This window comes from Gossypium hirsutum, chromosome A03, assembly GCF_007990345.1.
Source record: "Gossypium hirsutum isolate 1008001.06 chromosome A03, Gossypium_hirsutum_v2.1, whole genome shotgun sequence".
Taxonomy (NCBI): domain Eukaryota; kingdom Viridiplantae; phylum Streptophyta; class Magnoliopsida; order Malvales; family Malvaceae; genus Gossypium; species Gossypium hirsutum.
Window position 1 is genome coordinate 112746292 of NC_053426.1, and position 133053 is coordinate 112879344.

The 133053-nt window shown below is 34.0% G+C and overlaps 20 protein-coding genes and 4 pseudogenes across 20 annotated transcripts; 13 read left to right on the plus strand and 11 right to left on the minus strand.

Annotated features, from left to right (window-relative positions):
• Window positions 1-7509: 7509 nt before the first annotated feature.
• Window positions 7510-15461, plus strand: LOC107927954 (hippocampus abundant transcript 1 protein). Its single transcript, XM_016859089.2, has 14 exons — window positions 7510-7772; window positions 12082-12193; window positions 12985-13097; window positions 13222-13344; window positions 13418-13626; window positions 13714-13789; window positions 13881-13967; window positions 14039-14119; window positions 14224-14256; window positions 14360-14413; window positions 14506-14547; window positions 14625-14703; window positions 14971-15041; window positions 15143-15461. The coding sequence occupies exons 1-14, from the start codon at window positions 7605-7607 to the stop codon at window positions 15227-15229; spliced, it is 1335 nt and encodes a 444-aa protein (XP_016714578.1). The 5' UTR covers window positions 7510-7604; the 3' UTR covers window positions 15230-15461.
• LOC107927953 (DDB1- and CUL4-associated factor 8-like) lies at window positions 15244-19803 on the minus strand (annotated as a pseudogene).
• Window positions 19804-20912: 1109 nt separating this feature from the next.
• Window positions 20913-23525, plus strand: LOC107927809 (pentatricopeptide repeat-containing protein At2g17033). The gene is made up of 2 exons (XM_016858932.2): window positions 20913-21428; window positions 21925-23525. Exons 1-2 carry the CDS (start codon window positions 21129-21131, stop codon window positions 22999-23001), a joined length of 1377 nt encoding a protein of 458 aa, XP_016714421.2. The 5' UTR covers window positions 20913-21128; the 3' UTR covers window positions 23002-23525.
• Window positions 23526-24802: 1277 nt separating this feature from the next.
• LOC107927866 (F-box protein SKIP23) lies at window positions 24803-27173 on the plus strand. The gene has a single exon (XM_016858990.2). The coding sequence runs from the start codon at window positions 24803-24805 to the stop codon at window positions 25982-25984; it is 1182 nt and encodes a 393-aa protein (XP_016714479.2). The 3' UTR covers window positions 25985-27173.
• LOC107927950 (rop guanine nucleotide exchange factor 1) lies at window positions 26698-31051 on the minus strand. Its single transcript, XM_016859087.2, has 5 exons — window positions 29848-31051; window positions 29243-29359; window positions 28598-29136; window positions 27558-27911; window positions 26698-27249 (listed from the first exon to the last, which is right to left on the minus strand). The coding sequence occupies exons 1-5, from the start codon at window positions 30119-30121 to the stop codon at window positions 26818-26820; spliced, it is 1716 nt and encodes a 571-aa protein (XP_016714576.2). The 5' UTR covers window positions 30122-31051; the 3' UTR covers window positions 26698-26817.
• Window positions 31052-40986: 9935 nt separating this feature from the next.
• On the plus strand, window positions 40987-42541 carry LOC107927957 (coiled-coil domain-containing protein 124-like; annotated as a pseudogene).
• Window positions 42542-43853: 1312 nt separating this feature from the next.
• On the plus strand, window positions 43854-45193 carry LOC107927956 (signal recognition particle 43 kDa protein, chloroplastic). The gene has a single exon (XM_016859094.2). It carries the CDS (start codon window positions 43863-43865, stop codon window positions 45108-45110), a length of 1248 nt encoding a protein of 415 aa, XP_016714583.1. The 5' UTR covers window positions 43854-43862; the 3' UTR covers window positions 45111-45193.
• Window positions 45194-46951: 1758 nt separating this feature from the next.
• Window positions 46952-49535, plus strand: LOC107927846 (uncharacterized). The gene is made up of 3 exons (XM_016858971.2): window positions 46952-47657; window positions 47796-47981; window positions 49168-49535. Exons 1-3 carry the CDS (start codon window positions 47202-47204, stop codon window positions 49453-49455), a joined length of 930 nt encoding a protein of 309 aa, XP_016714460.2. The 5' UTR covers window positions 46952-47201; the 3' UTR covers window positions 49456-49535.
• Window positions 49536-50496: 961 nt separating this feature from the next.
• LOC107927909 (lysine histidine transporter-like 8) lies at window positions 50497-52559 on the minus strand (annotated as a pseudogene).
• Window positions 52560-54688: 2129 nt separating this feature from the next.
• On the plus strand, window positions 54689-55601 carry LOC107927875 (auxin-responsive protein SAUR67). The gene is made up of 2 exons (XM_041103162.1): window positions 54689-54832; window positions 55251-55601. Exons 1-2 carry the CDS (start codon window positions 54689-54691, stop codon window positions 55524-55526), a joined length of 420 nt encoding a protein of 139 aa, XP_040959096.1. The 3' UTR covers window positions 55527-55601.
• Window positions 55602-56628: 1027 nt separating this feature from the next.
• Window positions 56629-57626, plus strand: LOC107927850 (auxin-responsive protein SAUR62). Its single transcript, XM_016858976.2, has one exon. It carries the CDS (start codon window positions 57088-57090, stop codon window positions 57529-57531), a length of 444 nt encoding a protein of 147 aa, XP_016714465.1. The 5' UTR covers window positions 56629-57087; the 3' UTR covers window positions 57532-57626.
• Window positions 57627-58638: 1012 nt separating this feature from the next.
• On the plus strand, window positions 58639-59322 carry LOC107927902 (auxin-responsive protein SAUR67). Its single transcript, XM_016859026.2, has one exon. The coding sequence runs from the start codon at window positions 58824-58826 to the stop codon at window positions 59235-59237; it is 414 nt and encodes a 137-aa protein (XP_016714515.1). The 5' UTR covers window positions 58639-58823; the 3' UTR covers window positions 59238-59322.
• A 349-nt stretch (window positions 59323-59671) lies between these two features.
• Window positions 59672-60341, plus strand: LOC107927903 (auxin-responsive protein SAUR64). The gene has a single exon (XM_016859027.2). It carries the CDS (start codon window positions 59906-59908, stop codon window positions 60308-60310), a length of 405 nt encoding a protein of 134 aa, XP_016714516.2. The 5' UTR covers window positions 59672-59905; the 3' UTR covers window positions 60311-60341.
• Window positions 60342-63406: 3065 nt separating this feature from the next.
• LOC121222427 (auxin-responsive protein SAUR66) lies at window positions 63407-64166 on the plus strand. The gene has a single exon (XM_041103187.1). It carries the CDS (start codon window positions 63599-63601, stop codon window positions 64040-64042), a length of 444 nt encoding a protein of 147 aa, XP_040959121.1. The 5' UTR covers window positions 63407-63598; the 3' UTR covers window positions 64043-64166.
• Window positions 64167-71123: 6957 nt separating this feature from the next.
• LOC107927861 (auxin-responsive protein SAUR67) lies at window positions 71124-72092 on the plus strand. The gene has a single exon (XM_041103190.1). It carries the CDS (start codon window positions 71411-71413, stop codon window positions 71852-71854), a length of 444 nt encoding a protein of 147 aa, XP_040959124.1. The 5' UTR covers window positions 71124-71410; the 3' UTR covers window positions 71855-72092.
• Window positions 72093-73121: 1029 nt separating this feature from the next.
• Window positions 73122-73792, plus strand: LOC107908148 (auxin-responsive protein SAUR67). Its single transcript, XM_016835404.2, has one exon. The coding sequence runs from the start codon at window positions 73286-73288 to the stop codon at window positions 73706-73708; it is 423 nt and encodes a 140-aa protein (XP_016690893.2). The 5' UTR covers window positions 73122-73285; the 3' UTR covers window positions 73709-73792.
• An 873-nt stretch (window positions 73793-74665) lies between these two features.
• On the minus strand, window positions 74666-75352 carry LOC121222433 (auxin-responsive protein SAUR62). The gene has a single exon (XM_041103199.1). It carries the CDS (start codon window positions 75196-75198, stop codon window positions 74755-74757), a length of 444 nt encoding a protein of 147 aa, XP_040959133.1. The 5' UTR covers window positions 75199-75352; the 3' UTR covers window positions 74666-74754.
• Window positions 75353-81816: 6464 nt separating this feature from the next.
• On the minus strand, window positions 81817-82617 carry LOC121222436 (auxin-responsive protein SAUR62). The gene has a single exon (XM_041103203.1). The coding sequence runs from the start codon at window positions 82347-82349 to the stop codon at window positions 81906-81908; it is 444 nt and encodes a 147-aa protein (XP_040959137.1). The 5' UTR covers window positions 82350-82617; the 3' UTR covers window positions 81817-81905.
• A 1111-nt stretch (window positions 82618-83728) lies between these two features.
• LOC107927922 (auxin-responsive protein SAUR62) lies at window positions 83729-84204 on the minus strand. The gene has a single exon (XM_016859045.2). It carries the CDS (start codon window positions 84202-84204, stop codon window positions 83761-83763), a length of 444 nt encoding a protein of 147 aa, XP_016714534.1. The 3' UTR covers window positions 83729-83760.
• Window positions 84205-91635: 7431 nt separating this feature from the next.
• Window positions 91636-92073, minus strand: LOC107927874 (auxin-responsive protein SAUR66-like). The gene has a single exon (XM_016858996.2). The coding sequence runs from the start codon at window positions 92071-92073 to the stop codon at window positions 91636-91638; it is 438 nt and encodes a 145-aa protein (XP_016714485.2).
• A 1146-nt stretch (window positions 92074-93219) lies between these two features.
• On the minus strand, window positions 93220-94101 carry LOC107927873 (auxin-responsive protein SAUR64-like). The gene has a single exon (XM_016858995.2). It carries the CDS (start codon window positions 93672-93674, stop codon window positions 93270-93272), a length of 405 nt encoding a protein of 134 aa, XP_016714484.2. The 5' UTR covers window positions 93675-94101; the 3' UTR covers window positions 93220-93269.
• Window positions 94102-96264: 2163 nt separating this feature from the next.
• Window positions 96265-97129, minus strand: LOC121222442 (auxin-responsive protein SAUR67). Its single transcript, XM_041103213.1, has one exon. It carries the CDS (start codon window positions 96723-96725, stop codon window positions 96315-96317), a length of 411 nt encoding a protein of 136 aa, XP_040959147.1. The 5' UTR covers window positions 96726-97129; the 3' UTR covers window positions 96265-96314.
• A 1168-nt stretch (window positions 97130-98297) lies between these two features.
• On the minus strand, window positions 98298-98883 carry LOC107927915 (auxin-responsive protein SAUR67-like). The gene has a single exon (XM_016859038.2). The coding sequence runs from the start codon at window positions 98807-98809 to the stop codon at window positions 98396-98398; it is 414 nt and encodes a 137-aa protein (XP_016714527.2). The 5' UTR covers window positions 98810-98883; the 3' UTR covers window positions 98298-98395.
• An 18432-nt stretch (window positions 98884-117315) lies between these two features.
• LOC107927870 (pectinesterase-like) lies at window positions 117316-119110 on the minus strand (annotated as a pseudogene).
• Between the last annotated feature and the right edge of the window lie 13943 nt (window positions 119111-133053).

The window sequence follows — 133053 nt, forward strand, 5'->3', positions numbered from 1 at the left end:
AAAGCGGCCGCCTTTGCATATGCTAAAAAGCTTACTTCTTAAGGGCCATGGACGGAAGCGTCAGCCTGTAGTGCGGAGAAACGATGAATACTTGGCGAGAAGGCTAAGTACGGATTCTAGGCCTCAAGAACCTTTTTTGAGGAAATATTGACAACTTTTGGCTAGAAGGGTTTTAGTGGCTCATGATAATTGTGGGAAAGAAAATAAATAAAAATATGGAAAAAGAAATTTTATTGAAAAGAAATATGAAAGAACAAAAGACTTTTGGGGGAGAGTGTTTACAGAAAAAAATCCTCCCAAATAGAGTCACTTCACCCCCTATATATAGTGCTAGGGAGATAGTCTAATTGAACTTAAATTCTAAAAAGATAAATACATTTAATTAAAGATAAACAAAGATAATTAAAATAAAATCCTAAATTTGAATAATCTTAATAATTATCTTAATATTAATTATCCTAATAGAATAAAAGAAAATAGAGTCTTCCAAAATAAAATCTCTTCTATTTGCTTTTAAGTCCTTGTGCCTTCCATGTTCGCACTTTTGGCACCATATTTGTCCCACGTTGCATATTGGCCCATTTAATCTCCAAATTGACGCTTTTTCCCTTGAATTTACTTTTCACCTCCAATTTAGTCCCTAAAAGATAAAAAGACATAAATAGTTCAAATTAGTAGGCTCAAGCTCAAAATAAACACATGAGTAATATATAAAAACACGTCATTTTAGAGTATTATCAATATATCTATACTATTATTTAAACTCCTCACTGAGTTAGTGTCACAAGTCAACCGAACACCAACTCGGTTAAGAAATTACAAGAATGCCTTTTTATAATTAAAATAAGTGATATTATTTGATTGAGTTGTCATAAGTTAACTCGACATCGACTCAAGATTGATGACAACACCATGATAAACAACTTAATCTATTTTTTAAATTTTAATAATGTACATATTTCATATATTATTATTAATTAGTTTCAAACCATAAGTTTCATTAGTTATTGTATGTTATCACACATTTGTATATACATTAAAAAGGGAATTTTAAAGGATTCGATTCATATGTTTGCAAATTTGGATACCAAAAGATAATTAAAATTTTTAAAATCTTTTTTTTTTTGCGAATTTAAATATCCGATGGATAGTAATGTTCGGATAATTTGCAGATAATAAATGGATTTGGATTTTTAGGCATATTTAGATATTCATATAATTAAAAAAAAAGAAAAAAAGAAGAAGCAAATATTCAACCGCTATCATTCCTAATTGAAACCCTCCTAATTTTGGGCAGGTTTTTGGCCTTAAGTAGGTAGCTCGACTTTTGAACAAGTCTAGCTTTAATTAAGTTCTTAAAGATTAGTATTACATCAAGTAAGTCTTTCCATCAACCTAGTCTTTGGCTTGATGTTAAATGTCAATTTAGATCTACGTGAAGCATAACTAAAACATGGATCAAATTATAAATATCTGTATACTTGTTACATGGACACATTGGATTTGATGTGTTAAAAAAATAACTCTCCTAAATTTTAAGGATATTGTTCATCTTTTTAACACATCTTATGCAAGCTATCCATATGGTTGGTAGAGGTGATTCTAAGGGGGTTGGCATGGGCCCTGGCCCCCCTAAAATGAAAAATTGTCATTTAGGCCCTCTAATTTTTTTAAAAATTTTAAATTAGTAAATATAAAATTATAAAAAATTAATTTAATCTTTTAAAAATTATAAAGATATAGACTATAAAAAATTAAAATTTCATTGGTCCCCTAAAAAGTTGTTCTAACTTCGCCCTTGATTGTCGGTACAAATTTGTTTACAATTTTATTGATGTGTTCAAATATATCCATATATCATATTCGACTGGACATTTTAATACTTAAATTAACAGATAAACTGATGAAAATACTTGATCGATAAATTGAATATTGATACTTTGATGATTCAATTAAAATATTTAAAAATTTAAAAATCAATTTATAAACTACGAAGTAGCTTACGGGCATTTGGTGCAATTAACCCTTTGTTCATTGACAGCTTGATAATAAACGTAGCGAAATGCAGCCGACTGTTTACATGCAAAAATAAATAAAAATAAAACCTTGTTTGTTGAGCTGGAAAATGCTCAACTCGTTTACGTTAAGGGAAGGGGTGCTTAGGCCTTTATAATATAATGAATCACCAATGTTATGAAATAAATATTATTTTGGAATTCTAGAATTCGAATTTCATTATTTTATTTTTGTGCCTTTTTTGGTATTAAAAAAAAAAGAGAGTAAAGGTGGGGATGGCATTTTTTAGGACAAAAGATAAGGTGGGTGACCATATTATTTTTCGAAGGAATGTTTAAGATAGGAATTAATATAGGTCGTTGAAAATGGTCAAATGGGGTTGAGCTGTATAATAGCTGTGTGTGTGTGGTCAGTTATTCTTATCTCAGCTAACACGATATATATTGAAAATTATAATGTACATGAATTCTTGTTTTTGTCTTAGAAATGGAATGTGATGGAATCTCGTCTCTTGGGATGGTGAGAATCTTCATTGTGAGTTCGAGTCATGTTAGTCGTGTTGCCGTTAAGGTTTTAAATTCTTTTTTTATAATTAAAGAAAATGGAATAAGATGATCACCACTTATAAAATCAATTATCATTTTTTTTATTTGAAATTTAGGTTATTCTTTTTATTGTTTAATTACTACTTTTGAAAATGAATGTTGTTAATAGAGTTGTTGATGGATCGGGTTATCCGTCTAAATTCGAAGAGTCCGTTCGAAAATTTGAAGGATTTAGGTAAAAATATTGAGCTTGAATAATGGATTTGGACAAAAAAAATTATACCGATTTAAAATATGAGTCGAGCTCGAGCTTAAATATTCAAGCCCGAGCTCGATTCGACCATTTTTTTTCAATTTGTAAGGTTTTATATTATGTTTTTCTTTTACATATTATGTAATTTATAACAATAATAATACTATAATGTAAACATTAAAAAAGTTAAGATAACTATATATAAAATATTAATTAATATAATATATAAAATTATTAAATATCAAATTAAAAATAATATATTTTTTATTTTTTTAAAATAATATGGGCGGGCCTAAAATGGTTTGATTTAGCTATTTAAAAATATAGACGGGCTTGGACAAAACTTTAAGCCCATATTTTGGATTAAATTAGACTTGGGCAAGTATAAAGTGTGTTAATTCATGCATAGACTTAGCCCAAATCTAACCTAGCCCATGAACACCTTTACTTGCTAATACAAAAATGAAGTTATGGTGTTGGTTCACTCGAAGGGTTCAGAGCGATTGGGAAGAATGCCATGAGCTTTTAGCTAAATGCTCTTGGGCTTTTAAACAGTTGTCTCTGATCATTCTCAATGTGTCACATATTCCCACGTATTAATTTTTGACTCTCTAAGGATTTAGCTTACGTATTGATATCTTTTCATTATAGGTATGATCATTTTGAAAGGTTTGGCCTTTATGCAAGCAATCCTTAAAAGGTTGGGACTTAATTTGAGCATTTAGCATGAAAAATATGTTAAGTTGTCTAAATTTAAAAATTTCATAGAAAACCATTTAAAATATTAAATTAAAAACAATATGTATTTTTTTTAAATATGGGTGGCCTTAAACGAGTTTGAGTTAATCATTTACAAATACGAACAATTTTATGCAAAATTTTAGGATAATGTTTCAAGCCTGAACTTGGTGATTATTCTCACATTGGGCCTTGAAATTCTTTTTCTCCAAGTTAGGCCTAAACTTGACAATTCTTCCTCATTGGGGCTTGAATTCTTTTTTTCCAAGTTAGGCCTTGATATTTTCTTAAAACCCAAAAATTTATACACCAATATGGGAATAATTGTCAAGTTTAGAGATTAACCTAAACAAAAAACAAAGTTTAAGCTCCAATGTGAGAACAATTGTCTAGTTCAAGCCCTAATGTGAAAATAATTATCAAGTTTAAGGCCTAACTTGAATAAAAAAAAGTTCATATCTCAATGTGAGAAAATTTACTAAATTTAGGCCTCAAATAATAATTTAACCCTAAATAATATAGATTATTAAATAAAGGAAAAGCATTGTGAGCGCAACTTCTACAACATTATTCGATTCCACTATTTATTTAATGACATGCTTGGTCGCGTGGCGTGGGCGTACGATATGAACAAAAGGTTACGAAGCCCAAAGCAAATTAATAATAAAATTAAAAAGAAAAAGGGGGCATTTTCTAATTTTCTATTCAATCCAACTTCACTTTATTGCCTAACAAAATGTAACCCACAAAACACGTGCACTCCAAACATTCTTCTTACTTATTTTTCACTCACTTTCTCGGGAAAAATGTTAAAAGTAACTCAAACAGAAGTGGAGATGCCATGTAAAAAGGTGGTCATGCTTTGAGTAAGAACTAAGAAAAGCATAATTGGAGTTGCTGTTAGTTTATGTAGGTTAATGTATTAAGAGTCAGATTACATTTTGTCATTGTTATTTAAAAAATAGGTAAATTAGACTTTATATATTAGATTAAAGAATAAATTGGTCATTCTATAAAAAACTGCATCTAGTTCCACTGATAAAAATTGGTCATTGTACGTCAATATAAATTACACGTCTCCTTCTAGTTATTTCGTTAGCTATGTCAATTTTTAACTGTACAAGTGAATGAATTTTTTTAATAAAAATGATCAATTTGCCCTTTAATTTAACGTGAAGAGACTAATTTGTCTATTTTTTTAGTAGAAGAGCAAAATGTAATTTGAATGTTAGTATAGGGTCCTCTATGATACTTTTACCTATAAAAATGATGAATCGTATATAATTGAAATCATCCTAGATAAAATTACATACGATAAAAGTTTACTTTTGAAAATATGAGGCCTATTGGTCGAGTTAATTTTTTTCAGGAATTGTTTAGGTTTGAATCAGAAGAATGTTGTTCGTATGTAGTGTGTGAGTTGTACAAAAAAATAATTTCAAAAGTAAATCAATTTATGCTATTAGTTTCTGTACGGTACGGAAGTTGTTGATTTAGTCAATGTATCTTAATTTGATTTTTTAGTCCTTATAATTAATATTTTTGAAAGCAGATTAAACAAAATATTGTTGCTAAAAAAGCAACAAATAAAAAGACAATCAAGAAAAAAAAATGAAATTTCTATTAAACCCAAATTCAGATAAATAAAAATATATTAATTATTTGTTCAACAATTGGTCTCACCTTATGTAAATTTCAAATTTTAATCAACATGTACTTCACTCACCAAATATTTTTAGGGTCAGAATTAAGTTATATATTTTTATGATAGTAAAAATATAATTTTATCATTTTAATAATCTATATTTTTATAATTTTTAAATAATTAAATCAAATTTTTATTATTTTAATAGATTAATATTTAATTTTATTATTACTAATTTAAAATTTTGTAAATTATAAATAACTTAAATTAGAAATTTCTCATTTTAGGTGGCGATGACGCACTGGTTCCTTAGTGGCTCCGCCACTGCCTTCACTCTAAATTAGTTGAAATATCTTCCGTTAATTAATTTTATTGACTTATGGGAAGCACACCGATGATTTTGTTGACGTGGTGAAGGTTGAGTAAATTATTTGAAAATAATCTCTTTTTAGTTGGGATAACAAATTTTATGGGCCATTAATTCGAATAACAATTAAATTTTTTATAAACAATAATTAAACAAATTATGAATAAATGTTTTTACTATTTTTAGATATAAAACAATTAAACATAAATATTAATAAGGTATAATAATAAATTTAGCCTTCAATGTTTATAATTTTTATTAATTTGATCATTTTTATGTTAAATTTAACCATTAATCTTTAAAAAAATAACCAAAATTGCTATTTATTAACTGAAGTGCTGATTAGAATATTAATTTTTAACCTATAAAAGATTAAATTAAATTATTAAAATTATTAAAAGAATGAGAAAATATTAAAATTATTATTTTGAAGGTCAAAGTACAATTTTACCTTTACTAATTTAATTTTTTTTTAAATTAAAAGGCCTAAATAGTAATTTTCTATTTTATGGGGCCGAGGCTACTATTAACCCCTCTAGATTCACCTCTGAATAGAATGATAATGTGCTTCGATGCACTTGAAACCAAGTCCTCCTGCATTAGTAACAATATCCATGTTAATCGAGTCAAGACTTAATCTACAATAAGTTTTAATGTTGTATTTTGTTTTTGTACTAATTATTATAATCTTATTAAACCTATAAATTAATGTTTTTTATTGGGATATTTACCATATGAATGCATATAATTATTAGTCAAATACAAATATAGTTGGGAGGGAGACCCTTTTTGCATCTTCCGTTAATTGTCAATTTTAAAGAATAAAAAAAAAATCGAAAGAGAAACAAAATATCCAACGTGACGTCATGAATGTCTCTCCCTCTATGCCTTTATTATTTTAAGGTTTAATTTTTCCTTCAGTCCCTATACTTTTAGGATTTTTGAAAATTAGTCAAATTTTTTTTTAATTTTAGGAATTTATTCCATCTATTTTTCTGATTTAAAAATTAATTTCTAATTGATAACATATTAATTGACTCGTGTTAAATTTAAATTTATGTTATCTATTGAATTTTAATTTTTAAATCAGAAATATGAATATTAAAACATCACATATTCATATTTAAGAGAAATTCATTGACAGTGTTATTAATTGTACTTTAATCTTCAAATCTAACAAGTAGAGAGTAGGGTTGGAGCCAAAAATTTCATGTTGGGGTTCAAGATAAAAAAAAAATTAAGAGGGTCCATTGGTAAAAAATGTTGTTAAAATGGATTAAATTAAAGTATTTATTTTTGGAGGGCCAAATGAAAAATATTGTTTAGCTAAAGCTGGAAAAAGGATTGAATTGAACTATTTATACTTAATAGGAATTAAAAGTGAAACTATACCATTTAGCTACTGGGAGCCAAGGCCCACCTCTCTCGGCGTGGTCCCTGGTAGGAGGCTAAATTAGTGGAAGAAAAGGATAAACTAATATTTAGTCCCTCAACTTGCTTACCTTAGTGGCAAATTGTTTTTTGGTTCGCATTAATCTTGGAATTTAGTATCTTTTCTCGATTTAGTTCTTGAATTTGGATTTTGCTAAGTATGATAACGTGACACTCTAAGATTATGTCAAGTCATCTCTTGAGTTTTTTTTTAATTTTTAATAGTTTTTGGTATTTTTATAGATTTTAGATATATACATTTTTAATTTCTAGGTGATGACGTGATACAATATCATAGTATTACATCATTATACCATGATAGAATCCAAGTTCAGTGACCAAATTGAAAGAAAATTTCCAAGTTCCGAGACTAATATGGACCAAAAAAAAGTTTAAAGACCAAGTTGAAGGACTAAATGTTATTTTATCCCTAAAAAGCCTAATTATAAAAGTTTAAAGAATACGAGGATTGATACCATAATTAAACCTTAAGTTTAAATATAACAGTACCAGAGTAGTGTTGCTCAGCACTATATAGGAGACTTCACTTTTTTTCATTAAATCCAAGGAAAGAAAAAGAAACAACGAGAGGAAAAGAGAGAGAGCGAAATGGAGAAGAAGGTGAAAGCTTTAAGTCATCTATACGTGACGGTGTTCTTGTCGGGTTTTGCGAGCTTTATAGTGGTTCCGGCCATAACCGACGTCACCATGTTCGCACTTTGCCCCGGCACCGATGAATGCTCCCTCGCCATTTACCTCTCTGGTTTCCAGCAAGCTGTACGTTTTCTTCTTCGTCTTCGTATTATTTAACCTAATTTTTTTAACTTTCCCTTCAATTTCACACCTCAAATTTCTGCGAAATTGCAGTTTTTTTTTTAAATATATATGTTTTCTGCGTTCATAAGTTTAATCTTCTTCCTCTCGGTAAAATTACAACGAAGATCCCTATATTAGGAGTGAAATTGTATTTTGCCTTCCTTACTTAAAAATAGGTAACTTATTCTTTGAAAATGGGTAAATTAGTCTTTTGTACATTAGATTAATGAGGAAGTTGGTTCTTTCTGTTAAAAATTAGTCCTTACACTAGTTTTTAACAGCAAAAATAGATGTAATTGTTAACCAATGCCCAATTTACTTTCTAATCTAATGTACATAAATTAATTTATACATTTTTTAAGTAAGAGTCTCCTTATTATTTTTACCTCTTCCTCTCTTTTCTTAAAAGCATAAAAAACTTCATTAAGGTTTAATCGTAAATTTTATCTCTCAACTTTTTAAAAATTAAGAAATTAATCCTTTTATATCTAATTTGGTATTATCGTTAAATTAATGATTAATTTTTTTTTCCAATTTTTGTGAAGACTAAATTTTAATAGAAAAAATTAATGAATTTTTTACAAAAATGGATCAATTTACTTTTTAATTTAAAGTAGGTAAATTATTTTATCTATTTTTTTAGTAGAATAGACAAAATACAATTTGAGTTTTAGTATAAGGACTTCCATGGTATTTTTACCTCTTCCTCCAATAAAAGCATAAAAAAGAGATTTAGGTTTAATCATGAATTTCATCTCTCAACTTTTGGAAAAGTAAGAAACTAATCCTTCTATTTTAATTTATCTAATTTTGGTATTATCGTTAAATTGCACATAAAGAAATCAGTAATTTAATAATTTATACGAAGCAAATTGGTTAAAAAATAACAGTTCTACACTAGTTTCTTAGTGTTGCAAAAGTATAACAACCAAATTTTAACAAATTAAAATAAAATGGTTAATTTTTAAATTTTTTGTAAAATTAAGGGATGAAACTTCAAAATTAGCCAGTTTTATACATAATCTACAGTTATGCTCGAACATGTGAGGTCGTTGTACACGCCAAGTTCCCACCATAAATCCACGTGTCGCATTCCACTGGTACTAGTTTAAATTTAGCGCCCGGGTTCCTGGATATTTCCATAATCCAGACAAATGATTTTTCAATTTTTTTTCTTTTTCTTTTGTAGATATATTTTATTTAACTTCATTTATTTTTTAATTATTATGTGATACATTGAAAATGAAATTTTATTAACTTCATAAATTGAATTAAAATTTTTTAGGTGCTTCATTTATTTATTATCTTTTAAAATATAAATTAAGGATATACGAGAAATTGATAATTTTTTAATTTTGTTTGTGAAATATTAGTTTTTATAGATAAACACAATTTAGTGAATTAAATAATAAATATATTTTTTAAAATTTTATTTATAATTATTATTCTAAAATATTGCTTTTCTTTTACTCAAATGGGTTTATGAATTCTAATATTTTAAAAATGTTATTTTACTAATTTTCACTTATGTAATATTTAAATTTTATGGATTATAAATTATAATTCATATTTTAAAAGAACGAAAATAAATAAATTTTATATAATATTTCCTTTCAAAGTTTTTTTTAAAATTTTATTTTATAAAAAAACTCAGTTTCGTAAAGTAAATTCCAATCTCTTTAATTTAGTTTGTGTGTTTAGCTAAATTCCAACCTCTTTAAATTTGTTTTATCAAATATTTGACGGGATATTAGTTTTCACGGAATTAATGCTGAAGTTGTCCCTTGTAAACAAACAGATTCCCAATTTTGCAAGGTTCCATTTGGGAAAATTGAAATGTGAGTGCGACTTTTATATATGCAAACAGAGGCATGCATGCATCATTATCACCATCCAACAAAAATCTCTTTTGCTCACTCCACTAGTCCCTCCCTCACTATCATACACGCATGTACTTAAACATATACATTTATTTTTCGCACTTTTATTTCTATAAATTTAGTTACTTAATAGATTTTAAAATTTAAGTTTAATTGATAATACAATTAAATTTATTTTATTAAATTCGTTAGTATGAGGTTTTGAAAAAATAAAAATTTCACATAGTAGCATTGTAATAAAAGAAATGACATTGGAAAAAATCTGAATTCAATAGAAGAAGTTTAACGCAAGTAGGGGTGAAGTTAGGAAATTGTTTTAGGGGGCAAAATTGATTTTTTCTTGGAGGGGTTAAAGTGAAATTTACCACTATACTACTTTGTGATTTTCTAAAACTTAAAGGACTAGATAAATATATTTTTTTTTGAGGGACAAGGCCAAAGCTAAAAAATTAAGGGAAAAAATGAATTATAAATTTAGGAGGGATTAAACTGCATTTCTATCATTATACTAACTTGTAATTTAACAAATTTTGAAGAATTAAATGAGAAATTTACCATTTTGGGACCTACACCTTTATTACAATTAGACTTAAAGTACAGGGACTTAGAATGTTTGTTGCGTGACATTTGAGAAACATGGGAACCATCCCGAAAGCTTAATTATTAGATACAAACAACTTGTGACAACTTTGCCAATAGGGACCATTTTCATGTTTTGTCATTTATTGTTTAGTTCAATTTAACAAATTTTGGAGTTTCTTTCAAGCTGAACCAATGAGTCTTTGATTTTGATAAGATACCCTGCTCCACATTTGTGTGTTTGTCGGTAGATACAGTTTATTACAGCATTCTAGTATAAATGTATATGTCAAATTGTGACTTTGGTCCTTTTACTATGTTCAAACTTGGAATTTAGTCATTGTTTTTCTAAGTTTCTACATAATTTAGTCTCTTTGTTTTTAAGTTAAAATATGATCCGAGTCTTCATATTATTTATATATTTGGAATTTGGTGAAGGTACTTGAGAGATCTCTGTATTACAGGGACTAGATCAAATTAGTCTCTCTATAATTAAATGGATCAATTTAATCCCTTTACTATTAAAAAGAATCAAATAAGTTCAAATTGGAATTGAGTTAACATATACTGTAAATGAAATCTTCTGTTTGTAATTGAACTACAATTGAAAAGAATAATTTTCAAGACATGTTTTTTATATATTAAATGTTAACTTGTTAGAATTTGGACTTATTTGATTTTTTTTAATTGTATAAGGACTAAGTTGAGCTATTTAATGATAGAGGGATTGATTTGATCCGGTTCTTATGATACAGGGACCTCCCAAAAACTTTAACATTTAGAATTTCGTCTATCTACTTTTCGAATTTAAAATTTAGTCTTTGTTTTTAAGTTTTTGACATAATTTGATCTCTTTTATTTTTATTTTATCATTAGTTTATACAATGTGTCAATACCTTAAGCTATTCTAGCTATATTGATGTGATTTTTCTTCTTCTTAAAAACACATAATGTTGACAATAATTTTTTAAAATTGGCAATGGTAATTTTAAGAAAATGAAAGTTAATGGTGTTAATAATGACATTGGAAAAACAAAGTGCTCAAATTATGTAAATTAAAGTATATAATGATCAAATCTTAAATTTGACTAAAGTAGAGGGATCAAAACAACAATAAAACCAAATGGGTCTGAAAAAGATATGTTTTAGAAATGTAAATAATTTTCTTTAAAAATAGATATCATACACGTATATATCTAGAAAAAATAAAAGTGGTTTAATCAAAAGAATCTATTACCTTGTTTGATCTATTAGAAAAACAAAAAATATTAATAGAATTTTTTAAATATTTTCATCCAATCTCATCCAATAAAAATATACGAAACAGATATATTATTAATTTCTAATAGTTTTATAAAAAAATTTATCAATAATTTTTTAAAATTAATAAATTTTAAAAAAAAATATAAAAACTTTTGTCGCCCACTATCTTTATAAAAACTTTTATTTTTTATTTTCTAAAATTTTATTTATTTATTTTTCAAAATATAGTAATTGATAAATCTAGTATATCACACGTCACATAGAGAGCATGAAATAATTGAGCTCACAACACAAGGTCCTTGTGAGTACATCCACGTTCATATTTGCTCTATAATGGCATCATTAAAAAATAATAATAAATTAAAAACCACTATTCTATTTTAATAAAATATAAAAAGAATTACGGTTTGTCGAGTTAACTTGAGTAAATTGATATTTAATTTTGAGTTTAATCAGAATCAAATAGTTGGAATTGAAAAAATTTGTCTCGACTTATTTCGCTTAATTGTCATTTTATATGTGATTCTAATGTGATGTGACGCATGCAGGTGATAGGAGTTGGGACCGCTCTAATGATGCCACTTATTGGAAATTTGTCGGATCAATACGGAAGAAAATCACTTCTTACATTACCTATGACTTTGTCAATTATCCCTTATGGTATGTATGCCAAACATGAACACACATTTCATTGCTTTCATTGTCTCAATAGTAACCAATTGCTATTTCATCACCACTTCGTGTGTGTATATATATATATATTTTCATATTCATAAACGAATAGGTATTGAATATGAATATTTAGAGTAAAATGGACACTCTTGATAACGTAATGTCTCGTAAAGTATGCTTAAGTGGGTTGTACATGTTAGTGCCATTTCTTTTACTATAACCTTATGCCATAAACATTTTTAAGATATTACACTAGCACAAGTGATTTAACAAGTGACATGAGAATTGTCATGTGTAGTCTTATTTAATGATTCCAACTCTTTAATTTTATTAATCTCGAAAGTAATTTCATCTATTCTACTGCTCATGATATAAGGTCAAATTCAACCCACATCTTAAATTTAATCTACGATCCAGCGTGAGAATGGACTATCTCAAATAAGAATTTATCTATAAAAGCCTACAGATAAGAACCACATGCAAAAACTCTACTTTGACAACCTCTGGAAAACCACCCTTCACCAAGATTAACGACTCTCCACACCTCTGTGGCTAGAACTAAAACTTCTGATAGCACCCTTACCTTGCTCTATATGTAAGCTTTCCGCACTTCTCTCCCACGAACTACATCCATCACAACTTCTTTTCACACCCTTTACGATGTAAACTGTCACTACAAGACACCCACATCCTTAAAAATCTAGCAAATCAAAGAGTTCTATTATTTTTAAGACAAAAAGATTGATACGTTATGTAATATGTCTTATTTTTTCATGCAGCTGTATTGGCATGCAGTACAACAACCAATTATTTTTATGCCTATTACACCCTCAGGACACTCACTGCCATGATCTCCGAAGGCAGCATTAACTGCCTTGCTCTTGCTTATCTGGTATTAACCTCTAAATCATCATTAATTGCTTTGTAATTTTGGTACCAATGCACATATTCACAAGCTGTTTAATGATGAAAAGCCAAATATATAATATCTTTAACACGATTACGACGTATTGCAGGCAGATAACATATCCGATACCCAAAGAGCATCTGCATTCGGTATTCTTGCAGGTATAAGCTCAGGTGCATTTGTATTTGCAACACTCGCAGCTCGTTTCCTCTCCGCCGGTTCTACATTTCAGGTTGTTTTTTCCCTTCTCTACAACCTCTAAACTTCACCTTTCCTCATTGTTGAATCTGAAATTTTCTTTTCAGGTTGCTACATTTGTATCAATGCTTGCAGTAGTTTACATGAGAATATTCCTCGAGGAAAGTATACCAGATCGAAACGACGGTATGACACAACCGATCTTGAAAGAAACCGAAGGTGTGATTCAAAAAGATGGCGATGTTGATACAAGAAAGATGCCTGTATTCAAGACCATTCCATCCTTGAAAGACATTATTCGCTTGATAAAGAGCAGGTATCTGTCTTCGAATGAACTCTTGAGATATTGTTTAAATTATATCAATGTCAGCAGAAAATGACCGATCAATGTTTGTAATTTCAGTCCATCATTTTCTCAAGCAGCAATTGTTGCTTTCTTCCAGAGTCTTGCAGAAGGTGGAATGATATGTTCGATAATGGTATATGCCCTTCGTTTTCGGTAATTTGTACCTAAGCTAACATTTCTTGTAAATAAAGACTCATATAGCTCGAAAATTCATGATCCTGCAGTACTATTTAAAGGCTCGTTTCCACTTTAACAAGAATCAGTTTGCTGATTTGATGTTAATTGCCGGAATTATATCGACCGTTTCACAGGTACGAACGTTGTCAATACATTTCGCATAACTATTTTCGATTCTTTTATGTTTTGAATCGTATTTTTGCAGTTGTTTATCATGCCCTTATTGGTATCTCCTATAGGAGATGGAAGATTGCTTTCAATAGGACTCTTAGTTAGCTGTCTAAATGTAAGAGTTGTTGTTTTTTTTTTTTCAATATTTTATAACATTGTTGTCATTTCTTGGAAGACAAGCAACTAATGAATTTTTACCTGGTTTTTTTTTTCTTGCAGTCCATTCTTAACAGCTTGGCCTGGTCAGCTTGGGTAATTTCAAAACCCGGAGTTTAACTTAATCGGATCATACAGTGATTCCCATTCATCCGTATTTATACCTCATTTACTTCGAATGATTCGATATTTGCTGCAGGTTCCTTATGCCGCTACTGCATTATCTATTGTAATGGTCTTTACAACACCATCTGTAAGTTTCTTTTTGCCATTTCATGGTGAAGCTTTTGTTCTATTACTTGAAAGCAATGGCTATTGATTGAATCTTAATCATGAATCATACAGTTACGTAGCATCGTTTCGAAACAAGTCGGCACCACGGAACAGGTAATTGGATCGGATCTGTCCTGTTTCTGAATCCTTTTTCTTCATGCATGAACTTTTAACTGGTTTTTGTAAATCAGGGGAAAGCTCAAGGATGCATATCAGGTGTGACTTCCTTGGCCAACATCATTGCTCCATTAATATTTAGTCCTCTTACAGGTTTGTAAAGAATGGTATTTTCCGAAAATTTTATAGTATTTTCCGAAAAATTTATAGTTTTTTTGGGTTAATATAACTTTTAGTCCCTGAACTAAACAATTAGATCCACTTTGGTATCAACTTAAGGAACCAGAATAGACCTAATTACCAAGTTTAGTATCAAAGTAGACCTAATTGCCAAATTCAAGGACTAAAAGTTTTATTAACCCTTCTTTTAACTGTTGAACCTCAATTAACCATTGAACATTTCCTTTATGTTCATCCCAGCATTGTTCCTATCTGAAGAGGCACCATTTCATTTCCCTGGGTTTAGTATCTTGTGCATTGCCATCACATCGGTATGAACTTTTTTTACTTGGTAAAAAAGTAAATAAAGTATTTTTTACCACTGTAAATTTGGTCTTATGTAACTAAAACAACTTTTTTTTTCATTCAACAGATGATTGCCTTCATTCAGAGTTTGACAATAGGGAAGACTCCTTCGAATTCAAGGGATGAAAACTGCAGCAATAGTATGGAGGTTTAGACAGGAGAAAGCTATAGAAAAATGTATTATTCCTTTACATAAATATGTAAATACACGAGGAAAAAACTCGAATACGAAAACCCTAATGTTGAACGTAAAAGCTGTTTGTTATGTATAAGTATAGTTACGAAACAGGTTGCTACCGCATTATGATTCAACTAAATAAATCCTCCGGACCGGAGACATTGCCTCCATCGTCCGAAGAAGCATCACTGTTGATGTTGAAAGTCAACATTAGATCCATAAGTTCTTGCCTTTCGGATTGCCATGAAAGTAACTGCAACATCAGGTCTTGGAGTGAAGTTATTCGGTTCACCCGGCCACTAGATTTCGATTTCAACTGGAGACTGAAAATGCAAAATTACAATCATCATTAATCATTAGCATCATTATAACTGGAAAGATTACTTTGTGCATCGTCATTGCTATCATCGCCATCATTGTCATCATCACCGTCATTATCATCATTGGACCAGGTCAGGTTCAAGTTGAGTTTTCGATTTCGGGGCAGAATTGACAACTCTGCCACTGGCGCCTCATTGTCCTCATTGTCGTCATCACCATCATCATCAATAGCTTTACAAAGATGATCATCGTCGTCGTCATCATCATCTTCTTCTTCACCATTCGACCAATCTAAGGAGAACAAACGACAGGAAGCTCGTTTTCGAACCTTTTGCAAAGAAGTAATAGCTGAGAGATCATCAGACCAGGTCAGGGTCGAGTTGACGTTTCGATTTCGGGGCAGAATTGACAACTCTGCAACTGGCGCATCATTGTCCACATTGTCGTCATCACCATCATCATCAATAGCTTTAAAAAGATCATTGTCATCGTCGTCGTCATCATCATCATCTTCTTCACCGTTTGACCAATCTAAGGAGAACAAACGACGAGAAGCTCGTTTTCGAACCTTTTGCAAAGAAGTAATAGCAGAGAGATCAGCTCCTTTGCTTCTCATACATCTTTATTGCCGACAAATCCGTGAGAAAATTAAGCTATCTTATTTATTACTAAAGTAGTAATGCCAGTTATATTATTCTTCTTTCAATAAGAGATAAGGATGAGGCATACCTGTCCGATGTTTGTCGGAAGAACAGCTTTTTCGATGGCCTTCGGAGTCCATATTTTGATATCACGCTCGATTCCACAGCTAGCAAGAACTGTGGTATGAGGATGAGATTCGATACAGTTGACCACATGCTTATCTGCTTCCATAACACGAACTAGCTCTCCGCCTTTCTTCTTCCAAATAAATATTCGGCCACAGTCTGATCCACTAACCACATACTCGGATTTTGGTCCAAAGAAGTTCACACCTTTCACCGTCTGACAGTTTCTATGTCCCTTATAAACTTGCGGATCAGCATCCATAGCAGCAAGTTCTATTTCACTTGCTTCACTACATGCAGACGATGATGATGGGACTGGATTTTGCTCCAATCCCATATCTCGCATAAAGAGATAGATGAACTCGTTATTGTAGGAAACTAGAAGCTCGCTCTGATCTGAAAAGGCCAAGCCTGTTATTCCAACTTGATACTCACCGATCAAATGCCTGAGGACAAAAACGATCAAAAGGTAGACCAAAATCAGTTGAGCCATCCGACTTATATTTACGTAGATCATAAAGGCGAGTATACTCATCGGATCCTCCAACTGCAAAGAGATTTGGGTTCCTTGGATTAATCGTGATAGCATTGAGGTTGATAACTCGCGTGTAAACCCTGCTATCATCAATTGGACAGCATATGAAAAGTTCGGTAGCTGTTGCAGTTCGGAGATCGATCTGAAATGCAAGTGATAGCGTAATAGAGCCATATAAGTTGACTATATTAAAATCCAGACAAAAAAATCAGGCTATTAGAACAAATGTCATCATAGAACAAAAAGGAAAGAGAACAACAACAAGAGAGTGCAGCATTGAAATTATGTTCTTCCATTGAAGAAACCGCTTTATCTGCCGAACAGCCATGGATAAGAAAATAGGTAAAGAAAACATAGGAAATGATTTTGCAGTTAAAAATAACTCACATGCTGCACTAATCCGTCTTCGCCGCAAGTATAAAATATATGAGGGCTTCCTGGTTCGATGGCCAATTTATAAGCTTGTCCCTGATGTTGAGCCAGCACCCTAGTTTCGACTCCACGTTCCAAAATTTGAGCATGTCGAACCTGCAATTAAGTAACAGCTTCATAAATTCACTGTATCAAGGCCTTTGATTAAGCACACGATGCATGTTATCTGCATTGCACCCAAATTTGCGCATAACGGGACAAGATTCAAGTAGCAAATTGATCCTAAATAAGAAATTCACCTCCCCATCTGCAGCACAGGTAACCAAGCTGCGATCATCCGTGTAAGGCATGAATTTTGCTTGCAAAACATCGTTGAGATGACCTGACAGGAAAGAAAGCTTGGTATGCCCGGTTTCCCAATCCCATAAAATAACCTGCGTGTCATCGGAGCCTGAGACTAAAACATTGCCATCAGCATTAAAGCTCACAGTGTTGACACAACCTTGGTGCTTGTCAAGTTTCTTGTAAATGTCAAGCCGGAGCACAAGATCCTGGAGCATAAACCAACTAACAAATCGATACCTAACTTTGCTATGCATTTGCTTGCCGGTCTATTGGACTTGGACTAGTACTATGAACATATTATCAATCCAAAACAATGTAACAAGCAGTAAAAGTACCATTGAAGTCCCTATAGTAGAAATCAAAATGCATTTGCCCCTTCTACTAAAAATATGGGCAAATTAGTCCCTATTTGTTAAATCAAAGAGCAAACTTGTCCTTCTATTAAAAATTCTATATTTTCTGATTATTAAGTTAATCACACCCGTTTTAAAAATAGATGAAATTTTTAGCATAACAGACCAGCTCATTGATAACGGTGATAAACAACAAATGCAACAATTGACAGTAACAATGCGCATTGAAATGGCCAGTGCAATTACTAAAAGAAAATTTGCTCACTTCCAAGAAAATTTTGAAAGAAAAAGGATAAAAATTTTCTGATACAATCCATGAAAAAGAAGACCATTTTATTACTAATCATCATGATTCGGCAGTCATCATTTACTTTTACAACCCCAAAGCAATAACAGTTTATAAATCAATAAGATCAACTAAAATTTCCCCTAAATTACATTCACACATTATCAGTTACATAAACAAAAATCTCCCCAAATCATTCATTCGTTGAAAACAAAATTGAAAAGACGCCACAAAATAAATAAAGAACAAGAAATATGAAAAAGGGGCATATTAGACCTCAGAAGCAGCAAGGCGTTTGACGAAATTCCTAGCCGAGATTTCCCCTACTTCACGTTGCCAAACATCAACCACCGCCTTGTCTAAGCTGATCCTTGCTCTTTTATTGCTCATTATCGATTAAAAGCAAAAGGAAAAAAAGCAATTTTTTGAGGAAATATTTTTTCTTATTAAAGAAAAGATAATAAAAGTACTAAATTTTATCTACTTTTTTTTTTCTTTTCTCCAAAAGCCAATTTGTTGATTTTGCTCCCTAGGAAAGTGGCTTAAGATCCAATTGCTTTCTTGGGAAAAGATGCCTTGTATCTTTCTTATAAGATCAGGGTATGAGTTATTCACGACATTTTTGTGAATAGCTTTAACTGCCTTCAAGCTGTCAGATTAAATTACAATCTTGACCTCGCCTCTTTGTTGGATGAATTTTAGGCCGTCAAGAATACCCAAAGTTCCGCATTGAGGATCGAGCAATTACCTAGTTATTTGTTGTAGTCTAGGATCCACTCTCCATTTCTATCTAGCAGCACTCCTATTGCAGCTACAGCCCTTGAGTCCACTCGAACGGCGTCATCTATGTTAAGATAAGTCTACTCTCCTGCTAAATGGTTCTCCACGAGTCGATTCGATTTCAACTTGCGCAACTTGTCTACTTGCCAAAGAGAAGTACTTGGCCCAAAACACCGAGGTTTTAATTATCTCTTCCGGACTTCACGGTTTTCCTTTTTCGGTTACAATTCTTCCATAGGCACAAAGCCAATAGTCCTAAGAGGCACGCCCAACTAGTTTTCCCACCATGGGAATTTGGGTTGATCTATAGATTAAGAGAACTATTCGTGCAAAGTGTTAGAAAAAAAAGTTAAACTGTTGAGTTCTCGCGATTACATGTTTCGACACTTCTTTAGTAAAAGTGTAGTCTCGGATGACGTATAAGATATCCTCAGATGCATGCCCACAACTTGGGCAGGAAGGGTCCTCTGCTAGTCCACGCCTAGCTCGTTCTGCATTGGTAAGGAGTCTCTGATTAAGGACAGTCCAGAAGAAAAAACGAACTCTTTATGGTCTTGGCAATTTCCACGCTTTCTTATGGTCTTGGCAATTTTCACGCTTTCTTCCATAGGTCATTTTTGGGACTCCAAGGCTCCTCCTTCAAGTGGATGAGGAGGTGGGATGCTCTTGATTTGGCAAATGATCTCTCTTGGTAACCAAGTCTGCAAGAGTTCAAAGTTCCAATTGCCCTCATTTGTAGTTAATTCTCCAAGCTAACTGTGAACTCTAATATTGGCCTGGGTAGAAAAAAAAGCTTAAATAGGTTTTTCTTTTTTAAAGAGACAAAAAGGGATAATTAAATGCTTTGGAATTTGTTGGTAAAATTTCTTCCTCAATCCCCCTCAAATGTGAAATTTATTAATTGGCCTCTTTTAAAACTTTTAGAATAATTTAATATCCGTCCATTTTGGAAGTGAATAATAAGGAAAATTAATCATTGTATAATTATATATAATTTTGATTGATATAATAATAAGTTTAGCCCTCGATAATAATATATTTTATCAATTTAATCTTAATTCTAAAAATTCAACAAATTTAACTTTAAAACTTACGATAAGATATTGTGGGATCCTTTTTAAACCAATGGTTGTGGTTAAAAGATAGCAATGAAGAGATTATAAGTTTACAACCTTTTGATCAAGCCACGTCATAAAATTGTGTTATGACTTGGAATTTGTTAAATCGGTTACCAAATAAGTTGCTTTCTTTGGACATCAATTTCTCTCTCACATTTCTCCTTTTTTACCGAATAGGTATTTATTTTCCTCCTTGTTTTTATTTCAACTATTGATTTAAAAGTATCTCACCAAATTTCATTATAATTTGATCTTTACATAAAAGCTACCGACATTTACATAGGCTAAATTTGTTAAAATTAGATTAAATTGATGGAATTTATAAATTTTAAGAGTTAAATTTATTATTTACAATAAAAACATGGACTATTGACACAAATAATTTTAGTTTCCAAATTTTTATTGAGAATATTCCATATACATCAAAATGGTCTCAAGATTATCCTTGATATTGCACTCAAATCAATCTCAATAAGATAATGATTCAAGATGAAAAAGAAGATAAGTCTAAAGATGAGGATATGTGTAAAGATAATTACAGTGAAAGCTCATGGACAGTGCGCAATCTCCTCATTCTAATGTCAACAGCTAAAGCACTTTGAAGAATCTTTACTTTTCCTTTTTACTTTATGTGTAATGAATATATACTATCAAGAATCTTAACTTTTATCTTTATGATTGTGTAATATGGTGAATTATTAAAATTTGCACCGTAACTATTTTTGTTGTTTTCCGTCGTCTCCTCTATCTATACAAGGAGATATTTTCTATCTTGCAAAATTATCGAATTTTCTATCTCATAAAATATCATTTTATATATGGCTTTCTAAAATTCTCTCACTTTCTCTTTGAATTTCCTTCTACACTAGAATGAATGCTCAATATTAATTATGACGTGTACTGGTTTTAGTTTGACACGTGGTGTTTTTTCAATGGTAAAATTTTGGTACTAAAAAGGAAAGCTTTTTACAAGGTGAACGGATTTAGGAGAGGATCAGATGGTAGTAGGAATCTTAACGTTAACTATTCCCTCGTCATGGAACCACCACCGCCGCCACTGCCTCCGCCCAACTCCACCCCTAATCAAATGTGAAAGCGGAGGAGTGCCACTAACAAAGCAAGCTCACCGCTTCTTCTCTTCTTTAACATCCACGGCTGCCGTCGACGACCTCGCCACGGCTAACCGGTTGATAAAGAAATTCGTAGCGTCATCTCCAAAGTCAATAGCTTTGAACGCCCTCTCTCATCTTCTCTCTCCCCGTAATTCTCACCCTCACCTCTCCGCCATTGCCTTCCCTGTAAGTCCGCCGTAAGTTCCACCACTGCAAATTTCATTTTTTTTCTTAATTCTAACATGGGATCGTTTTTTTTTTGTGATAAAAAGACCTTTTTGATCTTTCAATTTCGAAATTTAGCAGATTGATACATTTCAGAAAAAATTAAAGCAATTGAGAAGTGAAACAATTAATCACCAAGATATTAATGTTTTGCTTTGTACATTGTTTTTATTGGTATACATATATGTTGACGCTAAATTTGTTGAATTTGTTGAATTTATTAGAATTAAGGTTAAAATGATAAAATATGTAAGTATCAAAGGTTAAATTTGATATTATATTAATTAAAATTATGTGCTACTGATGGAAAACATTAAGTGCTTAATTGTCTTTAGTTCTTCACTTTTGAAATAGAAAGATCAAATTGTTTCAATTTTTTTAGAGGGATTAATTTTGCTTAATTTCGAATTTGAGAGATACTAGAAAGGTTCTTTTATCTTTCTTTTCTCTTTAACAGTTGTATACTAAAATAAGTGAAGCATCATGGTACAATTGGAACCCAAAGCTAGTTGCAGATTTAGTTCCATTGCTTGATATACAAGGTAAGCACGATGAATCCCAAGCTTTAATTTCTCAAGTTGTTTCAAAAATCAAGTTTAAAGAGCGAGATCTTGTTCAATTCTATTGCAATTTGATCGAGTCTTGTTCCAAACATGAATCAAAACAAGGGTTTAATGATGCTTATGGTTACTTGTCTGAGCTTGTTAACAATTCTTCATCAATGTATGTGAAAAAACAAGGTTTTAAATCAATGGTTAGTAGCTTATGTGAAATGGGTCAACCTAATGAAGCTGAGAATGTAGTTGAAGATATGATAAAAAATGGGGTTAAGCCTTCATTGTTTGAACTTAGGTTTGTTTTGTATGGATATGGAAAAATGGGGTTTTTTGAAGATATGGAAAGAATGGTTAAAAAAATGGAGATTGAAGGATTTGGCGTGGATACAATTAGCTCAAATATGATTCTTTCATCATATGGGGCTTATAATGCACTACCAAAGATGGTTCCTTGGTTGCAAAAAATGAAGGCATTGGAGATTCCTTTCTCAATAAGGACTTACAATTGTGTGTTGAACTCATGTCCTATGATCATGTCATTTGTTCGAGGCTCGGGTGGTTTCCCTGTTTCAGTTTCGGAATTGGTTAATGTTTTGGATGAAGCTGAAGCATTGTTGGTAAAGGAATTGGTTGAATCATCTTCAGTGTTGGATGAGGCGATGGAGTGGGATGATTTAGAGTTGAAATTGGACTTGCACGGTATGCATTCAGGTTCGGCTTACTTGATAATGTTACAATGGATTGAGGAGATGAAATCGCGGTTCAGAGTCGAAGAATGTGTGGTTCCAGCACAAATTACGGTTGTTTGTGGAACTGGGAAACATAGTAGTGTTAGAGGAGAATCACCCGTGAAAACATTGAGTAAAGCAATGATGGTTCAAATGAAGAGTCCAATGAGAATTGATAGGAAGAACATTGGTTGTTTTATAGCCAAAGGACAAGTTGTTAGGAATTGGTTAATCCAAAGCTTGGATTAATAACATCTGCTATTTGTTTTTAGTTTTTTGGTTGGTTTTGATTTTGTTTTGATCTTTGCTGATGCTGGTTTAGGGTTTAGCACGTTCATGAAAATAAAATGGCATGTGTTAAGATCGGGTAGAAGCACATGGAGTGCCTTGTTTTAGATTGCATTTTGTTTTTTTTTTATTATTTATTTAAAAAATAAGTAAATTAGTCCCTGTGCGTTAGATCAAAGAACAAACTCGTCTTTTTTGTTAAAAATTTTATTTATTTCTACTGTTAAAAACTAACGTAGCTGATGAAATAATCAGATAGTTACATGTGACGTGCCATGTGTATTTCATGTAAATAGATAGAATTTTTAACGAAATGATCAGTTTGTTCTTTAATTTAACGTGTAGAAAATTAATTTGCTTATTTTTTAAGTAAATGGTACAAATATAATTCGATTCCTGATCTTTCATGATACTTTTACCGTGTTTCAAATGACACATATGTAAATTCATGAATGAATAACATACATCTAGTAACTTTGAGGCTATACATCCAACATTATAGGTAAATTCTATGCATGAAAACACATACATACAGGTTTCTTTAATGCCAGACATAAAAAATCAACTATCAGAATGGTTAACAAGAATGAGCTGTGTTCGGGTGGTACTTGTTATGAGTTTGGTCTTTATTTGTTTTCTTTGTAACATCTTTAAAGGTTTTTATATGAAATAAAATTTAGGTGAAAATATACCATAAGTCCTTATATTCTTCAAAATTTTGGAATTTAGTTCCTATATTTTTATTTTTAAAAATTTCGTCTCTCTACTTTTTATATTTTAAAATTCAAATCTAAATGTTAACACTATTAAATTCTTATGTTAAATTTATGTTAATCACAACATTTTTTTACATCATTGTCAAGTGAGTTTTTTTATTATGATTTCAAAATATTACAACAATAAATTTAACAATGTTAACAATTAAGCTTGAATTTTGATATCTAAAAAGTAGATCGACTAAATTTGTAGAAATAGAAGTATAAGGACTAAATTTCAATTTTTTGAAAAAGTAAAAAGACTTCATATCTTAATCTAAATTTTACTTTTACTGAGCTCCAAAAAAAAATCTACTATCACTTATCTTTATTAAAAAAAATTAATTTATTTTTTTATACAACACCTAGAATTATTTACACTGACAATAATATTAGTATCAGTCGAGCTAAGATTTAATTAGTATTTCAATATATATATATATATTAGCATATCACATTATTTAATATAATCTTAGAATACACGTATACTAATGCATTTAAGGCATGAGCCCGATCCAATCTATTTTCTATTTTGTAATATTTTCTATTTTGTAATATATAGTATGTAATTTATTACACATAAAAATTAAATTTACGATAATATATACTATTATAGTGTAAATAATAAAAGCCAAGATACCTATATATAATATTATAATAAATAAAAAAATAAAAATATTAAATAATAAAAATATTTTGTTAAATTTAGATTTATTATAACATACTTTTTAGTTATATGTGAGTATTTTTTAATTTTAAAATGGTACGTCATTAAATTTTAAAAAAATAGCAATGTTAATAATTAAACTTAAATCTTAAAATTTACAAAATAGAGGGACTAATTTCTAAATTTGTAACGAGTAAGGACGTGCGATATATTTTAAACTTTAATTTATTATAGTCTAACAAGAAGTTTAAAAAGCTAAAGACAATTTTTTTTGATAACAAAAAAGCTAAAGACAATTGTTGTTACTACAAAAGGCACGTCCAACTGTTTGTCCATTTTAATGGCATATTGGTCTGAACTCCCGCCAGAGCTTCTAACTCTAATAGCCCAACGTCTCGAAACCCAGTTCGACGTTCTACGATTCCGATCAATCTGCCGTTCATGGCGTTCTTCTTTTCTACCAAAGCTTTACCCTTTACCCAAACGCCTCCCTTCATCAAAAAAAACCAAAGCTGGATGCCGATTCTCCCTCAATCAAATCACCATAGCCACCTTGTTCCTCGTTAGATTGCCGCCGGCCACTGAGAATCGAAGTAACCAAACCGACCCTTCTTGTTGGCTGATCAAAGTCAGTGATGGGAAACCGTTGAATCCGCTTACAGATTCTGGGTTGAACGCAAATTTACCAAAGGTATTGGATTTGATAAATTTTCAAGTCATTGAATTGGGTCATGGATATGTAGGTCGATATAGTGTTCATATCAATTATCGCTTCCGGGGACTATATCGAAATTACATAGAGAAAGTAGAGATTTTGCGATTAAGTCCCGACAGCGATGATTTCATGGTGGTCGGGTTGTTTAGCCACGGTGTGGAGTACTTGGCTTTGTTGAAATCAGGAGAAAATGAATGGACTGTACTTGAAAATATGCATGGTATTCAAGATATTGTCACATTCAATAATAAATTCTACGCCATTGAACAAAGTGGAAGAACTATCATCGTTGACCAATTTTTCAGCGTTGGTTTCATACAGCATGCTGTTGGCTCTCCCAGTAACAGGAAATTCTTGGTTGAATCTAGTGGGAATTTATTGATTGTGGAAATGATTTTCCTGGAAAATTCAGAATCCAATGCTGGTTTTAGAATTTTCAAGTTAGATGAAGAAAATCCGAAGTGGGATGAGATTAAAAGCTTGGGGGATCAAATTTTAATTCTGGGTTTGCATCAAGTGGTTTCAGTATCAGCTTATGAATTTCACTGGGGTGATCAAGGGAACCTTATATTCTATTCCATAGATGGTAGTGTTGAAGATAGAGTTATGTATGTGTTTGATTTAGAAAAGGGTATTTCAATTCCTTTAGAGAATTGTCCTGTTTATTGTAACTTGTTTTGGCCATTGCCTGTGTGGTTAAATTCTCCAGAATCAGTGGTTTCTTCTTCAATGGAAGCTACACCAGGAACTGAAATTGCAAATTTAGGAATATGTGAAGATGTTGGTAGTAGTTTTTCAAGTTCATAGTGCTGGTTCTGATTTTTGTTGTTTTAAACTTGTGTAGTTCCAAATTCAAAGGCCACTTTTAGAACCGACTTTTTTTTTTATAAATTGGGTTGATGACGTTTCATTGCAGTGGTTTATTTGTGATAGTTCTTTCTCCTCAGTACAGTAACTTATTTGTGTGGCATAATCATTGGCTAGTTAGGAGTTAGGACAGTTGATGGTCCCTACAGGTGATTCAAACCAGTTGGAAATTTTGGGAACTGGTATATTGGTCTGGATAAAAGAATTGAATCTACTTTTCAGCGAATAGTTCGACAACAATAAAAAAACAAAAGCTGAGATTAAAAAACTCATGGATGAAGCGGTTTATAATTTTTTAGTAATTTTTATAAATTATTTACTAATTATTGAACTAATGATCAAACTAGTTAAATCAAAATTAATGATATGACCAATTCAACGACTATTTTAATTTTTAAACAGGGTCTTGATTAAACAAATTAGTGATTTAGTAATCCTGTCAATTTAATTAGAACCAAATCTTGAGATGCAGACCAATTTCGGAATTGGGTTAAATGACTTAGTTTGATCGTGTTTTTTATGATCAAATTAAATTAGATCAAATTGAAATTTAAGTTAATTGAATCAAACTTTTAGGTTCGGGATAGAGAGACATGTCAAACCGATCGATACTAGCTTCGACTCCACTCGAAAAATAGGACTAATCTTCCTAATGCAAAGAAATATACAAATACTAGATATACCAATATTTCTTAACCAGTCAGACACCCAACTAAACTGAGTTACTTCCATTTATAGAACTTTATCTTACATGGGATCATGAATCTTTGATTTCAGTCTCTCTCCGGAGCATTTTCTGAAACCCTTCTCGCGCTCAGGCTATCTGTATACGACCACACCTTCTCAAATTCACTCGCGAACGGTTTTTCAAATTTCCGGTCAGGTTCTTCCTTAATATCATTTCTCTTCAAAGAGGAAGCTGCTCGTCGTGGACTTCCGGTGAGTGGGGTTGGAGAACAAAAGGTGGGTGTTGCGAAAGGAGAGGCATAAGGAGTCTGTTGAATTGAGAAGGGACTAGGAGACAATCGCCTTTGGATTGGACGACCACTGAAACCGCTCCTGCTGAAAAGAGAAACTGTTTCTGCCGCAGCACGTTGCTTTATAGCATCATCAACATAAAGAACATCATCTATCCTTGCCATAATGTTGAAAGCCAAACTCTCCATCACCCTCGAGTAGCTTTCAAGAATTGACTGCCCAACATCCTGCAATTATACGGTAAGATCGATTCAAACAACAATGGGAACCACAGTTCAAGAAAGATTGCCATATTTGTAAATTCACTCAATATAGGTCCTATTACCCCCATTAAAAAGCTGTGGTCCCAAAGATCATGGATGGTACAAATTTGTAAAAAGATACAAGGAAGCAACATAAGTTGGCTCTATCCTTCCTAAGGAACTACCAAATCACATTTATTAGGCCACATGGTTAGATAGATACATGCTACCAAATCCATACTGGTGTTTCTTGTTTTGTTTATATTGCCATAAAGAGAATTGGTGCAAAATACCTTATTGTATTGAATTTTGTTCATATCCAATGCTGTTTGTGGAAGGCCGGGGAATCGAACCCTCAAGCTATGTAAAAGGGTCTCGGCTCTTTGTGATAAAAAATTGTTCTTCTCACTGTCGGACACAAGGCCCTTGACCTTTCCTCCCCATGACAAGCGCTTCCCTTTGGTGTGATTTGTGTGTTTCCTCTGATCTTTCTGCTTCCAAACATGTACTGCTGCCTCAATCCTGTTAGCTATTTCCAGAGTTTGATGTTCTGTTGACAGATCAAGGCAATCAAGGAGACATTCCGGCGAGAACTGATCAGCTGTAATGTAGCGGTAAATGATATCACCCAAACAATCTTTTCCATTCTGATGACAAGGAAAATGTGTCAACCATTAAAGCAGATATAAGAAAAGTATGCTAGATTATATCACCCAAACAATCTTTTCCATTCTGATGACAAGGAAAATGTGTCAACCATTAAAGCAGATATAAGAAAAGTAATTGGTACGCAATAACAGTCACTAGTCCATTTTCAACTATCATTCAATGCTACATCAAAATGCACCTCTTTTCTAGACTTCTGCATGAAATTGTCAATCATACTTTAAGCACCTTGCTTAATAAACAGGTTTCTTGATAGAGATGCTCATTAAGAAATTTACTAATACCCGAAATGACATAGAAAATATGTTAACCCTTCAAGTAAATGTAAGAAAAGCTATGCTAAATAAACAATAGGTTCGCAACCATCAACAAGCTTATTTTCAACTATTATTCAATGCTACATAAAACGCACCCGTTTTCTAGACTTTTCAATGGGAGAAACCTAATCATGCAAGGACTTTTCAATCATAATTTAAGCAACTTGCTTAATTAACAGGTTTCTTGAGAGTGATGCTCATTAAAAAATATTAACACCCAAATTGACAATAAACTTTGAGTACCTAATACGAACAATCACGAATTCATAAGCAAGGAAAAAATACATGATAGTTGATACGGCTTTCAGCAAGACAGCACAAATGTCACTACTTGAGAAACAGTGACAGACCTTTGGTAATGTCTCCAAGTAAGCAGTAGGAATCTCCATCTCAGCGAGCACGCTGTTATTGATCGCCATGGCAGCCTTTAGTACTTGGTTTGTGCTATCCCTACATTGTTGCAGCTTCTTCCTTGCATCTTCAGACAAACCATTCGATGGAACTTTCGGACACGGCAACCACCACTTCTCTTCCTGCCTAATTGAGGGTCTCCCTCCTGAAACAGACGATGAATAAGCACCACAGTCACCACCATCACCCACAACTATACCCCGATCAACATACCAAAACTCCGTCTCACTAAAACCATCAAGCATGGTAATCAAAATTGCATCAAGCTTCTTAAGGGCCGGAAGGTTCATATATAAATCTAACCGTGGCCTTGTCACCATGACTTCATAAGTGCCTCCTCCAGGGAATTCTTGTATGGATGGTACAAGCTCAACAATCGAATCACTCACACACAAGAGCCATTCCATTTCCCTCTTCCACATTTCTTTCTTCTGTGGTGCTAATGGTTCTAATCTCCACAATTCACCAAAGACGGTAGCTGCCGTTACAACAAAGAGTACCCATTTAGCTTAAAAGACAACTACATAACATACACACACATATATATGCATAGTACAAGAAATTATAAGCAAAATCAAACAAACCAGAGAGATTTGTGATTGCATTCGAAATGGCAAGTGCGGTACACACTCCTTTTCCACCTCCAGACATGTCTTCTCCTAAAAGAAGCTTTGCAAATCTCTCTTTCATCATCTCAATTCCTACATAATATAAAATAATAATAAAAAACAATACAAAACCAGCTAAAAAATCACCATATGATGTATAAAACACCGTAAATAGTAATAAAACCAAGCATATAAGCTCACTGAACACTAAAATGGAACACTTAAAGAGCAAGAACCTGCAGTTTTTTTTTTGCAAAATGCTATAGCAGAGAACAAAAGATTGAAACAAGAAACCAATCTTCCTCAGTTAAATGCTTAATTAACCAAAAATTCCTTTAAAAAAAGTAAAATTAATACTTAATTAGATGAAAATAGGAAACAAATCCTTGATTTTGCTTCCATACTTGGATTTTTTTGTTCTTTTTTCACCTTCATTATATTTTTGCAACAAAAATGGAAACAAGCAAAAACACGTTGCTCAGAGATATATATTAGACCGTAAATCTCGTCTCTATCAAATTTCTACCGAAAATTGCGGAAGATTTTATTCTAAATATAATGAAAAAAAAACCGCGAAATACCGGACAAATCGGCGTCGCGTTTCTCAGTCTTCTCATCATCCCAAATCACGACATCCTTCCCTCCGATCACCGGCAACTGAAAACCGAACCCTCCTCCGGCCGCCATTAACCTCGGTGATGACGTCATCGAACTCGAACAACCTTCTCCATCGAAACGCCGACACGAGAAACTACTGCAACTCTCTGACTCGCTGACGTCAGCACTCAAACTGTAGCTCCCGCAGCGCTCGCTCTGCTGATCGGAGCCATCGTCGTCGGAATACACACTCGCCATGTGATCTCTTTATAGATCAAGCAAGAAAAAAAAAACAAAAACCCAACGGCCACCTCAGCCGCACATTAGGTAAACAACTAGAACTAAAAAAAAAAAAAAACACAACTGGGTCTCCCTCTCTCTCTCTCTCTCCTGTTTGTAGCAGTGAAGTGAAATGTGGGGAATTTGGAATTTAGAATTTAGAAAGAAAAAATCAACGAAGACGAAGAAGAAGACGAAAAATAAAGTGAAAAAGAGATGCGAAGTGCTTCACATTCTCTCATATAACAAGGTATCATTCATTCATTTTATTTTTTTTGGTTCACCTTTTTTTTCTCTCTTTCTCTCTCTATAAGTACTGAAACTTTATCTTTGGGTTTTCTCTATCTCTTAACAATGTTTTTACAGTGAGTGTGTGTGTGTGCAAAAAGCTAAAGTGACGGAGTTTGACAGAGCTTTTATCTTTCCGTCAAAGCTCAGCCATGGCTGTACCCACCCCCCGACAGGTGACCTTTTTCTTTGGAGTTTTGCCCCCACTCCACCCGGTTTCCTCCTCTCTTTTTTTCTTTTTCGCTCGTTCCTCAAATGCCATGGTGGAATTTATTGATGATGGGCTATTTTTCTAGTATTATTTGAATCAGATCAGAACTGGTTGAAGTATTAGTAGATATGCACAAATCAATTAGTAAACTGTTCATCAAACTAAAATTGATTAAACTAATTGTTTTTTTTTTAGGTATTTACTTAATTGACTTTAAAGAACCAATTGAACAAAGAAACTAATAATGTGATCAATTCGATCACTTATCAAACTCTGAAAATTTTAATTTATGTTTTCCAAAATAGCAGTTCTTCTACCTAGTTAGCTCCAATTTTTTGAAATCATTGCATGATTAGTTCTATCAATAAATGTTTCAATTTTCTTGGATAAAATTATATTATGTGATATGCAGATCTATGATATTTTTATGTATTTTTATGTATGTTTGTCATGGATATTGTTATACCCCTCACAACACAATGAGCCACTAAAATTAGTCTTTTTTACCCCTAGTCGGATCCTTTTGACTTCTTGCTCACGTGACAAAGCCACTCGCTCAACAAGCCACCTTATTAACCACTCACTTTTTTGAATGACAAGTAGGCCACACTAAAAATTAATAATCTTGTAATGCTTAAGACCACTACATTTGCATCCCACTTACATTGTCAGCACGTATGCCATAATAGTCAGCTACATTGCATTACATGAAAAGAGAACTTTACCTATAAATGTCTTCCTAACGATGAAGAATGGATCGATCTTTCAATTGGATCATTACTTTAAGCAATCAGCCTATTCTCCTATATATATTTGTCTTTCTAGATTAATCGGCCCCTCAACACTACTTTATTCTCTTATTTATCTTTGCCCTATCTCCTTCCCTTATTGTTCATTGTATCAATATATATTTTATTTTTCAAAATATTAATCAAATACAAGTATTGGTTTTTTAACCTCATAAAATTAGAAAGAAAAAAATCCACTTCTAATGTATTAAATAAAAGGTGAATATTTAGTATTTAGTATACTTCTAGTGTATTATTTTTAGTCCACAAGCAACATTAAAAAAACTGACACATCTTTTTTTTAAATGTATATATTTTATTATACTGTTATAAGATATTTATCAACTCTTAACCTTACTTATAGAGTCTAAAAACTCTACTACTAGTCTATAAATAATTTCCCTTAAATATTTTTTATTATAATTAAATGTCATAAATCGTATTAAAAACTTTATTTAATTTGCTTTTAAATTTTATAATTTCGTTATCAACATATTTGATAATAACATTTAAAGATAATATTCTATAATAATTATCAACAACAATTTATTTCTTTGTTCTTATCTATATTAATTTTTGAACTTTTAATTGTGTTAGTGATACATAAGTTAATCAATTTTCAAAAAATATTTAAAAAGCATTTGTTTTACATAATTATATTGTTGTGAAATTAATTTTTATTTTTAAGATATTTTAATATAAATTATATAATATTATACAGAAGGACATTTGAAATTAAGATATCAAAATTTTAAATATTTAATTTTTTATATAATTTTAATGATATATTTGTTGCATAATTTTTTTTTCTCTTTTTTGTGAAAACCATTACAATTAGTTTTCTATTTATTTTTAACCTTGAAAAGTGAAAACTATAATAAAAAATTTATATAAAAATTAAATTATTTACAATATATTGATGAATTAGATGACCTCACCTGCCCACCTTGGCATTCCAGTTTGTAGATGACATGGCGCGAATTTTATTTTCGTGTGAAAAAGACCAAACGGCGGTTAGTTATTTTACCGGAAGGGTGTGAGGGTTTTTAAGCGGACGTTTATACTTTCAATAATATGAGCTCGCATCTCTATGGCGTTCGATTGATTAAGAAAATAATTGACAGAAATGCAATTAATGTGGGTTTGGGAGTTTAAGGGGGTGATGATTAAATGCAATCTGAACCGTTAAAAATAGTGGGACCCCTTTTTTTTTAACGATCAGGATGTGAGGAACGGAAGGAATCTTTAGCAGCTAAAAGCCTGGCTTGTGCGGACGTGAAGTAATTGATGTCGGATATGGTTGCTACGTGTTCAAATATTGACACGTCATATAATAGATTAATTGCATCCTAACACCCATGCTTGTGTAAGCTGGACCAATTAGATTGGAAAGTTGTGGTGAAAAAAAGGCATTCGATCAGTTAATTTAAAAATTAATATAAATTGATTGAATCGAAAATTTTTAATTTTAATATTTTTTTATAAATTTTAATAATTTATTTAATTTAATCCTATGCAAGATTAATTAACTTTAACTTTGTTAATTTAACCGATTCAATTATGAAAACTTTAAAACATTCTTAAATTAATGTTTAATTTTTTTATAAGAATAGTTTAAAATTTAAATTAATTCATGCATTTTAAAATATATTAATAGAATCTTTTAAAGTATTTAGATGTATCAATCAAATCATATATCAACATAGTTATCAAATTACGTATTTAATGCAATTTGATCAATAAATTTTGAGTGTAATGATGAGTTACACTGTAATTCTAAAGGAATAATTTATATTCGAATCTTGAAAATAACGTTGTTTGAAGGGATAACTACAAATCCTGAAATGATTAGTCTTCATGAATTGTAATATGTACATAAAAGATACATTGGTTGAAAAAAAAAAGCATTTTGAATTTAATATGGAGCATGCTTAAAACATGTATGTATTGACCACATTGATAGCTTAGATACGACATCGTAAAATATCATGCAATATTATTACAATTCAAGAGTCATACAATAGATATACACGTATTTGCAATATAACATGTATATTTTAATATATATCCCACGTTAGTTTCAATATGATATTTAACGTTCAATCTCATGACTATACTAATGAAAGGACTTGATTGGTATATTGATATCGTAAAAGCTAAATCAATACGTTTTTAAGGTTAATGATTACTTTAAAATCAATGCGATAATTTGATACACTATTGTTTACAAATTGATCCATGTGGTTAAAATATGCCATATGTGATATTGTTGAATATTGGCAATATCCCACATTAGGAAAAGATAGAAAGGGAGGGGGTTTGGTTTGTTATATATAGAACCCCTCCCCCTTTGGTTGTATCATCCCAAAATCTTCTCCTTTGTAATATTTCTAGAAGAAATATTGATTTGGTAGTGTCCGAGGACGTAAGCTAAATTGGCCGAACCTCGTTAAATCTCTGGTATTTTATTTCTTATTTGTTTGCTTATATTTAATAGCTTTATGTTGGTTATATTTATTTAGTTATTATTGCTATAAATATCTAAGTGAGTTCTGTCTAGTTGTTGGGTTTTAAGCGGGACCATTTGTGACCCCTCCAATTTAACTGGGAATTTTCTTAGTATAATTGTTGGCATAATAATTATCTAAATATTTCTGATAATATTGTTATTAATATTATCGTCGCTTCCGCAACAATTGGTATCAGAGCCAAGGTTTTGTAGTATGCTCTGTGTTTGCAGCTTAGTCTGATCTTACACATCAGAAACATTTCCTAAAGCTTGTGGGTATTCTGCATTTGGTGGCTATTAAGTAGAAGCTATGGCAAAAATGACAGAAGAAAAACCATCCATATCAACAACTTCCACTTCGTACATTTTGCCGAGGATTGGAACTGCAAATACGAGATTTGTAGTGGAAATTTTTGATGGAACAGGTCATTTTGGCATGTGGCAAAGTGAGCTTCTAGATGCCCTCTTTCAACAGGGTCTAGATATTGCCATTGAGGAAGAAAAACCAGAAGGGGTTGATGATAAAGAATGGAAGACCATCAACCGATTGGCATGTGGTACAATTCGATCATGTCTTTCCAGAGAGCAGAAGTATACATTCAGTAAAGAGACTTCTGCAAGTAAATTGTGGAAAGCATTGGAGGAGAAATTCTTGAAGAAGAACAGTCAAAATAAGTTGCATATGAAGAAAAGACTGTTTCGTTTCAATTATGTTCCTGGTACCACGATGAACGAGCACATTACCAATTTTAATCAGCTGGTGGCTGATTTGTTGAATTTGGATGTGACTTTTGAAGACGAAGACTTGGCATTAATGTTGTTGGGATCGCTTCCTGAGGAGTTTGAGTACCTTGAAACTACTCTACTTCATGGAAAATCGGAAGTAACTTTCAATGAAGTAACTGCTGCATTGTATAGCTATGAACTACGCCGAAAGGATAAGTTGAAAGGTTCAGGTGAAGCAGCAGTGGAAGCATTGGTAACAAGAGGTCGTCAGCAAAGTCAGTCTAAGGGGAAGAGAAGAAAGTCCAAAGGTCGAGCTGTTGCCAAAGATGAATGTTCTTTTTGCAAAGAAAAAGGACATTGGAAGAAAGATTGTCCAAAATTGAAGAAAAAAGGGAAGACTCCGCAAGATGCAAATGTTGCAGAATGCAATAGTGAAGCAGAGTCAGACTTTTCTCTTAGTATGACATCTTCAACATTATATGCAGATGAGTGGATCATGGATTCTGGTTGTTCCTATCATATGTGTCCCATTCGGGAATGGTTCTTTGAATTTCAAAAACTAGATGAAGGGGTTGTTTACATGGGTAATGATAACACATGTAAAATAGCCGGGATAGGTTCAATTAAACTGAGGAGTCATGATGGATCTACTAGAATTTTGCGGGATGTACGATATGTCCCAAAGTTGAAGAAGAATCTCATCTCTTTGGGGTCGTTAGAATCTAAAGGCCTAGTTGTGACAATACGAGATGGAGTTCTTAAAGCAACTTCAGGAGCATTGGTGATGTTGAAAGGCATAAGAAAGAACAATCTGTATTACTACCAAGGTAGTACAGTGGTCGGGACAACAGCAGCAGCAATTTCGAGTACCAAAAAGGACGCTGAGGCAACACAGCTGTGGCATATGCGTTTGGGCCATGCTGGTGAAAAATCCTTGCAAACTCTAGCCAAGCAAGGATTATTGAAAGGTACAAAGACTTGCAAACTTGAATTTTGCGAGCATTGTGTTCTGGGAAAACAACGAAGGGTGAAATTTGGCACTGGGATTCACAATACTAAAGGTATTCTGGATTATGTGCATTCTGATGTATGGGGACCGTCCAAGACTCCATCACCTGGAGGAAGACGTTATTTTGTCACCTTTATTGATGATTTTTCCAGACGAGTTTGGGTGTTTCCTATGAAGAACAAAGATGAGGTGCTTGAAGTTTTCCTTAAGTGGAAAACTAAAGTTGAAAATCAGACAGGAAGGAAGATTAAGGTTCTCCGATCAGACAACGGTGGAGAATATAAAAGCAATCCTTTCCTGAAGATATGCCAAGATTGTGGCATAGTAAGGCACTTCACCGTAGGTGGAACACCGCAACAGAATGGGGTGGCAGAGCGTATGAATCGAACGCTTGTGGAGAAAGTTCGATGTATGTTATCTAATGCTGGATTAGATAGAAAGTTTTGGACTGAGGCTGTGACGTACGCTCAACATCTCATCAATCATTTGCCATCATCTGCTATAAATGGCAAGACTCCTTTGGAGAAATGGTATGGAAAACCTGCTACTGATTATGACACCTTGCGCATTTTTGGTTCTATTGCATATTATCATGTGAAAGAATCAAAGTTAGATCCAAGAGCAAAGAAGGCTCTATTCATGGGCTTCAATGCTGGTGTTAAGGGATATCGTTTGTGGTGTCTAGAGGCAAAGAAGACGATAATCAGTAGGGATGTTACCTTTCATGAATCTGCCATGTTGAATAAGGTAAATCCAGAAGGAGTGAGTAGTACTTCGCAGCAGGTGGAGTGTACTCCGCAGCAGGTGGAGTTTGAGCAGAGTGTGGTAATTCCAGCAGAAGGTACCACTAGTGATTCTTCATTGGCAGATGCAGAGTCAGATGAGGAAGAGGTTTCTACCCAAGAACCTCAACAGCAATCAGAGCCAATTGCAGTCAGAAGGCAGAGACGAGAAATTCAGAAACCAGCTCGTTTCACTGACATGGTAGCTTATGCACTTCCAGTTGTTGATAATATTCCATCCACTTACACCAAAGCCATTCAGAGTTTAGAGAATAATAGATGGTTAGGTGCAATGGAAGAGGAAATGCAATCTCTAGAGAAAAACAAGACGTGGAAGCTGGCACAACTACCAAAAGGGAAGAAGGCGATTGGTTGCAAATTTGAAGACACTATTGAAGTTAGTGTTATGAGAAGATGTTCGAAGATGTGGAATATCGCCAAGGTGGAGATTTGTTGAATATTGGCAATATCCCACATTAGGAAAAGATAGAAAGGGAGGGGGTTTGGTTTGTTATATATAGAACCCCTCCCCCTTTGGTTGTATCATCCCAAAATCTTCTCCTTTGTAATATTTCTAGAAGAAATATTGATTTGGTAGTGTCCGAGGACGTAAGCTAAATTGGCCGAACCTCGTTAAATCTCTGGTATTTTATTTCTTATTTGTTTGCTTATATTTAATAGCTTTATGTTGGTTATATTTATTTAGTTATTATTGCTATAAATATCTAAGTGAGTTCTGTCTAGTTGTTGGGTTTTAAGCGGGACCATTTGTGACCCCTCCAATTTAACTGGGAATTTTCTTAGTATAATTGTTGGCATAATAATTATCTAAATATTTCTGATAATATTGTTATTAATATTATCGTCGCTTCCGCAACAGATATATGATCTGCCTTGGCTAATTCTCAATATGATATAATTTTAGTTTAACCTCTTTAAAAGTTTATAATACCAATATTACATGGACTCAAATAAAATAATTTAAAATTTTGAGACCAATTTAAAATCCAAATCATAGTTTGAGGACTATTGATGCAATTTATACACATCAGCATCCGCTACCAACCAAAAATCAGCTGATCTTACTCGTGTGTCTGATTTCGTAGCAGCATATTGTTACTTTTGGCGTTTATTTTAAAACGGTTGAGATGAGAAGCATCATCAATGTAGGACCCGCGTGATTAAGAACATAGGGTGAAATTATATTGTCCCTTAGTGATTGGGGACCACGTTGATAGCTATAATTAAAAATAAATAATAATAATAACACGCACATATTTATAACGGTAGAGTTTGATGCACGTGATCAGCATTTGTGAGATAAGGGCATAGAAAAAACATCATAGGTCGGCTGGTCGGATATACTATAATGGAATTTGAGCTTTTTGACTACTTAGCTCTAAATATGAAATAAAGCAAACCAATATAGGAAAAAAAAATTATTATTCACTCAAAAATTAAATTGATTTTGAAAAAAAACCAATAATTGTAAGAGTTAATAATAATTATAATTAATTTAGGGAAAGTTTGGAATTTTAGTTAGGGAGGATCAAAATGGTAAATTTTTAATTTAAGTTTTTTTTTTATAATTTATAAAAATTTAAATTAGTAATGGTAAAATTGTAATTTAGCCTCCCAAAATGATAAAATTTTGATTTAAACTTTTTAAAATTATAAAAATATAAACTATTAAAATGAAGAAATTACATTTTTATTATCGTAAAAATATACAATTTAATTATGGCCTCCTAAAAAAAATTAACTTTGCCACTATCAACAAATATAAACACATCTAAAAATATTAATTCATGTACTTTTTTTTTCTCTCAAGGTATCTACTGAAATGAGTCTAATAAGTAATCCTTCATATTCTACAAGTCTATTAAGAAGAAAAATGTTATCCACAAATTTTAAAATTACTCCATATCTAGGGAATGGTCGAAACCTCGACCATTGATTAAGGTATAAGAAACCCTTAACATATCAATTTACGTATTTTAAATATCTTTATATTAAATTCAAGTTAATATTTAATGTTGAAGCTGAATAACAGAGTGATTAAATTAATATAACTCAACCAAACGATTTGAATGGTGCTAAATAAAAATATAGACCATGCTTTAGCAATGTACAGTGACTTTAATCGTTTAAATAATATATGTGTATACCCACCAAACTACAATCATAAGTATAATATATATAAATATATGTTCAAGAGTAATTATAACGTGACATTAAGTGATAAAAGTATTATAGTAGTGATTATATTAAAGATTAAAGTTTAATTTATATTTTGTTGTATTTATTAAAAAAAAGATAAATTAATCATTATACGTCATAACAAATAATAAATTTTGTTTTTTATTAAAAATTAATTTAATTATACTGTTAAAATCTAATTTGAGTAACATATAGATCTAACGTATACTATTTTTTAATAGTATAAACGAAAGAAAATTTTAATAAAATGATCAGTTTACTATTTGATCTAATATATAGAGATTAAATTGCTCATTTTTTGAGTTTGATTATTAGTACAAAGGCATCAGTGGTATTTTTATTCAATTAAGCTGATATAAAATACAAATAAGCAAAAAAAACAGAATATAATTTAAAAAAGAAAGTAATAGAGTGGAGTTAAAACTACAATGGTGCACAATAACGGCATATAACGAGATCAAAGACTCACATATAAAACTGTACATGACAAAACTCAAACATAAATGTTGAAAGATAAAAAAAATTAATCTTTATCAATAATATTAGGTTCTCATCGGTGAATAAATGATGATCGTTTTTGATAGGTTAGATGATGGTTGACTTTACCATGTCGAGGCTTTTAATTAAGGGGTAATTAATAAAATGTTAGTTGGGATTATTGGAATGGGGAGTAGGTGGTGCCACTGATTACAATATATTTTATTATGTTAATAAATCCCGATGATACGCGTGGGGATGATGCCCACACATGTTTGCAATTGGTCTTGGTGATGACATTTAAAAAAAAGAAGAAGTAATTTTAGATACTATTTAATACAATGCATTTAGTACGACATTGTAGATTAAGAATAATTATTTTTTAAATAAAATTATATTATTTTAGGGATAAATATTAAAATTTTTTATATAAATTTTAATTTAATATGTAATAATATACGTGAATTTTAATTTTGTATGATTTTATACATGAAATTTTAATTTAATTTAATTTTTACAAATAATTGATAATATTATCGAATTAACATTATTTTATTATTATATTAAACTTATATAAAAATAAATATATGTATTTATTTACTTAAATGTGCACAGTTAAATTAAAATTAAAAATTTATGTATATATAAACTTCAATTTAACTTATATATAATTATATATTAACTCAAAATTCACGGATAAATTTAATATTTATGTGGAAATTAAAACATTTAAGATTAATAGCTTTACAAGCATGAAGTCATGCAGGCCCAAGCACGTTAGCGAGCTGAGTCCAACTCGGACAAGACTCGGCTAAAATATTAATGCAAGAACGTTGTATAAGCCCAAACATGTTTTTTCCTATAATTTTATTTAACAATATTGAGAAAATTGAGTAATAACTAAATGGTCTAATTTTAAATTTCGTCCCTCAACATTGTAAAACTAAAAATTTAGATCATTTATTTAAATTTGTTACAATTTAATGTTTATATTTTCTGAAAACTAAAAAATTAATCCAAACATTGGTAAATACATAAACTTAAATTTCGATTCTTCTATTGACTTTCTGAATGTAAGTTGCCAAATTATTCATTTTTCTTGACTTATTGTATATATATAATTATTGAATTAATGATTTCTATAGGTAAAAGTATATCATAAGTCCCTATATTTTTCATAAATTTAAAATTTAGTCTTTGTATTTTTATGAATTTAGTCTCTCTATTTTTTAGATTTTAAAATTCAAGTTCAATTATTAACATTGTTAATTTATTTTGTTAAATTCAAGTTCATAATAGCACTATTTTTTAAGTTACATAGTTACCAATTGAGTATTCTTTTTATTTCGAAATGTGTCACCAACAAATTTAACAAAAAAATTAATGGTGTTAATAATTGGATCTGAATTTTAAAATATAAAAAGTAAAAGAACTAAATTTTTAGAAATAAAAGTATAGGAAGTAAATTTTGAATTTGTGAAGAGTAGGACTTAATTTTGAATTTGTGAAGAGTAGAAGGACTTATATCAGATTTTAACCATTTTAATATAGAGTTGATTTGACATATTATTTAAATGGACTAATTTTTAAACTTTCAATAAAACATAGGATTAAATGGAAAAGATTAATTTTTTAAAATTTTATTAAATAGGAGGATGAAATTTAAGCGCCAACTTTAACCGCTATTTTGACAAGTAAAGCGCTAAATCATATCGAATATTCTCTCTTTTTTCTAACTGACCTTAGGTAGAATTATATTATTATTAATTAATTAAATTTTCAATAACATTTTTTTTTAAAAAAGAAGAAGAATATCTCAGAAATCGACGACAAGATGCCGAAGAAGATGAGCGTATATAGCAAAGCCGAGGCGGCTCGTGCGCGGAAGTGCGCCACTGAAGCCGATCGGAAGGAGCTGGAAGCGCGGGAGAAAGAGGAGCAATACTTTTCACCCAAACAAAAGAGGAGCAGTACTGGCGCGAAGCCGAGGGTACGAAATCCAAAGCCGCGGCTCGCCGTGCTGAGGTGTGTCGCCAGGCCTATATGGAGGAGGAAGAGATCGATAAAGCAATGAAGAAACTATACAAGACGGCGAACTGCGTTGCGGTTCCGGTGACCAAGGTCACGGAAGCGGAGCTGAGGAAGAGGAGGGAGTAGAAGCAAGCAGAGATGGCGACGAAAGCGGAGGAGGTCAAGAAGAGGTAGAGTAAACGGCGGCGGAAGAAGAGGATGAAAGGATGATGTTGATGTCGAACACGAATAGGGATGATTTGGTGATTGAAGCGAGAAGAGCATAGGCAGCAATTGCGCATATGTCCGTGACCGATAACCTTCCCGCCGATAGCCACCCTGAGAGGCGGGTTAAGGCCTCTTTCAAGGTACATTAAACACCTCGTCTTATTGGTTTTTCAGTGATTACCATTGTTTATTGTCTTAATATTTAGCTTAGCGCGTATCGTTAGTTGTATTAGTTGGTATTATCAATGTACATAAGCATTTGAAGGAGCTGAGCTTCCCAAGCTTAAAGAAGAAAAGCCTGGTCTTACTCACACTCAATACAAGGATATGATATGGAAGCTATGGAAGAAATCTCCTGGCAATCCTCTAAATCAGCAAAGTTTATAGCCAAGTTTGAACCATTTCTTTGTGTATTTCCCTTTGCTGACTTCGTATGATCTGATGGGTTGATTTGGTTAAGGTTTCTCCTCTACCAATGAACTATTGCTTCTTGTTTTTGATGCATAACTCAATTTTTGTTGTGTGTGTTCAGGTTGCTGCTGAGTGATCACAATATGTTACTATGGGCAGAGATGCATTTGTGGTATATATGAACTTGTGTGGATTTCTGCCCTACTATATGTGCAGAGTCTTCTCAGTGCTTAAAACTGAATGAAAATAGTTTTATTACTGTTCAAGATCCTACCTCTTTTGTTTAGCTTTTAGCTACGGTTCGTTGCCATCCATTCTTTTGATTTCGCTAAGGGTGGAAAAGATTGATGTACACGTAGAGAGATAGCTCATAGTACTTGGTGTGGAAGAACTACGGATTAAGTCGCAAAGATAAGATAGATCTTTTGGAAGGTTTACATTTCTCTACTTGTGGATTGAGGAAGATTGTTACATGATATGCATGTGTGACTAAAACAATAACTTTAGGCTTGCTTTTGAACTCTTTACTGCACGCTATTTAAAGTTTTGAAGTCAATATAATGCAGTTAGACAGATTGTTATTGTTTATTAACGTGAAAGTCTACTAGCCCTGGGATGAAGATAATGGCTTTTGCAGAGAATGTTGTTTCAATGACTGTAAAGGGTCTGAGGAAGCTTGCTTACTGCAATTTCGATGCAGTAAGTTGATGAAATGTATTCATCTTGAAGTGTAGGGATTATATCCTCTTTCATCTATTTAATCTTCTGTGTCTTTTGGTTAAATGCTGAACATCATAAAAGCATGTTGGAATGGGCTTATTTGAAGATGCTTTACTTTGAAATACCATTTGGTTCTGTCAGTTAGAGAATATGGTGCTCATGGAACACCATTGTTTCAGTAGGCTAAGTCCAATTGTGGTTGAATGACCCTCGTTATTTCTTAGTGTGCATTGACTGCTTTCTTTTAATGACGATTCCATGTTGATGGGTAATTTCTTACTTGTGACTGATGGAAAAGTGGGCACGGCTTCCTTTTTTAACTTCTAGGGATGAACTGAACAACAAGGCTCCTTCCATCAGCAAATTGATGTTCTCATGATGTGACATTCAGCAATTCAGTGGATTTTCATATGATGCAATAACTATTGTTTTATGGTACTAGAAATCCGCTCTTCTTTATGATATAATTGACTGATGCTCAGGTCAGGTGGTAAGATATAGTAATTGTTTTAAACATGCATTGTCCTCAAAATTTCAGCGAATCTTGTGACTTCTAGTCAAGCATAATTGCTGGAAGGAATATTGTTCATTGTTGATATTGTGATTTCTTGTACAGGAGGGGAAACCCCAAAGGGATTCTAAGCAGATCAAACCCTAAATCTGACCTTATAGTTTAAGCCCACAGGTAAGTTTGTTTTGAGTTGGATTAATTTATATAAAACTAAATTCAGATTTTAAAATTTTGTGTCATTTTCATTTGGATCAATTTTCGATTCACGTTGTTGAGGGTTCTAAGTGTTTCCAATTTAAGTTGTTTTGAACTCAAGTCATTCGCTTTTGAGTTTTGAATTCGATCATTTAAATTTGAGGTTCAAGATTTTAGGATTGTATCATTACAAGTTCAAATCAGGTTCTAGTTATTGTAAGTTTGGATTTATCTTGATAGGTAGTCTTGAGTTTAGTCAGTTGATTTTTTAAAATTATAATTATACTTATTCCTTTTACCATCTGAGATAAATATTAATTAAGTCGAGGTGGTATTTAAGTAAAATCCTCATTAATTTTGAGTTAATTTTATTGATTTATTAGTATAAAATCAAATTTGATTGGATTTAAATTTATATTTATCATGTCGGGTTTCATATTTGGGTCAAAATGGATGAGGCAGTTTGTGAAATTGCCCCTTCATTTGAAACTAGTCTAGTTCTATATTCCTCAGCCAAAAGAAAATAAAAAGAGTAATAAAACAATTTTGGTGGACAAGATCAAAGACACCAATATTATTGTCCTAACCCACAAGGCCTAAAAACCACAAAAAAAAAAAAAACAAAAACAAAAAGGATGGCGTTTCTTATCCCAAAATCTCCCATCCTCAAGATTACACTCACTGTGGACCATGCTTGTGCCACTTCACATTTCCTTCAACTCTCCAAACTCACTTCCCTTTCACCACACGGTCTCTCAAACATGGAAACTCTCCTCTTAAACCAAACACTATGCCGTCTCGACCTTTCCCCTAAACCAAAACGCCCACTGTGTATTGCTCCTCAGATCTTCCACTTCAAACCCAACAAAAGCTTTGCCCTCTTTGCTGTCCAAAATCAAGAAAGGGACTTCCAAGAAACAGGGAACACACTCCAAGCGGACGTCAGCGATGAATCCTTCGGAGAAGTCAGTAAAATCATCGGCAGCAGAGCAGTCCCCGGCGGGAAAGCCATGGAGTATTTAATAGAATGGAAAGATAGTCACGCTCCTTCATGGGTTCCACAAGATTTTATAGCTAAAGATGTGGTGGCGGAATACGAAACCCCATGGTGGACAGCGGCCAAAAAAGCCGACGACAAGGCGTTGGCTGAACTTTTAGCAGTGGAGGATGATTGGCGCGACGTGGATGCTGTAGACCCAGATGGTAGAACAGCTCTTCTGTTTGTATCCGGTCTTGGGTCAGAACCGTGTGTTAAGGTCTTAGCTGACGCCGGAGCTGATATTAACCACCGTGATAACGCCGGTGGGTTAACAGCTCTTCATATGGCAGCCGGGTATATAAAACCCGGTGTAGCTAAACTGTTGTTGGATTTCGGGGCGGATCCCGAAATCGAAGACGACAGAGGTTTAACACCTTTAGCTTTAGCTAAAGAGATTCTAAAAGTAACACCCAAAGGAAATCCAATGCAGTTCGCTAGAAGATTGGGGCTTGAAAGTGTGGTAAAAACATTAGAGGAATCGATATTTGAATACGCTGAGGTTGAAGAAATAATGGAGAAGAGAGGGAAAGGTGAGAACTTGGAGTACTTGGTGAAATGGAAAGATGGTGGTGATAATGAATGGGTTAAAGCTAAGTTTGTGGCGGAGGATTTGGTGGCGGATTTCGAGGCGGGGTTGGAGTACGCGGTGGCGGAAGGGGTGGTGGGGAAGAGGATGGGGGATGATGGGAAGAATGAGTATTTGGTTAAATGGATTGATATGGAACAACCTACATGGGAGCCTGAGGAGAATGTGGATCCTGAATTGATAAAGGAATTTGATGATGCAAGTCAAGGGAATGGTGGGGTTGTGAAGAACAATGGGGAATCAAGTGATGTTTCATGAAAATTTCTCATCATATAGTGTTTATATAGCATTTTTGTGTTTGTAATTTTTGTTTTTGTCAATGAGGAGGTTTATTATGTGTTGATTGGAAGTGTAAAAGTTCAAAACTTTGATCACTTGAGCTTAAAATGATTAACTGCATTGGTTCTCACCAAAAAATAGTGACAACATTTGAAATATCATAGTTTGGTCCAGCATCACGAATGATAAAATTGAAGTTTAAATCTTCAACTTTGGGCTGTGAGTAAGTGTTATTTTGTACATCCTCTTTTGTTCATGTAGTTTACATCTTGTGTTATTATTGTATCGATTGTTTATATTTGACGAGTTTAAGAGAAGAAAGTAATATTTATATAATAGCTACGTGTTAGATTTAAAATTCTCTTTATATTTAAAATTTAATTTGATTATGTATGAATTTTCAATTTTATTATGTAAAACTACGATGTGCTTATACTGTATATGAGTTTTGTTCAAATTATTTTTGATTTTATCCCCTTTTTTCTGGTTCTTTATATGTTGTGTTTTGTATTGATTTGATTTTTCATTATAATTGTTTGAATGTGTATTTGTATGTGTAAACATACTCATTGAGAGGGTTTGACTCTTTTGAAGAAGTTTTTGAAGTGTCATCTATTGGCCAGCTAGTCGTGCCCTTAATAATGTTAGGTATTGTCTCATTCGAAAGAAATATTCAAAGTGTCATCTATTGGATAGTTAGTTGGACCTTTAACAATGTTAGGTATTGTCCTCCGATAGAGAATTTGTTCCACATATTTTGTTGAGAGCTAGCTAGGGGTGAATTCAGAAATTTTTAAAGGAACCAGAATTGAATTTAATTTAATTTTTTGTGCGGTTAAAATGTAACTTTATCTTGTATTCACTTATGATTTTATTACTTAAATAGAAATTTTTTAATTTTAAAGGAGGTCAAAATATAATTTTACTACATAGTAACTTTTAATTTTATCATTTATTAGGGACTAAAAAATACTTTTTCTATTCGAGGGGCCAATTGTCCCTCTAAATTCCATTTAAGGCTTGATTCATGATACTATGAACATCTCGATTCGTGAAAATATAACTTATAATACTTATAAAATAGATGTTAATATTGTACAAAATAATAATTATATAAATTCCTTAAGCTACGCGCGAAAGAAGAGACTTAAAATACCAAGTTAAAACTTATAAGACACTTGTAATTATGGTACAACTTGTGTTAGGTGGTCCATATTTTAACTCAAGATGGCTTTTGGAGAAACAAAATGACTTGCTAAATAGAAGAGGTTTTGGATTGTGCGAGGTTGGCGGTTCTGAAAAATCGGTGATGGGTTGACTCGTCGAATTTATTGCTCGTGGGGCTTCAAATGACGGAAGGTTAATAATTCTTCAAGCTCTTAGTTACTATTCTTTTTGATTGGGTTTATTCGACACTATGATGGTGAAGATATTTTTGTTTTCGTCTCTAGAGTTTTTTAAAGGTGACTCATTGTTAATGTTTTTTAAATTAGATACGTAGTTGAGTAATTTATTGGTTTAATAGTTTAATTGATTCAATTAAAAAATTAAAAAATTAATTTAATATTCAATTCAATTAATTTTTTTACTCAATTTAATTAATCTACTCTAATTCTTAAATTCTACTGTTCAAAATTTCTATTTAAATGATTATCTAATTAATTTTCAATTCAATCAATCCAATCAATCTCTATTCCGGTTAAAAAAGATTGTTAATGTGTTTGCGGTTTTCTTTGGTTTTGTACCATTTATTTGTTTGATTGTTTGGTTGTGTTTCCATGACTTAAGAATGACAGTTATTTGATTAAAAAAAATAATATTTTCATTTTTTCTCATTATTTCCATTTTTAAAGAAAAATATTATAGAAAACAGAGACAGAAATGGAACTATCCCTGTATGTCTCGTGCTTGAGAAACAATTTAGAAACTCAAAAAACACAAACAAGGCAACAATTCCTTCACTCTTCTCTTTCCCTTTTTGCTCAGCAAAAAAGATAAAGTCCCAAACTTGATTTCAAAACCCATAAACTTCAATCTTACTGTTGATCTCAGAGCATTAAACCCACAAAAATGCATGCAAAAACTGATTCAGAAGCGACGAGTATCGACACTTCATGGCCACCAAGGTCACCACCACGAAGGCCGGTTTACTATGTTCAGAGTCCTTCAAACCACGACGTTGAGAAAATGTCGTATGGGTCGAGCCCAACTGGTTCACCAACTCACCAGTATTACCATTGCTCCCCTATTCACCATTCCAGGGAGTCTTCCACGTCGAGATTCTCGGCTTCTCTTAAGAACCCGAGGAGTCTTTCGGGTTGGAAGCATGTCAAGGTTGGTCAAGGCGGCGATGATGTGGAAGAAGACGACGACAATGGTGGTGAAATGAACGGTCGTGATGAATGCAAAGCTAATAACTTCAGGCTTTATATTTGTCTTGTTTTATTGTTTTCCTTGCTGTTTACGGTTTTCTCTTTGATCTTGTGGGGTGCTAGTAAGAGTTACAAGCCTAAAGTCTTCATTAAGGTCAGTGTTTTTTTCCTCTCTGCAAATTTGGTTCTTTTGCGACTCAGTTGCGAGTCAACTCAGTGACTCATTTCACGAGTCCCCAAACCCCCTTTTTAAATATAGTATTGTTAATTGTGTAAATTATGATGTGTGCAGCACATTGTGTTCGAGAGCATCTATTACCAGGCAGGAAATGATCAATCAGGGGTGCCTACTGATATGATTTCACTGAATTCAACGGTTCTGATCTCATATAGAAATCCAGCTACTTTCTATGCCGTCCATGTTGCCTCTACTCCATGGGAGCTTCACCATTTCCAGCTCAAAATTGCCTCTGGACAGGTTCCTGTATAACCTTTTTTTTTTGACTTCTGTTTTCTAGTCTTTGTTTCTTGGTTTCAATTAGTAGTAAAAAATATGGGTTAAAAATGGAGCATTTGGAGTTAGCTGTTAGCACTTAGCAGCCTAGGGAAGTGGGAAAGCTTTAGTATGGGAAAAGACTGCACCTAACATAGTTCAATGGGGGTCCCCCACAAATGAAACCTGAAAGTGAAACCTTATGAAAATATAGCCGTTTGCTTTGCAAGCTTTATCAATGTGCCTTTTGGTACAAGACATTAGGATGTTGTTTGCTGTTTAGCTGTCCTTTTTTCCGGGCTTGGGGACAAAAGAATGTTACAAAGTTTTAAAAACTGAGGGTCTTGCCACTTGTGAGGCTTGATTAAAAGATTTTTGGTTTGGCTAATGGCTACTGTATTGATGTTTATATATACTCAGGGTGTATTTGGCTTTAGCATAGTTTTTGGCTGTCCAAAAGCATTTTTTGACCGCAAAAGCGATGTTAATAAAAACTTTTTTTCCATTAAACTGGTCGGCAATGTTGTCAAGGGTGCAAGGCGTATTATAGGTGCTAGAACCTTTATATTGCCTCTGGTGCAAGGTGCAAAAAAGCACTAGCCTGAGGTAAAGCGCAATAGGTATGTATGAGTTTTTGCAAGTCTGTGTGTATATGTAATATATAAATCTTAAGAGATTACTAAACTCTAAAGTTTGGTCTAGTTTATCTACAAAACATTCAATGTTTTTATTGGTCGATATGCATGATTTCTTATGGTCAATGTCTGTTATTGAATGCTCAATGTTGAAAGTATGGAGGCTGATATGATCCCTTTCTTACTAGTCCGGGTGTATAAAATGAAAACGAAAAATATTAAAGGGAAATTCAATCAAGTGGGCTTTGTTTTTGCCTATCGCCTTACAAAAAAGCATGCCTATGTGCAGGCCTTGACAACACTTCTGGTTGGTAGATACTTTTCAATAACGCTTTTCAATTGTATTTTTTGAAAGCACTTTTCAATAGCAACAAAAATGCCAAACTAGCGCTCGATTTTCTTTCTTTTAACCCAATTGGATTGTCATCGAAGATGAAAAGTTGGTTTTTTCATTGCAAAAGAAGAAGATGCATGGTGTTGAACATAATGGTTTGTGTTTAACTGATATAAGCTCTGCTATTTAATATATGAAATAGATGAAGAAGTTTACACAATCAAGGAAAAGTGGGAGGAAAGTGGTGACAATTGTGAAAGGGTATCAAGTTCCATTATATGGTGGGATACCTGTTCTTGCAAACACAAGAGAGCACAAAGAAAGCATAGCAGTGCCACTGAACCTGACATTTGTAATGAGGTCAAGGGGTTACATTTTGGGCAGATTGGTGAAGACCAAGTTTTATGGGAAAATCAGATGCTTTGTTACTCTCAAGGGAAATAAGCTTGGGAAGCCTCTTAATTTGACAGATTCATGTATTTATCAGTGAATTCTCTCCTCTTTTCTTTATAGTTTTAGGGTATCTGATATGACTGATCTTGATTTAGTAACATAGTTTACTTTTTGGAACCTTCATTTCCCAATGGTTGAAATCTGAGTTAGTGTTCATTGATGGTTTGAGATTTGGTGGTGGAGTATGTTTGGTAAGCTCCATTTTTTCTGCAAGTTGATATTTTCAGGTTTTTCATGGTTGCCGGACATGTTGGATTGGAAATTAGTCGGGGTAATGGTACGGAGAGGTATTAGATCGGTTGAACTGCCAATTGAGAACTGGTAAAATGTTTTTGGGCTAAAATTCTTGGCCCAAATTGAAAAAACCCAACCCTAAACCATTAACCAATCGGCCCAAATGCAACCCAAATCCCAAAAAAGGGAATGGAAAATGAAAAACCTAAATTAATAAATGTTTAACCTTAAACCTGCAAGCAGATTGTGAACCCGTAAAATGTTTTTGGGTCAAAATTCTTGGCCCAAACAGGCACAGTTTCTCAACTCTAAGCCACTAACTAATTGGGCCAGATGCAGCCTAAATTTAAAAAAAATAAATAAAAAAAATTTAATGAGTAAATTTTCTTTTTAATAATTTTATTATAGTTTCTGATCATATCTGACTATTTTTGATATAATGCTTAAAATTAGTCATAGCCTCTCCCCAAATCTTAAATAGGAGGATAATGAGCTTCAACATGTTTGAACCTGCATTCTCCTATACTGACAACAATACTCATGCCAATCGAGCTAAGACTTAATCAACATGAGTAAAAGCAACCTTAAATTCACTAGACAGTCCAATTTTTTTTTTTAAAAAAACTAGACTTTTTTAAATCCACTAAAATATTATTGTTATTTAAATGTATTTATGTTTATTTAAATATTTTTTGCTGAAAATTTAAGACTTTTTTTTTCGATTTTTCTCAGTTTTTCCTTTTTTTTAATAGTGAACGACTGAATTAACAATAATATTAATTAAACTTATCAAATTAAAAACTAATGATTTGATCGGTTCAATCATTGACTACTTCTGATTTTTTCTATTTATTATGGATAAAACATTCAATTGCTTTATTAGTTAATAATTACCGAGGATCGAAGAAGCTAACTTCAACACCTGTATCAATAATAACATAAATCCCAGCTGCCACTAAAACCCCGCTTAGAGCCATCCCTAAGAGACCCAACACCCAATTTAGGCACCAAATTGGTGTAAAAGCCTTTGGTTTTTTAACCTTAAGCCACATGAAACATGGATAAGCTAAGGTGACTGGTAATGCTATGCCACCAACTAGACCAGCCAAGCTTGCTAAGAATGGGATTGCCACCGCCACGAAGAAGCATCCGTACCCGAACATTGCTCGAAGAATTGCTCGGAACCACCATGGCAATGCCTTCTTCTTCTTCTTAACATAAACGGATTCCATGTCGTCGAAAGTTGGCATGCCGTAGATTTGGAATGAGCTTAGCGCATTGATTATGACGAATAAACTTGTTAGTCCTAGGATGAATTGGGAGGTGTCTTTGCCATGAAATACAAACAAGGCTCTTAGCATGCCCCCGTTTTCCGGGATCTGTTCAATGATAAATAAACGTTTTAAAAATGATTGCATGAACAAACCCGAAATTAAATTTGAAGATATATAGTACCCTTTGACCATAAGCCCAATAGCCTCCGATTGCAAGAGGGAATAAGCACATTGCAACGAGTGTGTACGCAATCTTGACTCCCTTCCACATCAGGACTGATGAGGGATGTTTCTCGTCGGACGGCATTGTTGCCTGCAAAAGAAACAACATCTGCTTAAAAAATTTGGCCATTTTTAATTGCTAATTTAATCATATTTTTCATATGTGAAGTTACTTGGATCTCAAGTATGAGATTGTGGCCTCTGAAAGCAAAAGAAACGATCCCAAGTGTGTTGAAAACATCGAAAATGCGAGTGACTTCGGTGCTTCCTCGTACTGGATTGTACGATACACCTTCTGTTCTTCCCTCAATGACTGAGACAACCCAAATCAGGGTACAGTAGCCGAAAGCTGTGATGGCTCCGATTAGTGACACCCCGGCTATCGAGTTCAAGTTAGGCAGCTGAGATAGAAGGACCGCAGCTGAAGTGAATATCAAGAACCATTCCACGATGGTTGGTGGCTGAGCGGTGCACGTTCCGCCACATATGACATCGAAGAACATCTTACAAGTTTGGCCCCCGATGATGATCAAGGCCACGCATGTTCCTCCCGATATGTACGTGATGGGAAATAGAGCCAACCATTTTGCTAACTTCTCACCTACGACATTCATGGATCACAACTCGCATTAACTCGAATCCAAATACGTAATTCATGTCATTTAACTCGATCTTGTTTCATATGGTTTCATTACCGAACGTTGCACTGCAAAGCTGCATGTATCGACTGTAACGCATCCCAGTTTCGGTAGATTCGTGGAGTTGCACTAGTAAGTATAGGGTGTAGCCATAAGAAGGCTAAAGTCAAGGTTATGATTCCCCAAGTCCTGTAAAAGAATTGTGACTACTTACCACCCAAGAAATGCGAAAAATCGAAACAGAAGTGTCATTGATTAGTGAAAAGTGATTACTTACCACCCAAGAATCGTAAAAGCAACAGAGAGCACGAGGGCTTGAATACCGATCCCAGAACAAAGAGTATGAAATGCAGCGTAATATGCATTCCCATTTCTTGACTCGGTGATCGGAAGCCAAGCATCGTGAGGATCGAGCCTAGTAAGCTGTAGAGCCCTCCTAATTGGACTCCCCAAAGGGGTAACAAACCTTGGAGTACTTATTCTAGGTGTTTTATTTGCAGGCTGTATATGATCATCCAAGGCAAGAAGTGGTGATCGAGAAAGAGAAGGAGAGTGAAACTGTGAAGGGGGGGCCGATATAGGCGGTGTCGTTGCCACAGAAACCGCCTTGTTGGAACCTATTTCATAAACATCACCCATTTTTGTATACTATGTATGCACTTAAAAAACATTTTGCCTATATATATAGAGAGAGAGAGAGAGAGACCTTTGGGTGCAATGCATGGATTGTGCCTCGTGGTTTGGACTGAAAGCTTTGAATAAAACATAATTTAATATTTGGTAATGGGGACAAGTTGATGTTAGAAATAGGGTATAAAAATGACTTGAAATTGTATTTAAAGCAAGCATTAAAAAAAGACAGTGGCAGCTAACCAGAACAACTTGTTCTTGTAATTGATTGATCTTTTTATACTTCGTGTTTCTTTTTTGGGATTTGACTTGGAATTTTGTGGTTAATGAAAGAATAACTAGCTTTGTTCTGTTGCTTGGCTACTCTCACCAACCAATATTACATACATACATACATGCATGGCAATTCCATATGAAAATGGTGTAATAAACGCAGCATATTGGGTATAATGAGTATACCCAAGAATCAAATACAAAGAGTCAAACTCTTGCAAATAAAGAAGTCAACAGAGCAAGGTAAAAAAGAACCTAATATCTTAGAGCAACTTACATTCCCATAGTCAACAAATTTGCATCTATCATCATGAGTTTCACACTAAGTGGAGTTTCATGTTTATGCATTAGTTTGACTTTGAACATTATTATATTGTTCATATTTATACATAATTTCTTTGAAAATGCTAATTGCATATCTATTTTAATCAGATGTGAAAGAATTACTAGAAAGTCATGGGGATTTGGTTGGTGATAATCCAAGTCATAGAGAAAAAAAAGGGTTTGAACCTAATTCCTCAATATCATAAATAACAAAACAAATTATATTATAAAGGTCTAATTATGGTTTTAGTCCATTTATTATGTTGAAATTTTAGATTTAATCCCTCTACTTTAATTTGGTAGAATTTGTTCTCTTTATTTTTATAATATTATTATTAGGTCCAGTTAATTGATAATACGGCTAGTTGCTATCATTAATGTGATGACACCGATTTGTAAAATTATTATTGGTTAAACATGATATTAGATTTCCATGTAACCTTGACTATATGATATAATAACAATAACAACAATTCACATCATCACTTTAACAACAATTTACAATGTAATAACATCATAAAAGTAGAAATACCAAACTATGCCAAATTAAAGTAAAAAGATTAAATTCCAAATTTCAGTAGAATAGAGGGACTAAAACCACCATTACATCCAAAGTCCAAGAGAAACTAACAGTACTGATTAACAATTTGGGTACTCTCTCGTATTGTCACATGGCTTTGGCTACCTAAAATCTGTATTGAGAACTACATGGAAGAGATTGTTTCTCCACATGAAGACATGAAATAAATCTCATCTAAACAAGATCCTAAATATCTGTTGAAATCTGTGGTGAACTGATCATGAGTCAATAATACTGGACCTTATTGTTGCTCAGCTACTTGGATGATATATTACAATGTATTTATGCACTTTTATATATGCTCCACCTTGTTGGGTTAACCATCCATAAAAGCAAACATGCTCACCTTGCAGATTACGCCTCATATCTGCCTATCACATGTCTTTGTTTCCAATGGATACCAGCATTGTACTAATTCATTAAAGGGACTGTCTCTCACCTTGTAATTATATATACATCCCATTTCCATTGCCTCATATTCAGCATAACAACAGCATTCAGAAATTCAGTGTTTCAATACCTAGAATAACAACAGCATAACAACACCACATATCTGCCTATCACATGCCTTTGTTACCAGTGGATATCTGCATTGTACTATTCAACATCTTCATCAGTACAGAAAGTATGACATTCTGCTGTTAGTAATCACTTGGAGCCATTAACAGATTATGATAATAGATATCTGAAAGCATAACAGACTGGAAATAAAGACATCTCAAACTCCTGTTTAAGACTTGTATATAACCCATCAATCCAGGGTTCAGTAAATTAGAACCACATTTTTTTCTTATTAGGTTATATATTCAGAACATGTGGGGTATTACAATGCCTGGTCTTGCACTCCACTTTGCATACATTCCCAACTGGAAAGCTCTTAAATAATCAATCACGATTTATAACCACATGGTTTTGCTTCCTTTGAGTTTCTTCATTGGAAGGACTTCCCTTGGGACGTTTGTGTTTGTATATATACTCATCTAATCCCCATTTTCATCATTGCAGCACAAAAAAAGCTATTCCTAAGATCCTTTAGATTCTCTTCCTTCTCTTGTCCTACCAAACATTCTCCCTTGTTTTAGGAAAGCAAACAAGATGATCAGTGCAAGGAAGCTTATTAAACTGGCAAGGAAATGGAAAAAAATGGCAGCAATTAAGAGAAAAAGAATCACATTCTCGACCACAGCATCAATGGTGGAGAAGGGTCACTTTGTGGTATATAGCGCTGATAAGAAGCGTGTTGGGGATTTTTGAAGCAGAGGAAGAAATACAGGACAGAACAAGGTAGTATTTTTACTTGCTCACAAATGTGCAGCAAGGGAGCTATGGCTTCAGCTCATTTAGCTCAATTTTTCAATAAGAAAAACAATACATATATAGTCAACTACATCACCTAAACATCCACCTAACACCAATAAGTAGCCTAGTAACTTGATAAACATTGCTTGTACACATCAATAAGCTGAATTATCAGCTCAATCATCACCTAAAACCATCAAAACATCAACAACTAAGTTCATTTTCAACCAAACTAAACTACATTGCAACTAAATAGAAAATATGTTGCTGCAACATGCACAATTGCTGCAGCATGCATACAAGCTGTATGCACTCAACAAAAACATAACAGCAGCATGGTTGGCCATTTTCAACAAAGCGCTTTATGCTTCCATTGGAATATCTGAAGAACGAAATGGTGATGGAGTTGTTCACCTTGGCAGAAGAAGAGTTTGGAATTCCAAGCAATGGACACCTGATTTTGCCCTTTGATTCAACCTTCATGGAATATACTATTGGATTGATCAAAAGGAAAGCAAGTAAAGAAGTGGAGAAAGCATTGATTATGTCTATAGTTAATGACCGTTGCTCATCATCATCATTGAATCTCTATCAGCAAGAAACAAGGCAACAGTTACCAATAAGGAGTTTCTAAAGCCAAATTTTGTTTTCAGTTTTGTAAACGATAACAGTTAACACCATTGTACATTAACATATATAATGAGAAAACCCACGATTTTTATTCCATATTTAGTTGTCTGCTTCCATGAAAGTTGCTCTTTTACCTGCACTACGACATGAACAACACAATCCTACGTATTCCCACGTGACTGCTGCACCGAATCCATTGTTTGGGCCTTATCTGAGAAAACATAAGTCCCAAATTCACCTTGGTGGATATGGATGAAGCAATTAATGAACTTTTAAAACTGGGTTTCAATTGGATAAGAGCCTGGGATTCTTCCAGATTCTAGGCCGACAGGCAAAATGCCACCACCCCAAAGTCTTGTTTCGTTACCACTCATTTATATTTCAATGGAAGTAGTCACATGCTGTTGCATAGAGATTAACGACGCAATAAAAAATGCTTACAACTTGGTTTTTTGCTTCTCTTGTGCTTTATAAATACCCCCATCAATTACTTTCCATCCCAAAGCAGTGTTACGTCACCGAGGAGTACGAACCGAAGCATGGGCGCTGCCGATTGGCATATCCCAGCAAGAAAGCAACAAGGGCAAGAAAATTACAAGGCTGCAACTTTGTAATGAGCAAATATTAGTTGGTTGATTATTGTTTATGTTCTGCCATTGGAAGTAAAATTTTGAATTATTTTATTGCTGTCCTGCACACTTGGTTACATAGTTTTGACCAAGACTTTGGCCTCACCTAGGATATAGTTTATCAAAGTGATATGCCTCTTTCTTATCACTTGTTTTATACCCATGAGAAATCTTTGTAGTAATTATTTAACTCTAAACAAGTACTGCTGAACTCAAACTGTCATTTTTAGAATTAAAAAAGGAAGAGCATATAACCTTCCAAATTTCCCTTTAGTAAGTATTGATATTCGTCTTAGCTTTCATCTGAAGAATCATAGTTAGCTAAATAGGAAACAACCACATTGTGACGCAGAAGGATTGTTCCCTCTTGACATTCAAACTCCATGTGCTAATAGCAAAGTGAAACTAACAATACAGATCAACAATTTGGGCACTCTCTCGTACTGTCACATGGTTTTTCCTCCGTAAAATCTGTGTTGAGAACTACAAGAATGAGATTGTTTCTCCACATGGAGACATGAAATAAATCTCACTTAAACAAGACCCTAAATATCTGTGGTGATCTGATCATGAGTCAATAATGCTGGACCTTATTGTTGCTAAGCTATTTGGATGATATATTACAATGTATTTATGCACTTATATATGCCACACCTTGTTGGGTTAATCATCCCATAAAAGCAAACATGCTCACCTTGCAGATTACGCCTCATATCTGCCTATCACATGTCTTTGTTTCCAATGGATACCAGCATTGTACTAATTCATTAAAGGGACTGTCTCTCACCTTGTGATTATATATACATCCCATTTCCATTGCCTCATATTCAGCATAACAACAGCATTCAGAAATTCAGTGTTTCAAATCAATACCTAAATCTTCCCTCTTTTTCCTATCATCCCAGAGTCTCTCCTATTAACCTTAGAGTAAACAAGATGGTCAGTGCTAAGAAGCTTATCCAGTTAGCAAGAAAATGGCAAAGAATGGCTGCAATCAAGAGAAAAAGGATCACATTACCTACAGCCACCTTGGATACTGACACAAACAGTAGCAGCACATCCACAGTGGCTGAGAAGGGCCACTTTGTTGTATACAGTGTGGATCGGAGGCGCTTTGTGCTTCCTTTGGAATATATCAAGAATGAAATAGTCATGGAACTATTCAACTTGGCAGAAGAAGAGTTTGGTGTACCAGGCAATGGACTTCTAATCTTGCCTTGTGATGCAACCTTTATGGAATATATAATAGCTTTGATAAAAAAGAAACCAAGTAAAGATGTGGAGAAAGCATTGATCCTGTCGGTAGCCAGTAGTCGTTGCTCGTCATCAAATCTTTATCAGCATGAAACGAGCCAACAGTTGCCAATATGGAGCTTCTGAAGCAAAATTTCTTTTTCTTTTCGCATCTTATAATTGATCCACACCTTTGTAGATTAAAGTATACAATGGAAAACATCAGAATTTTTGTTTCTCTACAACATTACATCAACAATTTCATTCCAAACTAAACAGTTATACCCAAATATATTTCAGAATTGAAATATAATAAAAAGATAACACACTAACGAGTTCTTCATTAGCCCTTTCTATATTTCCTGTTGATGGTTAGTCTTATTATCAAACAAACCAGCGCTACACAAACATTTGTAATTATACCATTGTGTTACAGAAGGAGTGCAAACCAAAAATGTACAGGAACTCAAATGATCTGCCATGTATGATAGTATTACTTGTTTTCTAAACAGGTGATAACTGAACTCCCATTTTACTCACCATAGAACCTGCTTCTAATACTTTCTAGGTGACATATGAATGTAAAAGTAGATTATGATATGAGATATTTGAAAGCATAACAGCCTGGAAATAAAGACATTTTACACTAAGTAGAGTCATTTGAGGGCAACTCCAGTTTCATACTTGCATAACCCATCAAGCCAGGGTTCACTAAACCAGAACCACAAAGGTAATATTATCCAGGACATGTAGGGTACTGCAATGCTTGGTCTTGCAGATGCCACAATTTATAACCACATGCATGGATTTGCTTCCCTTGAGTCCCTACATTGAGTTCCTTAATTCAAAGCACTTCCTTTGGGTCATTTTTGTGTCTAACCGAAGTAGATCCGCACAATTCAAAACCTTCAGTACTGCAAAGTAAACCTGAAGATCAGGACCACTGCTGTTTGCAATCTCTTCAAGCCATCAACAGACAAAACAATGTGAAGTAGATTTCTATATGATATATTAAAAACATAACAGCCTGGAGATAAAGACATTTCAATCTAAGTATAGTCCTTTGGGGGGGGGGGAGGGGGGCAACTCCTGTTCTAGAAATCATAAAAACCGATCAATCCAAATCTCCTTGTCATGTAATATGTCCAGAACATATGGGTCATTGGAGCACTTCCATTACCTTCCAGACATGCCCAACTGGCGACTTTCCAAGTGTTGGATCATAATTTCCAACTACATGGTTTTGCCCCCTACATCTAATTGATTCATTAAAAGCATTGCTTTTGGAAATTTTGTGCATCTATATATATGTATTCACCCACTTTCAAATTTCATCATTGCAGCACAAGAAAAGCTTTTCAGTTCTCTAACATCTTTTACATTCTCTTCCTTCTCTTGTCCTACTAAATATTCTCCCTTTTTTTAAGAAAGCAAACAAAATGATCAGTGCAAGGAAGCTTATTAAACTGGCAAGGAAATGGCAAAAATTGGCAGCAATTAGGAGAAAAAGGATCACATTCTCGAGGACATCGTCAATGGTGGAGAAGGGTCACTTTGTTGTGTATAGCGCAGATGAGAAGCGCTTTTTGCTTCCTTTGGAATATCTGAAGAATGAAATGGTGATGGAGTTGTTCAACTTGGCAGAAGAAGAGTTTGGAATTCCAAGCAATGGGCACCTCATATTGCCCTTTGATTCAACCTTCATGGAATATGCAATTGGATTGATCAAAAGGAAAGCAAGTAAAGAAGTGGAGAAAGCATTGATCATGTCTATAGTTAATGGCCGTTGCTCATCATCATCGAACCTCTATCAGCAAGAAACAAGCCAACAGTTACCAATATGGAGTTTCTGAAGCCATTTTTTTTCAGTTTTGTAAACTCTAATACCGATTTTGTACATTAAGATATACAATGAGAAAGCTCCCAATTTTTGTTTCATTTTTAGTTGTCTACTTCCATGGCAATTGTTCTTTTTAACTTCACTACGACATGAACAACACTATCCAAATAACCTCAAAGCGACTAATGAGTATTTGGATTGTTTGGGCCTTTACTGCGAACACAGAAGACCCAATCCACCCTGGTGGGTATAGATATGGGTCTGGGATTCATCCAGATTCTAAGCCATGCCTGCAAAAATATCCTTTCCAACTTTCCCATGGGAACCTAGCATGAATTTTAGCCCTTTTGGTCAAAAGCCTATGCTTCTTAATACTTTAAACTATTTTGGGTGGCTACCTGCAGTTCCTTCGAATCCAAAACTTTGACAATTATTTATGGTTTTCTTTATTAATAAACCGTAAGTGCCTGGTTATACATTCATTTCAAGGGAAGTAATCACATGCTGTTGCATAGAGATTCACGACACAAGAAAAAAAAAAGGCTTACAACTTAACGAGTTCTTTGTTTCTGTTGTGCTTTATAAATACCCCATCAGTTCCTTCACTTCAGCACCAAAAAGATACCCTTACTCTCTTCTGATTCATACAATTTGCATCCATTAGCCACTAAACAAACAAGTATGGTTAGCACAAAGATTTTTATCAGAATGGCAAGAAAGTGGAAGAAATTGTCTGTCATTGGGAGAAGGAGAATTACTTCATCACTTGTTGATAATGGGCATTTTGTTATTTACACAATTGATCAAAAGCGATTTGTGATACCCTTGGCTTATCTAAGAAACACCATTTTCATGGAGCTCTTGAAGATGTCTGAAGAGGAGTTTGGATTGCCAAGCGATGGGCCGATAAGATTTCCTTGTGATTCAGTTGCCATGAATTACATTGTCTCATTACTACGAAGGAGTTTAGCTAAGGATTTGGAGAAAGCTGTGCTGAACTCTGTTGCAAGCTATCGTTGTTCATCAAATACTAGTTACTTCAATCGAGCACATACAGACCAACAATCACTTGTTTCTGGATTCTGAGTAAATTATTCTTTGTTATTGTAAATGCTTTATTATTTATGCTATAAGATCTTGTAAATGATGAAAACCACAGTTTATGAAATGTGATAGTCATTTTTTAAGGTTTATCATCAATAGTTACCACACTATATTTCCCCATATTGTCGGGAAAATTTGATGCTCTCCAAGGTTCAAAGCTATAGTACATGATAAGCCAGTGGTTTAACTTCACCTATGCTTAATGATGAATAGGTAGAACATAACCAACTCTCGTAGAGACAGAAAAAGCTAAGAGACAAAGCCATTTACTTCATTGAATGTACTTGAGAGGTCCCTCTATTATAGGGACTTGATCAAATTAGTCTTCCTATTATTAAATGAATCAATTTAGTCTCTGTACTATTAAAAATAATCAAATAAGGCCAAATTGCAATATAGTTAACATTTAGTGTATAAAAAATGTCATTTACTCTTTCACAATGATAGTATTTTTAAAGTTTTTATGATTCTGTAAATAAAACTTGATTCATTTAATAATAAAGAGATCCATTTAATAATAAAGAGACTAATTTGATTCAATCCCTATAATATAGCCACCTCCTAAATACTTTAACCCATTAACTTGCCAATGTTCTATGACTCTATCCTCTTTAGATTTGTATCTCCCTATTCTGATCATGGTTGCTAGAATGGGTCTCCATCAAGGCTGCAGCAGCTATGTTGCTTGGACTCTTTATTTATCTTAAAGAAAAATTAACCTACACCTATGTCCGACTCATATTCATGTTTTCATATGAGGGTATAATTCCACAATATAACCAACTTTGATAGGAACAGGATAAAGTAATGCATTTTATCAACCATGCTGATAATTCCAAAATGTAACAGACTCTGATAGGGAACCTTCGAATGCTTTTACCCCCTTGTTCCACATGTCCTTTTGTTGTTCAATATCTTCATCTAACTAATTACAAGCTAGCATTGAATATGCCACCACAACAAAGCACATGGTTTTATCCGCAGGCTTTGGACTGCATCAAGGTACAGCATCAAGGCATGAATCCCGTACTCTTTACAATACTTTATAGGGTATTATAAAGTTCGTTATCTTCAAAATTTCACTCTTGGAATACCCTAATTGGTCATAACTAGCATCGAAAATCTCATGCAGAGTTGCAAACGTAAATTCCAATAGGAAGTGATTACAAGCTTCAGCATTGAAATGCACACAGCACAAGGAAAGCATCGCAAGGAATTATAGTTCTTCAGGAGTGACTTCTTCTTATGAAAAATCGAATACGAATCGACCTTCTTTTCATTTTCTTGCTTTAATATTTCTATCCACAACACATACACTAAGCAAGCGCGATTACCACAAGGAAGCTTATTGGAGTGGCTGGAAAATGGCAGAAGATAGCAGGCGTTGGAAGGAAAAGAATTACCTCAGCAAGGACTAATAGAAAGGTGGCTGCTGATGCTGTAAATCATTATGAAAAATAACCAGTGGTTGTTAAAGGATGCTTTGTTATCTTCACAACGGATAAGAGGCGCTTCGTGATTTCCTTGGCGTTTCTTAGCAACTGCATTTTCGGTGAACTCTTCAAGATGCCTGAAGAGGAGTTCGTACTGCCAAGTGATAGACCTATAACATTGCCGTGTGATTCAGTTTTCATGAACTACATTGTCTCCATTGTGAAACGAGGATTATCCAAAGGTTTGGAGAGAGCAGTGGTCAATTCCATTTCTACATATCGTTTCTCGTCAGATACTTATTTCAATCAAGGACATGAAGATACACAGTCAATTGTTTTTTGGATTGAGTGATCTGGCTATGAATCTTGTAAAGAACTATGATATACAAAAACATCTTTTCCCGGGTGTAAATTAGTCAGTATCATATTGTATTGCCAAAAGATGTTTCATTGTAAAATCATTCTAATTTTGCAAGTTGCAATTGTCATTGTTGAGAACTAATTTTCACCATATCTTTACTCATTTTCTGTATATAATGTTATGAAATCTCCTATTTCTGTTGCACATCATTACTCATTTTCCATATATAATCTTTATTTAACCAACAAGAGAGAATATGTCTAAGTAATCATGAAGCAGCGATACTGAGGAGTACTAACTAAAGATGGATACTGCAAATTCGCACATCTCAGCAAAGCAACAAGGACGAGAAGAGGACAATTCCCTGACCTTGTAATAAGCAAAATTAGTTGGTGGATCCTGGTTTATGGCCATCGGAAGTAAAATTTACAATATCTTGTCCTTGTTCTGCACTCTTGGTTACAAAGTTTTGACCAAGATTTTGGACTCACTAAAGACATAGTTTATCAAACAATGTGGTCTGCCCTTGTCTTATCACTTGTTTTTATACCAACAAGAACATCATTTTAGATACATATTTAACTCTGAACAAGTACTACCGAACTCAAACTCTGTCATTTTCAGAACAAAAAAAAAAAAAAAAGGTTCATAACCTTCCAAATTTCCATATAGAAATTACTAATTTTCCTCTTAGTCTATATCTGAATAATCATAGTTAGTTAAATAGGAGTCTGTCCTCCAAAAATCTGTCTTTGTCTATAATGAATCACATGTTGGGTCCAGTAGTCATTGTTCTACTACCAAATATGTACAGAACAAGGATGACCCAGTCTGCCTACTTTTTCCAACTATCTTATTTTTATTTGGTTATCAATTTTTCTTAACTTCTATGGTGTATAAACATTGTTGGATGTTAGATTAGAACATGATAAGTTCAACAGATGCTGCTGTCTAACAAAGTAAACATCCCCATCTCACAAAAAGTACCTCTCCACCTCACAACTTTCAATTGCATGGCTTTGTTTCTCTTGTCCCCGTAAAGAAGTGACAGGATGGTCATGATATAAATATAATCTGAACAGGATCATAAATGTGCCTGCTGAAATTTGTGATTATGATCAACTGACCATGAGCCAATACTACTGGACCTTATTGTATATATAAAGATTTGTGTATGTACTTCTTTAAGTGCTCCACCTTGTCGATCTAATCATCCAATAAAAGCAAACATGCCCACCTAGCAGATTACACCTCATGCCTGCCTACCACATGTCTTTGTTTCCAATAGATACCAGAATTGTACTAATTGATTAAAGGGACTGTCTCTCACCTTGTGATTATATATACATCCCATTTCCATTGCCTCATACCCAGCATAACAACTGCATTCAGAAATTCAGAGTTTCAATACCTAAATCTTCCCTATTTTTCTTCTCATCTTAGAATCTCTCCTATTAGCCTTAAGAGTAAAGCAAGATGGTCAGTGCTAAGAAGCTTGTCCAGTTAGCAAGAAAATGGCAAAAAATGGTTGCAATCCGGAGAAAAAGGATCACACTACCAAGAGCAACCTTGGATAATGACACAAACAGTTGCAGCACATCGACAACGGTTGTGAAAGGTCATTTTGTTGTATACAGTGCAGATCAGAAGCGCTTTGTGCTTCCATTGGAATATCTAAAGAATGAAATAGTCATGGAAATATTCGACTTGGCTGAAGAAGAGTTTGGTGTACCAGGCAATGGACTTCTAATCTTGCCTTGTGATGCACCCTTTCTGGAATATGTAATAGATTTGATCAAAAGGAAACCAAGTAAAGATATAGAGAAAGCATTGATCCTGTCGGTAGCCAGTAGTCGTTGCTCGTCATCAAATCATTATCAGCATGAAACGAGCCAGCAGTTGCCAATACGGAGCTTCTGAAGCAAAATTTCTTTTTCTTTTCACATCTTGTAATTGATCTACACTTTTGTAGATTAAAATATACAATGCAAAACATCAGAATTTTTGTTTATCTTCAATATTACATCAACAACTTCATTCCAAACTAAACATTTTTACCGCAAATATATAATCAAAATTGGTATCTGTAAATATAATAAAAAGATTACACTCTAACAAGCTCTTCATTAGCCCTTCCTATATATCCCGCTGATGGTTAGTTTTATTTTCAAACCAGCATGCCACGGATCCTTGAAATTATATGGTTGTATTACCAAAGAAGAGTGCCCCAAATAATATATAGGAACTCAAATTATCTGCCATATTACAATAGTTTTATGTTACTCACCATAGAAGCTGCTTTATAATACATTTTTATACATTTTGATGAGCTTAGAAAATAGAAAGTGAAAAAGGCAGGGAAACAAATTATGGGTTGTTACTTTGTTTATGAGTAATCTTGTCCAAGAAGTGGTGAAAATAAGATAACATCTCAGTCAGAAAGTGGATACTCTTTTCTTTTCAGCCTAAATACTTGCAATATTTATCAGCCGGTTAAAGCAGCTGGAGTTTTACAGGCAGGAAAGGATTAAGATGTAAAGTTATGCTAATTGAGCAGGGTGTACCATACACATATGCTTTGGAGCCTATGATCTGGGCATTGAAGTAAAATGATACCATACACAAACCCACAATTCAAAATCTTTATCAATACAGAAAGTATGAAAAATAAGCTGTTAGAAAATGTTGGAGCCATTAGCAGACAAATGAATGTGAAAGTAGATTATGATATGAGATATCCAAAAGCATAACAGCCTGGAAATAAAGACTGTTCTATATTTATTAACTAAAGAATTGAACTTAAATAGAGAAAAGAGTCCTAATACTAATTGGGAAAATAGTTACCTTATTCTAATAAACTACTAAAACATAAAAGAAAATAATTCCCTTATTCTAGTAAACTACTAAAAGATAAAATAAAAATATTTCTAGAATATGAATAAAACTTATCTATCTAAATAAGATTTATCTACCTAAAAAAATATATACATATTTCAACACCCTCCCTCAAGTTGGTGCATATATATCAATCATGCCCAACTTGCTTACTAGAAAATTAAAGCTTGTCTTAGAGAGTCCTTTGGTGAGTATGTCAGCAATCTGTTGTTTTGAAGGAACAAACGTTATGCACACTTGGCCTTCTTCAATCTTTTCCTTGATAAAGTGTCTATCAATCTCAACATGTTTAGTTCTGTCATGTTGGACTAGGTTGTGAGCAATACTAATGGCAGCTTTGCTATCACAATACAACTTCATTGGTGAAGTTATTGGTTTACTCAGCTCTTCCATAATTCTTTTTAACCACATCATATCACAAATTCCTTGAGCCATTGATATAAACTCAGCCTCTACACTACTTCTTGCTATAACACTTTGTTTTTTGCTTCGCCAAGTCACATGGTTTCCTCAAACAAATGTATAGTATCCTGATGTAGATCTTTTATCTATTATTGAGCCTGCCCAATCTGCATCTGTATAAGCTTCAATTCCTCTTTGTTTGGATTTCTTGAAGAATAAGCCATTTCCCGGTGAACTCTTTAAGTATCTTAGAATTCGAAACATTGCTTTTTCATGTTCCTCCATTGGGGAGTGCATAAATTGACTCACTAAGCTCACTGTAAAAGCTATGTCTGGCCTTGTATGTGATAAGTAAATTAACTTACCAACTAATCTTTGGTACTGCCTTTTATCAACTAATCGACCTTCTTTATTTCCGAATTTTACATTTGGATCAATTGATGTGTCAGCTGGGCGGCAACCACTCATTCCAGCTTCTTTTAAAAGATCAATCACATATTTTTTCTGAGAGAACACAAGACCCTTCTTTGATCGAGCAACTTCCATTCCAAGAAAGTATTTCAAAGGACCCAAGTCTTTGATCTCAAACTCCAATGCTAGATGCTCCTTGAGATGCCTTATTTCATCCACATCATCTCCAGTAAGGATGTTATCATCGACATAAACAATAATAACTGCTATTCTACTTTTTTGTGAATGTCGATAGAACATTGTGTGATCAGCTTACCCTTGTGAGTAACCTTGTTTTTTAACAACTTGAGTGAATCGTTCAAACCAAGCTCGAGGAGACTGCTTTAGATCATACAAAGATTTCTTGAGTTTACATACTCGAGTTCCAAATTTTTCTTCAAAACCTGGAGGAGGATCCATGTAAACTTCTTCTTCAAGTTTTCCATTTAGGAAAGCATTCTTCACATCTAACTGCTGTAAAGACCAATCAAGATTAACAGCATTTGATAAAAGAACTCTGACGGAATTTAATTTTGCCACTGGAGCAAACGTTTCAAGATAATCTATCCCGTATGTTTGAGTGTAACCTTTAGCCACCAACCGGGCTTTGTATCTATCTAAAGATCCATTTGATTTGAATTTGGTTGTGAACACCCATTTACAGCCCACTGTTTTTTTCCCTACAGGTAATTTCATTGTTTCCCATGTACCTGTTTTTTCAAGAGCGCGCATCTCCTCTAAAATAGCTTCCTTCCACTCAAGAACCTGTAAAGGATCTTTCACATTTTTGGGTATTTGTACAGTACCGAGACACGAAACAAAGGTTGAGAATGTCGAAGATAAGGCTTTATAGGATACAAAGTTAGACATGAGATATTTGACACTATTTCTAACACCTTTTCTTTTGGCAATTGGAATATCTAAATCAGAAAATTCATTGGCTGGATTATGAGCTTTACTTGGACTTTTGACAGGATCTTGCGGGTCGTATTCTTGGTGATGACTCTGGTGGATTCCACTTTTTTGATTTTTATTTCTTCTGGAGTAAACAATTAACTCATTTGTTTGTTCTTTATTCTCGTGATCAGACTCTACACCTTCATCCTCATTTTCATTAACATTAACATCATTAATTTCTGTGTTAATTAAAAATTCGCCTTCCCCATTATTAGAATCCCTATGTTGTATATTCCTAGTCTTTTCTTGATCAATTATAGAATCTTCCTTAATATAATTCCCTCCCTGAAGATTAGAATCAAAATAAGATTGTGTTTCAACAAATGTGACATCCATGGTAATAATAATCTTCCTATCAATTGGATCATAACATTTGTAACCCTTTTTATTAGAAGCATAACCAACAAAGACACATTTTTTTGCTCTAGGATCTAGTTTACCTTGATTGTGAAGATGAACAAAAACACTACACCCAAAAACTCGGAGGGATAAATCTGTAATCAATTTAGAGTTGGGAAAGTTATCTTTAAAGAGACGAAAAAGATTTCTATAATTTAGAGTTTTACTGGGCATTCTATTAATAAGATATGTAGCTGTTAACAAGGCTTCGCCCCAAAGATAACGTGGTACCTGACTAGTGAACATCAATGCTCTAGTTACTTCCAAAAGATGTCGATTTTTTCTTTCTGCAATCCCATTTTGTTGTGGTGTATTTGTACAAGAACTTTGGTGGACTATTCCATGTTTGGTTAAGAAAACACCGAATTGGTCGTTAAAAAATTCTCCACCATTATCAGTCCGAAATACTTCTATTTTCACACCAAATTGTGTTTTCACCATAGCATAAAAAGACTGAAACACATTTTTAATTTCAGACTTATCTTTTAATAAAAACACCCAACAAAGTCGAGTATGATCATCAATAAAAGTGACAAACCAACATTTTCCTGAAAAAGTCGAGACTCTAAAAGGTCCCCAAACATCACTATGAATTAACGAAAAAGGTTTGGAGGCTTTATATTTTTGAGGTGGAAAGAATGACCGATGATGTTTAGCCAATTCACAAAATTCACAATGATATGAAGAAGGATTTTTATTTTTAAATAGATTAGGTAACAAATATGTTAGATAGTAAAAATTAGGATGTCCAAGCCTATAATGTCAAATCATAACCTTATCAAAATAAAAAAACAGGATTTAAACATAAAGTAGTTATTGGTTGACTTAGATGGTCGTGTTCAAGAAAGTAAATTCCACCAAATTCTTTAGCATTACCTGTAACAGCTAAATTTTTCAGTGGTGTCGGAAACAGTGATTCGAGATCACTAAATCCGACGAGTATGTTTAGAAATTTTAACAAATAATAATTATAGGCCAAGTGCGAACTTAAAAGAATTGTTTTTAATTAGTGAATCTTGCGATTTTAAAAGAATTAATCAGGTAAATTTGGTTGAAAACGAGGTATCGAGACCTCAGATTTATAAACCGAGCCATAAATATTTTTATTTATGGAGTGTTATTAAATTAGTATTAAAGTTTCGTTAGAAAATTTTAACGTTTGGTTAGTCAATTAATTAAAAAGGACTAAATTGAAAATAGTGTGAAATTTATTAAATTGTGATTAAATAGTTTAAGTGATTAAAAAGGAGGGATTTAAAAGGCAATTGGACCCAAATTGTATGGGCTGGACGGTTGGGCAAGAAAATCAGCAAAAAAGACAAGGAGAAACAAGGGCAAAATGGGAAATTTTGCAAATTAAACATATAAAACAAGACAAATTTGAAAAATCTAGAGATATCATCATTTTTCTTCAGCAAAAACGCCATGGGAGGTCTGAAAGCTGCTGGTTTTTCATACTTTGACATATGTGAGTTCAATTCTTACCCTTTTCTTTGAGATTTTTATGTTTTTGTGACTTTTACAATTAGGTCCAAGTGTTTAATTCATTAGTTTTTGATTTTATGAACAAAATTAAAAGCTATCATTGATACGTGTTAGCTGTTTATGATGAAATAAAATGAATTTGAAGCTTTGATTTTGTTGTTTGATGATTTTATCAAGTAATTTCAATAGAAATTGATTTTAGGACCTAATTGTGAAAAAGTTGTGAATTAAGGTTTAGTGTTAAAATTCTGATTTTTAAAGATTGTGTAATAGTTTAGAATGATGGAATAAAATGTTAATTGAGAAAAATTAGCTTAATAGATGGGCTAATTGAGCAAGGACTGAATTGTATGACCTTTGAAATTTAGAGGAAAAATGGTAATAAACATCTTGAACTAAAACAATATTGGACAGCAGAAGTAGACTAACTTTGAAAAATCACCATAAATTGTAGATATCGAATTAGAAGATGAATAAATATGAAATTAAAGCTTATAGAGTCTAGTTTTTCATAGAAGAAACAGTGTAAGCAATGGATTTGTAAATTATGAGATATAATGAATTTTGTGAGACAATGTTAGAATGAATTCGGGTTCCCCTGTTTTGACTTTGGAAAATCACCAAAAATTGGAGAAAATTAATTAGAGTCTAAAATTTATATGCTTAGAATTCTTAATGAGTCTATTTTCAATAGAAATCAATGGGAACATTATCCGAGTTTTGTACTGTGATATAATTAATTTTTAGTGAAGAGAGGTCAGAACTGTTGGATAGTGAAACAGGGGAAACTTAAATGAATAAACTGTACTAATTGGCTAAACCAAAAATTCTTAAAATTTTATGGTGGAATGATATGTGAGTCTAGTTTTAGGGAAAATTTACGGATCTTAATTTTTAGCTCTGTAGCTCGAATTATAAATAATTGAGTGACTATGACTCGTGTGAACAGATTGATGTGAGCATTAATAAGTAAATTGTGAAATCGTACTTACAAGAATGTTATATACATTAAGGATGTGGAATGGAGAGGAGGAGGAGGAAAAAATATATATGAATATTCAGTTAGCATGGCTAATTTGCATGTTTTAAGCTCATGGACTAAATTGAATAAAAGTAAAACTTTAGGGGGCAATTTTGTAAAAATGTCAAAAATGACTAAATTGAAGGGAATAAATTGTTTTATTATCTAAATTAATAAATTAAATGAAATTATCAATTTAAGATTGGGTGAAATTTGAGAAAATAGTAAATTACCAATATGCCCCTAAATCTTAGTATTTCTGCAATTTAGTCAGGTAGGTTCGGATACCCTGAATGAGCAAGTAAATATGACAATTTAAGTATTGTATCGTATTTTATATGATATTTTGAATTGAATATATGAAAAGGATGTTACATGAAACATGAAAATGAATACTAAATAATATAAATTAATTGAAATTATTCTGAAAATTTCGGTAATGCCTCGTATCCTATCCCGGTCTCAGGTACGGGTATGGGGTATTACATTTAACAATCATCCTCCCCAAGACCATGTCCTGAAACTTACACATAGGGGAGTTAAATATAACATGACATTTGAGGACTGGGATAATTTACTGACCGATATGAGATTACAAGCTAGATTTGGCACATGTAAAACATCATGTAAAACCAAGGAAGATGAAATTTTAACAGTGTCTTTCCCGGCTATTGCCGAGAAGGACCCATCTGCTACTTTGATCTTTTTGTTTCCTGCGCAAGGTGTGTAAGTTGAAAAAAGAAAATGACTACTAGTCATGTGATCACTAGCTCCAGAATTAACGATCCATGTGTTTGTTTTACAAGGCTTGACACTGAAAAAAACAGAAAAATCAGTACCTGATTGGGCAAAAGAGGAAGAAGGATTATTGGATGAGTTAGGAATAGAAGAATTCATCCGAAATTGTGGTGATTGAAAAAACTTGTGTAGATGCTCTAATTGTTCCTTAGTGAATGGAGACCCTTCCAGAGAACTTTGGCCCTCATAATTTCCATTAGTTGTTTGGAAAGCTCTGTTATCCCCTGATTGTGAACCACGACCATTGCCACTCTTTTTTCTTCCATTTGTTGGTTTCCCATGAAGCTTCCAACACGTTTCTCGAGTGTGCCAATATTTTTTGCAGTGATCGCACCAAAGTTTTTTCTTATCTCCAGTGAAGACTGTTTTAACCATGATGTTACTAGAGATTTTAACCTAGCTCAGATGCCATGAAAGTTTTCAAGAGAGCTTTTAATAAAACTGTTCTATATTTATTAACTAAAGAATTGAACTTAAATAGAAAAAAGAGTCCTAATCCTAATTGGGAAAATAGTTCCCTTATTCTAATAAACTACTAAAACATAAAAGAAAATAGTTCCCTTATTCTAGTAAACTACTAAAAGATAAAATAAAAATATTTCTAGAATATGAATAAAACTTATCTACCTAAATAAGATTTATCTACCTAAAAAGATATATACATATTTCAACGGGTTTTGCTTCCCTTGAGTCCCTACATTGAGTTGCTTCATTCAAAGGACTTCCTTTGGGATGCCTGTTTGTGTGTATATATATTCATCCAATCCCCATTTTCATCAGCTCAGCACCAACAAAAGCTTTTCAGTTTCCTAAGATCTTTACATTCACTTCCTCCTCTTGTCCTACTTAATATTCTCTCTCATTTTACAAAAGCAAACAAGATGATTAGTGCAAAGAAACTCATAAAGTTGGCAAGGAAATGGCAAAAAATTGCAGCCATTAAGAGAAAAAGAATCACCTTCTTAAGAACTAGTGGTGATGTTTTTGACACGACCAGTTGCAGCACATCATCAGAGGTCAAGAAAGGTCACTTTGTGGTATATAGTGCAGATGAGAAGCGGTTTGTGCTTCCATTGGAATATCTGAAGAACAAAATAGTAATGGAGCTGTTCAACTTGGCAGAAGAGTTTGGTCTATCAGGCAATGGGGTTCTCATCTTGCCTTGTGATGCAACCTTTATGGAATATGTAATTGCTTTGGTCAAAAGGAATCCAAGTAAAGCTGTGGAGCAAGCACTGATCCTTTCTATAGCCAGTGATCATTGCATATCTTCATATCTTTATCAAGAAGAAACAAGCCAACAGTTACTAATATGCAGCTTCTGAAGCAAAACCATTGTTTTCTTATCTTGTAATTCACCCACACCATTGTAGATTACAGTATATAATGCAGAGATTCAGAATTTTTGTTCAAAATGGTTAGTTTCTTGAATCTAATATTAGTTACAATTTCATACAAATAAAGACTTTGAACAAGCAGTTTTTGCCTATCATTCAAAACCTCTTATCATGTCAAACAATACTATAATCAAACACTTTCAAACCCCCAAAAGAAAACTATATAAAAGATTCAAATTGAAAACCTTCTCTTTTATCCTTGATCAGGCCTTTCATTTTTCCTGGTGAATTGGTCTTATTCTCAAGCAAGACCCAAATCCTTGAAAAAAATCAAACAAATGAAAGCCTAAGTGATTCAGCTCCCAAATTGGCTTGGACTCATCTCATCTAGTCATCTTTGGAATTGGACAGATAGTTTCGAATTTCATTTTTCCTTCCTGAGATCATATAGTTAATTTGGAACAAAAGGATTAAAAATAATTTGAGTTGTTTTAAGACTGAATATAACTGTACATAATATTAAAGAAGAAACACCAGATAATATATAGCACCTGAACACATATTTATCTGCCATGTTAATCACAATAGAAGCTGCATTCTAAAACTTAGTTTATAAACCAACTTGTCCAAACAGTGGTGAAAGTCAGAGATGATTAAAAGCTTAGTTGCATAAAGATATTATCTCTCTCAGAAGGTAGATATATTTTTTATGTCTATCCAATCATAATAGTTATCAACTAATGATAGCTAAAACAAATTGAAGCCTATTGTCTGGGAAGTGGATTGAATCCAAATGCTACAATATTTATCCCCACAATTCAAAGCCTTCGGTACAGAAAAGTATACCTGACGACCAGCATCACTGCTATTATCAATCTCTTGAAGTCATCATCAGACAGATCCATGTGAAGTAGATATCGATATGAGATATCTAAAAGCATAACAGCCTGGAGATAAAGACGTCTCAATCTAAGTAGACTCTTTTGGGGGTCAATCATGCTTAAGAAATTATAAAAACCCATCAATCCAGAGTTAAGTAAATTAGAACCACACTTTTTTTTTTCCTTTTTACGTAATCTATCTATAACATGTGGGCCATTGGACCACTTCCATTACCTTCCAGACATGCCTAACTCGCCACTTTCCTAACCACATGGTTTTGTTCCCTACATGTAGTTGATTCATTCAAAGCACTGCTTTTGAACTTTGGTATATGTATCTATGTATGTATGTACGTGTATATATTCGTTTCCCAGATATCTTTTTTTTTTCATTGTTCTATATATATATATATTCATCCATCTTCAGTTTTCATCAGTGCAGCACAAGAAACGCTTTTCAGTTCCCTAAGATCTTTTAGATTCACTTCCTCCTCCCGTCCTACTCAATATTCTCCCTTGTTTTACAGAAGCAAACAAGATGATCAGTGCAAAGAAGCTTATCAAGTTGGCAAGGAAATGGCAAAAAAATGCAGCCATTAAGAGAAAAAGAATCACATTCTCGAGCACAGCATTAATGGTGGAGAAGGGTCACTTTGTGGTGTATAGCGCTGATGAGAAGCGCTTTATGCTTCCTTTGGAATATCTGAAGAACGAAATAGTGATGGAGTTGTTCAACTTGGCAGAAGAAGAATTTGGAATTTCAAGCATTTATGGACACCTCACGTTGCCCTTTGATTCAACCTTCATGGAATATGCAATTGGATTGATCAAAAGGAAAGCAAGTAAAGAAGTGGAGAAAGCATTGATTATGTCTATAGTTAATGCCCGTTGCGCATCATCATCATCGTTGAATCTCTCTCAGCAAGAAACACGCCAACAGTTACCAATATGGAGTTTCTAAAGCATTTTCTTTTTCCAATTTTGTAAACGATAACATCATTCTACATTAAGATATATAATGAGAAAGCTCCCATTTTTTGTTTCATGTTTAGTTGTCTGCTTCCATGGCTACTACTCTTTTTAACTTTCACTACCCTATAACCTTAAAACGACTGCATGAATCTCTTGCTTGGTCCTTTCTGAGAAGCAGAAGACCCAAATCCACCTTGGTGGGTATGGACGAAGCAACAAATGGATATTCTAAAACTGGTTCATTTCGATAAGGGCCTCGGGTTCATCCCAGATTATTTCTATCTGCTCCACAGTGTATTAGATTACTTTAAACACGTCGATTCTGATCCAAACCCAAAAGCTCAATTGATTAATCTGAATTTGAATCTAACTCAATTCTACTTAATCATAAAATATGAATAAATTACACTATTAGTCACCGAATTATTAATAGGTTTTTATTTTGGTCACTCAACTAAAAGCAGGTATAATTTGTCACTGAATTACCAAAAGTTTTGATTGCACCAATCAAAAGTTTTCTTTTAAGTATTTTCCCTTGTGATTCAGCCTTTATGGAATATGCAATTTTTTTGATCAAAGGGCATGGGACTAGAGATATGAAGAAAGCATTGCTTATGTCCATTGTAATACTGTAGTCTTAGATTTAAAACATTCAAATCAATTATTTATTATCTTCACTTTGGCTTTCATTTGTTTGATTTTTTCAAGGATTTGGATCTTGTTTGAGAACAAGACCAATTTACTAGGAAAAAGGAAAGGCAGGCCAAATCAAGGACTAAAAGAGAAGGATTTCAATTTGAATCTTATATATAGTTTTCTTTTTGGGGTGGAACTGTTCAACAAGGTACTGTTTGACATGATAATTAGTCTTTAGTTGTATGAAATTGTGTGACTAATATTATACCAGAAGTTATTTCCATGTCAAGATTCAAGAAAACTAAACATGTGAAACAAGAATTCTGACTCTTTTGCATTATGTACTTTATCTACAATGGAATGGGTTGAATTACAAGATGAGAAAAAAAAGGTTTTGCTTCAGTAGCTGCATATTGGTAACTGCTGGCTTGTTTCTTGTTGATAAAGAAACGAAGATATGCAATGATCACTGGCTATAGAAAGAATCAGTGCTTGCTCCACATCTTTACTTGGTTTCCTTTTGATCAAAGCAATTACATATTCCATAAAGGTTGCATCACAAGGCACGATGAGAGCCCCATTACTTGATAGACCAGACTCTTCTGCCAAGTCGAACAGCTCCATTACTATTTTGTTCTTCAAATATTCCAATGGAAGCACAAAGCGCTTCTCATCTGCGCTGTATACCACAAAGTGACCTTTCTTGACCGCTGATGATGTGCTGCAACTGGTTGTGTCAACAACATCACCACTAGTTCTTGAGAAGGTGATTCTTTTTCTCTTAATGGCTGCCATTTTTTGCCATTTCCTTGCTAATTTGATGAGTTTCTTTGCACTGATCATCTTGTTTGCTTTTGTAAAACAAGGGAGAATATTTAGTTGGACAAGAGGAGGAAGTGAATGAAAAGATCTTAGGAAACTGGAGAGCTTTCGTTGTGCTGAGCCGATGAAAACGGGGATTGGATGAATATATATACACACACACAAACTGGCATCCCAAAGGTGTTGGGTATGGGTCCCACTATGTGGGAAACCCATATTTTCTGGCACAAATGTTTTGTCTTCCTTTTCTTTTGTTTTTTGTCAAAAGCCAATTTTTTGGCTTATTAACAGGGAATGGGCAGAAATTTTTCGGCAGAGAGAGCTAAAGAGTAAAAAAAAAAAAAAATAGAGAGAAAGAGAATAGAAAAAATCAGTTTTTCAAGCTTGGTGCAGCAGTGATCAACTCTTCGATCGAAGGTCCATCCGTGGTTCGATTGAGCTGATTTTTGGACAGCAGCTAGGTGATAAGGTGTTCTTGACTTTGTACGGTCGGATTTTTCATCCGAGTCTTGTAGCGTCGGAAATACCCATTTTTCAGCAGCTACGTTTTTGGTGATGTTCTCTCATTTTTCTCTCTTTTGCTAAAGATTACATGTTGTTAGCCTTGTCGGAGTTGAATGCTTGTTGTAGGCTTGATATTGTGATCTTGTAGTTGAACATTTGATGATAGTGGAGCTCTTTATCGGACTCTAAAGTCCCGTGGTTTTTACCCTTAATTTAGAGGGGTTTTCCACGTAAAAATATCGGTGTCTCTATTTATTTTTGTTGTGGTTGCATTAGTTGATTTGTGGTTGATTGAGGTTGCTAGAGAACATATCTTGTGCTATTGTGCTTGCCATAATTTTTACAGGAGTTATAAGGAGAGAAAGAACACCGGTTGTGCTTTCGCTTTGTTTCGGTTGTTCGGTTTCTTCCCAACAAACTGGTACCAGAGCTTGGTTATTGTGTCAGATAATTATGGAAATTAATACGAGCAAGATGATTATGTTGAATGGCACAAATTATCAACTTTGGCGGAATAAAATGAAGGACTTGTTGTTTGTGAAGGCTTTGCATCTTCCGGTCTTTACTACTCAAAAACCCGATTCGAAAAGTGATGAAGAATGGGAATTTGAGCATCAACAAGTGTGTGGCTTTATTCGGCAATTTGTTGAAGAAAATGTTTACAATCACATTGATCAGGAGACACATGCTCGAACATTGTGGGAGAAGCTTGAAAGCTTGTATGCTTCGAGGTCGGGCAATAACAAGTTATTTTTGCTGAAGAAAATGATGGCGCTGAAATATAAAGAAGGAATGTCTATAGCTGACCATGTTAGTGAATTTCAGAGTATGATGAATCAGTTGCTTGGTATGGGTGTCAAATTTGATGACGAGATTTTAGGACTTTGGTTGCTTGCTACTCTACCAGACTCTTGGGAGACCTTTCGAGTCTCACTCATTAATTCTGCCCCACAGGGTATTATTACTTTGGATTTGGCTAAGAGTGGTGTGTTGAATGAAGAGGTTAGAAGAAGATCTCAGGGTTCTACATCACAGTCCGAGGTGTTGGTTATCGAGAACAGGGGGAGAAACAGAGACAAAGATGGAAAGGGTAGAGATAAAAGCCGAAGCAAGTCAAGATCGAGATACAAGAATCTTGAGTGTCATCATTGTGGTAAGAAAGGCCATATCAAGAAATATTGCTTCAAGTGGAAGAAAGAGAACAAAAGTGGTGGTGATAAACACGACCGGAATGACGATGAAAAATCCGAGCGTGTTACTACTGTTACTCGTGAAGATTTGTTAGTTATTTGTGATCAGAATTTGGTCAACCTAGCATGCGACGAGACTAGTTGGGTGATTGATACTGGTGCATCACTTCATGTCACGTCGAGGAAGGAATTCTTCACATCTTATACTCCTGGTGATTTTGGGGTATTGAAGATGGGTAATGATGGTTTGGTTTCGGTTATTGGTATGGGAGATGTTAGCTTGGTAAGTAACAATGGAACAAAGTTAACTCTCAAGGATGTCAGACATGCACCGGATGTCCGTTTGAATTTGATTTCTGCAGGAAAACTTGATGATGAGGGATTCTGTAACACTTTCAGTGAAGGGCAGTGGAAGCTGACTAAAGGCTCCTTGGTTGTGGCTCGAGGAAAGAAGAGCTCAAATTTGTACTTGATGCAAGCTTTGACTTCTCGAGAGACGGTGAATGTGACACTGAATGACAACTCAACTGAGTTGTGGCATAAACGACTCAGTCACATGAGTGAGAAGGGGCTTAGCTGTTTAGCGAAGAAGAATCAACTTTCGGGTTTAAAGAATGCTACACTGAAGAATTGTGCTCATTGTCTAGCAGGAAAGCAGAAAAGAGTTTCATTTAGAAGCCATCCTCCTCATAGGAAATCAGAGTTGCTAGAGTTGGTCCATTCAGATGTTTGTGGTCCGATAAAAGTAAGATCACATGGTGGTGCACTTTACTTTGTGACTTTCATTGATGATTGTTCAAGAAAGCTATGGGTTTACACTTTGAAGTCTAAAAATCAAGTCTTTGAGGTGTTTAAACAGTTTCAAGCATCAGTTGAAAGGGAAACTGGGAAGAAGTTGAAGTGCATTCGTACTGATAATGGTGGCGAGTACACAGGTTCGTTTCATGAGTATTGTCTGCGACAGGGAATCAGACATCAGAGAACACCACCAAAGACTCCATAGTTAAATGGGTTAGCTGAAAGAATGAACCGAACATTGATTGAGAGAGTCAGATGTTTGTTGTTAGATGCAAAGTTACCAAGATCGTTTTGGGCTGAAGCTTTGAATACAGTGACACATGTGATAAATCTGTCTCCTAGTGTTCCTTTGAAAGGTGATGTGCCAGATAGAGTTTGGTTTGGTAAAGACGTGTCATATGATCACCTACGTGTGTTCGGTTGTAAAGCATTTGTTCATGTTCCAAAGGATGAAAGATCCAAGTTGGATGCCAAGGCTCGACAATGCATTTTTATTGGTTATGGTCTAGATGGTGAGTTTGGTTATAGACTCTATGATCCAGTTCAGAAGAAACTCGTGAGAAGCAGAGATGTTGTCTTCATTGAGGATCAGACCATTGATGACATTGATAAGACGGAGAAAGTGGATTCACAAGGTAGTGGTGACTTGATCGATGTGAATCCGGTTCCCCTAGACTCTTCACCAGATCCTATCCAGGATGATGTGCATGGTGATGTTAGTGGTGACCATCAGACTATAGGTGACTTTGATACTCCCATGGATGATGTTGTGAATGATCAACAACAAGCACCTATAGCTCCACCAGCAGTTCCACTTCGAAGGTCTTCCAGAGATCGATGATCTTCTGTCAGGTATTCTCCTGATGAATATGTTCTTTTGACTGACGGGGGAGAACCTGAATGTTATGAAGAGGCTATGGAGAGTGAATGCAAAGATCAGTGGGTTGAAGCGATGAAAGACGAACTTCAATCCTTGCATGAGAACCATACTTTTGAATTGGTGAAACTGCCTAAAGGCAAAAGAGCTTTGAATAATCGGTGGGTTTACAGGTTGAAGCAAGAAGAGAAGTCTTCATCTCCACGATACAAAGCTAGATTAGTCGTTAAGGGTTATACTCAGAAAAAAGGGGTTGATTTTGAAGAAATATTTTCTCCGGTTGTGAAGATGTCCTCTATCAGAACTATACTGAGTTTGGTAGCTTGTTATGACCTAGAGGTTGAACAAATGGATGTGAAAACTGCTTTTCTTCATGGTGACTTGGAAGAAGAGCTTTACATGGAGCAGCCAGAGGGTTTTGTTGCACAAGGGAAAGAGGACTATGTGTGCAGATTGAAGAAGAGCTTGTATGGTTTGAAGCAAGCTCCAAGGCAATAGTACAAGAAGTTTGAGTCTGTTATAGGGGAGCAAGGCTACAAGAAGACTACTTCTGATCATTGTGTGTTTGTTAAGAGATTCTCTGGTGATGATTTTATTATTCTTTTGCTCTATGTTGATGATATGCTTATTGTTGGTCAGAATGCTTCTAGAATTGAGAAGTTGAAACAAGAGTTGAGTAAATCCTTTGCAATGAAGGATTTGGGGCCAGCAAAGCAAATTCTTGGCATAAGACTGACACGTGATAGAAAGGCCAAGAAATTATGGTTATCAAAGAGAGGTACATTGAGAAAGTACTTCAAAGGTTTAGTATGGACAAAGCTAAAGCGGTGAATACTCCCTTTGCTATGCACTTTAGATTGAGTGTTAAGCATAGTCCTTCCACAGAAAAGGAGAAGGAAGAGATGCAGAAAATTCCTTACTCTTCAGCCGTGGGTAGTTTGATGTACGCAATGGTTTGCACGAGACCAGACTTGGCTTATGCCGTTGGTACAGTTAGTCGGTTTCTTTCTAATCCAGGCAGAGAGCATTGGAATGCAGTGAAGTGGATTATGAGATATCTTCGTGGCACTTCCAACATGAAACTTTGTTTCGGCAATAAGAAACCTGTTCTTGTTGGGTTACAGATTCAGACATGGCCGGAGACATTAACTCGAGGAGATCTACTTCAGGTTACTTAATCACTTATGCAGGGGGAGTTGTGGCATGGCAATCGAGACTGCAAAAGTGTGTTGCATTGTCCACCACCGAATCAGAGTTCATTGCAGCAACCGAAGCGTGTAAGGAGATGCTTTGGATGAAGAAGTTTGTGCATGAGCTTGGTTTTACTCAGGAGAAGTATGTCCTGTACTGTGATAGCCAGAGTGCTATTCATCTTGGTAAGAACTCAACTTTTCATGCTAGATCTAAGCATATTGATGTGAGGTACCATTGGATACGAGATGTTCTTGAAGCTAAGCTGTTAGAGCTTGAGAAGATACACACTAATGATAATGGTGCTGATATGTTGACGAAGGCCTTACCAAGAGGAAAGTTTGAAGCATGTTGTTTGACCTCCGGCATGGAGGCATTCCCCACATAGTTGGAGGGGGAGATTTGTTGGGTATGGGTCCCACTATGTGGGAAACCCATATTTTCTGGCACAAATGTTTTGTCTTCCTTTTCTTTTGTTTTTTGTCAAAAGCCAATTTTTTGGCTTATTAACAGGGAATGGGCAGAAATTTTTCGGCAGAGAGAGCTAAAGAGTAAAAAAAAAAAAAAATAGAGAGAAAGAGAATAGAAAAATCAGTTTTTCAAGCTTGGTGCAGCAGTGATCAACTCTTCGATCGAAGGTCCATCCGTGGTTCGATTGAGCTGATTTTTGGACAGCAGCTAGGTGATAAGGTGTTCTTAACTTTGTACGGTCGGATTTTTCATCCGAGTCTTGTAGCATCGGAAATACCCATTTTTCAGTAGCTACGTTTTTGGTGATGTTCTCTCATTTTTCTCTCTTTTGCTAAAGATTACATGTTGTTAGCCTTGTCGGAGTTGAATGCTTGTTGTAGGCTTGATATTGTGATCTTGTAGTTGAACATTTGATGATAGTGGAGCTCTTTATCGGACTCTAAAGTCCCGTGGTTTTTACCCTTAATTTAGAGGGGTTTTCCACGTAAAAATATCGGTGTCTCTATTTATTTTTGTTGTGGTTGCATTAGTTGATTTGTGGTTGATTGAGGTTGCTAGAGAACATATCTTGTGCTATTGTGCTTGCCATAATTTTTACAGGAGTTATAAGGAGAGAAAGAACACCGGTTGTGCTTTCGCTTTGTTTCGGTTGTTCGATTTCTTCCCAACAAAAGGAAGTCTTTTGAATGAAGCAACTCATTGTAGGGACTCAATGGAAGCCACACCATGTGGCTATAAATTGTGGCATCTGCAAGTGCAACAGCAGGCATTGTAGTACCCCACAATATATTCTGGATATATTACCTAACAACAAGAAATTGTGGTGCTAGTTTACTGCAACCTGAATTGATGGATTGTACAAGTCTGAAACAGGAGTAGACCCCAAATGACTGTATTTAGTGCAAAATGTCTTTATTTCCAGGCTGTTATGCTTTCGGATATCTCATATCATTATCTACTTTCACATCTGTCTGTTAATGGCTCCAACATGTTGCTAACAGCTGATTGTCATATTTTCTGTATTGATAAAAATTTTGAATTATGGGCATGGGTATGGAATCATTTTACTTTAATGCGCCAAATTCTATGTGTATGGTACACACTGCTCAATTAGCATAACTTTACATCTTAATCCATTCCTACGTGTAAAACGTCAGCTGCTTTTACCGAATAATAAATATTGCAAATGCTTAGACCAAAAATAAAGTATCCACTTTCTGGCTGAGATGATATCTTATTTTCACCACTTCTTGGGCAAGGTTAATCATAAACAAAGTAACAAACCATAATTTGTTTCCCTGCCTTTTAAGTTTCTGTCTTCTAAGCTCATCAAAATGTATAACAAAGTATTAGAAAGCAGCTTCTATGGTGAGTAAAATAAAACTATTGTAATATGGTATACAATTTGAGTTCCTATATATTATTTCAAGGATTCGTGTTATGCTGGTTTGGAAATAAGACTAACTGTCAGCAGGAAATATAGAACGGGCTAATGAAGAGATTATTATAGTGTAATATTTTTATTATATTTACAAATACCAATTTTGAGTATATATTTAGGGTAGAACTGTTTAGTTTGGAATGAAATTGTTGATGTAATATTGAAGATAAACAAAAATTCTGATGTTTTCCATTGTATACTTTAATCTACAAAGGTGTGGATCAATTACAAGATGCGAAAAGAAAAAAAAATTGCTTCAGAAGCTCCATATTGGCAACTGTTGGCTCGTTTCAAGCTGATAAAGATTTGATGAGGAGCAACGACTACTGGCTACAGACAGGATCAATGCTTTCTCCACATCTTTACTTGGTTTCCTTTTGATCAAAGCTATTACATATTCCATAAAGGTTGCATCACATGGCAAGATGAGAAGTCCATTGCCTGGTAGACCAAACTCTTCTTCTGCCAAGTTGAATAGTTCCATGACTATTTCATTCCTGAGATACTCCAAAGGAAGCACAAAGCGCTTCTTATCTGCACTGTATACAACAAAGTGGCCCTTCTCAACAGCTGTCGATGTGCTGCAGCTGTTTGTGTCACTATCCAAGGTGGAACCTGATAAAGTGATCCTTTTTCTCCTGATTGCAGCCATTTTTTGCCATTTCCTTGCTAACTGAATAAGCTTCTTAGCACTGATCATCTTGCTTTACTCTAAGGTTAATAGGAGAGACTCTGAGATGAAAGAAAAAAAAGGGAAGATTTAGGTATTGAAACTCTGAATTTCTGAATGCAGTTGTTATGCTGAATATGAGGCTATGGAAATGGGATGAATATATAATCACAAGGTGAGAGACAGTGCCTTTAATGAATTTAGTACAATGCTGGTATCCATTGGAAACAAAGGCATGTGATAGGCAGATATTAGGTCTAATCTGCTGGGTGGACATGTTTGCTTTTATTGGATGATTAGATCGACAAGGTGGAGGATATAATGAAGTGTATACACACATCTTTTTATATACAATAAGGGCCAGTATTATTGACTCATGAGCAGTTGATCACAAATTTTAACAGGCATTTATGATCCTGTTTAGATTATATCTATATCATGACCATCCTGTCCCTTCTTTATGGGGACAAGAGAAACAAAGCCATGCAATTGGAAGTTGCGAGGGGGAGAGGTACTTTTTTGTGAGATGGGGATGTTTACTTTATTAGACAGAAGCATCTGTTGAACTTATCATGTTCTAATCTAACATCCAACAATCTTTATACACCATAGAATTTAATAAAAAATGATAATAATAATGAAAAGATGGTTGGAAAAAGCAAGCAAATTGGGACATCCTTGTTGTGTACGTATTTGGCAGTAGAACAATGACTACTGGACCCAACATGTGATTCATTATAGATGAAGATTTAACTAACTATGATTATTCAGATATAAACTAAGACGATATCAGTAATTCCAATGTCCACAACTAAAACAAGAATCCACCAACTAATTTTTCTGATTACAAGGTTAGGGCCTTGTACTTTTCTTGTTAAGTGACCGAATAATAAATATTGCAAGTGCTTAGACCAAAAATAAAGTATCCACTTTCTGACTGAGATGATATCTTATTTTCACTCCTTGGACAAGGTTAATCATAAACAAAGTAACAAACCATAATTTGTTTTCCTGCCTTTTAAGTTTCTGTCTTCTAAGCTCATCAAAATGTATAACAAAGTATTAGAAAGCAGCTTCTATGGTGAGTGAAATAAAACTATTGTAACATGGCAGATGATTTAAGTTCCTATATATTATTTCAAGGCTTCGTGTCATGCTGGCTTGAAAATAAGACTATCAGCAGGAAATATAGAACCGGCTAATGAAGAGATTGTTAGAGTGTAATAATTTCATTATATTTACAGATGCCAATTTTGAGTATATATTTAAGGTAGAACTGTTTAGTTTGCATTGTATACTTTAATCTATAAAGTTGTGGATCAATTACAAATTGTTGATGTAACATTGAAGATGAACAAAAATTCTGATGTTTTGCATTGTATGCTTTAATCTATAAAGGTGTCGATCAATTACAAGATGCGAAAAGAAAATGAAAATTGCTTCAGAAGCTCCATATTGGCAACTGTTGGCTCGTTTCATGCTGATAAAGATTTGATGAGGAGCAACGACTACTGGCTACAGACAGGATCAATGCTTTCTCCACATCTTTACTTGGTTTCCTTTTGATCAAAGCTATTACATATTCCATAAAAGTTGCATCACATGGCAAGATGAGAAGTCCATTGCCTGGTACACCAAATTCTTCTTCAGCCAAGTTCAGTAGTTCCATAACTATTTCATTCTTGAGATATACCAATGGAAGCACAAAGCGTTTCTGATCCACACTGTATACAACAAAATAACCCTTCTCAATCACTGTCGATGTGCTGCAACTGTTTACATCAGTATCCAAGGTGACTCTTGGTAATGTGATCCTTTTTCTCCTGATTGCAGCCATTTTTCGCCATTTTCTTGCTAACTGGATAAGCTTCTTAGCACTGACCATCTTGCTTTGTTAGTACAAAACTCCGGTAAGGAAAAAACTCGAACACACGATCGGAACTCGAAAAGAAAAAGAAGAAATAGGACAGGCTCCAAGGCGTGTATCAAGCCACTATCTTTAAGGTTATATTCGCCCCCACTTATCTTCAGTGTGCAAACGAGTTCCAAGCAAATTAACCTCGAGGATACAATGAAGTCAATGACTATTTGCGTTTTGCACTGACGAGAATAGTCCACTATGCACTGAGTAATGTATAACAAAAACTCAATTTCTACAAAGGATTTCTGCAGCAATACTTTATAGAATAATCTAATAATATTAGAAAATGAAGGAAGAGAAGAAATAATATTAGAATTTGTTGATATGATTTCCAAATGAAATCCCATTCCTATTTATAGGAATTTTCATGTCTCTTCATAGAGACATCTTTCAATAAGTGTCTTTATGAATAAATAAATAATAATTATTCATTTAATTTTGTAACTATTCAAATAATATTTTTTGAATAGTTATAATTCTTTTTTAAAAAATCAAATGATATAACTTTTGACCAATGACCAAAAGTTTTATCTTTTGATTAATTACACCCATTCATTTATAGTTATTGGGATACTATAAATATTTGAAAATATTCCAACAATCTCCCCCCATTTTCAAAATATTTAGATTTTGATATTCTTGGAAATCAATTTGCATAAATAAAGGTGTCTTACGATTGAACCTTCACTTAGTGAAAACATGTTAAAGTTAATCGAAATTGTATGGTAGACTAAGCTTTGAACCAACTATTCCATTTGATTAACTGAACACATCTCACACAATGATTTCAACATCAGTCAATGCATAGTATCTAGGGACACTATTATAGCCATGTGTCTATGTCCTCTTTTCATGAGTGCTGTCAGAGCCAAGCCCTTAAGCTCCTAGAAGCGGCCACACTTCCACTCACATAGGTAGATCCCATCAAAAGTGTTCCCGTAATTATAACACTCTAACATATTTATGTTAAGGGTCCATTAAGAGTACATTACTCATCCTTCCCTTATCATTACGGGTACCTAGCACTTTAATCTTAAGATGGATTTATTTATAGTGCTAACAGTCACATACTAATGATGTACTTTGTCTCATTGAACTCAAGACTTGACGTTATACCAAGCGTTGAGTCGAGTTTCCATCATGGGTGACTCTAATTAATAGGCTTGAGTCCCATCCCTTTTGAGGTCCTTTTTACTGCATCTCTAGCAAGACTTTTTGTCAAAGGATCTGCCAAATTTTCACTTGACCTCACATAATTAATAGTGATCACTCCATCAGAGATTAATTGTCGGACATAACTATGTCTTAATCCAATGTGTCTAGACTTTCCATTATATACTTGGCTATATGCCTTTGCTAGAGTAGCCTCACTATCACAACGGATAGAAATAGGTGAAATTGGCTTAAGCCATAAAGGTACATCATAAAGCAAATTTCTTAACCATTCTGCTTCTTTAGATGCAGCGGCTAATGCAATAAATTCTGCTGCCATGGTGGAATCAGTAATACATGTTTGTTTCTTGGAACCCCAAGAAATGACTCATCCACCAAGAATGAAGATCCACCCACTAGTAGATGCATGATCTTCCAAACTTGTAATCCAACTAGCATCCGAATACCCTTCTAAAACTGGAGGATATCCATTATAACACAATCCATAGTTAATAGTTTTCTTTAAGTACCTAAGTACTTTATTTAAAGCTTGCCAATGCAAACTACTTGGATTACTTGTGTATCTACTCAATTTTCCAATAGCATATGCAATATCTGGTCTTGTACAAGTCATTATGTACATAAGACAACCAATTAGACTTACATATTTCAATTGATCAATTTTCCTACCAGCATTAGATACTAATTTTAATTGAGGATCCATGGGTGTAGATGCTGGTATACAGTTGAATAGATCAAACTTTTTAAGCACATTTTCAATGTAATGTGATTGTGATAAAGCTATAGTGCTTTCATCTCGGGTTATTTTAATCCCAAGAATAACATCTGCTACACCCATATCCTTCACAGCAAAGTTGTTTGACAAGAATTTCTTTGTGTTTTCTATTTGTTCCAAATCCGTGCCAAAAATGAGCATGTCATCTACATATAAGCAAATTATAACACCCTTTCCACTATCAAATTTACTATATATGCACTTATCGGATTCATTTATTTTATAGCCATTAGCTAAAACAACCTTGTCAAACTTTTGGTGCCATTGTTTTGGTGCTTGTTTAAGCCCATATAAAGATTTAACAAGCTTACATACCTTATGCTCTTGTCCTGGAACAACAAATCCTTCCGGTTGCTCCATGTACACTTCCTCTTCCAATTCACCATTTAAAAATGCAGTTTTAACATCCATTTGGTGAACAACCAAATTATATATAGAGGTAAGTGATATTAATAGTCTAATTGTAGCAATTCTTGCTACTGGAGCATAGGTATCAAAGTAATCAATACCTTGTCTTTGTGTAAAACCTTTTGCTACCAACCTTGCTTTAAATTTATCAATGGTTCCATCGACCTTCATTTTCTTTTTGAAGATCCATTTACAACCTATTGGTTTGGAACCTGGTGGAAGATCAACTAAGATCCAAGTTTGATTTCCCATTATTGAATCCATTTCATCATTTATTGCTTCTTTCCAAAAAGCAGAGTCTTGAGATTTCACTGCTTCTTCAAATGTAATAGGATCAGATTCGGTATTATAACAATAAGGTATCTTATTGCATATACTTTCACCTTTTCCTTCTACAAGAAACATAATGAAATTTGGTCCAAAATCTTTGACCTTTTTAATCCTCTTACTTCTTCTTAATTCTTGACAAGATTCATCATTATTATCAATTTGTTTCAATGGAATCTCATTCTCATTTGAAGAATGAATCAATTGTTGTGGTTGTAATTGTCTTGATATAGAATTAAATCTATTTTCATCAAAAATAGCATCTCTTGATTCAATAACCGTATTAATTGAAATTGAATCATTTGGTTCAATTACTATGAACCTATATGCCTTGCTATTATGTGCATAACCTATAAATATGCATTCAATTCCTCATTCACCTAACTTTTTACGTTTAGGTGTTGGAACTTTTACAATAGCTCTACAACCCCAAACCTTTAAATAATTAAGGTTTGGTTTCCTTTTCTTCCATTGTTCATAGGGGGTTATTTTAGTTTCCTTATTAGGAACTCTATTCAATATATGACAAGCTGTTAGAACAGCTTCTCCCCAAAAACCCTGTCCAAGACCTGAATATGATAACATTGAATTTACCATTTCAATCAAGACTCTATTTTTCCTTTCAGCTACACCATTTTGTTGTGGTGTGTAAGGGGCTGAAACTTGATGGACAATTCCAGTGAGTTCAAAATAACTTGGATTATAGTATTCTCCACCTCTATCCGATCTTAAGCACTTGATAAATGATTCACACTGAAGTTCAACTTCAGATTTATAAACTTTAAATTTATCAAGCGCTTCATCTTTTGAATGCAATAAATATACATAACAATATCTAGAACAATCATCAATAAAAGTAACAAAATATTTCTTTCCACCTAATGTAGGAGTATTATGCAAGTCACATAAATCACTATGTATCAAATCAAGCAATTTTGTTTTCCTTTTAACCTTAGGGAAATGATTTCTTGTAATTTTAGTCAACATACAGGTATTGCATTTTTCAATATTATTATTAAAAACAGGAATTAAATCTAATTTATACATGTCATTCAATTTTCTATAATTCAAATGACCTAATCTATAATGCCACAAACAAAATGATTCAACCATATAAGCAGAAATAGTATTTTTATTCTTATTAATAATATTAAGTTTGAACATGCTTTCATACATATACCCTTTTCCCACAAAAATTCCTCCCTTAGACAAAATAAACTTATCTGCCTCAAAAACAAGTTTGAAACCAAACTTATTCAACAGACTTCCAGACACTAAATTTTTCCTAACTTCTGGTACATAATATACATCATTTAAGGTTAAAACCTTTCCAGAAGTGAATTGTAGTTCAACAGACCCTTTGCCTTTAATTGTTGCGGTGGAAGAATTTCCCATGTACAAGACATTGTCATTTTCACATTGTGTGAACTTTGTGAACATGCTTTTGTCTTTGCACACATGTTTGGTTGCTCCGGTATCAATCCACCATGTATTATCATCTTGTGCCATATTAATTTCAGATATCATTGCAACGAACTTTTCGTTATTATCAGCCTTAGAAGATGATTTCTTCTTTAAAAATCGACATTCATTCTTGAAATGTCCCAGCTTTCCACAATGATAGCATGAGCCCTTTTGTTTCTTTTTGAACTTAGGTGCTTTATCAGCCTGATTGAACTTTCTTTTGAATGGTTTAGTAGTTTGTACTTCCTCCGTAACATGTACTTTGGCATTTTCAGAATTTAGGTTCTGATCTTGTTTTCGATACTCTTCTTCAATACGAAGATGATTTGCCAAAGCCTCAAGAGATATTTCCTCTTTCTTATGTTTTAGACTTCTTTTAAAGTCTTTCCAAGATGGAGGAAGTTTGTCTATTATAGAGGATACCACAATCATTTCATCCATTTTCATATCATATTGCTTAAATTGATTCAGCATCTTTTCAATATCACGAAATTGTTCCATAACAGAACGACCATCAACCATTTGATAATTATTGAAACGACTGACAAGAAATTTCTTACTTGTAACATCTTCGGTCATGTATCTTGCCTCCAATATGTCCCATAATTCTTTAGCGGTGACGTCGTTTTGGTAGGTGTCGAACAAACCATCAGATAAACCATTCAATATGTGGCCCATGCACATGTAATCAGCATTGTCCCATTTTTGTCTTTCTCGGGTTGCAGCAATAGATTCGTTTTCATTCTCTTCAGGTCTTGGAGTATCCAAAACATCAGCAATCTTCAAAGTTGATAACAAAAAGTGCATCTTTTTCTGCCATCGTCGAAAATTGCCACCATCAAAACGATCAAGTTTAACAAAGTTGGAAGCCAACTCCCTTAGTGTTCCACTTTCATGTGTTGTGGTAGTCATCATGAAATATAACCTTAAAATTGTTTGTACAAAACTCCGGTAAGGAAAAAACTCGAACACACGATCGGAACTCGAAAAGAAAAAGAAGAAATAGGACAGGCTCTAAGGCGTGTATCAAGCCACTATCTTTAAGGTTATATTCACCCCCACTTATCTTCAGTGTGCAAACGAGTTCCAAGCAAATTAACCTCGAGGATACAATGAAGCCAATGACTATTTGCGTTTTGCACTGACGAGAATAGTCCACTATGCACTGAGTAATGTATAACAAAAACTCAATTTCTACAAAGGATTTCTGCAGCAATACTTTATAGAATAATCTAATAATATTAGAAAATGAAGGAAGAGAAGAAATAATATTAGAATTTGTTGATATGATTTCCAAATGAAATCTCATTCCTATTTATAGGAATTTTCATGTCTCTTCATAGAAATATTTCAATAGGTGTCTTTATGAATAAATAAATAATAATAATTATTCATTTAATTTTGTAACTATTCAAATAATATTTTTTGAATAGTTATAATTCTTTTTTAAAAAATCAAATGATATAACTTTTGACCAATGACCAAAAGTTTTATCTTTTGATTAATTACACCCATTCATTTATAGTTATTGGGATACTATAAATATTTAAAAATATTCCAACATGCTTTACTATAGTCTTAACAGGAAAGACTCTGAGATGAAAGGAACAAGAGTGAAGATTTAGATCTTGAAACTCTGAATTGAATGAATTTGTTATGCTGGATATGAGACAGTGGAAATGGGATGAATATATAACCACAAGGAGAGAGGCAGTCCCTTTAATGAATAGTACAATGCAGGTATTCATTGGAAACAAAGACATGTGATAGGCAGATATGTGGTGTAATCTGCAAGGTGGGCATGTTTGGTTTTATTGGATGATTAACCCAACAAGGTGGAGCTTATATATAAGTGCATAAATACATTGTAATATATCTTCCAAGTGGCTTAGCAACAATAAGGTGCAGTATTATTGACTCATTATCAGTTCACCACAGATTCCAACAGATATTTAGGTCTTGTTTAGTAGAGATTTATTTCATGTCTCCATGTGGAGAAACAAACTCTTCCATATAATTCTCAATAAAGATGTTAGGCAGGCAAAACCACGTGTCAGTACGAGAGAGTACCCAAATCATTGATCAGTACAGTTAGTTTCACTTTGCTATTAACCCTTGGACTTTGAATGTAAAGAGAGAACAATCCTTTTGCATCACAATGTGGTTGTCTCCTATTCAAGTAACTATGATTCTTCAGATATAAACCAAGACGAATATCAAGAATTTATAAAGAAAAATTTGGAAGGTTACCTTTTTTGCTCATTCTAAAAATGAAGGAGTTTGAGTTCAGTAGTATTTGTTCCTGAGTTAAATAATTACTACAAAGATTTCTTCTGGGTATATAAAACAAGTGATAATAAAGAGGCAAATCACATTGTTTGATAAACTATGTCTTTGGTGAGGCCAAAATCTTGGTCAAAACTATGTGACCAAGAGTGCAGGACAACAATAAAATATTCCAAATTTTACTTCCCATGGTCATAACATAAATAATAATCAACCAACTAATATTTGCTCGTTACAAAGTTACAGCCTTGTAATTTTCTTGTCCTTGTTGCTTTCTTGCTGAGATATGCCAATCCGCAGAATCTGTCTTTTGGTTAGTACTCCTCAGGGACGCAGCACTGTTTTGTGATTACATTGACATATATTCTGTTTAGCATCTTGGCCACACACTTTATGTGTCCTGACAGCCGGTTTTTGGTAGGCCTTCTAGTTAGGGTAATGTACAGGTTCACCTACAGATTGTTGTTGCTGGTGCAAAACTATTAAAACTTAGTCATGAATTTGCATAACATTATCATTATATCAGATAGATAAATGAACTTCTAAATATTTTTATCACTGATGCTAGAAAAAATATAAAATCTATAAGGCCGTTGGATCTTTGGATACCGTTTCTAGAAGGTATTTTCAGTGCATCATAAAGCAAAAGAAAGTGGACTTCTTGAAATGTTGCAAAGAAACAACTGATTTCAGTTATCAACAATGTCAATTGCTTTTACAAAATTAGAATGATTTTACAGTGAAACATCTTTTGGCAATACGATATGATACTGACTATTTTACACCTAGGAAGAGATGGTTTCGTGCAACAGAATTCTTTACAAGATTCATGACTAAATCACTCAGAATTCACAAACAAGTGACTTTGGATCTTCATGTCCTTGATTGAAATAAGTATCCGACGTGCAACGATATGTAGAAATGGAATTGACCACTGCTCTCTCCAAATCCTTGGATAATCCTCATTTCACAATGGAGACAATGTAGTTCATGAAAACTGAATCACATGGAAATGTTATAGCTCCATCACTTGGCAGTCCAAACTCCTCTTCAGACAACTTGAAGAGTTCACGGAAAATGCAGATGCTAAGAAATGCCAAGGGAATCAGGAAGCGTCTCTTATCCATTGTGAAGATAACAAAGCATCCTTTAACAACCTCTGATGATCTATTATAATCATTTGCAGCAGCAGCAGCTATCTTTGTACTAGTCCTTTCTGAGGCAATTCTTTTCTTTCCAATGGATGCTATCTTCTGCCACTTCCTTTCTTTCTGATAAGCTTCTTTGTTGTAATCATGCTTACATAGTTTACATGTTGTGGATGGAAATCTTAAAGCAAGAAAGTGACAAAGAAGGTTGATTGGTATTTGACGGTTAGCAATACTGGATGAAGAAGTCATTCAGCTATTTATATGCTTGCTATTCTGACGCTACTTGTGATGTGCATTTCAATGTCAAAGCTTGTAAGCTTCTCTATTGGATTCTACATTGGCAACTTTGCTTGAGATTCTTTCGATGCTAATTAAGACCAATTAGGGAATTCCAATAAAATTTGGAAGATAATGAAATTTATAATATCCTATAAAGTATTATACGAGTACGGAATTCATACCTTGATGCTGTAACTTGACAAACAAGAAACATAACCAAATCTTATGTCTTTTAGTCAATCCAAAGCTTGCAGGTAAAACCATGTGCTTTGTTGCTATGGAATAAACAATGCTAGATTGTAATTAGTTAGATGAAGATACTGAGTAACAAAAGGACATGGAAACCATCGAAACAAGGAAAAGGTTTGTAATTACAGTTAATTACTAAGCATGGTTGATAAAATGCAATACTTTATCCCTTCGGTATCAGAGTTGGTTATATTGTGGAATCATATACTTGTATGCATACCCGAATATAGGTTGGAAACAAGTTTAAGACAGTTATACTTTAGGAAAAATGAAAAGAGTCCGAGTAACATAACTGTGAAAGTCTTGGCGGAGACAGTCCTTTCCTGTCTTGTGGCTTAAGGACACTGATAGGACGAAACAGAACTTACCGAAGAAAGCTGAAGCACAAAAGGGAGTTTTGTCTCCTAATAAATACAAGTTGGTAATAACAAGCACAATATATCTTTCAATCAATACAAATCAACCGGAATTATTCACAAACAACAAATCAAGTGAGACACACAATTTACATAATTTTCACCATTGGGTCGGCATTGAACTATAGATTTGGACCCTTGAGAGCATTAAATTTGAGAATATGAGGAAAATATTGTGTGGAAACAATGTTAGTTGTAAGGCTTGAAACCTTACTATCCCTAAAGCACTAAGACAAACCTACCTGTATTTCATATGCAAAGTGATGTTACAACTCTAAGATTGAAGGTTTGAAATCTTAAAGAAGAAAAGAATTAAAGACTGTTGAATTTGATGCTGGAATCTGTGAAGAGACATCCATTATAAACAGTAAAAAAAACAAATAATAGTTAAATGATCTTTTTTAGTCATCAAAAAAGGCTATTGCATTTCATTAACTGTGGATTTCAACATTTACAAGATATTATTACATAAACCATTTACAATATCAAAGCATAATTTCCTCAGAATCCATAAACTAATGACTGTTGGTCTGTATGGGCTTGATGGCAATAACTAGCATTTGATGAACAGCGATAGCTTGCAACAGAGTTCAGTACAGCTTTCTCCAAATGCTTAGCTAAACTCCTTTGTAGTAATGAGAGAATGTAATTCATGGCAACTGAATCACAAGGTAATGTTATTGGTCCATCGCTTGGCAATCCAAACTCCTCTTCAGACATCTTCAAGAGCTCCACGAAAATGGTGTTTCTTAGATAAGCTAAGGGAATCACAAATCGCTTTTGATCAATTGTGTAGATCACAAAATGCCCTTTATCAACAAGTGATGAAGTAATTCTCCTTCTTCCAATGACAGCCAATTTCTGCCACTTTCTTGCCTTTCTGATAAGAATCTTTGTGCTAACCATGCTTGTTTGCTCAGTGACTAATGGATGGAAACTGTATGAATTAGAAGAGAGAAAGGTTATATTTTTTTTGTGCTTAAGAGATGGAACTGATGGCGGTATTTATAAAGCACAACAGAAAAAAGGAACTCGTTAAGTTGTAAGCCTTTTTTTTCTTGTGTCGTAAATGTCTATGCAACAGCATGAGATTACTTCCAGTGATATAACTATTTGGATACATATGTTTGCATATGTTAGGCAACCAAACAAGACTTTGGGGTGGGGGCCTCTTTCTTCTTGTCTGCCTTTTGGTTTAAAGGCACACCAAGTTCTACATGTAATCTAATACATTGTGGAGCAGGTAAAAGATATTTTTGCCTGCAAGGCCTAGAATTTGGAAGAATCCCAGGCCCTTATCCAATGGAAACCCCCGTTTAAGAAATCCATTAGTTTCTTCTTCCATACCCACCAAGGTGGAGTTGGGTCTTATATTTTCTCAGAAAAGGCCCAAACAATGGATTCGGTGCAGCAATCATATAGGAATCTGTCGGATTCTGTTGTTCATGTCGTAGTGCAGGTAAAAGAACAACTGCCATGGAAGCAGACAACTAAATATGAAACGAAAACTGTGAGTTTTCTCATTATGTATGTTTGCTAACGTACAATGGTGTTAACTGCTATAGTATACAAAACTGAAAACAAAATTTGGCTTTAGAAACTCTAAATTGGTAACTGTTGGTGTTGCGCGGAAGCGTGTGAAAGAGTAAAAATATTGTACTGAAAAATCACACTAAGTTCAATTCCTAGGAAAGAGAGGTAGATCACGAAGATCACTTAAATACCAAGTCTTTCCTAGCCAGAATATCCCTCTATCGTAATTTAATAGCACAATAAATCACTACAATCACATTCACAAAATATGCAAAATAAATAATAAAGAACACCAGAATTTTAACGAGGTTCAGCAAATTTTGTCTACGTCCTCGGGCACTACCAAATATATTTCACTCCAAAAATTACAAGTGAAATTTACAAATAGGAGAGAGAATAATGCCTTAAGTAGAGAATGGCAATTATGGGATGAAGAAAGTAAGAAATGGTTAGGCCTATTTATAGTTGAAGTTCAAGGATCAACTTGTAATATCCCTATACAATTAGGGACCAAAATTGCAATTATCCCATGCCAACTTTTAACCCAACTTGCCAATCAATCTTACTTTCTACTTTAGGTGCCCACCCTTTTTGACTTTTCAAACAATGGGTGGGTTCCAATAATCTCCACCTTGAAGATTTAATTAGGATAATCTTATCTTCACACAATTCTTTCTGCCTTTGACAACAATACTTGATAGTGCATTCTTTAACTGTTAAACTTGCAGGATATTAATCAAGTTCAAACAATGTTCAAACTTGGTTACTGTTACCACCTTGGTTATTATATCTGTGGGATTATCTGCAGTCTTGATCTTCTAAAGACAAATTTTCCCATCATCAATAATTTCCCGCACAAAGTGGAAACGTACGTCAATATGCTTTGTACGTGCATGATAAACTTGATTCTTTGCTAAATGAATAGCACTTTAACTATCACAATACATGTTAATATGCTCCTGGACCAATCCTAAAGTTTTAGTCATACGTTGTAACCAAGTTTGAACATTGTTTGAACTTGATTAATATCCTACAAGTTTAACAGTTGAAGAAGGCACTATCAAGTATTGTTGTCAAAGACAGAAAGAATTGTGTGAAGATAAGATTATCCTAATCAAATCTTCAAGGTGAAGATTATTGAAACCCACCCATTGTTTGAAAAGTCAAAAAGGGTGGGCACCGAAACTAGAAAGTAAGATTGGTTGGCAAGTTGGGTTAAAAGTTGGCATGGGATAATTGCAATTTTGGTCCCTAATTGTATAGGGACATTGCAAGTTGATCCTTAAACCTCAACTATAAATAGGCCTAACAATTTCTTACTTTCTTCATCCCATAATTGTCATTCTCTACTTAAGGCATTATTCTCTCTCAATCCCAACTACTGTATACGTGAACAGTACTATATACGTAAATAGTATCGTATATGTGAATAGTGCCATATACGTGAATAGTGCCGTAAATGGTCGTATTTCCCAAGTACGAATCTGGCTCTGATACCAATTGTTGCGCGGAAGCGTGTGAAAGAGTAAAAATATTGTACTGAAAAATCACACTAAGTTCAATTCCCAAGAAAGAGAGGTAGATCACGAAGATCACTTAAATACCAAGTCTTTCTTAGCCAGAATATCCCTCTATCGTAATTTAATAGCACAATAAATCACTACAATCACATTCACAAAATATGCAAAATAAATAATAAAAAATACCAGAACTTTAACGAGGTTCAGCAAATTTTACCTACGTCCTCGGGCACTACCAAATATATTTCACTCTAAAAATTACAAGTGAAATTTACAAATAGGAGAGAGAATAATGCCTTAAGTAGAGAATGGCAATTATGGGATGAAGAAAGTAAGAAATGGTTAGGCCTATTTATAGTTGAGGTTTAAGGATCAACTTGCAATGTCTCTATCCAATTAGGGACCAAAATTATAATTATCCCATACCAACTTTTAACCCAACTTGCCAACCAATCTTACTTTCTACTTTCGGTGCCCACCCTTTTTGACTTTTTCAATGGGTGGGTTCCAATAGTTGCTTTGTTTCTTGCTTATTGAGATTCAATGATGATGAGCAATGGCCGGTAACTATAGACATAATCAATGCTTTCTCCACTTCTTTACTTGCTTTCCTTTTAATCAATTCAATTGCATACTCCATGAAGGTTGAATCAAAGGGCAATTTAAGGTGTCCGTTGCTTGGAATTCCGAACTCTTCTTTTTTTAAGTTGAACAACTCCATCACTATTTCGTTCTTCAGATATTCCAAAGGAAGCATAAAGCGCTTCTCATCAGCGCTATACACCACAAAGTGACCCTTCTCCACCATTGATGATGTGCTCGAGAATGTGATCCTTTTTCTCTTAATTGCTGCCAATTTTTGCCATTTCCTTGCCAGTTTAATAAGCTTCCTTGCACTGATCATTTTGTTTGCTTTCTTAAACAAGGGAGAATGTTTAGTAGGACAAGAGAAGGAAGAGGATCTAAAAGATCTTAGGAAACTGAAAAAGCTTTTCTTGTGCTGGGCTGATGAAAATAGAAAATGGATGAAAACATATATATAAATGCACAAAAGTTCCAAAAGCAGTACTTTGAATGAATCAACTAGATGTAGGAGGCAAAACCATGTGGTTGGAAAATATGATCCATCACTTGGGAAGTGGCCAGTTGGGCATGTCTGGAAGGTAAGGGAAGTGCTCCAATGACCGACATGTTCTGGATATATTACTTAACAAGAAAAGAAAAGAATAAAATGTGGTTCCAGTTTGCTTAACTCTGGATTGATAGGTTTTTATGATTTCTGGAACAGGATTTGCCCCCCAAAGAACTATACTTAGGTTGAAATGTCTTTATCTCCAGGATGTTATGCTTTTAGATATATCATATAGAAATCTACTTCACATTGTTTTGTCTGTTGATGGCTTGAAGAGATTGCTAACAACAGTCAGGTTTACTTTGTAGTACTGAAGGTTTTGAATTGTGGGGCCAAATATGGGAGCATTTTACTTCAATCCACTGTCCAGACAATAAGCTTCCATCTATTTCAGCTGCTTTTACTTGATGACTACTGTGATTGGTTAGACACAAAAATGATCCAAAGGAGGTCCTTTGAATTAAGGAACTCAATGTAGGGACTCAAGGGAAGCCAAACCATGTGGTTATAAATTGTGGCATCTGCAAGTGCAAGACCAGGCATTGCAGTACCCTACATGTCCTGGATAATATTACCTAATGAGAAAAAAATTGTGGGTCTAGTTTAGTGAACCCTGGATTGATGGGTTATGCAAGTCGAATCAGGAGTTGCTCCCAAATAACTCTACTTTGTGTAAATATCTTTATTTCCAGGCTGTAAAACTTCAGCTGCTTTTACTGGATAGATATTGCGAGTGCTTAGGCATAAAAAAAGGTATCCAACTTCTGACTGAGATGATATCCTTTGCAACTAAGCTAATAAGAATCTTTGCGCTAACCATGCTTGTTTCTCAGTGACTAATGGATGGAAGTTGTATAAATTAGAAGAGAGAAAGGGTATTGTTTTTGTGCTTAAGTGAAGGAACTGATGGGGGGTATTTATAAAGCACAACAGAAGCAAAAAAACTCATAAAGTTGTGAACTTTTTTTCTTGTGCCGTTAATCTCTATGCAACAGCGTGTGATTAATTCCATTGATATAAATATTTGGATATACATGTTTGCATATGTTTGGCAACCAAACAAGACTTTGGGGTGGGGGCCTCTTTCTTCTTGTCTTCCTTTGGGTTTAAAGACATAACAAGTTCTATATGTACTCCCAGGGCCTAATCCAACGGAAACCCAGTTTCAGAAATCCATTAGTTGCTTCATCCATATCGACCAAGGTGGATTTGGGTCTTCTGTTTTCTCAGAAAAGGCCCAAACAATTGATTCGGTGCAGCAGTCATATAGGAATATATAGGATTCTTGTTGTTCATGTCATAGTGCAGGTAAAAGAACAACTGCCATGGAAGCAGACAACTAAATATGAAAAGAAAACCATGAGTTTTCTCATTATGTATATAAGTTAATGTACAATGGTATTAACTGCTACAGTATACAAAACTGAAAACAAAATTTGGCTTTAGAAACTCCATATTGGTAACTGTTGGCTTGTTTCTTGCTGATAGAGATTCAATGATGATGAGCAATGGCCATTAACTATAGACATAATCAATGCTTTCTCCACTTCTTTACTTGCTTTCCTTTTGATCAATTCAATTGCATACTCCATGAAGGTTGAATCAAAGGGCAATTTAAGGTGCCTGTTGCTTGGAATTCCAAACTCTTCTTCTGCCAAGTTGAACAACTCCATCACTATTTCGTTCTTCAGATAGTCCAAAGGAAGCATAAAGCGCTTCTCATCAGCGCTATACACCACAAAGTGACCCTTCTCCACCATTGATGATGTGCTCGAGAATGTGATCCTTTTTCTCTTAATTGCTGCCAATTTTTGCCATTTCCTTGCCAGTTTAACAAGCTTCCTTGCACTGGTCATTTTGTTTGCTTTCTTAAACAAGGGAGAATGTTTAGTAGGACAAGAGAAGGAAGAGAATCTAAAAGATCTTAGGAAACTGAAAAAGCGGTTCTTGTGCTGGGCTGATGAAAATTGAAAATGAATGAAAACATTTATATGGATGCACAAAAGTTCCAAAGGCAGTGTTTTGAATGAATCAACTAGATGTAGGAGGCAAAACCATGTGGCTGGAAAATATGATCCATCACTTGGGAAGTGGCCAGTTGGGCATGTCTGGAAGGTAAAGGAAGTGCTCTAATGACCTACATGTTCTAGATATATTACATAAGTAGAAAAGAAAAAAATGCGGTTCTAGTTTACTTAACTCTGGATTGATGGGTTTTTATGATTTCTGGAATAGGATTTGCCCCCCAAAGGAATATACTTAGGTTGAAATGTCTTTATCTCCAGGCTGTTATGCTTTTAGATATATCATATAGAAATCTAATTTGCATTCATTTGTCTGTCGATGGCTTCAAGAGATTTCTAACAGCAGTGGTCCTGGTCGTAATGTATACTTTGTAGTACTGAAGGTCTTGAATTGTGGGGTCAAATATGGTAGCATTTTACTTCAATCCACAACCCAGACCATAGGCTTCAATCTACTTCACCTGCTTTTACTTGATAACTACTGTAATTGGTTAGCCAAAAAAATGTCCCAAAGGAAGTCCTTTGAATTAAGGAACTCAATCTAGGGACTCACGGGAAGCGAAACCGTGTGGTTATAAATTGTGGCATCTACAAGTGCAAGACCAGGCATTGCAGTACCCCACATGTCCTGGATAATAATACCTAATGAGAAAAAGTTTGTGATTCTAGTTTAGTGAACCTTGGATTGATGGGTTATGCAAGTCTGAAACAGGAGTTGCTCCCAAATGACTTTACTTTGTGTAAATGTCTTTATTTCTAGGCAGTCATGCTTTTGAACACCTCATATGATAATCTACTTTCACATTCATCTATCTGTTAATGGCTCCAACATATTGCTAGCAATCGATTTTCGTACTTTCTGTACAGATGGAGATGTTCAATTGTGAGGTTGGATATGTTTGCGTTTTGCTTCAATGCCCATATCATAGGATCTAAAGCTTAAGTATACAGTACGTCCTGCTCAATTAATATTAACTTTGCACATTAATCCACTCCAGCCAACAAATCGTCAGCTGCTTTACACATTAGTGAGCTGCACCTCGACTTTTCAGGCTGGATCAAACAGGATTCAGGTCACAAACATTATTTGGTGTGCTCTCCTTTGGAAGCATAAAGCGTTTCTGATCCACACTGTATACAACAAAATGGCCCTGCTCAACTGCTGTCGACGTGCTGCAACTGTTTGCGTCAGTATCTGAGGTGGCACTTGGTGATGTGATCCTCTTTCTCCTGATTGCAGCCATTTTTTGCCATTTTCTTGCTAACTTGATAAGTGATATGTTAATTTTTGCTACATGTCTTTCTCTTTTGCATGTGTTCAATCTTACGATGAATTCTTTTGACAATTTATTGAACATTTGAGCCTTAAAACCTCATACTTAGTCGATTTAAGCAATTGGGCAAATTTCGAACTGAATGTTTAAGTATATAGATTGGTCGACATTTAGGTTTTAAAAATTGGACGAAAAGAGACAGAAGCTCTTAAACGTGCAAGTAAAATAGGAGTTGAGCTAGGACAAGGAATCCTAGAATCCGACGTTGAAAAGTTGAGCGAAGCAATACATGCAGAGGCAATTCGACGTAGGAAACAAGTCGAAGAGGTTGAACCTGAGACCGAACCACTCTTTGAAATAAAAAACAACCTCGGTGAACTAGAAAGAATGGCAAACTGAACCATTCGTCAACTAGCCGCTGCTCCCAACGAGCAAACACCGTTATGCATCAACTATCTAACCGGAGGAACCCCTTTTGAATTGAAGTCGGGCTTGATTCACCTTTTGCCCACTTTTCGAGGCTTGAAGAACGAAAATCCACACACTCACTTGAGAGAATTCCACATGGTCTGCTCAAGCATGAAACCCCAGAGAGTACCCGAAGATGAGATCAAACTTCGGGCCTTTCCTTTTTTTTAGTTGATACAGCAAAAGAATGGTTATTTTACTTACCCCCCGGTTCTATCACAACGTGGGATGACTTATCTCGTGTATTTCTTGACAGGTTTTTCCCAGCGTCACGAGCAGCTGAGCTTAAGAGGGACATAGTGGGAATTCGCCAATTGGAGAGTGAATCGCTCTACGACTACTAGGAGCGGTACAAAAAACTGTGTGCGAGTTGTCCTCAACATGGGTTGACCGAACAATCACTTCTTCAATATTTCTACGAGGGTTTGCTCCCTATGGAAATGAAGATGATCGATGCTGCTAGCGGAGGAGCGCTTGTCAATATGACCCCTCAAAGGGCAAGAGAGCTAATATCCACCTTGGCGATAAATTCTCAACAATATCGGCCAAATTCGGAACCGACAAGACGGGTCAATGGGGTAAACGTTTCAACTTTAGAAGATAAATTGGATAAGCTTACGAATGTTGTTCAATCTTTGCTTACAGAAAAGAAGAGTTTGACCCCACTATGTGGAATTTGTACTACGTCTGAACACCCGACAGATTTGTGCCCAATCCTTAACGACAATTCAATGGCACATGTTGACGCTATCGGAGGTTTTCCAGGACCTCCGCAAAGACACTATGATCCTTTCTCCAACACCTACAATCCCGGGTGGAAGGATCATCCTAACTTGAATTACGGAGCTAATCCCCGATATAATCCACTATACCAACCGAGACCTCTGCAACCACCACCACAACACAAGTCGAGTACATCTCTAGAACCTATCGTGGAAAGACTTGCTGCCGATGCTGCAAAATATCAACAGAGGACAGATGCATCAATACAAGAGTTAACTAATCAAGTTAGTAAACTCTCGATGGTAGTTAATCGCTTGGAGTCTCAAGGTAAACTACCTTCTTAAATAGAGCCGAACCCTCGGCAGAATGTCAGTGCAATAACTCTTGGTAGTGGAAAGGTTCTAGAAACAGTTCTAGCCAAAAATCATGGGCAAGAAAAGGAATGGGAAAAGTAGATCTCGGATCCAACAGCAAGGCCAAAATTGGAAGTTCAGAAACCAGTTGTGATGCCACCTCCTTTTTCAGGGAGGCTTGCAAGGGATAAGAAAGAGAAGGAGGAAAAAAAATCCTCGAGACATTCAGGAAGGTGGAGGTAAATATCCCTTTACTCGACTCTATCAAACAGATCCCTAGTTATGCAAAATTCCTCAAGGAATTGTGTACTAGCAAAAGGAGGTTAATAGGTAACGAAAGAGTAAATGTAGGAGAAAATGTCTCTGCAGTGTTGCAAAAGAAAGTTCCACCCAAATACAAAGACCAATGTATGTTTGCTATTCCTTGTGAGATAGGCAATATAGGCATTAAGAAAGCCATGTGTGATTTAGGGGCTTCCATTAATGTTATGCCTTATTCTATTTATAAACTGATTAACGCGGGTCCTTTAAAAGAGACAGGAGTAATAATCCAGTTGGCGGACAGGACAGTCGTCTATCCTGAAGGGCTGCTTGAAGGCGTCCTTATTAAAGTTAATGAATTAGTTTTCCCTGCAGATTTTTACATTATCGACATGGAGGATGACAATTCGGCTAATTCGTCTGACATAATTCTTGGGAGACCATTCTTGAGTACTGCACGAACGAAAATTGATGTTTGGAATGGAACACTTACCATGGAATTTGACGGTGACGTGGTTAGGTTTAGTGTTTATGAGGATATGGGACACTCAAATGATAAGTTACAAATTGTGCCTTGCAGGAATATGGATCTCAATTTTAAGCAAGAGGAATTATCGATGATCCAAAAACCAATACATGAAGATGTGATGAAAGCCTCGAAATTGGAAATCAAACCGTTTCTAGAACATACAAGGATTCCAATAGAGGAAAATGTAAAGATGAACGAAGAAGATCAAATGATAGGAGAATCTGAGAAATGCTTCAAGGATAGTGGAAAAAGGTCGAAACCTTTTTGCAAGAACATCCAAGTGCACAAGATGGGAAAATTAATTCTCAATAAACCCAAAGGATAACATTTAAGGTCGTCGAGCTAACGACGTTAAACAAAAGTGCTTTTTGGGAGGCAACCCAAATTTATTTTCATTTATTTAATTTTGAGTTTTAGTAAGATTTAGGTTGTAAATAAATAAATTTTTATTTAATCTAGTGAATTTGCTATTTTCAGGAACGTAATGGAGATTTTGCAGAAGTCAGATAATGATGGTAGTGTGGGCACGCCGTGCTAAATACTGACAATTATTTCCCAACTCCGACAACATCAGTTGAAGCACATGGGGAGTATTCTTAACCTTTCTCTTTGCTTGTTGTTTGAGTTACTAAACTTTATTGCATATAACACATGCTTGAGGACAAGCATCGTTTAAGTGGGGGGTTGATTGATATGTCAATTTTTGCTGCATGTCTTTCTCTTTTGCATGTGTTCAATCTTACGATGAATTCTTTCGACAATTTATTCAACATTTGAGCCTTAAAACCTCATACTTAGTCGATTTAAGCAATTGGGCAAATTTCGAACTAAATGTTTAAGTATATAGATTGGTCGACATTTAGGTTTTAAAAATAGCAATCCCCACTTGGCACGCCAATGTGTTCACGGAAGACCAATTAGACAATCGATCCTTTCAGAATTCCAACTGTACGTCTAGCCACACTAACTCAAACGACGTCTTTTTTGATTTAGTATTGACTTGACTTTGTGAGTTGACGAAGTCATACTCTTAATCCGGAGAAATAATAAATATCGAAAGTTGGGAGTTAAACAGCTCGGGTTCGTAACTCACTGGTTTTTGACGGGGTTAACACCGGCTTAAAGCTGAAAGGGGTTTAGTGTGGCATGAATTTAATCATGCTTGAAGATTATGGAAATGATAGAAATTATATGAAAAAGGTAGTGGAAATGGATAGGAAAAATATTTGCAAAGAGAATTAGACAAATTTTGTACAAAAGAAGACAAAATAATCTAATGCTCAATTGAATTAAGAAAAAGAAAAATAAGGTGGATAATGGAATTTCAAAATGAAATAGGAATGTAAAGACAATTGATTAATGGATGATTTTCTAAGAACTAAAACCTCCTATTTATATAGATAGGGTTTACTAAAAATAGCTTAAGAAAATTAATATAAAATCTAAAATAATAATAATTAAAAATAAATAAACTTAAAATAGAGTTTCCTATTTTTGGCTTTTTACAAAGTCAAATTTATGACTAGTCCTTGGCTTGCTCCATCTTTTCGCTTTGGCCCATTCCAATAATTTTCTTCTAATTTGGCCCCTTTTCAGCTTGCTGTTGATCAATTGCATCCCTGACAAGAATTAAATCATAAAAACACTTAATTAGCAGGATTCAGTTCATCAATAAACCAAATTAAGCACAAAAAATATGCAATTTGACATGTTTATCAAATCCCCCTACTTAGCTCATGCTTGCCCTCAAGCATGTTGTTCTTTCAAACATTAGAATCAATTCCACAATTTATTAAAAATCGAGCCCCTTTTCCATATCCTCAATCAATGCAAACAACATAGGCAAAAAGAAATAAATGTTCAAAATATACATTTTAATCAACAAGTGTCATAAAATTGAAATATGTCAACTAAACAATTTCGCTAAATTGATATTGAATTCCATAATTTGCACGGCATTATTAATTAACTATGCATCAGAAAATTAATAGACAAGATCAAACCTTTTTACGCGAACTAGGATGACAACCCAAGCACCCTATCCCGGTTACTCAGTTCAAACAGTCTTTATTTATTATGTATTATTTTTTCTCACTTTTTTTATTTTATGGGGTGTTCAGCTAGGTCCTAGCTCAACTCCTGTTTTACTTGCACGTTTAAGAGCTTCTGTCTCTTTTCGTCGTGCTCGGATCGATTTCTCGATCTCTGGGTCGTATTCGAGATCTCCTGATGAAGATCTGGTCATGAAGACGATTTAAACAATTGTAAGTGTTGCCAGTCCCCGGCAACGGCACCAAAACTGATGACTATCGATTCCACCAATATAAACCTACACCTAGTTTGCAAATTAAAGCAGTATAGGGAGTAAGGTCGATCCCACAGAGATTGGAATTACTGAAAATTGTTTGTTTCTTGACTAGATTAGTGTCTGGGCAGTTGTCGTGCCCGCGACGTTTGGGGGGGAAATAAAATATGAAACCTGAAATAAACACAAGAAAACGTAAAAAGTAAAAAGTAAAAGATGAAATAAAAATAAATAACAAAATAATTTCAAGGAAAATCAATAAAACTTAGCTCAGCCTTAAGCACGGGTTTTCCCATCTTTGATCCGTTCCTCGAAATTAGGTGAACTCCTTTTTTTCGATAAGCTAGTTATAGTTACCAAGGACGCCTTGGACACCAACTCTTCCTTGTGTAAATTAGTTATGGAACGTCCTATAACTAACCCTTACCGATCGAACAACCTACGAAACGTTCGTGATTTAGAACTCCGGCAGCTTTGCGTTCTAGAAGAGCCTAGCTCGAACCAATGCCCTCAAACGTTGGGGCATTTAAATCCGGTTACTACTTCCCTTGACAGAACCAAACAGCAATTCCCACTTGGCACGCCAATGTGTTCACGGAAGACCAATTAGACAATCGATCCTTTCAGAATTCCAACTGTACTTCTAGCCACACTAACTCAAACGACGTCTTTTTTGACTTAGTATTGACTTGACTTTGTGAGTTGACGAAGTCATACTCTTAATCCGGAGAAATAATAAATATCAAAATTTGGGAGTTAAACAACTCGGGTTCGTAACTCACGGGTTTTTGACGGGGTTAACACCGGCTTAAAGCTGAAAGGGGTTTAGTGTGGCATGAATTTAATCATGCTTGAAGGTTATGGAAATGATAGAAATTATATGAAAAAGGTAGTGGAAATGGATAGGAAAAATATTTGCAAAGAGAATTAGACAAATTTTGTACAAAAGAAGACAAAATAATCTAATGCTCAATTGAATTAAGAAAAAGAAAAATAAGGTGGATAATGGAATTTCAAAATGAAATAGGAATGTAAAGACAATTGATTAATGGATGATTTTCTAAGAACTAAAACCTCCTATTTATATAGATAGGGTTTACTAAAAATAGCTTAAGAAAATTAATATAAAATATAAAATAATAATAATTAAAAATAAATAAACTTAAAATAGAATTTCCTATTTTTGGCTTTTTACAAAGTCAAATTTATGACTAGTCCTTGGCTTGCTCCATCTTTTCGCTTTGGCCCATTCCAATAATTTTCTTCTAATTTGGCCCCTTTTCAGCTTGCTGTTGATCAATTGCATCCTTGACAAGAATTAAATCATAAAAACACTTAATTAGCAAGATTCAGTTCATCAATAAACCAAATTAAGCACAAAAAATATGCAATTTGACATGTTTATTAAATCCCCCTACTTAGCTCATGCTTGCCCTCAAGCATGTTGTTCTTTCAAACATTAGAATCAATTCCACAATTTATTAAAAATCGAGCCCCTTTTCCATATCCTCAATCAATGCAAACAACATAGGCAAAAAGAAATAAATGTTCAAAATATACATTTTAATCAACAAGTGTCATAAAATTGAAATATGTCAACTAAACAATTTCGCTAAATTGATATTGAATTCCATAATTTGCACGGCATTATTAATTAACTATGCATCAGAAAATTAATAGACAAGATCAAACCTTTTTACGCGAACTAGGATGACAACCCAAGCACCCTATCCCGGTTACTCAGTTCAAACAGTCTTTATTTATTATGTATTATTTTTTCTCACTTTTTTTATTTTATGGGGTGTTCAGCTAGGTCCTAGCTCAACTCCTGTTTTACTTGCACGTTTAAGAGCTTCTGTCTCTTTTCGTCGTGCTCGGATCGATTTCTCGATCTCTGGGTCGTATTCGAGATCTCCTGATGAAGATCTGGTCATGAAGACGATTTAAACAATTGTAAGTGTTGCCAGTCCCCGGCAACGGCACCAAAACTGATGACTGTCGATTCCACCAATATAAACCTACACCTAGTTTGCAAATTAAAGCAGTATAGGGAGTAAGGTCGATCCCACAGAGATTGGAATTACTGAAAATTGTTTGTTTCTTGACTAGATTAGTGTCTGGGCAGTTGTCGTGCCCGCGACGTTTGGGGGGGAAATAAAATATGAAACCTGAAATAAACACAAGAAAACGTAAAAAGTAAAAAGTAAAAGATGAAATAAAAATAAATAACAAAATAATTTCAAGGAAAATCAATAAAACTTAGCTCAGCCTTAAGCACGAGTTTTCCCATCTTTGATCCGTTCCTCGAAATTAGGTGAACTCCTCTTTTTCGATAAGCTAGTTATAGTTACCAAGGACGCCTTGGACACGAACTCTTCCTTGTGTAAATTAGTTATGGAACGTCCTATAACTAACCCTTACCGATCGAACAACCTACGAAACGTTCGTGATTTAGAACTCCGGCAGATTTGCGTTCTAGAAGAGCCTAGCTCGAACCAATGCCCTCAAACGTTGGGGCATTTAAATCCGGTTACTACTTCCCTTGACAGAACCAAACAGCAATTCCCCCTTGGCACGCCAATGTGTTCACGGAAGGCCAATTAGACAATCGATCCTTTCAAAATTCCAACTGTACTTCTAGCCACACTAACTCAAACGACGTCTTTTTTGACTTAGTATTGACTTGACTTTGTGAGTTGACGAAGTCATACTCTTAATCCGGAGAAATAATAAATATCAAAATTTGGGAGTTAAACAGCTCGGGTTCGTAACTCACGGGTTTTTGACGGGGTTAACACCGGCTTAAAGCTGAAAGGGGTTTAGTGTGGCATGAATTTAATCATGCTTGAAGGTTATGGAAATGATAGAAATTATATGAAAAAGGTAGTGGAAATGGATAGGAAAAATATTTGCAAAGAGAATTAGACAAATTTTGTAAAAAAGAAGACAAAATAATCTAATGCTCAATTGAATTAAGAAAAAGAAAAATAAGGTGGATAATGGAATTCCAAAATGAAATAGGAATGTAAAGACAATTGATTAATGGATGATTTCCTAAGAACTAAAACCCCCTATTTATATAGATAGGGTTTACTAAAAATAGCTTAAGAAAATTAATATAAAATCTAAAATAATAATAATTAAAAATAAATAAACTTAAAATAGAATTTCCTATTTTTGGCTTTTTACAAAGTCAAATTTATGACTAGTCCTTGGCTTGCTCCATCTTTTCGCTTTGGCCCATTCCAATAATTTTCTTCTAATTTGGCCCCTTTTCAGCTTGCTTTTGATCAATTGCATCCCTGACAAGAATTAAATCATAAAAACACTTAATTAGCAGGATTCAGTTCATCAATAAACCAAATTAAGCACAAAAAATATGCAATTTGACATGTTTATCAATAAGCTTCTTAGCACTGACCATCTTGCTTTGCTCTAAGGTTAATAGGAAAGAACTTTGAGATGAAAGGAAAAAGAGGGAATATTTAGGTCTTGAAACTCTTCTTGATATAAAGCAATGGAAATTTGATGAATATATAACCAGAAGGTGAGAGACAGTCCCTTTAATAAATAGTACAATACCGGTATTCATTGGAAACAAAGACATGTGAAGGTGACCATGTTTGCTTTTATTGGATGATTAACCCCCAACAAAGTTGATCATATATAGAAGTTCATATATACATCTTTATGTAACTTCCAAGTGGTTTAACAACAGTAGGGTCCAGTAATGAAAGTGGTCAAATGATCCATATGTTCTGGATTGATGAGTTTTTATAATTTTTGAAACAGATTTTGCCCCTAAAAGACTGTTTATCTCTAGGCTGTTATGCTTTTAAATTGTCTTATGTCTAAATCTACTTTGCATTTATTTGTCTGTTAATTGGTTCAAGAGATTATGGGGTCAAATATAGGCTTAAATCTATTTGAGCTGCCTTTACCTGATAACTATTATAACTGGATAGACATAAAAAATATATGGTAAAAAGGCCTCTTCAATTCCTCTCAATTTCGAATTGAGCAAATTGGTTCTTCTAAAAAAATCAAGGCAATTTATTTCCTATCAATTTCAAAGGTTAGAAATTAAGGACAATTAATCATAGAGTTAATGTTTTCCATCAATTCTACTTGACTTTGATTGAAATAATAATAAATTTAGCCCTCATTGTTTATACATTCTATCAATTGGGTCCTAATTTAATAAATTTATCCTGCAACATTTGTGTAAATGTTGAGGTTGAATTTATTGAATTTTCCTGATATTGGCTATGAACTGAGCCTGCATGCTTCCTCACAACGATCTTCTTCTAAGCCAAGTAAATCTCTTTGAAGATTTAGTTGAGCCTTTCACTAATACAGCTCAACGTTTGCAAGCAAACATGGAGAACCACTTCTAGAACATAGAACATCAAATCAATCAACGCACGTTTTTAGTGTAGCAGATTAGAATCTCAAGAAGTTGACCTAGAGGTGATCGCTCTCAAGGAATTAACTGATCAGCATAATAGCGAAGAATCAAAGTCGTTTGCGATAAAACCTCCTTTAAAAAGTTTGGCTGAACCCAAAAAGGATGAGGAGGAAATTCTTGAGACTTTCGACAAAATCAAACAAAAAATAGTAGATGAAGATATGAGGGAAGAGGTTAAGGATGAAATAATAGTTCAAGATGAAAGTTTTTTTGTTGAGACTGTACACATTGATTTTATCTTTGCTACAAATAGCTTTGAGCCTCACGGAAAATCGATAATACTAGAATTTCTTCCACGAATTTTTACTTTTAATACTCGAATTATTTTTAACTCTAAATTGCATCGACTTCTAATTTGTGCCTAATGTTTGATTTTAAGAAGTTAAGGCATTATTCGAATCTTTCGGTGACAATATTTAAGAATGTCTAGCCAAAGAAGTTAAACAAAGTTGCTTACAGAGAGACAACTCCGTGGTTAAATAATATTTATTTATTCATTAAATAATAAGTCAAGCGTGATAAATCTCATAATTCATATATTTTGGACCCTTATTGCTTCACTTTTCATTGTTCTTCAAGTAAAATATCATGTTTTAACTTAATTGGGATGTTTAGGGTCACATGTGCATATATTAACATTTTTATCCTAATTTTATATGATTAAGCATTATTAAATAATTTAGTGTTTCATGACTTTAATTAGGTGCATATGAACTTGGGTTACAAGTTTGAGGACCAATAGAAGTGAAACTAATGAGCAAAAATGAGAAGTTAAAATTTTATATTTGATATTATATCCTATATTTGACCTCAAAGTCATTTTATTCGATTTAGTCATTTTTCTATTTTTCTTCGAAATCGAGTGTACAAAAGAAAAGTTTTTACAATATATCAAGGGAGCAACTTTGGAAATTTGGTGAGACTATTTCAATTTGTTATTTGATTTTTTTTTCTCATTAAATTCTTTTTATCATTGGACTTATTTGTTGAACACAAAGATAAGATATATAGATGCGATTGTGAAATTAATTTTTGAACTTCAATCACCCCTACATGGACTTCTTTGTTTACTTTTTTCATTGGTATATAATGATATTTCCAATTGTCGATTTGAGGTAAGTATTGCTTTAGGTTGCATATGTTAAATATGACTCCTATTTTCAGTCAAATTTGAAAAATAATCTTTCAGTTAAACTCTGTTTACTTGTTTCAATCAAACACTGATTAGTTTAGATTATTTTATTATTATTTGATCTATGAATTTAGCCTATAAATAGGCTCTTTTACAACCTTAGAAAATACACCTATTAGAGATTAGAACTCATAACACATTTAGAGAATTTTGTGTTTACGTTTTGTGGGTTCTTTGTTTTCGGGTTTTTGGGGTTTAGTTTTTATCTCCATCTTTTGTACTCTTCGTTCTTTTGCCATTATAGTAAAATTATCTTTGCCTGTGGTTTTTTATCCTCTTTGGAGTGGTTTTTCCACGTTAAATTTGTGTGTTCAATTTCTCAATTTATTTCGTTATTTTCTTGTCCGTTGCTTAATCGGGTTAAAATCCTAATAAGTGGTATCAGAGCTAGTTCAATTTTCATAGATCAGCCCGTTTAGAGATGGCAACAACAAGGTTTGAAATTGAGAAGTTCGATGGTGAGACAAATTTAAATCTGTGGCAAGTTCGGATGATGGCAATTCTAGTTCAATTAGGCTTGAAAAAGGTTGTTATCAGGAAAAAGCCTGAGAATCTAAATAAAACAGAATGGGAAGAGCTTGATGAAAAGGCTTTATCTGCAATCCAGTTGTGCCTCACGAATACGGTATTGCAGGAGGTATTGATGGAGAAGACATTATCTGCCTTGTGGAAAAGGTTAGAAACTCTTTATGCGACTAAGTCTCTAGCAACCGTTTAGTGTTGAAATAACGTCTATTTACGTTTCGCATGAACGAATGTGAGCTTCTTAGAGATCACATCAGTCAATTCATTACTCTTTTAAATGATTTAAAGAATGTTGAGGTTCATATTGACGATGAAGATCAGGCTATGCTATTATTGTGCTCTTTACCCCCTTCATATAAGTCTTTCAGGGAGACCCTGATTTATGGCAGAGACAAACTCTCGTTCGAAGATGTGAAGGGTCATTTGTTGAGTAGAGACAAACTCGACAATAAGCTTCATTTGGATAGCAAAACAGATAGGCAAGCTTCCGTTTTGGTAGCATCAAAGAAACGAGATAAAATGTGTCGCTATTGTAAAAAGTTAGGTCACGTCAAAGCAGATTGTTATAAACTGCGAAATAAAAAAGCTGCTGAGAGTAACGAGGAAGATGTAGCTGGTGCTAATTTGGCTGATGAAAATGGGGATGATTTCTTGTTAGTGTCAACAAGTGATAACACCAAGCTCACGTCCGAGTGGATCCTAGATTCAGGATGTTCTTTCCACATGTGTCCCAATAGAGAATGGTTCTCCACATACAGTTCGATTGAAGGTGGAGTTGTGCGCTTAGGAAATTGTAACATCCCTACCCGTATTCCGAGCCTAGAATAGGGTACGAGGTATTACCAAACTTAATATGATCAATCATGTAAAAAAAATCAGCCATAAAATTTTTTCTAAATTAAAAACTTTCATACATATGTTTAACGTCCCTTATATGGGCTATGGGGCCCAAAACATACATTCAGGGTAGTTCGGGACCAAACCGTAAACATATGAAACTTTTGCAATACTTAGAAAATTTTCACACTTTGGAGAGTCATACGCTCGTGTTTTCAACCCATGTAACTCTCTATTTATAACTTCATCACCCTTGTCAGTCGTACACTTCATATAAATAACAAGAAACGTGTATGGGCTTGATTCTCATTCAATTTCTCATATATATACACAATTTCACGTTATGTAATCATACAACATATATCAGCCATATCTCTGTAATCTAAATATATTTTCATAGCAACTTATCTTGATTTCATACTATTTCATATTTAAGCTTAAATAACCAAAGTATTTGAAATATCATCTTTATGCAAATAGTACACATGAGGTATATAATTCTATAATTATGAATAAACATATTTATCAAACATTCTCCATATTCATATATCAATGTCTCATGTCTCCATATATCAATAACCGTCATTTTCATGAATTTCGAGTTCAATTTCATAATTATTTGTCTCGTGTTCAATTTATTCCATATCAGAATTTTATTCATTAAAACATTTGAATTATCAATACATATGGACAATACATTCAAGATGAACAATTATATAATCACAAATGAATTCATTTATCAACCAAGTTCTATACTCGTATCTTATCAACTCGTACTTCCTTATATCACATAATTCCATGTAACACTTACCAAAATTTGTCAAATTAGTGAACTTCTTACGAAATTGAGTACTTCGTTTTCTCGATGCCATAGTTCAACTATGGTCTTACACATCTTCACATAATGATGCCATAGCCCAGCTATGGTCTTACACATATTCATATATCGATGCCATAGCCCAGCTATGGTCTTACACGAATCACATATCTCACTGATGCCATATCCTAGATATGGTCTTATACAGTAGCATATATCACATCGATGCCATATCCCATATATGGTCTTATACGGAAACCACTTGTCACTTGTCACTTGTAGCCGAAGCTACCACTATTCACTGATTAGGTAGCTGGAGCTACCATTTTTCACTGATCAGGTAGCCGGAGCTACCACTTTTCACTGATCAGGTAGCCGGAACTACCACTTTTCACTGATCAGGTAGCAGAAGCTACCATTTTTCACTGAACAGGTAGCTGAAGCTATCACTTTTCACTGATCAGGTAGCAGAAGCTACCATTTTTCACTGAACAGGTAGCTGAAGCTATCACTTTTCACTGATCAGGTAGCCGGAACTACCACTTTTCACTAATCAGGTAGCAGAAGCTACCACTTTTCACTGATCAGGTAGCTGAAGCTACCACTTTTCACTTGTCATTTGTCATTGATCAGATAAGTGTAGCCGAAGCTATCACTTATCACTTGTTGCCATGGTCCAACCATGGTCTTTTCCTTCAATTCATCTTGTCACTGAACTGAAATGCTCAATTTGATCATTTATTCAAATTTCATGCTTTTACATTATTCACGATTTTATCATCAATACATATGAAATAACACATCATGAAATTCATAAAATTAACAAATAATCACTAAAATTTAGCCATATAAACTCACAAGTTCAATTTTTGTATTACAACGATAATCATAATTTCATAATAAATATACCAAATAAAACATTATATCATTTTTAATCCAACACTTATCGATTATAATCGGGCATGTGATCAATTTATACACGAGTCATTCATATATTTTTGTATATTTTCCTCCTCCTCCTCTCCATCCACATCCTTAGTATAAACAACACACTTGTAGGTAACATTATCCATAATTTTCACTATCTACTTATGTGAATATTCAAGCTGTCCATCTGTGTCATAGTCACTAAATTTTTTTATCTTTAGCTATAGAACTCCAAATTAAGATCCATAAATTTTCTCAGAAACTAGACTCATATGTCTTCTTACCATAAAAATTTCATAATTTTTGGTTGGTCCAATTAATACAATTTATTCATTGAAGTCTCCTTTGTTCTGCTGTCTGACAGTTTTGACCCTTCTTCACTAAAAATTAATTATCTTCTCGTACAAGATTCGAATGATGTCCTCATTTTTTTCACTAAACATATAAATTTAAGCCTCTAATTATTTTTATCCAATTTTTGATGATTTTCCAAATTCAGAACAGGGGAACCCGAAATCGTTCTGACCTTGTCTCACAAAAGTTATTGTATCTCATGATTTACAATTCCATTGCTTACATAATTTCTTTTATAAGAAACTAGACTCAATAAGATTTAATTTCATATTTTATTCATCCTCTAATTCGATTTCTACAATTTTTGGTGATTTTTCAAAGTTAAACTACTGCTGCTGCCCAAAACAGTTTTAGTGCAAAATGTTAATTTCTATTTTACCCCAAATTTCACAATTCATACAATTCAGTCCTTGCTCAATTAACCCCTCAATTAAGATAATTTTCTCAATTAATATTTTTTATAGACATTATAAGTTATTTCATAACTATTGAAATTCAGAATTTCCACATAAAACTCTAACTTCAAACTCTTTTACAATTAGGTCCCAAACATTAACTTTCTATTCAATTCTTTCAATAAAATCAGAATATAAACAATTTAAAGCTCTAATTCCATGCCAAATCATCATATACTTCCAGCACTCATCCATAACAATCTTCAAAAATTAGATATGGAATCAAAAACTAATGAAATAGTAAGTTCGACCCAATTGTAAAAGTGCAAAAACATAAAAATTTCAAGGAGAAAGCAAAAATTAAACTTACATGAAGCTAGAGTATGAAAACCAGCTTGAATCCTCCTCCATGGCTGTTTTTCAGCTGATGATTACGAAGAGAAATGAAGAGAATTCTAGATATTCCAATTTAGTCCCATTTTTATTTAGCCAATTTTGTCAATTTTCCAATTTTGCCCTTATTTCACCCATTTCCTGATTTTTCTCAGCTATTGACGCCCAAAATATCTCCTTTGGGCTTATTTTCACTTTAGGTCCTTCTTCATTTGACAATTGAGCTATTTAATCTTTTTAGCAACTTTTACACCCTTTTCAATTTAGTCCTTTTATTTAATTAACCACCCAAACGTCAAAATTTTTTGACTAAATTTTATTACTACCTCACCAACACTTCATAAATATTTCTAAAAATATTTATGGCTCGATTTATGAATTCGAGGTCTCGATACCTCATTCTCGACCCAATTTACCTAATTAATTCTTTTAAATCACCAAATTCACTAATTCAAAAATGCTTTTATATTCACATTTGACTCATTGGTATTAATTTATTAAATTTTTAACTCACCCGTTGGATTTAGTGATCTCAGATCTCTATTCCCGATATCACTGAAAATTAGGTTGTTACAGAAACGATTCATCTAGTAAGGTAATTGGTATTGATACTGTTAAAATTAAGATGCACGATGGGACGATTAGGACACTCTCAGATGTCAGGTATGTACTTGATTTACGAAAGAATCTCATCTCCTTAAGTATTTTAGACTTGAAAGGATGCAAAATCAACATCGAGTCGATCGGTATTAAAGTATCTCGTGGAGCTTTCGTTTTGTTAAAAGGTAAAAGAACCGGCAGTCTTTATATTCTGGAAGGTTATACAGTGATCGGTGAAATCAGACGTCCCTCGTCCGTTACGGAGTTGAAGTCAACTTGTTTGGAGCGGAGGAAACTTGGTCATAGGAGGGAAAAAGGTATGACTGTTTCGTTGAAGAGAGGTTCTCTTTTGGATGCAGGTTTTGAAAAGTTAGGGCACTGTGTTCGTGAAAATCAGACCCGGGTTAGTTTTGATTTGGAAGTGTACAAGTTGAAAGCTAGAAGTCTTCCAATTTCTAAGCACAAATTCGACTCAGTTAATTCCCTGCATAGTTCAAGATAGGCTCGTGGCGGGCTTTGGCAAATATGGCGTTGTGGAAATATGAGTCAAGGTGGAGATTTGTTAAATATGTCTCCTTTTTTCAGTCAAATTTGAAAAATAGTCTTTCAGTTAAACTCTGTTTACTTGTTTCAATTAAACACTGATTAGTTTAGATTATTTTATTATTATTTGATCTATGAATTTAGCCTATAAATAGGCTCTTTTACAACCTTAGAAAATACACCCATTAGAGATTAGAACTCATAACACATTTAGAGAATTTTGTGTTTATGTTTTGTGGGTTCTTTGTTTTCGGGTTTTTGGGGTTAAGTTTTTTGTACTCCATCTTTTGTACTCTTCGTTCTTTTGCCATTATAGTAAAATTATCTTTGCCTGTGGTTTTTTATCCTCTTTGGAGGGTTTTTCCACGTTAAATTTGTGAGTTCAATTTCTCAATTTATTTCACTATTTTCTTGTTTGTTGCTTAATCGGGTTAAAATCCTAACAGCATATTTATTTATATTAATTTCGTGCTTGAGGACAAGCATGTTCAAGTGTGGGAGAATTTAATAAATGCGTAATTTTCTATTTATTTGTAATATTTTTCGCTTTGAATTATGTTATTTATGTTCTAAATTATATTATTTATACCAGTAGTTTCACTTCACTATTAGCATATAGAGTTTGAATAAGGGGACAATCATTTTCTGTAATGCCAAGTGTTCTAGTTATCTTATATGAAATAAATGTTGATCCACGTAATATAAGAAAGTGATGACCAACTAAGTTGTTGATGTATTATAGTATATATATATTATAAAATGGGATCAATTGCAGAGCCAGGGATAGGTAGGGGCCTTGCCTCACCTCATCAAAAAATTGTAACATTTTTTTATAGTTAATATATTAATAAAATTACATTTTAACCCCTCAAATATTTATAATTTACTTTAAATCTTTAAAAAATAATTTTTGGCATTACCTTTATTGGAAATGTTTACTTTGTTAGACAACAATATATATTGAACTTATAAGGTTCTATCTAATACCCATCTATTTTTATACACTATAGAATTTAAGAGAAATTCACGTGTCATGTTTTTTGTCCTCTTGTGTTTTTGGTGAACTATGATAATTGATGTTTCATTTCTATAAACAAACTTGATTTAAGGAAAAAATTTTGGTTTTGACCAAACAAATGCATGTTATAAAAGCCCATTCTCATAAAGTTTGTTGTATTTTCTATACATAAAAAAATGTTATTAATAAACTTGATATTGATGGAATTAATGAGCACTTGTTACTTTTATAAATCGCAAGATGTGTCTCTATTTGATTTTTATACATAATCAAATAACACTACAGAAGTTCTTTTTCTTGTTTAAGTTTCTTCTATAGATAATTTCTCTTATTTAATTTATTGGACTATGTTGCCTTCAATATCTTAACGTAGTGGTGAAAGGAATACCAGTTGAAGGCAACCAATCCTCTTTACTCAAAAGGAATGACTGGATAGTGAATTTCATGGCAGACGCTCTATCAATCTTATGGTAACCCTTCCATTAACCCTTGCATTAAGGTTAGCTCCAGGGCCACGGTTGTTATACTCAGCATAGTAAAGAGTTTCTTCAAAATTGACTTTGTCAGGTCCTTCAAATTGCACCCATCCTTCAGGCTTAATGAAGTCTCCCAATGTAGACTCCATGATAACAGTTGTAGAGAATTTTTTCCATGGCCTGCCCAGATATGTTGCAAATTTGAACCTCTCATTGAATAGTTTTTGCTCAGGGACAATCTTGCAGTTTTGGATCACAGTACCAGTATTCTCATCAATGAAGTCTTTGCCTTGTGCAGTTATTGTGTTGAATTGATTATCCATTGGCCTCTTCACAATGAGCAATGAGTTTTGGATAAAGGTGGGAGAGTCACCGAATATGAAGTCAATGGTTCCAGAGATGACGCAATTGCGAAAAAACTGGCGATTTGCTTGATTATACAAGGTGTCTTGGTAGGCATCCATCCTACAATTGAAGAAGACTGACTTATCTGATTGAACATGAAGAGCCACTGCCTGGTGCTTTTTAGGACCAGCAGTGTTTTGGAATCCCATGGATTTGGCTATGAATCCATTTCCAATAGCAGCTGCACCATTAATATTATGAAATTATATTAGTATAAAATAATTATTACAAATGAGAATTATGATTAATTAATTTGCTTAAGTTGTCTTTTGCAATGTTATAAGATTATATTTGGTTACTTTGTAATTATATGTTACTTATTTGGTTGTCCTACAAGACCTCTTTTCTATCAATCAAATAATTATCTTAATTGAGTTAGAAAAGAATGATCTAAGTCTTAAAAACTTACAGAAAGTGGCTGTTTGCCAAGTCGTAATTCCACCACCGTTTTTGACACCTTTGCTACCTGTGACAATAGTTTTTCTAGGGCCATCACCATACATAACTATATTGGTGTATTGTTTTCCTACAGTGATATACTCCTTATAGATTCCAGCCTTGATATAAATCACATGTCGGACATTGGAGTTCTTGGGAGCGACAGCTAGAGCTGCAGCAATAGTCTTGAATTGGCCACTACCATCCTTGGCCACTACAACATTCGGTTTCAAGTTGTTATTATCAATCTTAGCCAAAAGATGACGGTCTTTAGCTGAGAACCATGGGGGATAACCATTTTTCTCGACAAAAAAAAGTTTACGGGTATTAGGAATATTGAATTGGATGCCAAATTTGGGAAGAATGTAGACCAATTTTGTTACAATTGTCAATGCATTGCATGTGAGTTCACTAGCATCAACAATACCTTTTTGTAAAGTTCCTTTCATGTCATCATCATGTTCAAAACCATCCAAGCATGATTGTTGGTATGATATAACAGCACTCAACCAGGTTCTGAGATCGTTTATACGGTCATTAATATTGCGTAGTTCATTACTAGTGACGCTAGAGTATGATGCTTGAAGTGAATCTATGGCATAGTTCATCATATCCTTACAATCATCTAAGGCCATCTTTGTATAAGGCTATTATTCTTGACTTGAACAATCAAGGAGTCAGAATAGTTGATAAACTTCTTGACTGCTTCCTCAGCACCTAAGATAGCTTTGGCAATAAACTCTGTAGGATCAGTGCTATTAACTGACATAAGGGTCTTCTGGCATGATTTTTGGTAATAAGTAGATGAACAAAAGATAGAAACTTTCTTCATTGTTGGTGACAATTTGTCCTCATCATTGCTAGTCTGTTGAAATGTAATAGTAATGCCAATAATTCAACATGGACAACATCTAAAAATTTAAAATTTCTAAAATTTCAACATAGGTTGAGTAGTATTTAATAATAAGATTTCAAAAATATAAAAATTATAAGAAAATGAATTAAATTGACTTACTAATTGAACTTTAAACCTTAAAACCCTAAATTTTCTCCTTCTTTCTTTCTCTTTTTCTTTCTTTTCCCCCTTGTTTCGTTCTATTCTCTGTTCTTTTCTATTCTTTTTCTTTTCCTTTATTTAAGGTTTATTAATGTTACACGTGTCATTATCAATACCAAACACTTGTTAATTTAAGGTTTAATTCTTATTTAGTCCATTCACTTTTTCTCTAGTCTATAATTAAACTTTCACCCTATATGCAATCTAGTCCTTATACCTAATTACACTAAATTTTAGCAAATTCAACTAATCAAAACCTAATTAACTACATAACTAACTTCGTAAATATTTTTTTTACGAAAATGGAGACCCGAAAGTACACGTTTTGATACCCATGACTATCGTGTCATTACAGTTTACCCTTTAAAAAAAGAGAGACCTGAATAATATTCACATACCGGTACCAACATGTTTCAATGTACCGTTTCAAGTTTATCGATGCTTTTAAATATTTTTCATATATATATTTATAATCTATTTTTTTAGTTTTTTTAATCAATTATATATTATTTTTATAAAAAATATATTATATATATTATATATACATGTAAATATATCTCAATTACATCCATATAAATTTATTTATTTTTATATATAAGTTATAAAACTATTAATTAGGTTCAATAATTTAATTTAATAACATTTAATTTTAAATATAATTATACAAAAATGAAAATGGTTAAGATAAAAAAGAATTTAAAAATTAGTTTAAACTATCAAAATTCTGTACCATATTAATATATTTGTACGCATGGTTACAAGCCAGTATTGACCAGAACGGGCCGACACACACCGAAATGGTTGAAATGTACTAGAATTTTGACCAAAATGGAACATACATTACTTGGTACCAACTTAGGATTGGTACGATACGTACCGGCCAATACGACCAATATCGGTACGGTACCGACTATCATGATTCACATTATAGTAGAATATAAACAGGTCAAATTCTATTATTAGTCCTTAAACTATGTATAAGTTATAGATTTAGTTTAGATACTCTAATTTGGTCAATTTTAATCCCTGGATTTTTCAAAATTTGGAATTTTAGTATTTATCCAAATAGTAACACCTAGATTTGATATGTCAAGTTTTGCTATAAGTCTCGTACTATACATAAATTGTGAATTTAGTTTTTGCTATCCAATTTGATCAATTTTAGCCTCTATAATTTTTTTCAAAATTTGAAATCCCAATCTAATAGCTATTAAATTCATTAACTAAAATATCTGATTTTTTTTATGACTATTTTATGAAAATAGCAAGTTGATATGGGATTACACATATGATAATAAGTTTGTCAAAAATATCATAATTTAACTTTATGGATTCAATGACTGTCATATAAGTTCAAATTGAAATTTCAAAATTCAAAAAGTATATATAAAAAAAATGTCCAAAATAAAATACGGAGACTAGATTCTTCGATTACACATGACAAGAATAGCACATAAACTAATAGTAAAATTTAAGAGCAAATTTGAAGGGTAGGCAGGGGCCTTGGCCCCCTTCAAATGAGAAATTGCTATTTAAGTCCCTTATAAGATGATTAAAATAAAAATTAATTTATGATAAAATTTCACTTTGGCCTCCCAAAATGAAAAAAAAAACATGTTTAATCCCTTCAAAAATGATGAAATAATAAATGAATACATTATAAAACAATGTTTTGATCTCTCAAATTTTTATTATTCAGTTCTGCCCCTTAAAAAATTTTGAATTCGCCCTTGGTAAAATTCAATGTTTAATAACCAAATCGGTGGTCGAATTAGTCAAACCATTAATTCCCAATTCAACCGTTGATCTAATAATAATTAAATAAATAATTAAAAATTCATAAAAAATTTAAAAAATATTTTTTATGAAAGTCGATATCGATTTTTTTTGTCTTGGTTTCCATTTTCTATTGTAATAGTTTGCTTAGATACTAATTGAACAATTTTATTTAAACTAATATTAAACACATCATACTCGACCCGACCGCCTGGTCCGAGCTACAAGATGTCACATTCGTTGCCGAAACAACTACAATAAACTATATTCCAATTCATTACATGCATCAAACATAATAAATAATCATTTCTGGGTCAAATACGAGTTTACGAAAGCTCAATACCATCCCAACGTTGAATAAGGGCTAAACTACAAAATTTCAAAACTTCTCAGGTGGATCTCGACTTCCAAGGCTTGGTGTTGCGAGTATAGAGACAATAGTCAAGCTTCCAGCCCGAGTACCAATTTGTAAAGTTTTCAAAATAAAATAGAGTTGACATCGTGATGTGATAACCTGATGCCACAACATTCAGGGTGTGAAGTCGTAACTTCATAGGCAAACCACTAAGTCTCTGTTTTCCGTCGATATCAACTTAGCATGGAACAACAATGTTTGGCCTTAAGGCTTCAATCACCCATTCAACATCAATAAACATGATCAATATACAACTGTCAAACCATTCATTTCTATGCATAGTTAAAACCATTTTCATATATTCACAATCCATTTACAAAAATTGACCATTTGTAGCCTTAAACAAGGTATTTCTAGGTACATGCCACTTAATAAAAATGGAAAGAGTTATATAAACTTAGTTGAGTTGAAAATGATAGTTCGAATGTTGACTTTACTTCCCAGGGCTTCAAATATTACCTATACCTACGCACGAAACAAATAACTTGTACACTAAGCGATAAAGCTCAGTGGTACTTTCATTATTGAAGATAACATAGCATAAGTCACATGGCCATGTGTCCAACCCGTGTGGCTCTTGAAATCTGCTCTTTTTGTCATTCGCTCGTTTTTCACTCCTTTTGCTCCCAAATACTCACCTAAGTATACAAACATGAATTCAAAGGATTAAGAGCATAAAATTCACCAATTTGCATAAATAATCATCCAAAAACATATTAAGAACAAGATTAAAATATGTTACTTTCATCACTTATCAATAAGTTAACAATAGCAATTTAATATGATGGACATAATCCAAATGTCTACCAATACATATTCCCAATTGTAACACAATTACATGACCATTTCCACATGAAAGGATAAATGTATCAAGTGTCAAACCAATTCAACTTTCAACGCATTAGAATGATCCACCCAATTACATATACCAAAACTTATCTTAAATCTTTTTAGCTATCAATACCAATTCATAATTCAAACATTTATAACCTTAACATTTTGACATTCATTCCCATAGTCATGTTTCATCAATAGACCATTTACCATAACATTTGAAACCCTTTTTGGAGTCTATTGACTAATTCACATACATTTCGGCCCCTAAGGCTTGTTGTCAACTATTATGCATAATACATTACATGTTTTTTCTCAATTCATAGTCCATATACATAAATGAAAACAATTCCATAGTATTACCAATTTCATTTTCGGTATCACATATCAATTTACAATTTATAACCCCATTAACTTGACTCTAACTTGGACTCAGATGGATACACAAATCGTCTAACCAACACATCAGCTAGCACCGAAGTGCATCATCGGAATAGTGGTTTCGTAACCACAAATCCGAGATAGAAATAATTATTTTATAATTATTTTGATGATTATGATATGATTGCATGATTGTGTGAAAATTTCGTGATGAAATTCTATGCCTAAAGTGCTTAAATTGAAAGTAGGGACTAAATCGAATAAGTTGCAAAATTTGCATTCTAGAAATTTTTAGTATGAAATTGCTTTGAAATATTTATTAGGAGGTCTTAAATAGAAATTTTACCAATTTTAAGTTCATGGACAAATTTAGGACATGGAAGGAATTTTTGGAAAGTTTAGTAGTAAGGGTATTTTGGTCATTTTGATATTAAATGAAATAAAATGGGAAAAATAACACAAAATAGTCATCTTCCCCATTTAGTTGCTGCCGAAACTTCACTCTCACCATAGCTAGGGTTTCTTCAACTTTCAAGCTCCATAGTAAGTGATTCTAAGCCCCGTTTTTAATGATTTTTACGTTTTTGAAATCCGGTAGCTCGATTAAGCTTATGCTAACAATAATTCAACCTAGGGTTCATATTTGGAAAAATACCCATAGGTGAAATTTGTGTATTTTGATGTTTTATGATAGAATATGGGGTTTTAAATTATGTTAGACAACTTGTGCTACTCGGTTTTGAGCGAAAACGAGTAAAAATGGCTTAATCGATAAAAATACCTAATAGTCATAAGTACATGTTAGAGTGAGAATTTGATGTTACCATAGAAGAGAAAAGTGATCAGCATGTTGTAAAACATAAGAATAAGGAATAAAGTTTAATCCCGAGCTTAGGGGCAAAAATGTAAATATGCAAAAGTTTAGGGGCAAAATTGTAATTTTTCCAAAATTTGAGTTAAGGATTAATTTGATAATTTGAGTATTAAATGAGCTAAATGTGTTATTTTAGATCAAGAAAGACGTGGAATCGACCTCAATCGAGGAAAAGAAAAGATTGTGGACTAAATTGCAAAATCCTTGTATTTTGGTACCAAGGTAAGTTCATGTGTAAATAATGTAGCATAATTGTTATTTTTAAGTTATTGATATTAATTATGTGTTATGCTGAATTTCATTATGAAATGTATGCTTTGTGGTTAACTTCAAATAATATGTAAATTATGTGAGTTACGTGTTAAATATAATTGTTACCGAGTATTGATTTCGGCATTCTACGGAAGACGGCAAGGATAAGTGTTCGAGAAAAATCCCGTTTGAACCTTAGGAATAGATTAGGATACAAGTGACATGTCACTAGGATGGTTGAGCATCCGAACTCGTTGAGTTGAGTCCGAGTTCACTTATGGATGCGAATGTCCGAACTCGTTGAGTTGAGTCCGAGTTTGTGAAATGTAACTAGGCATCCGAGCTCGTTGAGTTGAGTCCGAGTTCACTTATGGATGCGAACGCCCGAGCTCGTTGAGTTGAGTCCGAGTTCGCTTATGGGCGGGTTACATGATTGCTTGATTGTATATATGGCACTTATGTGCAAGTTATCCATGTATCCGAATTATATTCCGATGTGTTCAACGGGTAAAGTTCTACTCAAATGGAGGAATATTCGAGATGTAAAGAGACATATTGGTAAGTGATATGAAATGGATATTTTGGACAGGTATGTATTTAACCCTCGGGTTGAGTATTGATACAACCACGATAAGGTAATAAGATGATGAAGAATGATTAAAAATGTGATATGTGTTTTAGTGATGTATGCTAATGTTGATTGGTATAACTGTTTGTTATGTTACTTATTATTTGCATATGAACTTACTAAGCATTTATGCTTACTCCCTCCTTCTTACTCATTGTAGTTTTGGACAAGCCAGCTCAGGAGTCGGGATAGGTCGAAGGCTCAGTCACACTATTCGGAAGACTTTTGGTAAATGGCTTATAAATTTAAGTATGGCATGTATAGCAATATACCTATTTTGTGTAAATGATCTTAGGGTATGGTTGTGAAATTGTTGAGGAAATGCTTGATAATGATAAATTATGAAAATGGTTAGTTTAGATTATGTTTGATGTTAAGGAAAACTATTAAGATACTTAGTGCATAAAAACTCATAAAAAGGATGAAATTTACCATAAACAGAATACCGTAGCAACACTAACGCGAGTTTGAAAATTTACTAAAAATCATAGAAATTGAATTTGGTGATGAACTACATATCAAATTGAAGCTTATTATGTCTAGTTTCACATGAAACAAATGAAACAAGTAAAGGAATTATAGGTTAGAAGATATTTGAATTTTAGTAAAATAGAGTCATAGCAGTTTCTGAATCCCCTGTTCCTACTTTAGAAATTTACCATAAATTGTAAAGATATAATTAGGTGGTTTATTTTATATCCTAAGAATCCTTATTGATTCTAGTTTTAGTAGAAACAAATCTCATAGTCATATGAATTTTTTACAGAGATAAATGTGGTTCGTAGTAAACAGAGGTTAGACCAGTCGAGTCCTGAAATAGGGGTAACTTTAACTAATAAACTGTACTAATTGGCCCAACCAAAAATTCTATAAAAAAATTATTAGATAGATATATGAGTCTAGATTCAGGGAAAATTGACAGATCTTAATTTCGAGTTTCGTAACTCGAGATATAATTTTTCTTGTGACTGTGACGCAAGTAGCTTAAAAGCTGTGAATGTAGAAATAAATAATCCAAAGTTCTAAAAATGTTAAACTAAGCTTAGTAACACCTCATACTCGACTCCGGAGATGGTCTCGGGCGTGGGGGCATTACATTTAGTGGTATCAGAGTAGGTTTAGTCGGTTCTCGGACTACGTGTTGTATGTACGGATTTTGCTATACATGCCATATGTATAAATTGTGATAGTGTGACGACTTCTGACCTTTTTAAATGATTTTTTTATAGTAAATGGATCCCGATCCAGCTGTGGCAGATGAAGTAGAGAGTAATGCGCCAGCTCCGGCTGAAGGAGTAGCGCCGACTGAAAATCCACCTCCTACTGTTGGTCAGGGAGGAGGAGAAAGGGGTCGGGAAGCCTTTCTCCAAATGATGAGTGCATGGTACACTGAGTTCATTCGTACGAACCCAAATGTACAACCTCCCCCACCTCCCCCAATTCCTCAACCTGTACCCCTGATGCCTCAGGGTGTAGACCTGATGAAATTTCATAGAACTCCAGTTGATAGAATTCGCAAGCAAGGGGCCGAAGAATTTAAAGCAAATATTGATGATGATGCCGAGAGAGCAGAGTTCTGGCTTGAAAATTCAATCCGGGTATTTGACGAATTATCTTGTACACCTGAAGAATGTTTGAAATGCGCTATATCTTTATTGAGAGATTCAGCTTATAATTGGTGGAAGACTTTGATTTCGGTGGTACCGAAAGAGAAAATAACCTGGGAATTCTTTCAAGAAGAGTTTCGGAAGAAATATATTAGTGAAAGATTTATTGATCAGAAGCGTAAAGAATTTCTTGAGCTAAAGCAAGGTAATATGACGGTTACAGAATATGAAAGAGAGTTTGTTCGATTAAGTAAGTATGCCAAAGAGTATGTTCCTACAGAGGCCAAGATGTGTCGACGATTTGAAGACGGGCTCAACGAAGACATCAAGGTATTTGTTGGAATTCTTGAATTAAAAGAAATGGTAGTATTGGTTGATTGAACTTGTAAGGCCGAAGAATTACTTAAAGAAAAGAAAAAGGTAGAGGCTGAGACTAGAAATTGGAAGAAAAGACCGATGAGCGGTTCATTTTCACAGCAACCTGGAAAGTCAAGGAATATGAATCCTCGTTCCCAAGCTTCAGCTGGGCAATCATATGGGAATTATAGGAAGCAAAATGAGGGTCCTAAATCCCAAACTACTTCGGCAGCCAGCGTAGGGAACTCGAGATTTGTTAAACCTGAGTGCCAGCGGTGTGGTAGAAATCATTTTGGTCCGTGTAGAGCAAATGAATGTTTTCGATGTGGTTCTCCGGATCATTTTATTAGAGACTGCCCAAAGAGAGCTGAAAAAGAAAAATTTCAGAATACAAAAACAAGTGGGGCGGATTCGAGAGGAAGATATCCAAGAAAAGCTGGGAGCGAAGCAAGCAGTAAGAATGAAGCCAGGGATGCACCAGTTAGACCTGAAGGAAGGACTCCGGCTAGAACTTATGCTATTAAAGCACGTGAAGATGCTTCCTCACCTGATGTGATTACCGGTACATTTTCCCTCTATAATGTTAATGTTATTGCTTTGATTGATCCCGGTTCTACTCATTCATATGTATGCATGAAACTGGTGTCTAGTATGAATATACCTGTTGAGAACACAGAATTTATGATTAGAGTGTCGAACTCGTTAGGCAAATACGTGATAGTTGATAAAGTAAGCAAGAAATGCCTTTTAATGATTCGGGGTCATTACTTTCCGGCCGACTTGATGTTGTTACCGTTTGATGAATTTGATGTTATTTTGGGTATGGATTGGTTGACATTGCATGATGCTATAGTAAATTGCAAAGAAAAGGTTATAGAATTAAAGTGTGGAAATGGTGAAACTCTGCGGGTTGAATCGGATAAATCAAAGGCATTGCCTAGTGTGATTTCTTCAATGTCGGCTCAAAGATATCTGAGAAAGGGTTATGAAGCTTATTTGGCGTATGTAATTAATACAAAAGAAGTTGAAAAGAAAGTTGAATCAGTGCCGGTTGTGTGTGAATTTGCTGATGTATTTCCAGAAGAATTGCCGGGTTTGCCTCCAGTCAAGGAAGTAGAGTTTGGTATTGATTTGATACCAGGAACAGCTCCGATTTCGATTGCTCCGTATAGAATGGCACCAGCAGAGTTGAAGGAATTAAAGTCGCAGTTGCAAGAGTTGACTGATAAAGGTTTTGTGAGACCGAGTTTTTCACCTTGGGGTGCTCCCGTGTTATTTGTGAAAAAGAAGGATGGTTCTATGAGGTTGTGTGTTGATTATCGGCAGTTAAACAAGGTGACAATCAAAAACAAGTATCCGTTGCCAAGAATTGATGATTTGTTTGATCAGCTAAAAGGAGCGACATGGTTTTCAAAGATTGACTTGAGATCTGGGTATTACCAACTGCGGGTAAAAGAGTCGGATGTGCCTAAAACTGCTTTAGAACAAGGTATGGTCATTATGAATTTTAGTTATGCCATTCGGATTGACAAACGCTCTTGCTATGTTTATGGATTTAATGAATCGCATATTTCGGCCATACTTGGACAAATTTGTTGTGGTGTTTATAGATGATATTTTAATTTATTCAAAAGATGAGACAGAGCATGCTGAGCATTTGAGGATAGTTATGCAAACTTTGAGAAATAAGCAGTTGTATGCTAAGTTTAGTAAAAGTGAATTTTGGCTCCGGGAAGTTGGATTTTTGGGTCATATTGTTTCAGGTGATGGTATACGGGTTGATCCTAGTAAAATTTCAGCCATTGTTGATTGGAAACCACCGAAAAATGTAACTGAAGTTAGAAGTTTCTTGGGGCTAGCTGGGTATTATCGGCGGTTTGTAAATGGATTTTCTATAATTGCTGCTCCTATAACTAGATTACTCCGAAAGGATGTTAAATTTGAATGGACGGAAGAATGTCAATAGAGTTTTGAAGAATTGAAAAAGTTATTAATAGAGGCACCAGTGTTAGTACAGCCCGAATCAGGTAAAGAATTTGTGGTGTATAGTGATGCTTCTCTAAATGGTTTGGGGTGTGTGCTCATTTAAGAAGGAAAGGTGGTGGCATATGCTTCGAGGCAGTTAAAACCTCATGAGAGGAATTATCCTACTCACGATTTGGAATTGGCTGCGGTGGTGTTTGCTTTGAAAATTTGGCAACATTATTTGTATGGTGAAAAATGTCGGGTATATACCGACCACAAAAGTCTTAAGTACTTGATGTCACAAAAAGACTTGAATTTGAGACAACGAAGATGGTTGGAGTTGTTGAAGATTACGAGCTTGTTATTGATTATCATCCGGGAAAAGCGAATGTGGTTGCTGATGCTTTGAGCAGAAAGTTGTTGTTTGCTTTGAGAGTTATGAACACTCAGTTGAAAGTGTCAGATGATGGCTCGATTCTAGCAGAGTTAAGAGCAAAACCAATGTTTTTGCAAGAGATTTTTGAAGCTCAGAAAGATGATCAAGATTTGCAAGCCAAGAGAAAACAGTGTGAAGTAGATACAGAGTCAGATTTCAAAATTGGTTCTGATGGGTGCTTAATGTTTAAAGATCGGATTTGTGTACCAAAGAATGAGGAATTGATTCAAAAGATCCTATAGGAAGCACATAGTGGTTATTTCTCGATTCATTCGGGTAGTACGAAAATGTATAATGACTTGAAGAAAATGTGTTGGTGGAATTGAATGGAAAGAGATATATCTGAATTTGTGTCCAAATGCTTAATTTGTCAACAGGTGAAAGCTGAACACCAAGTGCCTTCGGGATTACTTCAGCCTATTATGGTTCCTAAATGGAAATGGGATCGGATTACTATGGATTTTGTTTCAGGATTGCCATTGACTCCAGGAAAGAAAGATGCCATCTGGGTAATAGTTGACAGATTAACTAAGTCGGCTCATTTTATCCCGGTACGTACGGATTATTCTCTTAACAAGTTGGCTGAACTGTATATTAAAGAAATTGTTAGATTACACGGAATACCATTGTCGATTATTTCAGATAGAGATCCAAGGTTTACCTCGCGGTATTGGCAAAAGTTGCAAGACGCGTTAGGTACAAAGTTAAATTTTAGTACTGCTTTTCATCCACAAACTAATGGACAATCAGAGAGAGTAATTCAAATTCTTGAAGACATGCTCAGATGTTGTGTATTGGAATTTCAAGGAAGTTGGGAAAGATATTTGCCGTTGGTAGAATTTGCTTACAACAATAGTTATCAGACGAGCTTGAAAATGGCACCTTATGAAGCATTGTATGGTCGCAAGTGTCGAACGCCTTTGTATTGGACTGAACTCAAGGAAAATCAGATTTATGGAGTTGATCTAATAAAAGAAACTGAAGAAAAAGTGAAGGTAATTCGAGACTGTTTGAAAGCTGCTTCAGATAGACAGAAATCTTATGCAGATTTAAAACGAAAGGACATTGAATTTCAAGTTGGTGATAAAGTATTTTAAAGGTGTCTCCGTGGAAGAAAGTCCTTAGATTTGGACGGAAGGGCAAATTAAGTCCGCGTTATATTGGGCCGTATGAAGTAATTGAAAAAGTTGGACCGGTAGCATATCGGCTAGCATTACCACCTGAATTAGAGAAGATTCATGATGTGTTCCACGTATCTATGTTACGTCGGTATCGTTCGGATCCTTCACATGTAGTTTCACCGATAGAAATTGAACTACAATCAGATATGACCTACGAAGAAGAACCGATTAAGATTTTAGCTCGAGGGGTCAAACAACTAGGAATAAAATGTTGCAGTTGTGAAGGTGTTGTGGCAAAGGCATGGAGTAGAAGAAGCTACATGGGAATCCAAAGAAACTATGAGAAATCAATACCCACATCTGTTTACAGGTAAGATTTTCGAGGACGAAAATCCTTAAAGGGGGGAGAGTTGTAATATCCCGAATCAGGGCCTAATCGGAATAGTGGTTTCGTAACCACAAATCCGAGAAAGAAATAATTATTTTATAATTATTTGATGATTATGATATGATTGCATGATTGTGTGAAAATTTCGTGATGAAATTCTATGCCTAAAGTGCTTAAATTGAAAGTAGGGACTAAATCGAATAAGTTGCAAAATTTGCATTCTAGAAATTTTTAGTATGAAATTGCTTTGAAATATTTATTAGGAGGTCTTAAATAGCAATTTTACCAATTTTAAGTTCATGGACAAATTTAGGACATGGAAGGAATTTTTGGAAAGTTTAGTAGTAAGGGTATTTTGGTCATTTTGATATTAAATGAAATAAATGGGAAAAATAACACAAAATAGTCATCTTCCCCATTTAGTTGCTGCCGAAACTTCACTCTCACCATAGCTAGGGTTTCTTCAACTTTCAAGCTCCATAGTAAGTGATTCTAAGCCCCGTTTTTAATGATTTTTACGTTTTTGAGATCCCGGTAGCTCGATTAAGCTTATGCTAACAATAATTCAACCTAGGGTTCATATTTGGAAAAATACCCATAGGTGAAATTTGTGTATTTTGATGTTTTATGATAGAATATGGGGTTTTAAATTATGTTAGACAACTTGTGCTACTCGGTTTTGAGCGAAAACGAGTAAAAGGGCTTAATCGGTAAAAATACCTAATAGTCATAAGTACATGTTAGAGTGAGAATTTGATGTTGCCATAAAAGAGAAAAGTGATCAGCGTGTTGTAAAACATAAGAATAAGGAATAAAGTTTAATCCCGAGCTTAGGGGCAAAAATGTAAATATGCAAAAGTTTAGGGGCAAATTGTAATTTTTCCAAAATTTGAGTTAAGGATTAATTTGATAATGTGAGTATTAAATGAGCTAAATGTGTTATTTTAGATCAAGAAAGACGTGGAATCGACCTCAATCGAGGAAAAGAAAAGATTATGGACTAAATTGCAAAATCCTTGTATTTTGGTACCAAGGTAAGTTCATGTGTAAATAATGTAGCATAATTGTTATTTTTAAGTTATTGATATTAATTATGTGTTATGCTGAATTTCATTATGAAATGTATGCTTTGTGGTTAACTTCAATAATATGTAAATTATGTGAGTTACGTGTTAAATATAATTGTTACCGAGTATTGATTTCGGCATTCTACGGAAGACAGCAAGGATAAGTGTTCGAGAAAAATCCCGTTTGAACCTTAGGAATAGATTAGGATACAAGTGACATGTCACTAGGATGGTTGAGCATCCGAACTCGTTGAGTTGAGTCCGAGTTCACTTATGGATGCGAATTCCGAACTCGTTGAGTTGAGTCCGAGTTTGTGAAATGTAACTAGGCATCCGAGCTCGTTGAGTTGAGTCCGAGTTCACTTATGGATGCGAACGCCCGAGCTCGTTGAGTTGAGTCCGAGTTCGCTTATTGGCGGGTTACATGATTGCTTGATTGTATATATGGCACTTATGTGCAAGTTATCCATGTATCCGAATTATATTCCGATGTGTTCAACGGGTAAAGTTCTACTCAAATGGAGGAATATTCGAGATGTAAAGAGACATATTGGTAAGTGATATGAAATGGATATTTTGGACAGGTATGTATTTAACCCTCGGGTTGAGTATTGATACAACCACGATAAGGTAATAAGATGATGAAGAATGATTAAAAATGTGATATGTGTTTTAGTGATGTATGCTAATGTTGATTGGTATAACTGTTTGTTATGTTACTTATTATTTGCATATGAACTTATTGTATAACTGTTTGTTATGTTACTTATTATTTGCATATGAACTTACTAAGCATTTATGCTTACTCCCTCCTTCTTACTCATTGTAGTTTTGGACAAGCCAGCTCAGGAGTCGGGATAGGTCGAAGGCTCAGTCACACTATCCGAAAGACTTTTGGTAAATGGCTTATAAATTTAAGTATGGCATGTATAGCAATATACCTATTTTGTGTAAATGATCTTATGGTATGGTTGTGAAATTGTTGAGGAAATGCTTGATAATGATAAATTATGAAAATGGTTAGTTTAGATTATGTTTAATGTTAAGGAAAACTATTAAGATACTTAGTGCATAAAAACTCATAAAAAGGATGAAATTTACCATAAACAGAATACCGCAGCAACACTAACGCGAGTTTGAAAATTTACTAAAAATCATAGAAATTGAATTTGGTGATGAAATACATATCAAATTGAAGCTTATTATGTCTAGTTTCACATGAAACAAATGAAACAAGTAAAGGAATTATAGGTTAGAAGATATTTGAATTTTAGTGAAACAGAGTCATAGCAGTTTCTGAATCCCCTGTTCCTACTTTAGAAATTCACCATAAATTGTAAAGATATAATTAGGTGGTGTATTTTATATCCTCAGAATCCTTATTGAGTCTAGTTTTAGTAGAAACAAATCTCATAGTCATATGAATTTTGTACAGAGATAATGTGGTTCGTAGTAACAGAGGTCAGACATCGAGTCCTGAAATAGGGTACTTTAATAATAAACTGTATAATTGGCCAACAAAAATTCTAGAAAAAATATTAGATAGTATAGTCTAGATTCATGAAATACGGATCTAATTCAGTAGTAACCGAGATATAGATGTCTTAAGTACAGCTA

Excerpts from the sequence above, each read along its gene's own strand:
- LOC107927954 (XM_016859089.2), top strand. The coding sequence starts at position 7,605 with ATGGAGAAGAAGGTGAAAGCTTTAAGTCATCTATACGTGACGGTGTTC. Across the intron at positions 13,790-13,880 it reads GAATGATATGTTCGATAATG|TACTATTTAAAGGCTCGTTT; the intron begins GTATATGCCCTT and ends ATGATCCTGCAG. Across the intron at positions 14,548-14,624 it reads AAGTCGGCACCACGGAACAG|GGGAAAGCTCAAGGATGCAT; the intron begins GTAATTGGATCG and ends TTTGTAAATCAG.
- LOC107927809 (XM_016858932.2), top strand. The coding sequence starts at position 21,129 with ATGGTAGTAGGAATCTTAACGTTAACTATTCCCTCGTCATGGAACCAC. Across the intron at positions 21,429-21,924 it reads TCTCCGCCATTGCCTTCCCT|TTGTATACTAAAATAAGTGA; the intron begins GTAAGTCCGCCG and ends TCTCTTTAACAG.
- LOC107927866 (XM_016858990.2), top strand. The coding sequence starts at position 24,803 with ATGGCATATTGGTCTGAACTCCCGCCAGAGCTTCTAACTCTAATAGCC.
- LOC107927950 (XM_016859087.2), bottom strand. The coding sequence starts at position 30,121 with ATGGCGAGTGTGTATTCCGACGACGATGGCTCCGATCAGCAGAGCGAG. Across the intron at positions 27,912-28,597 it reads ACTTGGAGACATTACCAAAG|AATGGAAAAGATTGTTTGGG; the intron begins GTCTGTCACTGT and ends CCTTGTCATCAG. Across the intron at positions 27,250-27,557 it reads ACAAAATTCAATACAATAAG|GATGTTGGGCAGTCAATTCT; the intron begins GTATTTTGCACC and ends GTATAATTGCAG.
- LOC107927956 (XM_016859094.2), top strand. The coding sequence starts at position 43,863 with ATGGCGTTTCTTATCCCAAAATCTCCCATCCTCAAGATTACACTCACT.
- LOC107927846 (XM_016858971.2), top strand. The coding sequence starts at position 47,202 with ATGCATGCAAAAACTGATTCAGAAGCGACGAGTATCGACACTTCATGG. Across the intron at positions 47,658-47,795 it reads AGCCTAAAGTCTTCATTAAG|CACATTGTGTTCGAGAGCAT; the intron begins GTCAGTGTTTTT and ends TGATGTGTGCAG. Across the intron at positions 47,982-49,167 it reads TCAAAATTGCCTCTGGACAG|ATGAAGAAGTTTACACAATC; the intron begins GTTCCTGTATAA and ends TATATGAAATAG.
- LOC107927875 (XM_041103162.1), top strand. The coding sequence starts at position 54,689 with ATGATCAGTGCAAGGAAGCTTATTAAACTGGCAAGGAAATGGAAAAAA. Across the intron at positions 54,833-55,250 it reads ATAGCGCTGATAAGAAGCGT|CGCTTTATGCTTCCATTGGA; the intron begins GTTGGGGATTTT and ends TTTTCAACAAAG.
- LOC107927850 (XM_016858976.2), top strand. The coding sequence starts at position 57,088 with ATGGTCAGTGCTAAGAAGCTTATCCAGTTAGCAAGAAAATGGCAAAGA.
- LOC107927902 (XM_016859026.2), top strand. The coding sequence starts at position 58,824 with ATGATCAGTGCAAGGAAGCTTATTAAACTGGCAAGGAAATGGCAAAAA.
- LOC107927903 (XM_016859027.2), top strand. The coding sequence starts at position 59,906 with ATGGTTAGCACAAAGATTTTTATCAGAATGGCAAGAAAGTGGAAGAAA.
- LOC121222427 (XM_041103187.1), top strand. The coding sequence starts at position 63,599 with ATGGTCAGTGCTAAGAAGCTTGTCCAGTTAGCAAGAAAATGGCAAAAA.
- LOC107927861 (XM_041103190.1), top strand. The coding sequence starts at position 71,411 with ATGATTAGTGCAAAGAAACTCATAAAGTTGGCAAGGAAATGGCAAAAA.
- LOC107908148 (XM_016835404.2), top strand. The coding sequence starts at position 73,286 with ATGATCAGTGCAAAGAAGCTTATCAAGTTGGCAAGGAAATGGCAAAAA.
- LOC121222433 (XM_041103199.1), bottom strand. The coding sequence starts at position 75,198 with ATGATCAGTGCAAAGAAACTCATCAAATTAGCAAGGAAATGGCAAAAA.
- LOC121222436 (XM_041103203.1), bottom strand. The coding sequence starts at position 82,349 with ATGATCAGTGCTAAGAAGCTTATTCAGTTAGCAAGGAAATGGCAAAAA.
- LOC107927922 (XM_016859045.2), bottom strand. The coding sequence starts at position 84,204 with ATGGTCAGTGCTAAGAAGCTTATCCAGTTAGCAAGAAAATGGCGAAAA.
- LOC107927874 (XM_016858996.2), bottom strand. The coding sequence starts at position 92,073 with ATGACTTCTTCATCCAGTATTGCTAACCGTCAAATACCAATCAACCTT.
- LOC107927873 (XM_016858995.2), bottom strand. The coding sequence starts at position 93,674 with ATGGTTAGCACAAAGATTCTTATCAGAAAGGCAAGAAAGTGGCAGAAA.
- LOC121222442 (XM_041103213.1), bottom strand. The coding sequence starts at position 96,725 with ATGATCAGTGCAAGGAAGCTTATTAAACTGGCAAGGAAATGGCAAAAA.
- LOC107927915 (XM_016859038.2), bottom strand. The coding sequence starts at position 98,809 with ATGACCAGTGCAAGGAAGCTTGTTAAACTGGCAAGGAAATGGCAAAAA.